The 106438-nt window shown below is 37.8% G+C and overlaps 1 protein-coding gene across 3 annotated transcripts; it reads left to right on the forward strand.

The window, feature by feature from the left end:
• Positions 1–7247: 7247 nt before the first annotated feature.
• Positions 7248–102596, forward strand: CDK17 (cyclin dependent kinase 17). Of its 3 annotated transcripts, none has more exons than XM_082059161.1 (18): positions 7248–7699; positions 45767–45915; positions 50491–50529; positions 60597–60761; positions 67075–67208; positions 85225–85350; positions 89363–89419; positions 91039–91153; positions 91643–91737; positions 92938–93000; positions 96141–96264; positions 97252–97372; positions 97903–98000; positions 98298–98403; positions 99215–99257; positions 100461–100551; positions 100784–100861; positions 101274–102596. In XM_082059161.1, the coding sequence occupies exons 2-18, from the start codon at positions 45798–45800 to the stop codon at positions 101309–101311; spliced, it is 1611 nt and encodes a 536-aa protein (XP_081915287.1). In that variant the 5' UTR covers positions 7248–7699; positions 45767–45797; the 3' UTR covers positions 101312–102596. The 3 variants fall into 3 exon arrangements, with proteins under 3 accessions (XP_081915287.1, XP_081915289.1, XP_081915288.1); XM_082059162.1 differs by lacking the exon at positions 7248–7699 and adding an exon at positions 13403–13541; XM_082059163.1 differs by lacking the exon at positions 50491–50529.
• Positions 102597–106438: the final 3842 nt, after the last annotated feature.

Here is a 106438-nt window from a genome sequence, read left to right on the forward strand (position 1 = left end):
TGTTTCTATGGAGAGCTTGTTGGTGGGCAAAATAAACTGTTTTGATGAATTATAAAAAAGGTAAATTAATTTTTAAAACAAAACATTGCAGGAGTGCTAATTGTATGAAATAATGCTAATATAGAATTTCAAGTACATATTTCCCTCCTCTTTATTATTTTTCTTTTTAATTTCTAGTGGACATTTATCCTACATGCCATATGGTCTACAAACTGATATAACTGAATATCAGTCCTGCAAAATACTTAACTAACTGTAACAACCACCTATGTAGTGGCTACAAAAGCTCCAACTGAAAATTTGTTTGCTTTTAAAAGCTAAGTATAATAGTACAGCAATTTATTGTGGATTATAAGTATCCACATGACCATGAATATGCCATGTTGTGAACTGAACAAAAGATCTTTGAAATAAGAATGGTAAAGGCAAAGAAGGAGAGAACAAATAAGTACATTAAATAAAGCTCAGCATTTAATTTTAACATTCTTCTGTGGTAACAGCTAGACTCTACAGATGACAAGTAATAGATATGTGGGGGTTTGTGGTATTCCTGCTTCTTTCTTGTTTATAGCTCTAATTATCTTATACAGTGCTGAAACAGACCTTGAAAAACACTGTGCTTGACTTAGAGAACAGTTTAGTTGATCAGTCAATGATTTGGCAAAATAAATAACAAGAAACTACACAAAGAATAAATCAGTGAGGAATTCCACAATTAAACCAACTGGAATTTATGAGTGACCTTTTTTATCTTTACAACTGTGGAAATTATTCAACTCATTTGAAGATGCACTTTGATCTTTTCAGTGTCAGAAATATTCCATATATTACACATTAATTCCATCAATTGTATTTTTTTTCTTTTTTTTTTAGGTTCTTCATAATAAAGCCAGCCCAGGATTATAATTGAACCTTAAATGCACATGCAGAAATGTAAGGTTTCTCACTGGAACCTAAAAGGAAGCTGTTCTTTCCATGATCTGCCATTTGTACCCTTCTGGTTTTATTTTTTTCTCTCACACTTGGTTGCAGTCCTCCAAATCTAGCACCAACATATGAATATACACATGGCTGTCTAAAGCAGGAGGACTGATCTGGCTGTGCTGATTAAAAAAAAAAATTACAGACCACACCTCTTTGTCCCTCCCATCTGCCAGAGGGTATTGTCCTTGCTGGAGGTGTGGTAGAAGGAACTATAGGCATCTGAGTCACCTGTCTTGATGTTCTCACTAGTGGTTAAAACTAATTGCCACACTACACAGGGAAACAGGCACAGTTCCCGTCTTCTCTCCCTCCGGCTGTAACAACTTTCAGCGGAAGGGTAGGGCAACTAGCTGGGGCAGTACAGCATTAAAAAGTAACCTCTTAATTCTACCTATCTACCCTGCATGGTTAGTGTTTCTAAGATTATAAGACAGTAAAAGCCTTTGGCCTAGATTGCCAGGTAAAGCCCTTACATCTGCTTACCTCCTAATTCCCTGAATTCTTTTTGCATGTCTTCTCTCTTGCATTCTCTTTCATCTATCCCAGCTTGTCTCTGTCCCCCTTCTCTTACCTTAGTGCTTGCTTTGCATAGAGTCACACTCTCCCAGCGACATCTCAAAAGCCGCCATTCTAACTTTGAAAGCAGTCCTGACAGCCAGCTGCCAGTGCACACAAAACTCCAAAATGCAGTTGATCTGAGCAGGCACAGGGATCTCTAGAATATATAAGGAATTTTCTGCACATCAACAATACATTGTAAACCCTTGACCTGGGGCACAGAGAATAATGTGGGCAACATGCAGTCCTCCCTACAGTAAGCCATGTTTCCCTCCACCCACTACATTCTGTCCCCAGATTTCCTGTACTTGTTTTATCTTCAACATCCACTACATACACTACTTCCATTTTCATGTGCCCTTTCTCATCGTCTTCATGTTCTCTATGCCAGGTTTTAGCTCTGGTCCCACTTCTTTTATTCCCACGTCTCTCCACACCTTTCTGTCCATCCTTAAAACCATAAATCTGAGAACGATCTGTTTTCAGCTTTGCTGAAACAAACACCATCTTGGGTAGAACAAGCTTCATTTTAATGTAACAGGATTACAGGTAAGTAACCAGCTGTCATGACTGAAAGCAGTTTCACTTAAGTCCTAAAACTCTCTGGAGACAGCAACCATTACAATAAGGAAAAAAATCAGAAGTTGGACACCTTTAATCTTGTAACTGCAGGAGTCCCTGTGTATTTTGTGCTTTATTTTCAAATCCACTAAGTACTTCGAATTGGCAACAGTACAAATGTTCTGAGACTCACTGATGGCATTTCTAATCAATTCAGTGAGTAATGACTGCAAATTTCTATAAAGCGATTTACTTGCAATGAAGAAGAGAAAGAGATACTTGCTATTCTGTCTAAGACACTCAACCTGCATGAAAGAAACAGAGAAGAATAGGAGCCTCTTCCCCTGCCATTTCAGGTTTCTGTTTCATAAAGGGAGATGAATCTCCTTGAAAAGAGATCTGCATACAGAAGTGAACGGCTTTCATTACCTGCACATCTTCATTGTTTCACTCAAATTCTTTTCACTGGTTTTGGTCTCCAACACAAAATGTAAACTATCTATATCTATATCTATATCTATATCTATATCTATATCTATATCTATATCTATATCTATATCTATATCTATATCTATATAAATCATTAGGCTAGACTTTCATAGTGACCTATCTTCTACTGCAGAAACCTCATTTTTAGACAATCTACAGAAAATACTTCACAATTTACTATCTAAGTATGAAAATTGTACAGGGTTGGGGTAGGCCTAATATCTTGGATTTTGAAAAGCAGGATGTCCTGCCTTTCAAAGCAGTAGCAGAGGAATAAAGGAGTGTCTAGCCACTTGTTTGCAAACCAGGGCAGAAGTGTACAGAAAGAGTCTCTCTGCTGTTAACTTCCTTCTAAAAGGATTAACCGGACTCTCGCTGGAGTCAATGGAAATACTTCACTAATATCAGTTGGAGGAATCTCCAGCTAAAGAAAAAAAAGTCAAGAAAAATCAAGCAATGAAACTAGATCTTCCACTAAAACACCACCCATGTCCCAAAAATATGCAGTAGACACTTTCTATGTCTAACTCCCAGAAATGTTGGATATAAATAAAAACATCAGTTCAGACATTCTAAGTATTATCTGCATGAATGATAAATAATGTTATGTGTGAGGAAATGAGAAATAATATTTAAGTAGCAATTTGATAGGATGTTGTGAAGTTACATATGGGGACTGGCAGATTAAGAAACATAAAGGAAAAAGAGAGTGAACAGTGGTATGTGCTATGTATATGTCAATTTATATATAATAAATATCTATATGCTAGAAAATGACAAAATAAAGGGATAAGGGAGAAGCACAGCATGACACAGACCTTCCAGTAATGGTAATTTCTCCAGCAATCGACCAGTCTCCAAACACCAGTATAGCTACACAAATGCAAATCTCAGGTGTAGATAACAACCCCACTATTTGCACTTCAGGAACTCTTTCCTGCTTGTCAAACAAGCAAGGTTTACAAGAACAAATAGTATCTTTCCCTGTTTCTGTCTGAAATATACAGTGCAACTAAGTCAACAACCAGTTATCGGTTACTCAAATCATGGTAGAAATGGCTACAGTTCTTGTTAGCAGAACTAGTATATAGCTTTTTGTTTCTTGCAAGGGTGACCACCTTCTTGTTGCTATTTCCTGCTTCCATTCATCCAAAGAAGAGGTTTGTGATGCTAGAGATTTGTTTTTTCTAGCCTCGAGGCCTGCAAGTATTACTTTGTAGTAAATCCAAGTAACCTGGAAAATACTTTATATGAATACCAGGTTGGTATAAGAAAACAAGAAACTATCTTAATTTGATTACTTTAAATGGATTGGAGCTTTGCGTAGGTGGAAGAGGATCATTACAGAAAGGAGTGCTACACAGACTAATATATACATAGCTCGTGCTGTGAGCAGAACAATAGCTCTAGTTCTTCTCTCAGAGCACAGATACAATTAGTTAGAGGATATTGCATTCTTCAGAAATTTTTGGCATCCAATAGAACAAAACAACCGCATTTCAAAATAAAATATTGTATTTGAAAATCATTTCCCCTTTTAACTACCTGCCAAGACTTTCAGTCTTTCCCCTGCAGAAGAACACATCCCTTGTCAGCTGAACACAATGCTTTCCCACACTGCTGGCTGGTTGTGAGGTTGCTGACTCCTGCTGCTGCGACACAAAATCCTCAACGTAGCTCTTGGCAGGAAAGTAACTGCTTTCCACATACGTAGTGTTGCAAATGCACATGTTTCTGTGAGGTTTCCATCTACCATTATGTGAATTTCAATGATTTAACTCCTATGCTTTTACCATCACAAAATAATTTTTCTGCTCAATAAATGCAGAGGCAAAGCCAGTGTTTTCATATTCAAAGCAGGAAATCTTGGTCCCCTGACAACACTGTAGTCCTACTGCTGGATTTATATTCTAATGGCTGATGGAGATTTCATCGGATTGTCCAGTAGCAATAATTCATTTCATCTAACCTGTGCGTACTCTGTTCTCACTAGCATAGAGAGCAGACCTATGGCACTCAGCAGCCAATCCATCTTAAAACTAGTTTAAAATATTAATAATCATGGTTTGCTAGATGGAAATATGATTGATTGCTACATATTCCACTAAATAATAAAACATATCAATAGCTATAGTTATAAAACCAGACTCATGGGATAAATTAATCAAAATCAGTGCCTACGTTTCAAACTTATGTCTGTCATTCTGTCTTGCTTCTGTACGGTCTTTTGCCCAGATGTGGAAATCTTTATCTGAAGGCACCAGGTAGTGGTAGATACAAAGGCCAAATGGATATCAATCTTTATATCGTTACAGATTCTTCCCCGTTAACAACTCATTATTGTCCCTATTATAAGTGGAAAACCTTAAAACATTTTCACTGCACTGGAATCAGTGTTGACCCCATGTTTCTTGGGTGACTCATCCTAACTGTTCATTTTTTGTTTCTTCTTTTGTTTGTCGTAATTACTTTTCCTGTCATACCAGAAGTATCAATGGCAGACACGAATATGTATAAAGCAAAACAAGCATATTTTGCTGATATTTTTAATACTTGAAAACAAAAACACAGCTTCACAAACTTCCAACCCACTTTCTCCCCATACTTCGTTTATGAAACGTAATTTACTTGGACGTGCTGCAATAAACGCACTCACTGCTGTGCTGTCTCAAGAACTTGTTTTACAAATCATGTATGTAATAACAAACTCACAATCATTTAAAATAGCCTTCAAATTTAATAAGATAAAACAAAACACAGATCATCCTGTTGGCATTCAAAGATCAGGAGAACTGGTAGGTCTAGCAAGAACTGGTAGGTCCTGCGCTTTAAAGCAGATCCATAAGGGTTATCTTTGCATGACTAGGAAGTTCAAAGCTTGAATATCTGCTTTCTCTATGTTATTAAAAATCCCACAAGTTTTGCAAAGGTAAGCTAGCTATCCTATGTCTTGAAAACATTCAAAAAGACCTCAGTAATCATGTTTTGTCTCTATGAACAGCCAAGTTTGTTTCTGAGTCATACTAACTACTTTTTATCCTCAACTGATTTCCCCAAAAGTCAACGTCTGGATGAGCAAAGTGAACTTGTGCGCATGTAAGAAGTGGTTTCATGCTTGCACTCCTTTTTTAGGCAAGAGCAATTGACTTCTGCTTACTGGGAAACATATTCATCTCTGTTCTGGTTTGCTGGTGCTGCTGGAAGGGTGCAACAGAGCTGGAAGCAGGGGAATTTTCAGCTGGCACTGCTCCTGCAAATGCAGCTCCCACTTGGCCCTGATCTGGAGAAGGCCTGGCTGGAATAAGCTGCGCGTGGAGTTACTGAAGCTCAGGAGCTTGCTGCTGCTGCAAACTAAAATACACTCTCCACCTCAACACACCATAGCACATTGTGGTGGTGGTGGTGGTTCAGTCTCCCTCACTGTATGTGGTGAAGCAAAGACTCAAAACACCTGTGAGTTGGTTGCTCTTCGGGCACCCACGATGTGGCCTGGCGCATTCAGTCAGTAACCCCAGTCTGTGTGATGATGGGAGACCCATTTTGAGAAAAAACCCTGTGGTTATGACACTGAACTTCAGCTGACAAAGCTAAGAGAGAGGGAGGAAGCAGGCAGTGAGGCTCAGCAACGGCTAAAACCAAAACAAAACAGCTATTTGCCAAATTCTGCCCTAAGTGTACCTATGACCTGGTACTTCAAACCCATGTTCAAACCCATGTCACTTAAATTACTGAAGAGTTGGCTTCTTTGTTATATATTCTTTGTATGGTGGAAATATGAAAACAAAAGTGTACAGTAACTGGCTCACAAGACTAATTTTTAGCTTTTCGGTCCTGTTCAGCAGCACATGAAGCCTAAGAAATTTAGGGGTGGAAAGGGCTAAGAAATGAGGGAATGTAAACTGCATCGCTTTGAGGGGAACAAGATTCAAAGCGCGGGAAGGAAGCGCTGTTGCCGCTGGCAGAGCCACCGCAAGAAAGACAAGAGGGATGGTACAGGCACTGTGAGTGCAGGAGACAAAGGAAAGAAAATATCACAAGAATAAATACGGATGTTTTCCTAGCGACTGAGCTAGAAATCGATCTAAAGGGCCACATGGCTTCCCTTCAGTTACTGACTTGTTGGCCGGGGAGGAATGGGCTTAGGGGGGCTGGCTGCTACCTCAAAGATGGGCTAAATCATCTCGCAAATCCGAGAGGAAACATCGCCGAAAAAAATAAGCGAGCAAACGCCCCCTCCCACATCGCCCTGCCCGAAACCGCTCGGGGAGACCCCTCGGCCGGCCAGCGCCAGCCAGGGCCTCGGGACGGCCTCCCGGGCCCCGCGAGCCGGTGCCGTGAGATCCGCTTCCTCCCGCGGCAGGCGGCGGCTGCGCAAGGCGGCTGAGGCGGGAGCAGCAGCGCCCCCCGCGGCTCAGCTCGGCCGGGCGCTCCCCCGCGAGTGCGGGGTGCGCAGGGAAGGGCCGCGGCGGGAGCCCCCTCCGCCGCCCGGGGCAATCCCCGCGGCGCGGGCCCCGCGCTCCGCCCTCAGCCCCCTCTCCCCGGGCCGCCCCGCTCCCTGCGCTGCCACCGGCTCGGCGGGCCGCCGCGGCCGCTAGGTGTCGCCGGCGCTCGGGCCTCCCCCGCGCCCCTCCTGCGCCCCGGCTGCCGGCGGGGCTGGCTCAGTGCGAGCCGCCGCGCTGCGAGCGGGCGGAGGCGTCAGCCTGCAGTGGAGACGCACAGCCCGGCTCGGGTCGCCTCTTCTCCGCGCACTCCCGCGGCCCGGCCCGGCTGACGCGAGGCCACCCGCGCCGCTCTCGGCACCGCCGGCCGCCCAGCGGGCGGCTCCTGAGCACGGCCTGCGGCCGCTCTCCGGCGGCGGGGAGTCGCGGCAAGGCGACGGCTGCAGCGGCGGCGGGGGGAGCAGCCATGTTGGAGCGGGGGATAAAGTGACTTTCCTCGGGGAGGGAGCGCGGCCGGCGGCCCGGCGGAGGCGGCGGGTCTCGGGGCAGCGAGGGGAGGGCGGGGGGCTTGCCTCCCGGCGGCCGGATACCGCTCCTGGTCGGAGGAGAAGGGGAAGGAGAAGGGGGAGAGGAACCGCCCCCGGACCCACGGAGCTCGGGCGCTGCTGGTGAGTTGTGGCTGCTCATTGTCTGCCGGCCCCGGGGTGCGGGTCGGGCCCGCGGGGGGCCCCGGGCCTGCGTGTGCGTGGGGCGTCGCGGGGGGGTTGAGGTCAAAACGCGGCTCCGGAGGAAGGTGGTGGGAGATGGGGCGGGGGGTCGCTCCGGCAGAGCGCTCGGGGAGCCCGCGGGGGCCGGCGGGGCCGCTCTGCGCCCCCGGGCTGGGCTGTAGGGGATTTCCGCTGCCCGCTGGCGGCTGGGAGCGGCTCCGCGGCGGCCGGGGGGCAGCTCCGGGGTTCGAGCTCCGTGTGCGGGGCGAGCGGAGGGAAGCCGGGCCTGAGCGGTGAGCCGGGGCTTGCAGCCGGTGGGCACCGCGGGGTTTTTTGGCGATCTGGTGTTGGTAACCGTCCTTTCCCCGCCGCCTCCTCCCCTTCAAACGAGGCTGCTTTCTCCTGACAGCTCTTCTCCTCGCAGCCTCCGCACCTATGACACATTCGCTCCTTATTGCAGGTCTTCCCCCTACACGCACACCCAAAATATGTAGGTTTCTGCGCGTGGCATGCGAGTTTTTGTGCCCTGAGCTTTGAGTTGGTAGATGACAGGATACGTGAACATTTGCTGACCCTGAACTTCTGTGAACTCCTCCCTCCCCTTCCTCTCTCAAATATGTAATGGCTTGAGTCCAGTCAGAGCAAAATGGTTCTTCTCTCTCAAGGACGGGGAAATTAGGTGGCATTAGGTGTGTTTTATATTTCGTGGAAATTTACTACGCCAGCCAGTCCCAATGCCGTGTTCATGGGGTGGATTAGCTGCTGCGGTAGAAGGCTGCTGACCTTGATCCCCTTTGTCTCCTGCAACAATTTCGGGAGCTGGCTGGAGTTGTTTTAAGCTCAGTGCCGTCTTTGGCACTTTGCAAATGGTGTTTAACAGTATTACGGGTGTTGAGAGGGGAACAGGGCTGAGGTATATCATAAGCCAAACTAAATTATTTAAGAAGCATCTGTTTCCCTTTTTTAATTTTGGTAAATAATTTAGACTTTTGTTGTTGTTTTGTTTTTTTTTTTTCCTTTCTGTATTTTAATAGAAAATCAATAGCAACTTTCTTCTAGCTATCATGGCATAGATAGGAGATGAGGAAGCCTGATTTGACATTTTTCCATTGCTTCCCCGCTTATGTTTCCCTTTTAAAATTGTATGAATTGCACTGGAAGCTAGATGACCAAAGGTTAAATACTTGGAAGATGTGGGGCAGAGGAAAAAAAAAATGAAATTAGCCTTAGTACCAAATTCAGGTTTGGTTTTGTACTAGAATTGTATAGAAGTGAAGTAAGTGATCTGGTATTTTATGTGCCTAGGATGTTAAAGAAATTGCCATATTGCTTTGTTGTAGGAATTCTGTATCATATGCAGCTCTTGTTATTTATATCTGCACTTCAATAAAGGATGTGAGAGAGACTTGTTTTGAATAATTAACACAAAAGTAACAGATATGAAAACGTGAAATCATATATTTGAAATGCAGAGTGAAAAATTTCCTTAAAAATTGTTTATACTTGAAAGAACAAACTGAATTTTCTTCTCCAACACAGAAAAACTATTATAATGTTAACTTGGCATTAAAAGGGCCACTTACATCTGAAAGATGAAAGCATCTTTTTTTGATGGCGTTATTTAAATACTGCTTTGGCGATAATGAGTCTGGCATACAAAAATCTGTAGGAAGGATAATGCAATGTTCATACCTTGCATTTGCATAGTGTGCGGTGTAGTCCTGTGTTTACCCACGATGGAGGTCTACGCAAATCAGTAGATGGGATCTGCCTACATCCATACCAAAGACCTTGCAAATTGGAGCCTGTGTCGTCTGAAGCAAATTATAATTTGAAAGCAGCGAGTCGCTTATTGCAAGCTCGGCTAAGGATGCAGTGCATTAATTGATCTTTTAAATATGTAAAATGCCATCGGCGCGTAGTGAAATACTTGATTTATAATTCCGAATATAATTAGATTGAGAACAACTGAAAGCCAGAATTGGGCTGTGTTTTTCCCTTGAATGACTCTGGGTTCAATTTCTGCCCAGCGCTGCGGTGTGAAAATATGATACAGCTTATGACATGGATGTTGAGACATTCTGTATGCCTGTGTTATAGTTACCATGTGGAGCTCTTACAGTAAAACTGGGCAGATTTTTTTGAATGGTTTACTAACATATAACGTCTTGTAATTTCTTAAATGACTATCTGTTGCTAGAAGAAAAAAAAAAAAATAGAATGTTTCACTCTCTTATTAAGTTTTGGTTAAGCACAGTATATTTGAGTAGACCAACCTAAAAAGTGCAATCAGGAAAGGCTTTGTTAGAAACTGATTCAGTGAACAATCTGTGATAAAACCTTTCTGTGAGTTTGCTCTTTACCTTCTTCACACATTTAAAGGAAGCTGTTGGTATTTCATATACTGATCATCTTTTGTTTGTTGGCCAAGAGAGTTAATCAGCTGTTTTTTAAAAATGTATCTATACCAGTTGTATCCTTATTGAATACACAATCTGGTGCGATGTGAGAATTGACAAGATCATGTCTAAAAGCCAAGCTCAATAATAATAAAGCTCTTCTAGTGTAAATTCATTAAATGTTGCCTACAGTTTTTAAGTTAGGACTATCTTAAGTTCTTAGCTGCATCATTTTAATGCTTGCTTTTTTATTTTTACAGCAAGCTCTGAGTATGTATCTACTGAGGCAGCTGGACACCACTGTCATCAGTGGCACTTCTGAATTTGATATGAAACGCTACTCCACAACTTTAGCTTGTTAAAATCCTTTTAAAAGGCCTCATGTTTATGCAGCAGTTATGCTCCTCATCTGAATAACAGACTAAACCAGGGTATTGCTACTGATCATTGCCTTTTTTGCAATACCTGTAATTGTAGCAGTGACTTTTTGCTTCTGAGTGTAAGAACTGGAAAATTTTTTCTGTGCCTGTTCACATGCTGATATGAAGATTATCTTACTTGGATATTAGAGGTAAAAGCATTTTATATTTAAATATTTTGATCACTAGAAAATAGTTTTAATTTATTTATTAAAAATCTTTAAGAAATCTAAGACTAGGGTTTTTTAAAGAACTTTACAAATGTTTTCTATCCTGCTCTGCATACCTTTTTGGGGCCTACTAACTTTTTTCCCCATTAAGCAGGGAAGAACATATACTGTTTCCTTCAGAAACAGTAAATTCCCACAAATGCCCATTAATTATGTGGAATACTTTCTTTTTTCCTGTGTATTTATGAAGAGTTGTGATGTATGTTTGACAACTGTTTCTCTGAAGAGTGAGAGTTGGTGCTTGTTTAGTCAAACAAGTAGTTATAATTCTTTATCCAATACAAATCCATACATGCAAATTTTTAACTAACCTGATGGATTGGCAATTCTTCCAGGGTTGTTGGTTTCCTGGACTCCTTTTAGAGTTCAGTAGAACTGGCTAATTAGAATATCTACAAACAGCGGTTTAAACCTCAAGCATTTAACCACTGATGTTGATAGTCACAAGGGACAGACAAAACTGGAACTTAAGGTAGTTTGCCAGCTTAGAGCACAAGAACATAGAAAAGAATATAGTTATTGAATTTTGTGATCTGGTTATATGGAAAACAATAACCTTAACAGATGCATAGATCAGGTAATACATCAGTCCTCAGGTAATAAGGCTTTTGCCACTTCCGTGTCTGACTATATTATGAAATATCATAGACACACTGATACTGGAAGCAGTAATAACCCTGTGCTTTACTGGCATATTTGGGCTTTTGTGGTCTAGTGCCTATTTTTAAAGGATTAGAAATTTCTTTCATTAGGGTACATGAGGTTACCACAGGGTCCTATGTATAAGCACGAATGTTATAAAGAGGGAAAAAATAAATGTGTGAGCAGCATTGCTAAAAATACAGCAGCAGCAGAAAAAATAACTGTCAAATCACACTTTATGTTTAATCCTGCCCCACATGAAAAAATAATGATTGCAAGAAAAGGGAAAATACTATCTTTATAACATTTAAAAACCCTCAAAGTCTTCTGTGAATTTCAGGATGATTTTCTGCTTGCTTACTTCTGTAATAGCTTGAAAATACAGTCAGCTAAAGAACAGCTTTATCCTAGATTTTGATTATGACCTTTTTTCCTTACTTTTAATCTGCTCTGGAACAACTAGTTGTGCATATATTACGATGAGCAAGGCTGTGTTATTATAGCAGAACAAAGAAATTACATGTCTTTCATGTACACTCTGAGCTACAGTTCTTGCCGGTATGTATTTTAAGTTGGAGTTGCTAGGTATCTTGCACAAGCGAATGTTACTCTGCTCCCTCTAATCGTATTTTATTTAATTGTAATGTATACCTCATAATTGTACTCCTTTCTCTGCCTGCTGCTGTTTTCAAGGCTTGGTAGGGTTGCATGATGGTATCTGATTTTTAACATCCGCACCTTGTCAGCTTCACTAAGGGTACTTGCATGCTTTCAGTTTGTGTTGAAGTTGGCAGGATCATGACTCTCTTCTGTGCTCAGTGGATTAGGGCATTTTGCAGACATGTAGCTGTACTGATATGCTTATATCATGTGAACTGCCATAACCTGCGTAGTCATCTTTCAGAAATGTCTCCAGGTATTTCTGAGTTCGTACTCTTACCTTACTGATATGGAATTATCTTGATTTGTTTGTATTTTGTTCAGGTATGAGCCAGATGTTTTTATACAGCAATCATTAAAGCTTTGGTGTTCACTACAACAGAGATCTTTGGGAAATACGAATTCCTGAGAATTATCAATTAAGACTTCTTATTGGCAAACCTGTTGTCCTGTAATTGAGAGAAAACTTCTTAGATTAAAAAGTTACAGTGGCCTATAGGAGTAAAGAAGACAGTTCACAAAAATGTAAACAAGTTGAATGAAGTGACTATGATTGGTAAGAATTGATGAGGAAAACTCATGCTGTCACAGACTACGACAATAAGGCAGTCTTTTTTGGAGGTAAATGAATTCTAACAAAGCCATTAGCCTGTTAAAAATGCTTAAGAAAATGTTGGCATTTGACGGTCTTCAGAAGAGGGTGATGTTCATTAAATACTGCTATATTCAGAGGTAAAACCAGATGATGGTCGTGTGTGATGGTGTGAAACTCATCCTGAGAGAACCTGAGGGTGTTAAACAGCTGGCACTGAAGTTGCATGGTAAGAATTGTGAATGTTTATAGGGTGCTTTCTGGAGTGTTAATGCGGATCATGTTTTTCAGTATGTCTCAGAACACTGAGAAATTGTGTAATTTTAGCACAACTTCAGGTTTCTTTCAATGATTTTAAAAGTTATTAATATGCATAGTAATGGGTATTGACAGCAGGAGTTTAAGTGAAGGAAATAACTGTTCAGCACATATTTATAGAAGACTGATCTTGTGAAATTAACTTCTGGTTCTCTTGATAGGATTACAAACTGTGTGTGGTTTAACACTGTTGATATTGCAGACAGGCTTCTCTGAAACCTTTTACTTGGCTGTTATGTGACATTTTGATTAAGGAACTAAAATGATAGATCAAGTGTCTACATATTAAATGGGTTACAACCTGGCAGATAATGTGAATCAAGTGGTTAACTATAAATAGTTGCCACGTTGTGTAACTGCGTGTGATGAGGACTCCTCATCCTCCAAGTACGATCACAAAGGAGCTGTGGGAAACCTGCTCAGATCCTGCTGTCGGGCACTGCCACTAATGAAGGGAAAGCCAGTGAAAATTGCTGATTGTTTTTGTAGCTCGCACAAAAATGGGAACACAATAGAGACAGCAGAACGGGTCATTAGCGCACGGTAGGTGCTTGGAAAAATGGCAGTTTCCTGCTTGTTTCCTTGATGTGGCATATTATATCAGACTTTAAAAGATTGAATACAGTATATTAACTTCTGAAATCAATTTTTTTAAGTTAAAACAAATAGAGTATAAGCAGTTGTTAATATCAGCTTTTCGTTTTGAATTTCTTTTGTAAAGCTTTGGAATAGTTTTTAGTGTATAATGCAGAACAGATATAAAGTGTTGATCTGCATTTAGTATGTGGGTTTTAGGGCAAGCTTTTATTTTAAAAACATATTAATAGTACAATTAATTCATTAATAATATACAAGAGGAGGAGAGTCAGTTATGGAATAACAGATGACATTTTATAATATTGCCACCGGTTTTCTGTGTATCTTGAAGCAAAGTTGAATTCCTAAGTGTAGAATTCATAAACATTCTGTGTAGGCCAAAAAAGTTGTGGTCATTTACATATTTAACTGGGGAAATTTAAAAGCCATTTTTTCAGTCTGTCCCTAGTTCATTGCAAGGTTCCTCTGTTCTTTTTCTCTTCATCCAGATCTGGTTGTCATAAACGGCAGTATTTACATGTAGAGGAGGCTTGTTGCTGCCTTAAGTACTATTTGATCTTAAAGCTCTGTCATAAATGTCTTACTAAATTGTTTAAGTGTCTGCTTGTGAAATGTGAAACTGTTCCATAATTCACCTTATTTATGTTTGCTCTGAAAACTAAATATAAAACTTAAGTCTTCCTGTATGACTGTGGGAGACTAAGCTTGGGCTGGTACTGCCTGTGGATAACTTTGTTGCTCCACAAGCAATTTGAACTGGCACAATTTTGGCACTATTAGAGCTGTAGTTGTTTTCCCCTGGGCCGGCTGGTGCCTCCGTACTAGCAGGTGTCTGGTGACCATTGATGACTGTGTCAGGGAACCCATGGAGGTTACAATAGGCCTTCGGCTTCAACTTTACTTTTGTTTTTTAGATGTAAATAATGGTCACTTACTGCGGAATCAATGGAAAAACATCAGTTTGTAATTATTTTTTTTTTAAATATCCTGAGCAGATGGGAGGGGAAACTTCCTGTTGTACAGAGAGGAAAGGAGGTCCTTGACTGCGAAATATGTCAAAGTTTTATATATGCTGTACTAAAGTCTTTTAGAAATTATGTGCAAAACAGCAGGTCAGAAGCTTCTTTTGATACTGAATAGGAAGGGACAGTGGGGAAACAATTACCAATAAATCATATAAAGTATATTCTTAATTTTAAGCATCTGTACATCTTTGGGTGGGAGTTGTGCAAGGAAGTGGGATTTTTGATGTGGGAATTGTTAGTGTTGGAGGAAAGAAATCCAAGAAGCTGAAAGTAATGTTTTTCTATTGAAAATAATATTTTAGAACTGTACTATTACAAGCTGAAATTGAGCTATGGTAGGCATTCAAAAATCTTTGGAATAGGCAACAATTAAAAAAAAAAAGTCGGTTAATAACTATAGTGGTCATATTTTACAGGGGCCCAACAGGGGAGTTGTGCGGGGTCCTTGTTTTTTCTGAAGAAGGGATCACCTCAGGAGAGACATGATGAGAACTTTGGCTTTTTTTAAGCTAGAGTTTGGATGTAAATTACTGAAGTTTATGCTGAGTGTTCTTGAAGATAATGTCGTGTACAACACTGGGATAAAGCGGTTTCAGAAGCAATTCCAAACGTTTAAGATTCTCTACCTTTGTCAATGTGATTCAGTAGGTTATGGCGAAGAAACAAAATATTTTAAAGCTTATGCTATTTACCTTCGGGATTAAACAAGATAAACAGCTTACAGTGTTCCCGTTTGCACAAGTCACAGTATTTTTAAACCTGCTGCTTATAATTCTAGGTTGTTTATCACGGAATGCAGTTAACCTAAATGTTTTATTGTGACTTGTTTTTGATACATCTCAATATAATTCTCAAAACCAAATGTTTGATCCATAAGCAAAAAAAGGCTTTAAAATTTATTTAGGCAGAAGGCCTTTTGTTATTATGCATACCCTTTTTTTTTTTTCTGGACAGCACAGGAGAAACAGCGTAATAGTGTATAGTAATTAGTTTGCTCAGTAGGTATATGCTTTTCTTCTTGAATTATGCATTTTTAGGAGCAATATGAAGTAGATCATGAGTTCTCAAGGTATGGGTTTGATATGCTTTGGTAGTAAGCTTAGTTACTACATTTTAAACTGTGTTTGTTTTAGTTTATGTATAAAATGTAAAGTGTTGAGTGTTAACAAAGTGTTCTGAACCTGCTTCCTTTAAAATGAGCTGCTCTTTTTTTGGTGGCCTTACATAATAGGAGTTTTGGTTTCCTGGTATTTGTGCATATTTCTGGCAGTGGAAGAGGTAGACGTTAGTTAAAGGATTTAAGTCATAAGTTGTTTCTCATTGTTAAAAGTTATTTGCGGGATGAATGGATAGCTGGTGATGATTTGCACCTGTAGATGCATCTTAACAAAACACCTATATTCTTTTTAATCGTCTCTTTCTAGGAGTGGGTAGATAAAAGCTGTTTTGTTTTATTTTGTTTTTTCAGCAAATAGTTTATTCACATCTAAAATACGAACTGCGCCAAATTGCCTGATTTGAGTTTTAACTTTTTTTTTTTTTTTTTTTTTAATGCTCATCTCTCTGATCAGTAGAGAGAAACAGGTTCAGGGGGTAATCAAAAGATCTTAATATAGAGCTGCCTCCCTTTCCACATTTACCTTGGAGGGAGCCCATCACAGTCATTGTTTTTGTATTACAATATTACAGTTTGAGCTGAATTAAGTGCTTGCTTCGGAATAATTGTTGATGCATTAGTAAACTGAATAGGTTTCTACTATCTTCAGAGTACTGGAGGGAGGAGAGAGGGCAGGAATTACAGGGTTCATGGTGAAGAAGGAAGAGGGGGTCTCTGGGGGATGGAACCAAGCATGTTCTTACTGGTGGTGGGAAACTGTTAATTGACCTCAAACTGGTATGAAATTTTCTCTTAAGTGCCTCAGGTGCCTAAAGATGAACAATGTGAGCATCCCTTGCAAATTATGCTAATGAATCTTTAACATGTAAGCAAGAAATTGTGCGGATTTTTCTTTATTGTTCATTTTTGCTTGCAGATGCTCAGCATGAATTAAAATTCTAGTCATGTGAGTAGTAGTGATGGTGTATTTTAATATTGAAATAGGTTGCTGAATGATATGTTTTCACTTTATGTCTCATGGCAGTTTCAGAAACTAGGCTTGCAAGGACAAATAAAATTGATGGTTTTTTTTGTCTTATGAGAACTTGGTTCTTAGAATATATAGGTCCATGATAAAATAAGCCTAGTGAAGATCAGAGCATATACTACACTTGCAGTTGATGTTTATTATTGACTCTTTAACAACATTGCACTGCATTATGTTAGTAGTCAATGTATGTATTTATATGACTGGATTGTCATATCTGCTTTTGGTAACTGAAATTGTATGTTAATTCAGAGAGTTTATTTTTTGGTTTTGCTTGGAAGATAGGATGTGAAATCTCTGTTTTACTTGTATATTGAGAACTGTTTCCTTGGGTAAGTTGACATGATTTACCAAGTTTTATGCTAGTTTAGATAAACTGTTGAACATGTTATTTTAGGATATAACTGCAAGAGGTTTTGTGTAGTGACATTGTCCAGTTTTCATGGAAAGTAGTGCATTGCTAGCTAAAGTATGTAGGGATGGATTATGTCAGTTTTTGATTGCTTAACTTGAGGCCTCTTTAAGATACTGATCTTCAGGGTGCAGGTGCTGAGGAGGTTTTGAAAATCAGCCTTAACAGTGTCGGCTGCAGAGACTTGTTAACAGAAATAATAACCTGACAGTGCCCAAATACCTAATGGTAAACATGTCTAAGAAACAGCTGGAGGAGAAGGGAAGATGGTGTATCTATAAAATATCCTGAAGCCGGCTTTATACTAATACAATAGGGTAGCTTTTCCCTTTTCTATGGCTAGGTGGTATCTTGCTCTCAGTATTTTTATACCAATGTAAATGAATCTTTCCTGGACTATTTAACCAACATTCATGCTTTACATCCCAGTCTAGATAATTGCACTGGTGCCTTTTCCAGTCGTACATCAGACACAGCCAACACATGTAACCTCACTGCTTCTTGGCAGGCCTGGGCCTGAAACACAGACTTGGAAAGCAGTCGTATTGACCCTTTTCTACACAGAATATTCTCTTAACCACATTTGTTGTACAGAGCTTCCAGTGGTAGACTGTTACCAAAAAAAAAAAATCATTGTCACTTAAGGGAGAAGAAAACCTCAACCCTCTGATAAAGCACAGGAAGCAAAATTGTTGACGGAGAAAATTCCTTTTCTGTATAGTCACTTTCATGAGAAGAGCCACACCCCAAAGGTAATACGTTTAGCTTAGTGGATCCTAGTGACATAAGAGATTTTTTTCCCTTGTATTCAGAGACTTAAAGGGGATAAAGAAAATTATGTGATTTAATATTCTTTCAAAATTATTTGTGGTGGTTGCCACATTATTTGTGTTATGTTCTAATGTAAAAATATTTATGATCATAAGAGGCTTCAGAAAAATAACACATTCCTTTTTGTGCAAAAGTGGGAGACATTTATGATGGTCCTTTCATTTTGTTTAACCCCTGACGAAGCTCCTTCCACAGTGTGCACCAGCCTTTTCCTGCTAGGTAGTAATATTATTCCAGTTGCATTGAGTTATCATGGCTCTTTATCATAAAGTCTAGGAAGCTTTTTGATTAAGCAGTCTGAAACACAGGGAAGCTGCACTCTGTTTTCCAGCACAGAAGTGAACTTCTAATAATGTCCCTTTCCCTTCCTTGGATGAGTAGCTCTGCTGTATTTTTGAACTAAACCTTAGGATTAGCAGTGGTTTTGTTGGGGGCAAATTCAGGTAGTGAGGGCAGGAACACCTTGCTAGGACCAAAGCCAAGCTTTGCAGTCAGGGCACGGCATTCCGGCACCCTGCATCCAGAATAGGATATTACTGAAGTGCGTTCTTGTGAAATACTGGGGATCTGGTGGTTTCTTTGTTTGTTTTTAAGCCAGAGGAAGGCCTAAGGGTTTTTTTAGGGCTTTGCTCTCTGTGCTATCGACCGTATTTTGATCTAAAAAGTCAGACATCTGTGTTTATGTAGTGAAACAAGCATATGTAAATCTGCTCTTAGATCTCTGTACTGCAGGTTTTCGTGGAGAGATGCTGCATACAGTATTATTCATGATATGTGCGGATTATGCATTCTAAGCATAGTTAAACGTTTTGAACTTTAGTAGGCCATAGATATGTATTCAGGTATCCAGTTATGAAATCCTGTCATTTCAATAATATAATGTTTTAGAAAAGCTAGAGGTGATTAGTGGATGATGTTGTTCATTGCTCTCAAACCCACAGTCTGCAGCATCAAAAGTTTCATGACAGAGGAGAATGAATTGAAGCTAAGAAGTGTTTCATGTGTCCTAATGTGTTGTCTTGTAGTAATACTGGTTTAAACTTATCCACGGTTCTGACGCAATTTTTCATTGACTAGCCCTTCAGTAGAACACTGTGGCTCTCTACCCATCAATAGGGTGCTGGTCTCCAACTTACGCTATGCAATGCCTTGTGCTACTTCTCTTACCTCTCTCTTTTTAAATTTTTTTTTCTTTTTATTTTTTCTTTTTTTTTTAAAAAAAAACAAAACAAAACAAAACTTCTTAAAGGCAATAAACAGCTTTTCTCCTTAATTTCTGATATAGTTTTGTTGTCTTTTTGTCTGTCAATATTTTGGAAGTACTGTGTTTCCTAAAAAATGACAGTAGGGAATACCAGAAGAGGCATGCTATCTTGTTGTTGTTGGAAATTTTCATATACTTAAATCTTTGCAGCTTATCTGGTTTTTGTCCTTGTCTTTTTTAGTAATTTGGATGCTACTACAAATGATTAATTTTTGAATTTAGATTTTTTTTTAAGTTTAAATTCAGAGATTATTGTTTTTAAGAGCCCTTAAAATAATCTTCATCTGCCTTGCCCATCAGATGGCAAAGCTGATGTTTTTGATGATACTTCAAGCATCCAAGATTACTGAGCAGCAAAGTTAGTAATAGGATCTTATTCTGAGCCCAGGTTTTCTTTGTTCTTTCCTGTCTTTCCTATATATTTGGTGCCGAAGTTTATTTACTCAAATAATTCCATGAGATTAGCTGTGGGAATCTGTATTGGTGTAATAGTGATTGAAACTTGTAGCTTCTGATCTGTAACTTTGCTGGCTTAATTTTTTGTTTGTTTTATTTTAAACGATTCATTTTAAAGGGTTGCTGATGTTTCAGTATGCAATAATACCATATTTAGGCCTATTAATGTTTCTACAGTATGACACAATGTATAATAGGGGCTTCATTTTTTTCATAAATCCTGTTTGGAGCTATACTGCTGTGTATGCTTTTAGTAGGATTGATGAAGGCTGGAGTCTTCATGTGAAAATTATGTATTTTTGACTAAGTTTAAAATTGATAATGTGTAATTCTTCCACCTTGTGTAATTGTCTAGAATGGGGAAGCTATGTTTGAAAACGATAGAGCAGGGATGTCAAACTCATTTTCACCAGGGGCCACATCAGCCTCGCGGTTGCCTTCTAAGGGCTGAATGTAATTTTAGGACAGTCCTAAATAGAAGATTGCCCTGTGTAATGATTTAATTCCATGCCATTTTGAGGCACAACTTAGAGAGAGCCTATCCGTTATATTGAAGGGGTTTTTTAAATGTTGATTTTTGTTTTAAAAGCAGTGTGCAGTCTAAATTTGAACGTATAAAAAGAGAAAACATGATCTATGTAAAATGTTAATTAAATTCATAGAAAATAGAAAGGTAGCTGATGGATAGGAGGACATTATGACCTTGTAGAAAACAGAAGGTATTTAGGATTATAGTAACTATTAGAAGGCTTTCTGAACCATAGGCCTTTGTATATTTTGTTTAAGAGATCTGGAAGTAACTTTAATAAATGTGACCTATTTTTAGAGTTAGTTTGTCTTTTGGATTATAGAATATTCTGCATATGATGTATTTAGAACCATTTTTACTTGAAAGATGCAATGAAAGTTTCAGGTATTTCTTTAGTGAAAGATTTGCATATGTTGAGAGGAAGAGATGAAAATTGCAATTTTATGGGTGGCTGAAATTTGTATATGGCAAATGAGATGTAAAGAAATGCAACCACATTTTCTTCACACATGCAAGAGCATGTTCTGTAAGTGATTTCTGCAGTTACCTTTGTTGCACACTTCATGATTAGTTAATGTACTTTGGGCATATTATAAATGCATGTCTGACATATCAGAATATGATTTAAACTGTGTAAATCATAAATACTTTATTCACTATTTTCACTGCTCATTACACAGAATTGTCTAGCAGCTCTTGAGAGACTAAATGAATTCTCTCAAGACCTAAATGCTGTCATCAGCAATATCTATGTGTTTACATTCTCGACTGCATGGGCAGTACATGGGCCACTTTCTGAAGTAATCCATTGTGTGAATAAAGAATATTAAAGTCTTTCTCGTACTAAAGTAGAAGTTTAGAACAAGCACTGAGTCAATTAAAAATACTGTTCTTTTTGATAGTGAAACTGCCTCAGATTGAGGCATCCTGTCTCAAAACAGCAGTATTCATCACTTAGTAGGGTTAAAAGAGAAAGTTGCTTTTTAACAGCTCTTCATAATTATTTGAAGTTTTTTGTTTATTGTTAAGGGGGAAGTGAACTTTCTTTGTATGAAATGGTGTACAATGCTAAAATTAACCTTATCTGTAGCATGTGATGTACTGTTTATCAAAATGATGCATTGTAATCTAGGATCGTTTAATGAAAATAGCAATAACTTCAAAGTGTTTTTATTTATACAACCAAATCAACATAAATAGTTTGAATTAAAAACAAAGTTTGAGGCTTTTTTATAAAAGATTTTGTCTCTCTAGGGGTGGCATTTCTGTCTCGGGGGGTGTGAGGCTGACAGGGGTCAGGGCACGGTGAGGACCGGGCTCTTTATATCCTGGCTGGGCCAGGGACAGTGATGCGAACACAGTCACCTGGTGGCTCCTGTGGGTGTACTCTTAAATGATAAAACTAGCTTGCAACCTCAAAGCTCAGAAAAACATCTTAAATTGCTGCATTAATCCTCCTCTAAGAGCAATATTTGGTGAATACCTGCATTCCGATTCCTGTCTATATTCTCATTAACATGATGATTGGTTCTTCCTGGTCAGCAGACTTATACTCTATAAAATCTTCATGTTGGTACCAAGATAAAGGTTCTGTCTTTGTGGAAGAGATTGGGTTGAGTATATTATGAGGTACAAGGGAATGAACATTTGTTCGCAAGCCAAATATTTCACCTGTTTGTGGCATATCTGTTTTAAAGGTAAAAAGAATTTACGGTTTAAGAGTAAAAAAGATTTGAAGTTAGTATGTATTTACTGTCACCTCCAAAAGTCATTACTGACTAGATTATATACTAATCTGGATGGGATCCTTTTGTGGTAAAATATTTCCTTAGTTAACTCTACCTGTCCATTTGAAAGCTAGTAAATCTTTGTATTCTTCTGACATGTATTTTTAGTTCATAAAGATGTAATGTGAGACACAAACAAATGCTTTCCTTTGATACTCTAAAAAGGGTTCTTGAACTGAGGATTTGTGCCTGACATTATCCTCTGTTATTCTAGAGATCCAGCAGAAAACCTGATTGTAAGCCAGCTCTGGTGGCACTACTAAATGTCTTTATATATAAAGTCAGGATAGATTTGTGTGTGTTCAGTGCTAAGGTGTTCTGAAGCTGAACCAACTTGCATAAATCCTCTTATTCACCTGTTGCACTGCAGACAAGGTCTAAAATGAAAGTAGACTTTTGAAAAAGTAAACTGGAGATGCCCACACATAACACTAAGCCCGCTTGCTTTAGCCTTGTCCCCACGCTCTTGTTTTCCCTGCAATGTGGTGGTGATGAGGCTGGAGGAGAAGGGTGTCCCTTTCCATCGCCTGGTGCTCCTGGGTAGTTTTCCTGCTCTGCAGACTTTACCAGTGGAGGGTTCCCACAATAGGGCTGCAAACAGGGTGGTAAATAGGTGGTGCTTTTCTCTCTGGGTGGTAGCTGAATTTAATGCCTTTTAGAGGAGTTCATGATTAGTCATCTTGTTCTCTTGCGTCAGTTGTTTGTTGTGAAGCTCTCTGCTGTATATGCTTGTTGACCTAAACATGAACATGTTGAACTGCTGTTCATAGAACACATAAATTTTTGAAAAAATGCACATTTTCAGTTTATCCTCCAAGATGCTCTGCGAAGTACGTGTAGTGTTTACATAAGGAAGGGAGATGTTTAGGTCTTTCAGTTGACATGGTGACTAGACTAGGTAATTGTCACAGAGAATACTTTGACACTGGTCATAAATTAAATAATCACATGAAACCTGCTCATTACAAGCCTAATTAATAAGAAACATTTATTCTACACTTACCCTTCATATCCTCGTGTTTTACTAAATGTCAGGATAATGCATAATTAAAACATTTTGAACAGTTCCTCAAGTATCATAATAAATTGTGAAATGAATGATGTCAGTCCTGTAAGCTGCTTTGAGCTTATTTGGCTGTCTAAAGGAAATACATTCAGTAAGAATTTTTGCTTGTGATTTTTAAAATGTGAACTGCAGCAGAAATGAAGTTCCAGAAGAAGTTTGTTAGGCAGTAAATAGAATAATACTGTTTTGATAGTAGTAGAAAGACTTGAATCCTTACTCTTGCTCTTATTTTTTTGTGAAAACTGGCTGTTTGGGTATGAGGAGTTTAGCATGGTATTTACAATTGGATGCGTTTTTGCTGTTCCTGAGAATAGAAAGTTTACCAAGGCTTCTTGCTAGTATGAAAAGCAGTATCTGTGTTTTCATTCTTTGCCTCCCCAAATACAGTTTGCTCTGTATTGCTGTGAAGGAAATATAATAATGTGTTTTTTAAAGAGATGATAGAAGATGTAGAGTGTATTTCAAGTGTTCAGAAATCATCAGATTTAGCTTAAAAAGCATGCTTGGCCTGTGCTTATGTCAAGTGCATGGGGATTCCACGTGTTATGTATCTTGGTTTAATAGTCTTTAGATTCTGTTTTTTTCTCCCAAAAGCTGTCTTCCTTCCCCAAATAAGAGTTTAGTCTGACCTGCTATATTTTGTGTCACATTTGAATGGTAAGCCAGAGCTAACTGAGCCTGGAAAGAAGCAAGATACCTGATTTATCTAAGCCTATTGTAATAGATTTGTGCAACATGAAGAGACTGTGTGACAAGAATAGACTTAAAAAGTGTTGGTCCCAACCTTTCTTTGCTTTGTAAATGAGATTTGAATGTTCAATGCACAAATTTAATGATAAATATATATTTGAAAAACAATATTAATTTTTTTTGACCCTGTAGATAGAAGATTCTTTAGTGGGATGATAGAGATTCTTATTGTGGAGTGTTGTCAGAGTGATGAAGAGGTGTGGAAGATGGATGTGGGAAAAAGGACAGCTCATATAGGTCAGTCTCATCCTTAGGGCATCCTGGCTCTGTGCGCGAATCTCTGCCATTCAGTATGTGAACTCTGGCTTTTTTTCCTTCTGACATCACTCCGGGACAAGTAGTACATTTCAAGCTAATTTAAAAAATTTTCAAATTCAAGATTGAGAGCTTTTTCTAGCAGGTTGTTGGGTAGTTGTGTATTCAATTACTTCAGCTCAGAAGTTAAATGTGCAAATATGCTAGTTTGTTCCCTGCTGAAGGGAGGTTTTCTTCAGGCATCGCATTATCAGTATAAGTTTATAAGCCTGAGCCCTGTTCTCTACATGAGTCTAAGATCTTGTATGCATGTGGGAATGTAGGCTACATATAGTTACATTTGCATGTTCAGTGTTTATTTGTAAAGTCGTTCAAGCTTATTGCATGCACAGACTGATTCTTGGTGAGGTAGTTGATCTGTACCTACAGAATTTATGTTGCATGTAGGAAGCGTATGATCTTTGTTAAGGGCCTGATTAGAGCTCATGGAAGCATGACATGGGGAATTAGGTGTTGGGAAAAGCGGTATCTCGGTGCTTGGTTTGTTTCAGATTTGCCTTGGTAATGTTTGAATGCCTTTGCTTTTTTTGCTGTCAAAATGTCACTGCTTGGATCTGTCCCAATGTTTTTATTCAAGTGATAGAAAACAGAAGGGAAGGAACTAATTGGTATCAGTCTGGAAATCATGCTCTGAATACATGTACAAGCATTTGTGCTTTCTTATTCAGATTTCCAGCATGTGAGATGTGACGGCAAAAACATCATTCTGGGGATGTAGTTAGAGCTCTGGGGGAGTCCAAAATGTATTTTCATCCTTATTGCTGCTGAAGGAAAGTGGGGAATATTTCTCTCCTTATTCAGATTCTCATAAATTCTTGCTTTATAATGAAGAGCTTGTCTTGCTGGTTCATTAGTAATTGCTACCTCCTACCATCTCTTTTGTCAGCAGGGGGTAGGATTTCCTCCTACACTCAGGCAAAAAAGAGAAAATTAGATAGTGATAGAGGCTAAAATTAAAAGAAATCTGAGAAGACATAGGCCAGGTTAGTCTCTAATTCTGTAAGACGACAATTACTTTAGATTTTCAGTGAAAAAAATCTTTCTTTTCTTGATAGTGGGGGGCAGGCAACACCAGTGTTGCTGGGCAGAGAGTATTTCCACATAGATTGTCTGCCAGTACCTGGGCTGGCTAGCATGTATTGACGTTAGCCATTTGATAAAGGTATTTCTAATCTGAAGGCTATCCACAGTTCAGAAGCAGTTGCACCTGATACCTTGGTTGCCTCGCAGCAAGAGGCCGAGGCATTTCTAAAACTTAGTAAAAATCTAAACTGTGAAAGCTTATAATTCTGTTTGTGGTTCGGCATATTGCAAGGATGGTATGGGTAGCAACACTTCAAACAAAAACGCAAAACATAATGTGGTGGTTTGTGTACCTGTTTCATTGTCTCGGCTTCATGTACACTGCAGTCACAGCAGCTGGCTGTAAAGTAATTGGTTTGCATCCTGCTACTGACAGCAGCAGTTTGTTGGAATTAGTTGCAAAAAATGTTATAAAACTCTATGTGAGGTCTTCCAGTCACCTCCCTCCATGGCTTGAAGTTTTTATTCCCTGCAGGTTAAAAACCTTTCCCTTTTGCTTTTCCATGTTCCATTTAACTTCAGCATTTGGTGACTGGAGTGAATGTTTTTTTCAACAATCTGTTTCTTGGTTTGTGATTGCAAGTGATCAGTGAATGTTTATTTCTCCTTCACTCTGAGAATTTGCTGTGCAGTTTGAAAATGCAATCTAAATACACAGAAAAAAAATAGTCCATGTCGTGCTGAAGGTGTGAGGTGTTTGCTGAGGCTGCGTGAGGCAGGAGTTCGTTTGGAAACCGTGTGTTGTATTGGATTGTAATCACCTGTTGTCATGTTACGAGTTTTCAAAACTAAAGTAAAAGTGTTCTACTGTCAGTACTGAATGATGCAATAACGAAGTGTAATATTCCTTTCCCTCTGCTGTTTTCAGGCTAGTAGGTCTTTTTTTTTATTTCTTGTGGGGGTGGGCAGTTTATAACTTCCTTAAGTGTTCAGAAAAGTGTATGAGCTCAAGTGGTCACAATCTCTGTTTGAATCATCAGTAAGAGTTATGTTATGAAACAGGTTGTGTGGCATTACTGACACTTTAGTCTGCTGAACTAGAAAATTGCTTGCAACTTCTTACCTTTAGACCAAGCCTTCTTTTTTCCCTGCATATGGAAAGTCAAGTAACTGGTTTTCAGGAAGTCAATTTTGCCTTTATTCTTATTTCTTTAATAGCTTTATTATTTTGCCTACTCCCTGGACAACAGGTGTCCACAAGCATTATGACTGTTAGCATTAATTTATTTCCATATTTTCAGTCTAATGACAAGATTGAGAAATAAGTTCATATGGAAAAGATAAATCATACTCACCAAAAATAGAGAGGGAATAAAAAGTTATGCATTTTAAAGTGTAAAGAATGTGAAGTTTATTTGTTTAGATTGAGATGACTCCTAAGATTTTTAAGGTTAAGATGTGACATTAATGTATTAATTCTCCAGTTGATATGATAGATAAGTATTTATTCTTGGGCATCACTACTTGGGGTGAATATTTTGATGGTTGGTAAAGAAATCGATTCAATACTTCAGGTTTGCTGTTGACATGCAAATTACAGAGTTCAGCCAGAAAAGCTAAAGCAAATGTGATCTTTATTTTACAAAGGACTTGACTGTGTGTATCCTTGCTATGATCCCTGTTCATTTCTTCAGCTTTCCTTCACAATAATTTACTTTACCCACGTCTGGGAACTTGAGAAAAGTGATATGATTTCTTACGTATTTCTTACGTATCCTGAAAAGGATAGGATTTCTTACGTAATTCACTCAGCATCTCTCAACATTAAAAATAGATCCGTGAAATGCTTTCAATTTTTTGGCAGTTTCTCATTGTAAACGTGCAATGTTGGATATTTTCATTTCTAATAAAAATTGTAGCCAATGTTTAAACAAACTTTAGCCTAGCTCCAAGTGGAAATTTCCAAAATCAATGCTAGAAGAGGAAAAATTTGATACTAAAAGTATGTCGAGATTTCAGCCTTATAGGAGGTCATTTCTGATGCTTTCACTAGAAGCTTCAGTCACAAATTACTGTTTTGTTGTTTAGATTAGCTTTGCTTATTTGGCTGTGTGTGTGTTTTTTTCTTACATGCAGAAAGGTTACCTTCAGCAGATCAGAACTCATGTCTCACAATCAAGAATAGACTGCGACACACAAGGAAGAGTAAACTAAAGAACAGAAATGCATATTAAAGTACACTTAGATAAGGAGAATATTCTTAAACAATGCTGGTTTAGTGGTGTGGATTTTGTAAAGGCGCTCTTATATGGTCTTGTAAACACATGCAGTTGAAAACAAGGTAATGTTATCTTAAGCATGAGACTTTTGATTCTGTAGAGATCATGGAGGGCTGAGAGACTAAATCCATTGTCAGTGTTCTTTCTTATTTTTGCTTAGAAGGTTTGAGGGCTATTTACTGGGTTTTTTTATCATTTTTCTTCAGAGCCATGCAGTTTGCAAGAGCTTTCACATTTTCTTTTTTTTTCTTCAATGCTTTTATTAAAAAAAAAAAAGCAGAGAGAAAAATAAACACACACACACAAATCCCACTACCTCTAAGGCATAGTCAAGATTCTGAAAGTGCTTTTCTGAGCAGTGTCCATCATAATAGAACCTGGATCAGACCAGAAGCAACTGTAAAATGTATTTACTTCCTTCCATTGTTAGAATAGCAAGATGTGAATTTCTAAATATGGCTTTAATATTCGATTATACTGTTACATAAGATAATAGTAGATTAGATAATGGAGAAGAAGAGGGAAAAATGGAATCTAAAACCATGTTCCTATGTTATGCTTTAATGTCGGGCTTACAGTTGAATCTGTAGTGAGACAAACTGTCCTGAAAATAGTGAGGAAAAATGGATATGTTTCTGTAGTATTGACTTACTGTCCCCTTTCTATTGTTCTTGATTGAATTTGATACTTAACTATTCTGAACGTGTTGCAGGTTTCAAGTCCTTGAAAACTCTTCATCCCAGCATTGAATCCCAGTTTGTCTCCTGCATAACTTAAATGGTCCCTACAGAGAACTGAAGATTGCTACGGACATTTGTCCAGAGCAAATCCTTCTTTGAAGATTAGTATATAAGTATATTGTTTACATTCTTTTATTTCCAGAAGTATTATTTTTTTATTACATACTTGTCAAGAGTAGCCATGCAAATACAATGAAGGAAGTTATTATTGTTAATATTTTTCTTGTTAAATTAATTCATCTGGGGCAAAATGGTGAGACTATACACCTTCAGGGGTAAAACCATCAACTAGCTGGTTAATGTGTCTGTATCACTATATATTTTTTTTTCCATTCCATGAGATATCTATTGTTTAGCCATACCTGTTCTTACATGTAGTCAAATATTGCAAATGTTTTAAATAATTGTACCTTGAGTAACAATACATTTATTCCCAAGCAGTCTTGTTTTGTCTCTTGCTGTGCACTGAAGTTAAAGTAGTTAAAAAAAAAGTTAAGCACTAAGAAAACAGAAAAATCATCAGTGATCACCGTATGGCTTTTAACTGTAGCATGTTGCTTTTCATAGTAAAAAAGAATCTATTTTTTTCCCAATAAATCAGTTCTGTCATTAATATTTAGGCTTAAGGACTGTATTATGGTACAGTTGTTAGTGTCTTTATCTTATTTTAAGGATTAAAAAAATATGTTGCAGTTTAGTAGTTTATTGTATTGAAAATTTTAGGTGTAATTACTTCAAACCCAGATACGAATATGGATTGTGACAACTGCGAATTATGTAAAATATCAAACCTTCCTGTCAAATTGCCTGAGTCACATATTTCTCTCAATTTTTCTTCCTTTCAAAGCTATTTCAAATTTAAGAAACTGCTATGCAGGGTACAAGATAATTAGAAATAATAGCACACTTCAGTGTTTTTACTTGAATAATTTCAGCTGCATGAAATTTAAATTTGCCATCTAGGCCAAGGGGCTGAACACAGATGGCAGAGTAATGGCTGACTGGTGATCTACTTCATAGTTGAAAGGACTAGTCTTAATTTTACAGACAAGGAAATACAGTTTTAAAAACACAGACTAGAACAATTCAAAATTTTTCAAAGCAAGATATGTAAGAGTAGTAGATAACATGATATTAAAACTGAATTACTTTTTAAGTGGTTTGCCTTTGCTTTGAGATATATCTGAGTTAATAAAAATAGTAAAATTTTTTTGCAGCACATGTTGAAAATGTTAGCTAGACCATGTAAGAAGTTTGCGTGCTGCTCTGTTTCTCTCTATGTGTAAGAATTGTCATTTGTTTTTATCCTAGCATCCTCACATATAAATCACGGCATGTGTCTTTTGTGGTTTCCGAAAAGGAAAGAAATTGTTGGTTTACCTGCAGGGGATGAGTCACCATTAATTCTGTTAAAGAGCCATTTTTAATATTGCCGTATTTTTGAATAAAACAGAATTGCTTTTTGGATTTTCATGACTTTTGATAAATCTGTTCTTAGACTTTATTCTTCATTTCATCATGGCCTGACTTCTGGTTTCATCACAATTTTGGTCTTTCCACCTTCTTTGAGGATGGAATAAGAGAGTAGCAAAATAGAGCTTGCATAGTGCATTTGCGTCTCTGAGGAATTAGGCCAATTTATGTGGTATCAGTAGGCATCACTGCCTTGACTGTAACAAATGTTCAAATGATTTTGAGATAGTAACACTACAGTGGCTTAAGGCTTCCTGTGTACAGTAAAGGAAACCAGACATCTTTGGAGCTCTGGAGATCTTATGTCTCGTTGCCCTTTAAAGATGAAAACCTGCCATAGGCACTTAAGGGTTCACTAACTGAATGTGGCAAATCATTAGCATATTTTGTGACAGAGCAAAAGTGATGATAAATCTTCAAATTTTCTTGCATTGTTTTTATAAGAAGACTTCACAACTATGATCTAGCTCAAGCTTTGTCCTTAACTCCTATGTGTCCTTCTTAGGAGTAATTTCTGAAGGAACAACCCCTTGAGACTATACAGTTTATAGATACCTGATGAATTTTGCAAAGTTAAATACAAATTAATAGTCTTGACTGAATTCTTCAATTCTTGCTCCTATGCAAGGTGAAGGTTCAGTTTCAAGACAGTCCCACTTCAGTGGGAAAGTAATTAGGTCAATTATAGATAAAAAATACTAAATCAAGTAATGGTGGAAAAGACTTAAATTTCAAAGTAAGACTATTAACCTTTAATTGGATTTATTGAAAACATTTGTTTCTTTGTGCCTGGAATAAGATTGTCAAGGGGGCTGTAGAGTGTTTTGGTTGCTGTTTAACTCTGGAAAGTTGTCTGTACAGCTGATTTATGTGAGCTCCTGTTCCTCAGATCTCAGCTTCACCTCTAGCAATAGCAGATTCGTTCATTACTCTCACTGTGGGATCGCCTGTCAGTACAAACTTGATCCAGATCAGGCGTAAGCAAATAACAACACTGCTGTTGACTTGATCAGAACATGCAACAATGCTGCTTTTCAGCTTTGTGGTGGCTGTGGCAGGACATCTGATCTCTGTTCAGCATAGGCTTGGAACAGAATTACACTCACAAAGTGTTTGGTACAGATTTGTACAGAGAAGCCACAGAGCCTCATTACATGAATATGTGGGGTCTTGATCGAGTAATTGGGCAGCCTGATACCTGGTTTACTGTCTTGAAATGTCGATAAAGTCTGTGTCATCATTTTCCCTTTTAATTGGTGAGAGAACTTGTTGCATACAGCTTAATCCAGCCCTTTCTCTCTCTTCTTTTCTTATAAGTCTTTGCCTCAATTTCTCCTCCCTCGTCATTTCATGGTTTGCGTCTGTTTGCCGTTCACTGGCCACTGCAGTTCCTTGCTGATGCTTCATTCTCCAGTGGCTCTAGTTGCTTCATCCTGACAACATAAATGAGTCTTTAGCCTTAAAAATTGTTTTGTTGTAACTTTTAAATATTTTGGAGTAACTTCCCTAGCAAGAACAAGCTTGTATGTAATGCTTTTAACATGCTAACAGTCTGCTTTAGTAGTCATTTAAATATTGGTAGGATACTACCAATGAAAATATTTGGTACTTTTTTTTTTCCTAGGGATGCATGGTCATAGAACATGATTTCTCTTCCATAGCTCATATGCTTTAATGTAACTGAAGACTGATAAGCTGAATAGACAGTTGAAGTAGCTTTTATGTAAGTTATAATATGGCCAGCAAAGTACAAGTTTAGCTTGAAACAGTAATCGTCAAAATGAATTTAGGGTTGTGTTTTGATCTTTATAACCTGTGCATTTCTTGAATGTTTACTGGGTTGCTTGCCACCTTCAAAGATTTCTGTATGAGACTTTGATATCAGTTTCTTTTATGTCTGTTTGGTTTCAGTAACAATATACCAAGATAATATTTTTTTTTTCTTGTTAGTTCTCTGAAAGTTGAATTTTTTTTTTTTAGCAACCCCTCTTTAATTTAGCAAATTCAGTTTTGATTCTTGAAAACCACCTTTGCTTTCAGTAGCTTGAGTAGGTTTCATATTTTTTGTGTAAAGTGAAAGTGAGCGTGCTTTTACTGCAGTTTTAGTCAGACAGAAGGCATTTCATGTCTACCACATTTGCTGCCATTGTCAAGTTTCTCCTACAGCTCTTTTCTCAATAAAGTTAATGAATTCAGAAGGGAAATATGTTATCACATAACAATTTGTATATATTTTTTTTTCTTCTTCCTTCATGGTCAATAACTGTTTTGGACCCTGCCTTCCAACAGCACAGTTATCTAAGTTGTGAAGAACCAAAGCTCTCTAGGTTTCTAAAACAATTTTGTAAACATTCATCATTTTTCTATATTATTACATTGTTTCAGATCTGTGGTGGATTCTATTATCTACTTTTAGATTTTCGTAATTCAGTTGATGTCCTGAGCTCTTCATCTGCATTTTGTTGGAGCCGAGCCTCTCCGATATGTATATACTCATGCAGGTGGAACAGTTGTTGGGATAGTCTTAAGAATTAACAGAACTGACCGTAGAAGTATCTTTAATACCTCCTTAGAGCTTTTGAAACTGGTAAGGTGATCTTGAGGAAGTTCCAGGCTAAGGAGTTATTGACTGCAATAGATGAAAGAAGGAAATTGTAAAAAAAAAAAAAAAAACAAAAAAACAAAAAAAACCAAACCAACCAAACAAAAATAAACAAACTAAAAAACCACACACCAGCGGTAGTTCTTTATTATGCAGAAGGCAAGTTTCTGTGTGCTTGACCCGGTCAATGTAAGAGGAGAGTGTCAACCTATGGACCTTGTTTGGCAAGAAATCTTACAGTCTATGGTCACCATAGTATTGTAGTGAAAGAAGAACCTGAACTACTGAATGGCTGAGGCAATGAAGGTCATCTAGAAGGGCTAGGAAATCTTCAGATTATGTCAGAAGTGCTTATTTATATACCATCTCCATGATACCCAAGTAAAAATCCCTTTTAAAGGTGTTCTTATGACATCTGCGTGCCTGGATCAGAGATGAACAGTGGAAGAATGGTGTCATAAGCTTTATCAGCTGTGTGGAACAGAAGATATTCATATTTCAAAAGGCTGTTGGAGCAGTGTGATGGTCCCAGTTGTTTGAAATTACAATAATTAAAAAACCACAAAACAACAAAAAAATACCAACAACCAAACTCCCTCCTGCCCCCCCCCCCCCAAAAAAAAAAAAAAAAGTCCACAAGGTTAATTCAGTCAAGTGATACCTGACTATAGTCAGTCTTCATTTAATAATTTTTAAAGTAACAGGATCTGGAAATAGAACCTCAAATTTGCTCTCAATTTTAGTAAATTTAGTCAAAGGGTGTGGCTTCCTCCAGTGACTCATTCAGATGCAAGAAATGGTAACGCCTACAGGATTTCTGTGGGAGAAGACACCTGTATTACATGTGTCACATTGGGAGGAAAAAGGTGCGAGTTTGTTATGCTCTACAAATATACAACATCCCACTTTAGGTGGGGTATCAACTGGACTGCAATCCAGTTAGTTTATGTGGTTAGTTTATGTGTCCAATTAGTTTATGTGGTTAAAATCATAAATAGCAGAAACGAGAATACTTCTGAACAATTCAGCTGAAAGCAGCATGCACAGTTCAGTACACAGAAATAAATGACTTCTGTTTCCCTGTTGTATGGTTGTTATAACTAGGCCTTCATTAAAACTAGAGTTTCTTTGTTACTAGCGAATTTTGCTTGTTCTTATTGAAGATAAACAAATTATCTAATTGTGTGTTTTGTCTCTATGTAGTAAATAGCCTGTGTAGTAAACAGCAATAGTGAAAGCCCCTGTCATTCTGGTTTAGCATTCAGTTGATGAGAAGTTTCATTCTCAAGTCCTGTTATAAAGGTGTACTAAAACCATAAAGTCCAGGGCGACAAAACATTAAGGTTCACTTCATGACAACAGTCTGCCAGATTTATATTCTGAAGCTTTCCCCAGAATGTAAGAGTGAAATAATCATGTAAGGAGAATCTTAAAGGGGATCTTTTGAAGTTATTTCATTAAAAACAAAACCCAAACTTATTAAAAAGCAAATGTAGTTTGTTTTTCTTACTAAAAACAATTGAACAGCTCACTGTATTTACTTCACAGATTGATGTGGTTACCAGATGTTGTGCCACAATCGCATTCAAGATGCACGAATTAAATTTCAGTATGATAGTACTTGATTATTTTGTGCTTTTACAAATTAATAATAAGGCTTAGATGACTTGTCCTTGTGAAACCATTCTCTTGGGTTCCCTTTTATTAAAGCTAAATACAAAATGCAAAGCTATAGATCTGAATTACAAGTACTATAAGGGAAAAACAGAAGCTTCTTGATCTGTTTAATTTCAGGCTTATGGATCCTACTGATCAAAAGGAAATAAACTGCAGTGGGAGGATTCTTCTGGTTACTCTTTAGCATACTTGGATATGTTGAAAAGTAGCAAATGTGGCTGTAAAAACAGATAGAAGCTTCCCTTAGAATTAAAATAAATTTATTTTAAAGAATATTTTGGTGAAAAGATACTGTTTCCCAAGGCTGCTGAACTGAATAATTCAAGAACAGCTCAAGTACTTGACATGGAAACAGTAGCTAGGTGAAAGAATAGCATATCCTAAAATTTTAAAGAAATAGGCCTTATGTTATATCAATCAAAATGCAGTCTTCTATTCTTTGAGGTGACAGATGGAATCAGTTGGACTTTGTATCTTGGAGCTTGAAAGACAGCATACTAGAGCAGGATTGTCCAAAGAAGGTTCAGAAACAAAGATCCAAATAGCTAGTGAGAAATAAATAAAATTTCCAAATTAATTACTAAGAGAACATCTGTTGCCCTTAAACTTTGCATACTAATTTTGAATTTTAATTCTGCTTTAACCTGAATTTTCTAATATGTTTATATTCATCACAGCACATAGATTCCAGAAATAAAAAAAAACATTATGTGAACCAAGTTACTGAAAGAATGTAATGGGAGAGGGAGGAAAGAATTAGAGGAGCTTGGACAGTGCTTTCACTCTAGGGGAGCAGGGGCACCAAATGTCCTTGAGCAAATTAGTTCAGCCTGTAACAATAGGACAAGGGGTAATGGTTTTAAACTAAAAGCAGGTAGATTCAGATAAGATATAAGGAATTATTTTTTTTTTACAATGAGGTTGGTGAAACACTGGCACAGGTTGCCCAGAGAGGTGGTAGATGCCCCATCCCTGGAGACATTCCAGGCCAGGCTGGATGGGGCTCTGAGCAACCTGATCTAGTTGAAGATGTCCCTGCTCATTGCATGGGGTTGGACTGGATGAGTTGTGAAGGTCCCTTCCAACCCAAACTATTCTGTGATTCTAACTCCACTAGACTATTTTGAGGGTTGTCTCATCTGATGACATTATAAAACAGTTTTCTGCTCTGGACTTTTACAGCAAATCTGCTTCAGTACTTCTCGAAGTGAAACACTTATTTTCGATAAAGATCTATATCAGGCTGTGATATTAAATGCTGCTGAAGTAAGATTCTTTTTGGAATGCTGAGCCTCTGTAGATGCAGTGATTTCAATTTACCTTTTTATAAAATGTTTTCTGTTTGTGAGACAAATCTTACAGTTTTGCAGCTTTATCCAGGTCACTGACAGCAGTAGCGATATCAGCCTGTGCAACAGGATTAGGATCCAGAATGGGAATTAGTTTGCTGTGGAAGGGATTGGCCCACTGTTAGTCCTTGGCAGGATGAGATTGCATAAGCTTTATGCTCTGACAGCAGATGAATGGTTGTGTTTGTAATTCAGAAGAAATTATTTTGAAGAAAAACATAACATTTCATGTCTTCTGCCAGAAAAACATAAGAGAGCAAGTGGGTCTGCCCAGCACAAATATGTGTTTGGGAACAGTGCTCTATGCGTATTGTGTTATCCTTTCGCTGCTGCTTTGCAGAGGTTTTGTAAAAAAGTATCCAGCTATCCTCACTCTGCCTGTAAGCTGTAGCTTCCAGGATCCTAGAGAAATTCTGCTTTGCTGTGTGTGTGTGTGTGTCTGTTTTTGTTGATGGTATCAGTGTTTCTTGCCTGGTATTAATCACAGTTATTTTACCTTTTTAAATTCTATTAAAAAAAAAGATCTGGACACTATTTGTCCTTCAGGTTTTGTTCACTAATTGTTTATGTCTGGTTTAATGTTACTGACTGACATTAATAGCTGTTACTTTCCCGGGTTTCCTGTATACTGATTTTGTCATTTACTTGCGGGTACAGCTTTTTCCACTTTTACTGGTTGCCATTTGTCTCCTCTTCACTGAGTCTAGCTGACATCTTGTCACTGTCTCAGTTCTGTGTAACCCTTTTTGTTGTTGTCATTCCTTAATCTTTCACTACTTGTTTCAGGTAGAGAACAGGTAATACTAAGAGAAGGTAATGTAAAGTTTGAGTAGTCTTTTGATGTGTTGGGCTGTTTGCTGAATCTGGGAGGGGAGTGGCCTCTTGAACTGCTTAACTGGAGTGTAATGTATTTGTAATTTACTTGTTCTGCTTAGTTTCGGAATTGGGTAACCCTTGCCTGGGCAGTCTCAGTTACCTGGATGAAAAGCAGTATGTAAAATTGTGTATAAAAGACACACAGGGAATAATTATCTTCACAGGCAAAGAAAAGGAACATCCAGTGATACAGAAAGATCTTCAGTCTCCAAATATCTTAGTCTTCATGTAGGGTTCTTGGTTTTGTGCCAACAGTGACAGTTGTGAGAGCCTGATGCATGGGAGTTGCCTTATTTTGTATGTTTAAATGAAGAAGTACCTTTTCCCCCCCGCCCCCCTACTCCTTGAAAGTACCCTGAAATATATTTCCTGTGAGGCTTGGTAGGACAACTTAATTTGGGAGTGGGATGTTGCTGCGGGAGAAGTACAGAGACAGAAAAAGCAGAATCTGCATGTGGTTTTTGCGCAGTGGGAATTGTAATGGCCTGAATTTATTTATTGCAGAGGATGAAGGCACTTGTGCTGAATGCTTTTACTTAATTTCATATCCATTTGTTCTTTTCCCACGTCATCTTTCCTTAACAGCATTTGCTGTTGTCCTTTATTTTGCTCACAGATGGCATTTGTTTCAGATCTCAGTGTTTGTTTAGCTAGGCTCAGTAAGCTTAAGGCAAAATTCAGCCGTTTTTCAGGCTACTTTTCTGGTACACAACATTTGTATTGCACTGTTCCCAGTGAGGACAGTCTTACCTTGAGTTCGATGTGCACTAGTGATCAGTGTTCTGCTTCCACGGCGGTATTAAATTGGCTTAAGCAGCCTCATGCTTTCTTCTCTGCCTTGTAGGGCATATTGCCACCACCTTTTTGTTGCCAACATAAGTATTTGCAAAGCTGCTTGGCAAACATATGTCAAACCTCTTCTTTCTTTCCCAGGTTGTCAACTAGATAATAATTTGCATTAGGAATACTGTCTTTCTTATGTGTTTAGTATCCTAGGCAATGGATGCTGAAATGATCCATGTGTGCATATCCAGTTGACCATTAAATGGCAGCATGAGCACTTCAGACAGATGTAGCAACATTTGTCTGAATGTTGTAACAGAACAAATTGGTCTCATGCTGGGATATCTTGACTGCTACGTAAAAATTAATACAGCAGAAAAAATTGTAATTGACTTATTGTTTAGAGATTTTCTGTTAGTGAGGGATCTCTGAAGTTGTACCAATTACAGGATTGGAGAAGGGAAGACAGTAATTTGTGAGGTTTTAAAAAATACTGAATTGGAGCATTTTATAAGTTCAGGTAAAAGACATTTATTAATTCAAACAAATTTTTGAACCAAAGATGGTTCATTGCAAAAATAAGTTTATTTACTGCTCCTTCAGAATTATCTTTAAAATACCTCAGTTGAGATATTACACATACTCAGTCTGATTACAAGAAGCTTGTTTAGGCTGTTGTTTCTGTCAGTAATTATTTTCTTAGTGGTAGCCAAGGTATTTCATCTCTCTGTTATTTCAGAAATAATAATTGCACCACAGCTTATTATTGTCAGAAATCTCTAGAAAAATACAGAATACAGAAGAGACTGATAAATCTTATGTGTTAGAATATGTCTCCAAAGAGTCTGTTTTATAATTTTTTAATGGCTTGGTCTGTGTCTCAGTGCATTCTGTGCATCAGATCTTAAATGTGGCCTGTTATTCATAGGAAAAATATACATGTATGTTGTCAGTACTGTAGAACATCACCATGCTGTTTATAGCATCTCTTATTAGCTAAATGAAAATTCTTCCTGTGTTGCTATATTGTACTTTCTTCCAAAAACACCAACAAAACAAAGCTGTTGATTATCGTTTGTTTCCATGTGCATAGGAGTGTAAGAGAAAAGTATCCAAAGCTGTTTTAAACCATTCCTGGCTGTTTGATATTACTCATATGCACAGACATGTATGCATACAATAATTTGGAAGGATTTGGTTTTACTTTTCCCTTGTAGGTTTTAATGCAAGGCCTTTCTGGGTTGTTTGGTGGGTTTTGTTTTGGTTTCATTTTGTTGGTTGGTTGGTTGTTTTTTGTGTCTGTGTGTGGTTGGTTGGGGTTTTTTTATATTAACGCTATATAGAACATGTATAGAGGTTCAACAAATAATAAACCCAAACCCCAGACATTTGGAGGAAAAAATGTAAGTTATAAATTTACAGAGATTGTACAAATTAACCATAGAAAATGAATTATTTATGATAGTCAATTTTGTTTGCAGTTTTAATAATTACAAAGCTTTTTTTTTTTTTTTTCTCTGGGATGAGCTCTGTTATAGCAATCACTTAGTGGTTAATTTCCAGGCAGGCCACGATAAGGTTTCTTAAACAGCTTCCCCAGTGTAATTAATTTCTGGTTTAAGAGAAGAAGGCCAAACCCCTTTTTATTTTGCTTATCCAAATCAGGAGTGTCTTTAGTTTTTATCTTGGTTTATATCTCCATGATGTATTTGTTGTGTCTCTTGGTGTTTGATTCAAGAATATAGAAATAAATTGAATGCTTTTCATTGCCTTAGGTCTTGGTTGTAAATAGAACTTTTTTGTGAGCACAACAAGAACCAAATGTTGAAGACTCTGGGTGTGGAAGTTCAGATGGTTACAGGACCAGGTGAAGCTGGGCTGAGAATTACTGGAGGTTGGGAGAAGGTTCTTCAGTATGAGATTCTTTGATTTGATGCCTGAATTGTGGCAGGAAAAAAAGAAAAAAGCAAGCCTCTAGTTTTTGAATGTCCATGCCTTTTAGTGACAAAATTGCTCAGGCTCTCAATAAATTGGAGATGCTTTTCAGTCTTAGAACTAACATTGTCTTCTTGAGCTTAAAAGAGGCTTTCCTCTCAGTTTTCTTCCAAAGACTGGCTCCTTTGCAAGACAGAGGAAGATGGTCTCAGAAGTGATGACTGCAACAGTCTAAATCTGTCCCTCAAATAATCTCAGTATTAGGGAGTAGCAAGCTTTGTGTGCACAACTTTTTTTTTTTTTTTCCCCTGAAAGTTGTATTAAGGCTTTATTCTTTTTAATCAAAACTAGTGAAATTACAGACATTGCTTTTTGATTTCCAGTGCTCATTACATCTTTTGAGATGGCAAGTCCCGTGGCTCATTGGTAATATATGTGCTACATTCATGTAACCCTCTGGTTTTTGCCTTCCCCTTCAAGAGAAAAAAGACTTGTAGTTTATGGGTCTGACAGCAAATGCAAGAAGCTTTGCCTGTCAGCTCATTCACTTTGTTGGCATAAATGTCAGCCAATTTAACCAGACATACTATGTTTTTTCACTTGGCTCCTGAGAGAACAGAACTTTTGATAATTAACGTGGAGCTATTAGTCAGCTTAATGTATCTAATCTAGGGAGGTCTTTAAAATAGAATGTCTCTCTTGATTTTGCTATTTGTTATTGCTTGTATCTATATGGGGGAGAATAAATGAGTACATTTTAAAGAATGTAAACTTGCTATGATTACCTAAGTAAAATTTTTTGAGTCCAAGAGAAAGAAGTATAGGATATGAAAAAAAGGCTGCAAGATTTGGCCCTTTTTGGCAGATTTGGTGGTTTTGTTACTTTTAAATTGTGTGCCAGTTAGTGTAGTTAAATATGCCTGTAGTCATGATCAATATATTTTTTTGAAGATACAGAAAAGTATTCACAATCTAAATTAAATTAGGACAAGCTCATTTTCATATATTGGCTCTATTTGCAGAGGTTCTTCCAGTTGATGATCTAGATCAGGAGCTAAGTATAGATGCTCTTATTCAGTTTAGGAGGAGCCTTTTGGCCTACATTAACTAGGAAGACTAGCCTCAGATAAGAAGTTAACCTTTGTGAATACTTCTCTACTGCCAGTTTTCAGTAATTGTTTGACTGTGATTCTATAAATATGTAAAAAGGGGCTTTACCTCAAAAGTTTAATTCCGTATTGAGTATTGTTTTATTCATAAGGAAATGGCTGTGAGAGTCCTTTTACCCCTTTTTCACTGGGAGGTCAAACTGGGCTGTGAGATTGACTTCATAATTATTTTTCTTTCATCAGTAACAAAGTCCTTGTTTGTACAACGTCACTTATATCTGTGCAGTGTCAGTTCTTTCACCTAATGCAGTATAAAATGTATTAACTTTTAAAGTACTTCTGTTCCTGACAAGAGAGCCTAGTTAGCTGGAGTGAGGTTGCTTTTGAAGACCAAGTGTAGAGAAATGCAGTAAAAATTTTTTCACCAATGTGAACAAATGTGAATTGAAACAAATACAAAGAACAGAAGCAATGAGTAAGATGCCATATTTATAATCCATTCTTTTACAATAGAATTGTGATTGTAAGGAGGTGCATCTGTATTAGATGGGAATTTTATGAGCATAAACTGGTGGTTTATGATCTTATATAAATTATCCATCTATTTCTCACTAGTGCGATTAATAGTTTGAAATTGATGTCTGAAATGCTTATGTGATCAGTAGATTTTCTTTTTTTAATTGTGGTAGACTGAGGACATTTTAATAAATGCAAACCCTATGGAAAGCTGCTTTTCTTTTTAGGTTAAGGGGACAATATGCTTGACAGGTGTTTCCTGTTTCTCTTTTTAATTAATATTGTTTGCAGTACTCAAGTTTTTCAGACCTTTCTTTCTGACACAAGCTTGGATTATCACCTTCAGAAATACTTATTCTTAAGTTAGATGCATCTAAAATTATTAATGCAGCCAAACAAATGATTCATAGTTTATTACATGCTTGCCAATATTTAACAGACCTGTAACTGATGTAATTAAAATGCTAGTGGAAGGTTAAATGATTATCTGTTCAGATTTGAATGGTACAGTGAATGACACCGTGGATTTTGAGAATCATTAACAATTATAATTGTGAGAAACATATGAGAGAAAATGTCATTCTTCTTGTTTCTAGTTGTGTGGACTGTTTTCATTCGTCTGTTCATAATACCTTACTTGATTTTCCATCTTAGATCCTAAAAAAAAGTAAGTCTCTTAACAGAATCTTCAGATCTCTTAAAACCTGTGCCACAGTATACCTTCTTGCAATTTTTTTTAAGCATCTTTACAGTTTTGCGCACTACCGTATAAGTGTACCCGTGACATTATAGTGATTTTACAAAATCATACTGAGCGTCCCATGTGGACGTTTGTATCTCCTCCTGTCTGATCCAAAGCTTATTGAAGTTGAAGGCGAGATTCCCACTGACTTCAGGGGGCTTTGAATCAGCAAAATTTTAGTGAGCTTATGGTGTTTGTGACCTTCCAGCAATGAACTGGCTAAAATTTAAGCTATTAAATAACCTCATTGCTTTTGAAATTTTTAGCTGAATTTGTTTGAACTTACAAGGATTGAGCACACAGCATATATTAATTGTGTATAAAGCTCTTACTTTTTTCATTTTCAAGGTACCAAGGCTCTGGGAGCTTGAAGGAGGTGTGGGGCTTTTTGAGAATTCTGGCTATTGGCATTATAAGGCCTCTGATTTTTGCTGAATAGTTGAGTGCAGAATCTAGTTCAGTTATTACTTTACAATCAAAATGCTTTAATGTCTGTCTGCTATGTAGCCAGGGTGGACATTTGTGTCTGCTAAATGAGAAGTGCTCTACTACACGTGTTGTGTGAAGGATTGGTCCGATAGAAAGAAAGGAAGCCAGAACCCACTTGTTTAATCTGGTCTTACCTGGATGATTTTAAAAGTGTAGAGTTTGTTTTCAGAACTGTATTACAGAGATTGCTTTAAAATGGCATCAGGAGCACAGCGGAAGTTTCAGACTATTGGAGCAAACTGAGTTAATGACAATGAGTGTTGGAAAATACTTCTTCTGCAGGTTTTAAGGAAAAGAATGTGTGCAGAAGGTAAATTTTAGCATAATGTTCAAGAATTAACTTGTGTTACTTTTAAAGACAAAAATACCAGCTTCCCAGGGTTAGCCTTGAAATTGTAAGAAGCAACAGTTCCTCTACCACATTGTTGCTTCCTTCATTCATATCAGTATAAGGATTGAACACGTTTGTCTCTGCCAGCTTTTCTGGGTTGTATCAGACAGTATTGTATCAGATTGCTTGTCCTCATTCTGTCTGCAGAAGACTAGAATTTGCATTAGTTGCATTCAAGTGTACGCGTCTATCTGCCGTGACATCTACAATATTTGATTTTGGTATGACTTATTCAGCACAGATAAATTAACAGAATAGAATAGTCAAGCCCTGGGCTCTGTTCTGGAGCTAAAAAATAAAAATAACAGTGAGTATTCTTCTCACAATTGGTAAGGACTGGGGAGAACGTCAGGAGTCCTACTGCATCTGATCATAGCCACTAGATGTATATTGCTAGTCAAGTAACTCGATTTTCAATTTGAATTAGATTTGCCATTAAATCGAGAAAACAAGTATGTGTCTGTGGAATTGGTGAAAACTAATACCAGTCAATTTCCCTTTACTGTTGTTAAACTGAATTAAAATTTACTTTTCTGTTAAATTTGTTACTTTTAGAGAACCAACAATAGCTTTGAACTGTATAGATTATAGAATCATAGGATCATAAATGGTTTGGGTTGGAAGAGACCACCTCTCAAGCCTGTCAGGGTCCATCTGGATGGCATCCCTTCCCTCCAGCGTGTCAGCCACACCAGACAGCTTAGTGTCATCAACAAACTTGTCAAGGGTGCACTTAGTCCTTCTGTCCATGTCACCGACAAAGATGTTGAACAGCACTAGTCCCCATACTGACCCCTGAGGAATGCCCCTTGTCACTTGGACATCGAGCCATTGAGTGCGACTATCCAGCCAGCTCTTTATCCACTGAGTGATCCATCTGTCAAATCTGTGTCTCTCCAGTTCAGAGACAAGGATGTTGTGTGGGACAGTGCCAAATGCTTTGCACGAGTCTAGGCAGATAACATCAGTTGCTCTTTCCTTATCCACTAATGCTGTAAGCCTGTCATAGAAAGCCACCAAATTTGTCAGGTAGATCATATTTGCAAACTCTGTTTGCTGAGGTCTTGTCTCAAACTATCAAGATTTAGCAGTAAAGAAGTCAAGGTTAGAGGATGTTCCAAGTGCTAGATACTGGTCTCCTCCTCCTTCTTTGTGGTGGGTTTTGTTTTTGTCATTTTTTTTGTTTGTTTTGTTGTTTTGTGGGGTTTTTTGTGCCTTTTTTTTGGGCTGTTTTTTGTTTGTTTTTTTAAATGTATGCGTATTTTACACATCTGAATTAGTGAGAGTACTGATGCTTTAAGAAAGAAAATTTGGGTTCGTATTGGTAAGCATCTTTTCCTTTAAAAAACGGAATTGTATTTCAATAGAAGGAAGCATTCACTCACGTGGATTCCCACTCCTGATGCCTTTTTACTATTAAATTATTTCAAAATCAAGCCATGAATCCTGTAATTCAGAATCCTAGTAGAAATGGTGCTTCAGCACTCCATGAAACCCTCCTTTAACAGGAGAAATTTTGTAACTATAGTTAATAAAATATATACGTTTATATTAGTTTGAGATTTAGAATATTTCTTGGATTTTATGATCTATGTGTCTGTAATTTATATGTAATATTCTTCAGCAGTAGACCTTCTTTTTGATTAGAAAATTGTGTAGGCTTAAATATTTGCAAGCTCAGAAGCCAGGAACAGCCTGTTCCATACAAAGGCCCCAGTTACTGCCCAAGTGGAAAATTGGAAAGAAATTGTTGTGCTATCAGGTAGCTTCAGGGCATTACATAGCTAAAAATTGCACATACCCTTTTTGAGAGTAATACATGTAGGAAGATGCAGGTTTCAAAGGACACTATAGGAGAATTGAGTAAAACCACGTATAAAGGATGTGTCCTTCCAATTTTTTTTTAAACTAGGTTTTTAAGAGAAACATAGGCCATTGTTTTGGACGAGTTAAAATAAATGCAGAAATACAGCAGTTTCAAGTAAGGTCTTTAAAGCAGGTCCTGAACAGGAAAAGTAAATGTTCCCCTTGGAACATTCTCTGAATGCAGTTTCTTAACAATAAGAATATCCTGCTTTTGAGTGTAAGAGAGCACAATTATTCATACTAAGGTGTGGCTTTATTGCACATACAGCAACGCATTAAAAGGGTGGTTTTGAAACTGCTGGCTTAGCTGTATCTCCAGCAGTTATATTTTTATTTCCTACATATCTGTACCCAGTGCCTGACTACTTCTGCTTATAGTAAACGTGGTTGTCTAAGATGTTACCATGTTTTGTAATCCACCTCTTTCCCCTTGCATGTGGTTGATCTTTGCCAGCAATTTTAATGTTCATCTGAGGCTTTTGGGCTCAAATCCCAAAGGATTATTTTATCAGTCCTTATGTATTACTTACTGTCCTGTGCCATCTAGTCTTGTGATCATTCAGTCTATGTATGTGTTCTCCTACCACCAACAGACGCTCCCAACTTTTTCCAATTTGTTTTCCTTCTGATTATGTAGCATCTAAACAAAGAGTAAGCTGCACACTTGAAATGTGTGTACTGTAAGGGACAATGTCAATATAAAAGTAATCATATTCACAATTTGTTATTAAACGTAGATCTTTAGAGTACCACTTCTTGCATTTGTGTTTGGAGGAGGACATAGAGGAAAATTTGATTTTCTAATTTTGTATGTGAATTTTGCATTTTGGAGTGTGGAGGCTGATAGATGGAGGAAAAAAAATACGTGAGCAGCTCAGACTTGAAAGTATGGTGTGCTTGTGTTTAATGCTGCCTTTGTGACTATCGGAGTCTATGAGCAGATGAACAAGTTACTCTGAAATAACATCCAGGGCAAATTGTCCATATGGAGTAATGAAGGACAAAATTGTGTTTCTCATCATGTATGGGCAAAAATATGGCACACTGCAAAGTTCACTTACCAGCTCAGACTTGTGGCAACATGTTTATCAGCCTGGACCTTTGTTACTATTGCTTGTTGGCTTACTGCTTTCTACGGAGAAAGTACTTCCCAGTTTAGTCTTATTGCCGAATTGGAAAGAAATGTCCATTCTGTCTGTTGTTATCAGGCCCTGGCTATCTATTTCCCGAGGTGGGATTGGGTTTGAGAATTGCTTTTGTGTTTAAAGCATTTAGTTTTGTCCCCTTCCTCCTTTTGTGCAAAGGGCAAAATATAGAGAAGTTCAGTAATTTCTCATCTATAAACAAAGGGGCTGAAAGAGGGAGAAGGTTCCAGCCTCCTCCTCCTTGGTGGGTTTGGTGAAGGAGGCAACAGTGTGGACTCTATAGGTTTTCTGATGGCTGCTTATTATTAGATTGTAACATTAGTGATCAAATCAGCTATTTTTTAAAGAAACAAATATTTTCATTTTCTCTAACAAAGAAAAATTGCAAAAATGTATGGGCACCTACCTCTGAAGACATTCTTCTTCAGGCCAGTAAAGTAATCCTGCTTTAAGGATATTGTTTTAAGGGTAACTTGCACACCGACTAAATTTTCTGTAAGCTTTCTTGTGTTTTTATGGGAGGTAATTTAATTTTGGGTTTGGGTGAACTAATTTTTTCTCACTTTTTGCCCCCCCCCCTTTTTTTTTTCCCCCCAGGCTTCCTTAAGCCAGACTTACCATTGTTAGAATGAAAAAGTTTAAGAGGAGACTTTCCTTAACCTTGCGTGGAAGCCAGACCATTGATGAATCGCTGTCTGAGCTAGCAGAACAAATGACAATTGAAGAAAACAGCAGCAAAGATAACGGTAAGCATATCTTTCACTTTCCAGAAAATGTAAGAATTGTCATGGGCCCCACTCAAGTGAGTGCTTTTGGGGTTTATATCAGTTTTCACAGTTGCATGGATTTCCTCACTAACCTGTTCTTTTGATTTATCTTACATTTGACTACCCTAGTTCTTTTAACAGGTTGATATGTTGTCACGTAGTGGTTTGGTTTGCTTTGATTTTGAACTGTAATACAGCTATTTATCAACAGCTATCTGAATTGATATTTTAATGTGGTGTGCAGCAAGGATCATAGATGCTCTTTAAATAAACAAATCTATTTTATTAATTTAGCAGGTCTCACATCAACTTCATATGGCTTCAAATTAAATTTTTCCCCCAAATGATTATTTGGTAATATAATTGATAGTAATTGCTTAAGTATCATAAATAAAACTGTTTATGTTATTGCTGGGGATGCAGTGCAGTAGTCTGAGAATTCTGTCACCCCTTCATGTCTCTGAATAGTATTTTCTCTTCAGCAATATGAAGGCATCTGGAAACATTCAGGATAACTAACTTGTCTGTGTATTCTTAAATGAGTCTTTGGCTGATCCCATAAATGTACTGGCTGCTATAAAGTTCACATTAATGATGATACTGCTTTTGAATGCAAACTGCAGTAATAATGACTGGAAAAGATTTTATTGCTTCGTTCTGTTTCCTGGGCTGCAGCTTTTAAGTCATATTTCATCTTTTATGCTGATTAGTAGTATTTCTTGCTTTGCTGACATCTAAGATTTTCTCAAGTATCAAGTGATGTGATTTTTTTTTTTCCCACTTCACACCAATAAATGATTCTGAATTTTTCCATTGGAAACTGACAGGGCTGGGAAATTTGAGCAGAAGTAGAGACAAAGGAATTTTCCCTGCAGACTTTTGAAACCTCATCCAAGATCTGTTGCATACCAAGTTTCTGAAAGCTGAATTTACCTTTGGCAAAACAAAGCTATTCATATTTTTCACTTTTACCCTTAATCCCAGGTATATTCATTGCTATATCCTGTCTTCATTGTGGGCCATGCCCAAGAGTTTGGTAAATTATGTTTATTACAATTTTTTATGTGTTGATACAACAGGTCTACTCTGAAATAATAATTTTAGCATTTTTGCACTGATTTCTGTGAAGTACTTTCTGAAACACTGAGTAGTTTTTCCATGTGGCTTCACTTGTATTAGCCCTTTTACTGATGCGTGTTTTGTTCACACCTGTATATACATCTGACAGGTGATTTTTATTATGCAAATGAGTGCTAAGAATATTACTTCCACACTGGGAAATGAGCGTCAAGAGTTGTTACCAGCATCAGTGAATGTAGTGAACTGAGTTGTTGAATGGATTCAGTTGAAAACTGGACCAGGAAGAACAAAAAGATTTTATTTTAAGCTGTATCATGTTCTCGATGCCAGCTCAAGGGACAGGGGATGTAATAACTCATTAACAGAAGCATGAGCTTATGCCATCTTAAGTCGTGTATGAATCTATGTACAGTTTATAATATTTATCTGAGAATTATCTCAAACAGCAATACGTGGATGTCTTCCGAATGCTTATCACTGAACTTTGACAAACGTAACTTCTCAGTAGGTATCTAAAGTTATAAAACACAATTGAAGAAAGAGGTTCTAATTACAAAGTCATTATTTAGCTTTTAGTGCTCCTTTTATTTTGCTTTACACATTAATTCATTGGCCAAAAGAAAGCTTATGTGCTAATATTGTGTGATACAGTACATGCTATGCTTACAGCTGCAGAGTGTTAATACCTTCCTTGAGTATCTTTGTATACACTGAAGTGTTGTTGATCCTCTTGAAAGAGGAAGAATAGTAAATATAAACTGTGCTGTTGCTACTTGTAACCTTGAACTCATAATTTTATGTAATTCTAAGTTTTACTGACATTTGCTTCCTTTTTTTTTTATATTTGTGGAATGCAGATACTAGTATCTGTCCTATCTTTGATCTTGCAGAGATGAACAGGATACTACTTCATGGATTGTTGTTTTGCTTTGTTTTTCCTTTCCAACCCTCCTTCTCTCAGAAAGCAGGGTTGGAAAAATGCTTGCTACACCAGCTAGTCCTGCTTTTCTAAAGGCAGTTCTAACTCTCCCACAGATCACGATATTTTGAAGGAGTAGTTTTCAGACAGACTGTAAGAATCAGGGTTTGGGCAACAACAATTGCTGGAAAAAACAGTCAGGAAATGAGTCCTCTCTTTTGGTGAAAGACAAGTTTGGTAGAGAACATAGCCTGGGAAAAAAAAACAACCAGTGCACATTATTAAAAAAATTACATACAGAAGAGTGCTTAAATGAGAAAGGTTTATCTCAGAATCTTATAAAATCAGAGTGCTGAGAAGCCTGTATTAAGTGTAAATACCAGCTCAGACACATCGAGGGGGTTTAGCCTCTTGAAGAATAGTTTATAAAGTGAGAGCTGCATGAAGATCTTGAAAGTGCATCTTTTACTGTGATGGTGCTGATCTCAGAAGGCAGGAGTAACCATCTCCCTAGCTTTGCTTTTAAGAAAAATAAACAGCTCCTTTGCCCTGTGGAACAGAGAAACAAAATGCGCCCAGTTTGCAGGCTTTGGATCTGTTCTTTAAGAAACTCGAAAAGCACAGTCTAGTAAATCAAAGGCAAACCAATATCTTGATCTACAGAGAATCAAAGTCAAGGATACAAACAGTCCTCAGAAAGTGGTTCTTCCTATGTGGTTTATTTTTGACTGTTATTACGTCACGAACTTGAGAAGTTGAAGGGCGTTGCAGCTGTTCTCATGCGGGAAGGCAAGAATAGACCCTGAACACTGAAGACCTTTGCAGCTTTTTTTTTTCCATTGTTGTTGTCCAGTTTTGTTTTGTTTTGTTTTTTTTCTTCCTAGCAAATCACCTGTTTTACATCCTGTCATTCCATTCTGATGGCCATGTCCACTGAAGGATATAATTTTATACAAGCTAGCTTTTTTCTTTCCTGGAAAACAGCTGTATAACTGGACCTTAGAGGCTGTACAGGCTGTATCCATAGAAGACCACATCTGTGCTGACCTGGGATTCATGCTCATCTCTGTCTGGTTTTCACATACATGTCCTGTAAAATCTTGATTATAAAGTTCCAGTTCAGCACTGCAGTTCCAGATGTAGATCATATGCACATAGGATCAAGGACCTTTCCTCAGGGTCACCCTTTTGCACTCACCTGTTTCGTTCAGCCCTCTGGCACACATTTCCTCTCTCAGAACAATTGCCTCTGACTTCAAATAGCTGCTGCTCTGATACAGAGACCCACCTTGTCATGAGCTCCAGCTTTGAGTGGGTTGTTCGAAGATTTGCTTTTAAAGAGCAGTACTCCTAATGCAGAACAAATTGTCCCATTTGCAGTTCACAGACATAAAAATAGATGTGCAACTTTTAATTTCTTCGCAGTGCATTGATACCACTGAATCAGCTTACCTTTTGTGTGCAATGTCATTTCATACACAGCCTCCTTCATTGCGTGATGTCAGTACAATCTCAGTATGCAGCACTCATCCATCAGCAGCAAAATGGGATTAGCAGGGATCAACCCATATTGTTCCATGCAGTACCACAGAGCTATTGCACTGAATGTAGAATATCTAACAGTTTTGCTTTTGGTTTTGTGGATTTTTTTTGGAACACCATCAAATTATTGAGTGATGAGAAACCTATATATAATTAAATGTGCCTTACAAATTATGTTCATCGGAATTGGCTTCTGGGTGAGGAGACATCACAAAATCAGATGCATAAACCATAGAAATAGAGGGACCAGTGAAATGCCTAATATACATCTGAAGCCTTATGAACTGTGGACTGTATGAAGTATACTTTGGGCTATTCTTTTATCTAAGTACAGATGCTTTTCATGGTCTCTGTTTCAGCATATAAAGCCAATTAGTTGGATTTGTTGTTTATTTTTCATTCTGTCTTGATTCAAGCAAACTAACAATGTGCCAGCTTGCTTTTTTAATTCTAGATTCTACCTTACTATATGTATTGAGATTAGTATTAAAAATACTAAATGATAATTTGTAGCAGTTGACAGCTAAATTAGCTTCTGAAATTTTTCCTTGCCAATGACATACTAATGAAATTTGGCTAGAAGCAACATCCAAATCATGCATATTTAAAGCCCAATTAACTGCAAAATTTATGCAAATACTTTAAATACATACGAATGTGCTCTCTAATGAAAGCAAGAAAATGTGACCATATTATCTAATATTATGAAATACATTATCACGAGCTCCAAGCATGCTTTTTAGAATAATTACAAGATATGTTAATAAATACATCCACAGCTCTTGCATTAAGATATAAGTAACTTTGAAAGCTATTTTATATTGCCAGTTTTTATTTTACATGTAGATGTATACACGCATACCTACTAAACTAAAACAAGTCAGTTTCTGATAGAAATGGCTTGATGAATTTCTAGAATAATATTTATCTCCATTTGGTGTGTTTTAGCTCAGTGATGTGATCATCGGATCTGGTTTCACAAACACTTGCATAATTCTTTTGTAATTTTACAGGTGTGAGTAATAATGGAAGAATCAGCTACAGTAAAGTGCGTAAGTGTTTTTTAGGTTTAAGGCTTTTAATGACTAGTTACTACTCTGATAAGAGGCATGAATGTTCATAAGAATTGACACGTTGCAGTACTGTCTCCGAACATCCAAATGTCTTTGTAGTTGTAGTCATTGCAAATCATCTTCAGTACAGCTGAGAAATTCCCATTCCATCTGCTACGTGTGATTCCTTGAGTATGGAAGGAAAACAATGTGTTGCAACATATTTTCAAGATGTTCTTAAATTGAAAATATGAGCGCAGAAATGCTTACTGGTAATAAGTCAATACAATTTCTCTGCTGATACTGGAGGAAAGTATCAGTATAAAAATATCGGGGGTGGGGTGGGAGGAGAAATGCCAAGAAGTGGTAGAGATCATTCGAGAGCTACAGATTCCTGCAAATAACTGGCAGTTGTCACAGCTAAATGCTGAACCTTGTATTGTCCCTTACACCGTGCTGATGCTGTTTTTATTCTGGTCTGTATGTACCCTTCTGTGCTGTGGCATACATCAGTTTTTGTTAGTGCTGTTCAGTATGGTTTCTTCATCCCACATACACTGCACAACATGGTGTTCTTTCTTCCCTTCTGTTTTAATTTGCTTCTTCCCACAAAACCTGGGAGCTCTACTCATGTGGAAGTGCTTACAAAGTCAAATGTGCGTGAAAATTCAGTGCCCGAGAGCTCACTGCAGAGACCTGTAGTTTTGGAGCGGGGAGGTTGACCACTCAGAAGTGTTTTCCTTCACAAGCAGAATGCAGGTTTGGCAGGAGAATTCGGTGATTAGATGCAGAAGTAGACTCTAAATACACCAAATATCTGCTAGCGTAGGCTTACTGATGAATATGGAGAGATTTGTTCTCAAGTGGCATTCAGATGGACTTGTTAAGTACAGAAAAGTAAAACAGACAAAACTAGCCAACAGGCTTATTTCTGAAAATGGGGCAAAAAGAAGCCAGGTCCTCTGCTGTTCATTTGGTTGGCAGTGTGGCCTCATGGATGTTTGTCCTGGGAGCGACAGGGTAGCTGTGTGTGGGCAGGCAAGGACGGAGGCCAGGGATACTTGTATCTTGGCTACAGTGATGACTCACATTGATTTAAATTGTACCTGAAACAGTGTTCTGAAGAATTTGGTGTAGTGCAATGCCTTCTGGAATTATGCTTTTTAAAAAGTAGATTAGTAACTGGTGATGTGTCACGCATAGAAGATAGGAGGTACAGGACTACCAAGCTTATGTTCCAGTACACGTTCTGATGACCCAGAGGTACTGTCTTGAGAATTACCTTTTAAATCGCATGAAATATATAAATCTCAAGGGCAGATTTTCGACTTTAAATATGTCTCATTTGATTGTGATCTTGGTACCTAGGCTGAAGAAAAAAACTTAGTGTGTGTGAAGTCAACTTTGAAAGGCTTTTTGTAGTGTCTTTTAGATGTCTTGATCTCATCTTTTGCCTTGTGTATTATCTCTTGTTTCTGTAGTTTAAACAGGCTCCTTGGAAGAATGTGTGTCCTTCTTGTCCCAAATTAAAAGTTTGCAGGGCATTTCAGTGCCATTTTAGTCATTGAGGTACTTCATTTCTGGGAAAAACTCGAAGGCTGTCAGCACGTTTCTTCATGCTCTGCACATGACTGGTGTACCCACATGTGTTTATTTTGAACGATGGGAGGAATCATTTGAGGTTCTCCTAAATATTGTAATAGTCATTAATGTGAAGGTTTCATCTTATTACTTAATGAATAAAAACAATTTTAAGTAGTTTTGCGTGATTGCTCTATTTTTAGAGTGACTTAACGTTTTATTGAATATCGCATAATGGAGTCCATCAAAACAACCCCATAAAATAATGTATGAATATATAAATATATAAATATACAGTATTTTATGCAGTACTCCTCCTGTGGCTCCCTGAGAATGCAAACGTATGGCTGCTTCAGGTTATTTAAATATTTCTTTTGTGGGAGCCATCAACTGCACTCAACTGATTTTACTGAGTGGATCTGACAGCCTTAGAGCAGTGTAATTAGATATCATACAGTGCAGCATACCAGCTCCGATGTCAGAAATTCACCTGGTTACATTCTAGAATTTCTGAAGAAATAAAGGGCTCTTGACAACACCTTTTTCGGGAAAGCAGTTTGTTCGAAATATATTTTGTATTGCAAGTCCAAAAAAAACCACCAAACAATCTCTATTGCCAGTAGACACGTAAAAATTGAGTAATCATTAATAGAGCATACACTCAGATTAGTTAAATGAATGTGTAGTAGATGATGCCAAAACATGATTAAGCTCTATGATAGCAGCATTTGAGACAGTCGATATGAATAATATTAAAAGGTTATCATGATGGATTGCAGGCTTTGTGAATGCAGGGCTGTTTAGAGAAGGAATATTTGGTACACCTATGTAGAGTTTATACACTTCCGCAATCTCTATCAAAACAGAAAAGAAAAATAAAAACAACCAACCCTGGAAGTTTTGTAGAACAAGGGTGAGGCCAAGGTGACTGGAGAAGAAACTGTGTGAAGTCCTGTCCCGTAAAAATCAGTAGCTGATTCTCAGGGCATTTAGTGAGATTTTGTTGTTGTTGAGCCAATCCAAAGTCAAGCTGCAGCTAAAAGTGCCAAGTGAGGTTCTGTCTCCACCCTTGTGCCAGCTCCCGCGCTCTGCGTGCCCCATGATGATCTGGTTGAAAAACCGAAATCAAAATTACACTTATTTCTTGCGGGGGGAGGACCTCGAGCCACCTTTCTGCTAGCAGCAGTGAATTGTGGCAGGCTTGCTGTTGCACTATAATTCCTCCTTGCTTAGAATATAGAGCATGCCTGGGTTCAGTTCCCATTATATACCTAAATCAGAGGTCATAAATGCTACATCTCTGATATCTGTCTTTGATTAGAAAAAAACTACTCCTGTCTACTTAATTTGTATGAAATTAAAACGTAGATTTCTGTATTTGTATGGTTTTCGTGTCCAGAATGGGTCGTGGTTACTGAATAATAATTTTTCTTCCAGACTTCTTCAGCTCTGTCAGAGATTTGATTTAAGGGAAAATGTCACCATGTATGACAGGTGATTGTGATTCTTTATTAAAGCTAGCTGAAGCAAACATCATTCCAAAATTTAGGCAGTGAAATCTGAAAGCCAGCTTGGTCTTTTAATCACGTAATAGAGGTACTCATGAGACATAAAAAAAAAGAAGAGATAGTTGAGTATGTGGCATTAGTTATGCAGAAAGTGTGTTTTACAATGCATTTGTATTCCTAATGAAAACACTTTCTTTCTTTAATCCAGCGGCTGACTGACATGTGACAGTATGTCAGTTGCTGAGGCCTTGTGTAGAAATGCCAGGAAATTCTGCAGCCTGTCTGGAACTCAAATTAAGTAAATCCAGCCCAGGAAAGAAATTGGTAGTGTTGGCTCTTTGTTCAGATAGATGGTCAAGGAAAAGAAACATTGGCGATTTATTGAAAAATTGCTTAACTTGGGAGTAATTTCAGGTCAGGGTTTGTGGTTAGTTTAAATTGCAGCTAAACGAAAAAGAGGAGACATCTTTATAACCTCATGAAATAGTTGGTTTTGACTAATTCCTCATACAAGCTTCTTGGTTATATACACTATTGTTCTACTCTATCCTGGCAGTTCTTATAATTATGAAATTAAAAATTCAGTGCCACTTAAGCATAAATTTCTGTCACTTCACTACTTAAAGATTTCAGCAGCTCATTTGAATTATTTTTCTGTTCTTGTCTGTTTGTTAGCATTGGTGTTGGCATTATTTCAAACTTAGCAAAGCAGTGGTACCTTACTGGGTACTGTATTTTCTTAAAATTTATCTGTGTATTCTAAAACAGATCGGCAACCTGGTCTGGAAACTCTTACAATATTAGAAAGCCAGGCTAGTTATATTTTAAAGAGTATTTTCTCTCAGTGGTACTGTTGTAGTTACTTCGTGTTATGCCAATAATAACGGAAGTTTGAATGGTAGAATGCAAAAAATACAAGAAAATGATCCAAGTGAAATAAAGCAGCAGCTCAGCATTTGCTGAACTTGAAAATCAAGTAATACAACAGTGCAGTCACCATGCATTGGCCAATTGTAAACCTTGCTGAAGGTGCACATTTGGCAAGATAACATGGATGCGGCATTTAAGAAAAAGTGTGTGTGTGTGTATGTATATATGTATGTATGTATATATATATATATATATATGTGAACTTTTAAAAAAGGGACACGTATTTCAAGAAGGGTTCAGGGGCATTGAAAAGAAAACTGTGTTCATCCTCTATGCCAGTATAATATTTCTAAATATTCTCAGAATGTTTCTGTTAACCTTTTTCACATTCGAAGACTCATTTTGCAAGATAGCTTGGTAGCTTTCATGAGAAATTTAAGAAATGAGCTGACATTGCTTGAAAGATGAGTGAAAGAAGTGTTTTGTAACCAAAATAATATAGCAGCAACTGACCAAACTCAGTCAAAAAAGAGCCACTAAGAAGTCTTGCTTTCAGCTCACTTTTTGTATTTACAAGTTTTATCAGTTTGGAATTTCAGATTATAGAGTGCAATGAGGAAAGAGAGCTGGAGATGAATAGTTAATAAGGCCCTTGCTGGAGTGGTTGTGCCAGCGTGAGCCAACACAAGCAAACTGCCCAGGTGCTGCAGAAGCCTCGAGCCATAAGGGTGGCTAGAGTTCTGCCTGGATGTTTTCCTGTCCCCAGTATTGGCATTTGAGGGCAAGTCTAAGATTAGAGCCCAGAATATAACATCATTTCCCCACAGTACTGCACTGGTTTCTAGTTCAGAGACTCCCTGAACTAGGCAGGTCTCTGTGCAGTCAGTAACCCTGAGCAGATTTGTCAGTCTCCCCTTGAGTCTTGTAAACCTCTGATGGTTGTAATGTGATAAGGAGTTTCCGCAGATGCGCGGTGTGAAGAACCACTTAACGGCACCGTCTGCAACCTGCCAGGGCTGGCTGCTTCAGAGACCCTCATGCTGGAGGAGCTGGTGGATGCAGCTGATTCCTGGGTGCCCTCTGCAGCCGTCCTACAAGTCTGTGGGTTGTATCACACCTTCTGCAGTTTTAATCTGAGAGAAGAAGACCAGGACTGTGCATGATGGTATATCAGTACACTTGCATAGTGGCGTTTCTGCTCTCTTTAATTTCCATTGTTCATTTTGGCTGCGGCTGAATATTAAGCCAATAGCTCCATGAAAATACCTACTGTGCTGCTGGACAGACCTCCATCGTGTCAGCCAAGCCTTTGGGTGGTTACTGAGTTATATTTACCAAGTGCAGTGACACCACATAAGGAATGTTAGTGAGTTTTATACAGGGAAACATTTTTTTAAAGACAAACCAAACCTATAATCACAGAGCTAAAATTCTAAGGAGCAGTTTATAAATGTACGTAGTAAAGGCATTTAACTTTTACAGTTTTGACTCATCTTAGTTAAGGCGAGGCAGTTGCACTAAATTCACGCCTCAAAAACTGCAGCATTACCCTTTAAATGTAGTGATTCAGCATCTTAGTAATCCTGCAAAAAAATTGAATTCTTTATGTGAATGAAATGAAATTGTAATTTTGGAAAAAGTACTTAAGAATCTTTGGACAGAGAAAGTTAAATACTCTTTTCAAAAGCACTTTATTTAAATCTCGTATTTCATAAATGCACAAAAATAAAGATGCAATGTCTTATAAATTCATTTCCAGCAAGAGTTTTTGATCGTTTTCAATATTTGCTCCAGTTCTTAGCTGTCATTGTCACATTTGCAAGGAGACAGCACACAATGCAGAATCATGTGAACGTTTATTTAAAAGTTTCTTGCATACACAATGCAAACTTACCTGTATATACAAAAATACTTTTCCACACTGTAAGTCTGTAAGTTATACAGTCATAAAAAGAATAACACTATATGATCCTTTTCCTAACTTAAAGTGTACTACGATTTTTAAAAATACTTGTAATTGAGTGTTACTACTGCTTCTCTTAATCACAAGTATAGTAGTAATCTGAGAGTTTTTGTAACCTTCATTTCATTGTCTGTCTGTAGTTATGCCTGTCCTACTACATGACCTAAATTATTGTTGCTAAATTTTATAATGGCCTCCATAATTTAGAACAGTGCTTACGACAGTGCAGGAAGGTGGTAGTTACCTATGATGGTGAAAGTTATTTCTGTATAATTGGATCTTATTATATTAACCATTTGTGTTTAATTTCTATATACATTTTATGTTTGCTTAATAGTTTTATCTATGTTTATAATTGAGATGAACTTTCTGTGTTAAGATACTTTAGAAATTTTGTTTTAAACTATAAAATATGTGCAAATCTATCAGTGCCATGAGGAAAACAAGTTTTTTAAATAATAATCTCTCTTCTTCACACTCTCATGTTAGTAATGAACATAAACCTCAGTCTCTAATTAGTCATTCAGTGTATCATAAACTCTGGCCTTTTTTACATGCTACAGAGTTCATGGAAGTAGATTAATTTTAGCATGTGTAGCCAAAAGCCATAACATACAAGGGAAATAAGCAACTCTGTGAATGCAGCTGTACTCCTCATGTGTGCACACACTCGAGTGTTAATGATACTGGAGTCCTCAGTGGCTGGGAACGTATAGAGGTGTGTATGGGGGCAAATGTACAGAGGACAGCAGAGGCGAATGTGCTGTCCCGCTTGCAGGCCGAGCTTTGCGCCCAGCCAAGCCGCCTTGCCCCTTCCTTCTGCTGCCTTTGTTTCTCCAGCCCCTGTTGAGATGTATCCCAGCGTCCTCAGTTGCTCATTAGGATGAGAAAAGTAGTACTTACTTTGATGTAGAATTTGCATTTTTGTGTGTGAGAAAGTCATCTTGCCATGGGAGATACATTTTTCAGTTACCAAGCATCAGTCTGTCTCAGCACCTTGCTCAAGATTTAAGTTACTCTCCCAAGCATAAAGCTGTTGACCATAGTGACAGAGCTAAAAAATATTTGAGAGATTTTTTTTTTAAGTGGTAAAAAAATATTTGCTTTTTTTTTTTTCTTTTTTTTTTTTTAGGAGTACATTTCCACACTAAAAATATTCCAAGAACTTTCTTCTTACATTTCTTATTGGGGCTTTAAAAAAGATAATAATAAAATAATATAAAAAAACAACGGAGGGACTTTTTCTTTGCTTGGTGTAGCAGGGCCTGGTCAAAGGCAGGAGAGTTTTGTTTCCGAGATTTTCCTAGACAAAATATCTCTTGAGCTTTCTCTCTTATTTTCCTTAAAAATTAGTTTAGAAACAATTAAAATGAAGTAGAATTGCATGCTTGGTATACATTATTTTTTGCCTAAATAGTAATAAAGATGAAGTAGTAATTGCAAAATTACTCAAACTAGCATCTAAAGCCCGTCAAGCATGATGGTTACAACCAGTGATGTCTCTCTCAACAGAACAAACTCATCAGGTATTTGGATTTTCAGAGTTACCATTCATTTGACACTATGTATAAACACAGCGTGAGGTCCTTAGTCTAGGAGCTAGATCAAATTAAAACTAAAGATTAGTAAGAAAGTTAGAAAGCAAGTTTTAACATATAAAAAAATCAAAGCAGTAGTTGTGCTGTATGTGAACTGATATGTGTTTTCTGTTATGTGGAAGTAGTGATAGATACTGTTAAAAAACTCAGGAGGAAGGAATTACTGCCTGCTGCCCCAGGGTAAATCTACTGTTGAAGGCACAGAACAAGGAAGCTGATACCACTCTGAACTTGAAAGGGTTGATGCACTGTATTAGGCACAGAAATAAGGATTTGGGACAGATGCACAGAATTTTGAAGGTGAAGACACTGATCATACTTGATGAACCAATACATGGATCTATGGTGTATTTTTCCTCATAGTCACACATTTTGAAGCTGTGTTTATAAAGGACATTAATGGGAAGATGCAGGCAGGATTGCAGCTGTGCTGATGTGTCCTTTCACATTCTGTTGTCTCCCTGAAGCATTTTTATGGCTTTTCATTTTCCCGCAGCAGCTGAATTAAAGTGATTTTTTTTTTGTTTTAATATAATAATTTGTGTTCTTGCATAATTGTTTTTAAAGTCACTGGCCTGTTCTTGGGTAGTTCTGTCTGTGTACTTCTGTCTCTAGTAATATTTCCAAAAGATTTTTGTTCATGTGGGAAGGGAGGGAGATTCCCTTCAGGATCTTGTTTTGTTTGGGTTATTAGGTATTCCTTGCTGTTATTTTCCATAAAATAAGTTCATCTAGTGATATTATTCTTCTTATTTTGGAAGGGAAAACAAGATTTTGGGGTCCCTGAATGTGAGAATATAAGTTGGGGTGATGAAATAGCATCCCGGTCTGTTCCCTGTCCCAGTGGGTGCGAGTGGGGCTCTGAGCAGCCATGAATGGCTCCAGAAACGCCTCAGGAGCTGCCACTCCATCAGCAGCACTCATGCTGCAGTTGCCGGGTATGCGGCTGCTGCCTTTTCTGTCTTCCAAATAATACCAAACAACACGTGTCTGTAAGAGTAATGAGAGTCACATGATGGAAAAATAAAATTACTTGAACCTAAAGTGTGAAGTGGGCACATCACAGAATCACAGAATGTCAGGGATTCCTGGAGCAGGAACACCTAGATGAGGTTACACAGGAAGGTGTCCAGGCGGGTTTTGAATGTCTTCAGAGAAGGAGACTCCACAAGCCCCCTGAGCAGCCTGTTCCAGTGCTCTGGCACCCCCACTGAGTAGAAGTTTCTTCTCACATTTAAGTGGAACCTCCTGTTTATCAGTTTGTACCCATTACCCCTTGTCTTACCATTGGTTGTCACCAAGAAAAGCCTGGCTCCATCCTTGTGACACTCACCCTTTATATATTTGTAAACATTAATGAGGTCACCCCTCAGTCTCCTCTTCTCCAAGCTAAAGAGCCCCAGCTCCCTCAGCCTTTCCTCATAAGGGAGATGCTCCGCTCCCTTAATCATCAATAATAATCAATCACATGTCTGGTCTTTTACCTCGTATGGAGACATTGCTTATATGTAGCTGCCAGGTGACTCTCACCTCTGGGTATGCTTTGGATTGTGACAGTATATCTTCTTTGATTTCTTGTACGGTTGACTTCATCAGTGGCCCTGGTAAGTCCAGTTTTGTGACAAGCAATGCAGGCTGGCTTTTGTTCTCCTCCTTGTTGGGATAAAAAAGCCTCTGTACGTTCTGAGTTAGACTGCATCCATTGCCACAGCCATCCTTGAGTGCCAGCCCATGTGTGCAGAGTCAGGATGCTGAGAGAACACGAATGCTTAATTTCTATGCTCATTTGTAGGTCAGATTTTAACATTTCTTATGTTTCATCTTTTTTTGGAAATCATTTGTCAATAATAGTAAGTAAAAAAATTACAGTCCTGATTTTAAGTCTAAGTGCTGTTTAAGACACAGTCCAGTAGAAAGCCAGAGTAACTCACCGAATACTTAATTATTATGATATCCTTTAAGTTAATAACCTTAATCATGGCAGGGCAGCTCTGGTGAGTATAGACAGGTACGTTTCCTTCTGAAGACTTCCAGTAGTAAGGCCTTGCTACTAGTGATCCTCAAGAACTTTGAGAGGGAGAATGTTTCCAAAGGCTTGTGGTTGAATTTGCTCATTGTGTGAGCTGATCTAACATCTGGTCTGTTTAAATTATAGTAAAGATGAAATATTGTGCAGTAAGACAAATCATTAATTCAGAAGATAAAGAGTTGATAATAAAATACACGTTCTGGTTTTATTCACATTTTTAAACTGTGTATTCAGGTCATTTACTGATCCAGCAGCAGAGTGACAGAATGTAATAAAATGAGATTTGGGTAATATTTAATGCCATGTTTTGGTTAATTGGTTAATAGAGAAATAGCAGTAGTATTATGGTTTACTGTTAGTATGAAAGAGAATCTTACGAGAGTGGTGATTTCCTATCTAGTAACTGTTTTTTTTCTTTTTCTTTTTTTTTTTTTTTTTTTTTTTCCTTTTCTTTTGGCATGTTCCTGACCATCCTGCTTGCTTGTGGGAATGAATATGTTGATCCTTGTGAATTGTAGAGCCCATTGTGAAGAATGGCAGGCCTCCAACGTCTCACAGCATGCACTCATTTCTCCACCAGTACACAGGATCTTTCAAGAAGCCCCCGTTACGGAGACCACATAGCGTCATAGGGGGCAGCCTCGGCTCTTTCATGGCAATGCCCAGAAATGGGAGCAGATTAGGTAATTTACTACGTTGTTTGTTTAAGTTCATTTTTTCTTTGAAGAATAATGTCTGTATTGATTTTTAGCAAGAGATACAGTTATCGTAATGCTTTAATAAATCTCTGGGAATGTAACAGACTGTTTCTAGGGTGGTTAGAGAAACTTGTTTTTAGGGTACTGAATGTCTCCTAAGATTTTCAGGAAGAAAGCAAATACAAGACCAGAGAGAAGTCTTCTATGAATGTTTTTCAGTTGCAAAGTTACAAAATTTTAAAATATTATTTCTTAATATTTTGCAAGAAACCTATGTGTCCATCTCAGTTAAATATTGGTGAGAACTGCAATAAGTTGCATATGATCAAAATAGAGGATCATCATCCTCTATGTGGCATTTGAAAAGAACTGGCCTATTAATTAGACTTTTCATTATTATAAGAAAAAAATTACTTTTTCAGTGGTAAATTAAGGCCACTCAACTATAATTTCAACTATAATTATCTTTTTTGTTGTGATCTCAATCTATATTTATGGATCTGTGAGGCAAATAAATTACAGGTTTTTTTTCTTCTCCTTCAAGTAATTTGTCATGTTGCTGCCTCCAGTCACCATTTTACCCTGCTTTTATGTTATTTTAAACTATGCTTAGTTAATTGATACTAGAAAATGAGAGCAACTCACAGTTTAATTAGAATTTTACGATTTTTTCAATCTTCTGCCCTTATTAGGGAGGGTGTGATAAACTGATCTCCTTCAAGATTAAGTTACGAATCTTCAAGATGGCAGTCAAACCATTTAAATCCTCCTCTGCTGTACTATCGCTAACCATGTTCAAAACCTTGCCTTTTTACTGTTTGTGCCACCATTCAAAAGGAAAGAAGAATTCTGTCATCTTCAATGGCAGCAGTTGTTATCACAGAAGAAAACAGGTTTTGGTGTCAACAGTTTGACTAGAATATCAATTCCTGATTTCAACTCAAGTCCTATACAGTTTAATTTTCTTTTTTTTTTTTTTTCTCTTTTTTTTTTTTTTTCTTGCCTAACCAATAAAAAAAAAGTTGTGTGCTTAAAGAAATCTCTGGTTAGGAATATTTAGTGTTTTATGAATTATTTGTCAAATCATATGTATATAAACTATGTATAGGAACACCAGTGATTTATACTTCTGTGCTTTTTTTCATGTGTATTGCCTTTAAAAACAAAATTTTTAAATGTAAATTTACCAATAACTTATTCCCCTTCAAAATTTCTCTATGAAATTCAAATCAGCGTTGCAAAAGGAAAATAATAAACAGTGTTTGGTTTCTTTTAATGATTTTTCCAGTTTTCTCAAAGCTTTATTTTTAACATGAAAAAAATACTGATATATAAATTTTGCAGAAGAATGCCATTAGTTTTATTTTTCTCAGGTGATCAAGTTTTGTAGGTGATGAAGTGTTCAAACAGCACTCAAAATTTTGAAATGTTATTCGGTAGGAAGTGTTATAATAACTACTAGTAGCTACAGATTCCTGTAAAATTTGTAGTTTCATTGAAGTAGTATGGAATAGTGGACCAGGTATATGTTAAGCTCATTTTTGAAAATTTAAGCTGCTTGTACATGTTATTTAGTGGTAGGTAACACAAGAATGTACAAGTATAATTACTAATGTTCTTTCTGCTCCTTCTCCACATCTTTCCTCCATATGAGAATGGTTATTACTCAGCAGGATGCTGAGGTTTTGTCCGTTGGGATAATGACATCAGAAATGAAACAGTCAAATATTCTACACTACATTAGATTATTTTCTTTGCTTTCTTCATTTGTCCTCTTTCCACTTTTTTCTCTATTCCAGTGATGGGAAAATGCTATCAGAGAAATGAGATATCACAAAATGATGCAGTTAAAGGTTGGTTGTTTGGTTAAAAAACAGATTAAAATGAGACCTGCCACAGGTGCATCTTCATGCTGCTTGCTTCTGAATGAGACTATCGATACAAAAATTGGTTGAGAAGCCCAGGATTGATTTGGAGTTTTGTTTGTTTTGTGAGCACTGAACATGGGTTCCTGCTGTTGTGGTAACATGTAAAATCTGCAAATACTTTTTAAAGTATTTCTACTTGGAAACATCTCTGTTAGCTTTAGGTTTTGTAAAAAGTTTTGTGAAGACCAGAATTCTGAATGGATCTTTACAAATTGTGCATTTGTTTAAAATTTTGTAGTCCTTTTTAATTTAGAATTTGGTTGTTGTAATGATTTTAAGTGACATAGGTGACTCTCAGGCCCAATTTCGAATCGGCCATGCCGCTGAGGCAACTGAAGGTTTGGCTGAGGTTTTTTTAGCTCACGTATATCTATACAGCCTCTATATATCTATACAGTCTTGCACCTCCAGAAGCTACTGCAGCCCGTGATGGAGCCAGAGCTAATAAACCCTTTTTGGACCTGACCTGGCTGAATGCAAAGCCAACTTAGTTGTCCTTGTAGTATTTATATTACTGGGAGTGCTGGAGAGGCACTTGGCATGTGCAAAGCCAACTGAAGCCAACCCTCCCGGTGAACCTGAGTTTCCCCTGCTTTTCCTAGTGGTGTTGATATAGTTATGGAGAGGCTTTGTTTCTTTGTCGTAAATATTTGAATTGAAAGGAATTATTTTTCCATACAGCCTTCATAGATCACTAGTGTTAATGGCAAAGGCAATTTCTCACTATTGCCTTCCTCGATTTGAATTGTTATTAATGAAACTAATTGTAAAATTTAGCCACTTGATAGAACAGTGCACCTTGGAAAGAATCCAGTCTGCAAGTCACGTGGTCATTTTTGTAATCATTTGAAATAATACGGAAAGATCCTGCAGGCTGACTCACTGCTGACTAATTAGTGGATATTATTTTAGCTCACTTGGAGGAGTTCTAATTTGCTGCACTGTAGGTTCCCTGTATTAATCTCTTGTGTGGTGCATTCCCCATAGCTGACATGAGAAGAAGGTTTTCTTTTAAATGTTCTTCCGTTGTTTTCTTGTTATATTGTAGTCATCTGCAACTTTTCATTATGTGGCCATACTGAATAGTTAATTAGATATGTAGAGTACATTAACATAAACGTGTGTAAGAGAGTGGCCTGGGTATTCAGTGTAATCAATTCAATAAATTATTGAACCATTAAAACCTCTGAAGACCATGCAAGCTGGCTTTGGTGCAGGTGAACTTGCCAATAGGAAAGCTTAGTGAAATTAAGGGAGTATTTGCATGATTTTCATCATTGCTTAATGAAATATTATCTTCGTGCACCTGTGTAAAATGATTAAAATTACTAGGTTAATGCCTTATTCCTGGGTTTATGCTATTAAAATAATTAACATAAGGCTCTACTAATGCCTTTTTAATTGAATAAAAGGACACATTTATATTAGATGATAACACGGTTAAGACCTTTTTTAAAAGTATCCCTATTTAGAATATAATTAAAACACTGCAAACCTTTCTAGATAGAAGCAGGTGGGTATTTAGCCCATCAGAAATTCAGGCATGTGCTTAATGATAGATTATTATTTTTTTTTGGATGATACAGACGGTATGCTGCTTAAAATCTTTTGGTAATGGGTGTATATAGCTTATACAGACTTAACAGAATTAGTTAGATCACAGCAGTATTCGTAATAGACTGACCGTCATCTTATTGAAGTCTGAAATACCACATCTTTAGACTTGGGTGGTGCTCATTGTATTCTCATTGTCATTGAGTGTCTTCTTATTCCTGGTTTACAAAGAGCAGAATCCCCTTGCAGCTATATTATCTGCCCCAAATGTATGGGTTTGTGTGACTAGTTCTTGAAAGATGCATTAGTTGTGTATGATTGCATAGGCCATCTTTTTAGTAGAATTATCTTTGTCAACTAGGATGCTCTTTGTAGTTCTGAGTGTTACATTTCAGAGTGTCAGTTTTTTACGGTCATTTCATGATGTGTGTGATTTTGTGAACTGAACATTGCATATCTTAAGATACAGAATATGACAGTATTAATCACATGATTACTTTAATAAGTGTCAGTCTTTTTAAAAAATAAATTATGTAATTGCCCCATGGCTTAGAAGACAATACTTCTTTAATTTCATCAGCCTTATTTTGTGAGGTTGATCAGATGACTGTCTCGTGTAGCTTCTCTAAAGAAAATAGACTTTGAGGCTCAATCAGTGGGCTTGTACTAACACGAGGATAAATAGATTGGGGAACAATTGTCAGTAGCTGTTAAACTTAATTTTACAAACAGAATCTTGAGAGCTGTAATTGCTAAAATGAATTATATGACCTCTCAAAAAAGTGTTTTAAAAGAGAATCTTTAATAAAAAACTGATATAGTGAATGTACCAGATACATCAATGCTGCCGTAACAGCTTTGCTGCAAATACTGTTTTCAATAATGCCTTTATGTTACTGAAAACAATTTCCTTCAGTTTGTTAGATATTTTTAAAAAGACAGGTACCAAGTCATTCGAGAGAATAAGAGAGATTTCGTAGAGACTGGGCAAAAAGGAATCACATTTTGTCTGCTTAGCTGAAGGTTAAGGCTGATCTTTAGAGACCACTTGCTAAGAATCTTTTCCTCTGCTTCAAGCTACCATGCTGTTAGAAGCACTGATGAATATTTACCTTGTTTGAAACCAGAATTTTTGTTTCTTATCAAGCAAGGAGTGCAGCTTTTCTTTCTTTTTTCCTCATTCAGTCCAAATCTGAGTATGACTTGCAGGAAAAATTCTGGTGGAATGTGGATTTTTAATCAAGATCAAATTTAGATCCACATTGCTGCTTGAAAATACTCTTTGTGCATGGGATGCATGCTTATTTTATGTGTTTAATTACAGTACTTTGAGTTAAAATACGTGCTGCCAGTACCTTGTGAGTTAAGCTTTTTATATCCATTCTGTTTTCTGTAAAAGGAAATTCTTTGTACTGAGGAAGGATTTGATCCTTTGAAGTGTACGTGATTCTGTGTGAGCCAAACTGGATGGACATTTTAGAAGATTTGTTCATACCCAAACACTGGTGTACAGTTTTGCTGGTTTTTTTTTCTTAGAAAATTCAGCTTTCTTCCTTGATGATAGTGATAAAACTTGAACATTCTCTTTTTTTTTTTTTTTTTAAATTTGTGCTGTGCAAATGCTAAATATTTTCAGTTCTGTTGGTGTTTTCAGTTCTGTGAGTTTTGCTAAAATTAGTGATTTCTTAGGGGTAGAGTTTTGAGACTTTTAGTTGTTCGTCAGGTTCTGTTCTATCGTGTAAGAGGTCATGCTTAATACCAAGGATCAGGACAGGGCAGGGAAACTGGTGTCTTTTGAAACACCTCCTTTATATTTGTAGGTATATAATCTCTACAGTAATTTGGAGTTTAAATATTTCAGAGGTGATGGTGAAGCATTACTCACAATGAATTGCCTGTATGACCCGTTTCCCATTGTGTGTCCTTTTGCAAGTTGTTTGACTCTTTGTGCTATTATTGACACCACCTTGATGTTCGTTCATTATGGTGTCTTCCAAAGTCTGGAAGATCTTGGGGTGCTTAAAAGTAACATGTATGTATATACATAATATACGGAAGTGCTTTTGTGTGGAGGAATCTACCAGATTGTGTTAGAAGTACCAATTTCAGTTGACATGAAGAGCCTGCAACACCATATATAACAACTCAGGCAGTTTGTTACCTCAATTCCTCCATAAGGTCACAGATTTCACTTAATTGCTCCTAAATACCAGGTCCGATGCTGAATCCGCTTGCATGTTGTAGGCCTGCGTTTAGATGGTCAGAATACGTCCCCTTCCTCCACACGTGCACACCAGTGGTTTTTATAACTGAAGTTTCCATAGTTGATATTTCTGAAAATAATGCCTATACCTCTCAGGTTTTTTTAAGTTTCCCCGAGATATGTCTAGGTTGCTAACATCAGGTACTCTGATTTGAAAATGCTAATGTTTTATATCCAAGAGCAGCTAAAAGAGAAGAGGTATTGAGGGAGTCCAGGAATTGAAGCCATGAGGGGAAGGTGGCTTATGGGAATTAAAATTCGGTTTGGACTGTCTGTCTTTTGTTTTGGGAAACTGAGTTCTGCTGTAAAGCACAAAAAGAAAAATAATGATAAAGTTTGTGTAGAAGTCCGATAAAGTAATCCTGTTCATTGTGTGATTCCTGAGCCATAAAAGGTGTATGAAGACTATGCAAAGTACATCATGACCGTGATGAGTCTTTCCCTGCCATAAAACCCAGTCCACAGTAATGATACGGTTGTTTTCCATCTGTACAAGAGAGATGTTTTGTGGAATACTGGTTAACTGTTCTCAATGCTTTGGATTATTTTTAAGATATTGTTCATGAAAATCTGAAAATGGGGTCAGATGGTGAAAGTGACCAAGCTTCTGGAACGTCATCTGATGAAGTTCAGTCTCCCACTGGTGTTTGTCTCAGAAACCGGATACACAGGCGAATCTCAATGGAGGTAATTTGCTTTTCATATAAGGATCATTTAAATTGACCAGAGACTTGAGGGTTGCTTTAATTGTTCATTTTAACTGCTTGTCCTCTCAATTAACTGTAACTACTCTGACATATATTCCATGCAGGGAGCATCATTTTAATATTAACTTAATTTGTCTCCATTTGTCACACAGAAATCAGATTATTATGTTGCATAGTTTATGAGTGGTTAATTTTGAAAATCTAAATATATGTTGAAATTTGGTTTCTTGGGAAGAATTTAAGTGTAGCATCTGAATTTCTTTTCGGCGCATTCTGTGTAATTCACTGAGTATATTGAAGAAGATAGACTTTTTAGTCATTTTTCACTGAAGACTGTTTTCTAATCTTTGTAAAACTAATGCTGCAGCAGCAATGGTCCTGAATGCTTCAGCCTTTCCCTCTCTTCCTGTTTTTTAATGAACGGAACTTTACAGGATGGTAAACAAAAGGAGGAAAAGTACCTTACGAATAACTGTGCACATAATTTCCTTTATTTATGAGTCTCATTATGAATACTAGCCACCCTTGTGCTTGCTTTGTTGTCATTTCCCTTGGTGAAGAAAAACAGAACATTTCCCTGTTTCTTGAGTGTACAAAAGTTACAGTTAGAATGCCTTTGTTACAGAAGCACGGAACATTTTGTAGTACACATACCGATACGCGCAGTTTGTATGATTTTTACATCTTCATTCAATGCCTGTTATCAAATACAGGATTGGGGAAGCAGATCTGGATAAATTAGAGTAGGGTGTATGTGCCAAAAATTTTTTATTTGTGAGGCGTTCCGTTATGCTTGGAATTCCAAGACTCCAAGCATGTAATGCTGATACGGTTCCAAGAACTTGTGAATTAGATGTATTAATGATTTATGTTGCTTCTTGTGCCTGGGAGGTTTTGTTCCCAAATTCCTAAATTTGTGTGTTAATCTCAGGTTTGTTATAAAGACTGTTAAACCATTTACTTGGGAGAACTAAGGTGGGTCTGTTGATTTATTGCAGGATGCTTAAATTAAGGAAAAAAAAAAAAAAGTATCTGAAAACCGGCATGTCAGAATGTATGCTGGAAAAACTGAAAATCAAGGAAATTATTTAAAAGGATTATTTACTTTTTGCTCATTGTTTGTTTCCCCCACATTTTGAAATGTACATTTAGAACAGGAAAGAAAGAAATCAGTGATATATAGTGAAATTAACAAACTGAAATGGAAATGTGTCAAGTCTTTCAGAGGCAGCTCAGAACCATTAAAAAAATCTCTTTTAGATTAGGATTTAAGAAACTCTAAAGGAAATTCCAAAAGAACTCAGGAATAGTCACTGAAGTTCAGGCAATTTCTGTGCATTTTTTCAGAAGGTGTCAAATCAAAACATCTTTTCATTGGCCTCTTTAGTTGTGAAACAATTCTAATATGACTATTTAAGAGGCTTTGGGAAGCTTTTGTTTAAGTTTTGTTTAACCATTGCTAATTTTGACATTTTTCTCCAAATTCTGAATGCTTGTTTCTGCGAGTTGAAATTAACATTATTTCTTCATTGACTGGCTCAGTCAATGAGAGCAATAATTTCTTGGCAGCTATTCATGTATATTCTGTGAGAATTCTAATGTTTTACCTAAATAGCTTCAGTGTTCATAGGATGACTTCTCCAGTAAGGTTTCAAGCTAATGTCTACGAACACTCTCACTTCTGAATTTCAAGAATGCTGTAATTGAGAGATATTTCTGTTTGGCTTATGTTTACTTCTTGGAAGTACTTTAGTAGGCGGGATTTTTACCTGTTTGTGCATTCCAGAGGAAAAAAAATAGCTATAACAATCTTGGTAGCTTTGGTTAAAATACCTCTCTAATCATAATCTTTTCAGTCGACTTTCTTATTTCCTAAGTGGAAAGGCCTTAAGTGATTACATTGTCTGCCTGTCTTTTCCTCCCCCTATTTTTCCCATGAGTCATTTTCTGTCAGTTTTGACAGATGGATAGAAATCTCAGATGCTAATTTTCTATTAATTTCTGTGAAAAAAAAGCTCTGCATCATGAGAGATTGCTAATGCATCCACTGCCGGGAAAGACACAGTCTTTATTAAACGCCACAGTATCGACATCTGAGTTGAGTCTCAAGACGTGCACCCACGGAAAACATGCATACTTACATACATACATACGTACATACTAAAATCCAGATTTCACTGGTTTTGCTGTTCATGGAGTGGTATCACTTACTTCTGTGGCCTTTGAGGGAACCAAAAAAAGGTTTCCTCTTGTATGAAATCTTACCTACATGCCTTGGGTGACTTCTGCCATGGAGTTGGCTGGTTCAGGAGTAGTAATTTGATAATTAAAAAATAAATAAATAAATAAACAAACAGTCTTTCTTGTCAAGTAAGTTTCTGTTATTTCAGTTTTAATTTGCTGGTTTGTGGGGATCTGTCGTCTCTAGACATCATTGCGTAGCCTGAGGCCGTATTCCATTTATAGTCATTTAAGGTGAGTTATAGCTGTATATGTACAGGTCGGAGTGAATTAGTGTGTGTGTGATAGTAGGTTTTTGCTGTAGTTTGCTGAAGTCAGTAGCCACACTTGAAATCCATTGTAGAATCTATTTGATAACTAGACAAAGCTGAATAAACCCAATAAAGCAATATTCCTCGTTCCTCCACATTAAGATGAGTGTGCCTGTCACACTGTGAGTACATGCTTTTTTGTATTTAGTTTGGCCAGTGTTCACTGTATTTGTAATATTTTTGTACATAATTTCTCGTTTGTTTTTCTGTGCTGAATTGACAGAAGTCTGGGTTTGTTTTCAAGGTAACTAATCAGGTAAAGCAGAAACCTTGGAACCGTTCTTTTAACCTCTAATAACTTTGAATATATAGCCAACTTTTTCATGCTCAGCTTGAACTTCCTCTAGAATTCTGAAAATTAGCAGCCCATTAAAAAACAAAATCCTTGCTAAAAACATGCATTATTTATTCAAAATGCCAATTACCGATACTGAATATTTGTATTCCTGGGATGTTACGTACCTTAGAATATATATTTTGATTCTTAGTGTCCATTCCCACTGCAGTGAATCATAAAATAAAGCTGCTTTTTCTGTAATCATTAAATAATTCAGAGCTACAAATAAAATTGTAACGTATGGAAGACCAGACATATTCTCTTGTCCAGAGTATATGAAAGATTTTGTTGGGAAAGAAAACTCAATGTTTCTAAAATTTTCATGTAGAGATATCATAGAAGATAGAGAAGTGCAAAATAGACAATGGAGACGGAGCTGAAAAATGTGTTTGTTGTAGCAGAATCTCCATACCAATAGAAAGTGGAAATTTCATAACCTTAAGTTGATCTGGTTTAGATAGGAAATCATCATACTGCAGTGTAACCTAAATATGAAGCATTTTAGATATTCCTGCTCCACAGTGAAAAATTTGCTGGGCTGAAACTTCCCATCCACAGTAGCAGCTATGGAGATACCGACTTTCAATCTGTCATCTCCCCCCAGATGACATAGAATTTAGGCCAGCGTGACTGTTACAGACAGGGAGATGATAACACATATGCTTCTGAATTCGACAACACTGCAGTTGTGGGACTAGATATTTTTTTTGAAATGATTGTTCATTGTTTTTGTGTGCTTAGAAAACAAAGAGAAAATACCAGAATCTCATTGTGTTGCCTAGATAAAGTTTATTTTGCCTGTAATCCACAGGCTACAAATGGTCCAGAAAGCAGTTGCCCTTTTTTTTTTTTCTCCTTCCTTCCCCTCATTCAGGAACCATGCTGATGTGCGAACATCCATTGTGTGAGGAATTTGGCTTCCAACAGCTGTTAGGTTTTAATTAAAATGTCTACTAATCTCATGCTAATATTAATGATTACTTAGTAAATCAGTAAAACTGTTTATCAAAACAGATGTATGGAATCTTTTTTTTCCAGTGCCAGAAGCAGTAGAGCCTAAGAATGAATACATCTGTGTCAGTATTTTAAGTGCAGGTGCTTCATCATGTAATGAGAAACAGTTCTCCAGATCATGGAGTTATACCTTAAAGCATTTTCACTTTGATTTGCTGGAAAAGACGACATGGGCAGGAATACATATATATAAATTCATGTTTCAAGCCATAAGTGTTCACTGGAGGCCTTGTGCCCATGTACTGGATAGCAAATGCTTCATTAAGAACTGTGGTGGATATAAAATAGGGAGATAGTGTCTGTGCAAATTGAAACATCTGTTTCCCTTTCCCAGAAGTCCAAGGTCTGTAAGCTGTCTTTCCATGTGAACTGGCGGAGGGCCATAACCCGCTGTTCACCAGCCTGTTTCCCAGATATTTTATCCTGAGAAACAGTTCTTATCCGTCTGACTGTCACATTAGTGACAGGAGCGTGTTCCAGATCAGGCTGCTCCTGCCACACTGCTGTAGGGTGTAATTCTCCCCTGAGAGGATTAGCTGCGGGGTGAGTGCTTTTAGTTGAACAGAGAGAAATTACGTAGGCTATGAAGTGATCTGCTAGTCGTGTGTGAGTTGTACAGGTCACCCTCCGAAACAAAGAACATAGATAAGAAAGAAGTATTTGGTGAGCTCCACCTTTACCAGGGGTGTGACTGCTTTGGGGGTCTTGACACAGCCTGAGTAGTTCAGGCTTCTTTTGTTTCCAGGGAAAGCCCAACAAAATTAATTGATGTTTTCAACTGATGTAGTGCTAAGACTTTCTGTCTGTAGGCTTCAAATTAGAATGTGGTTCCTAGATCCTCATTCACATGTGCAAATAGGGCACTCTTGGCTCCAGTAAACTGTTCCCATTCGTGACCAGCAGACTGGATGGCAGTACTGACCCAGGCTTTCAGCAAGAGGCAGTACAGTATATTCTCCTGTGGTTAATTCTGGAGGTAGGAAGCATTGTATCAAGAACAGCCTGAACTTTCAGACCTATGTCTCTTGCCGCTCAAGCGGTTCCCTTGGATCCCCAGCAGGCCTTACCACACAGAGCATTCTCTGAGTAGAAGTTCTGCCTTCCCCCTTCCTTCTGTGCTTGGCAACCGTCTTTTTACTTACTGGATGTTGTCTGATTTCCTTCTTTGCATCTCCCGAGAATGCATAGCTTTTCTGATTCTCTCTTCTTTGAATCTGAGCCTGTGGTCACCTACCAGAAGATTTCAGTACCAGATAGAAAAAAAAATGAGGCCGAATACCATCAAGGATATTTGATTTTCAGGGATTGCTGTATTGTCTCCCTTCAGTCACGGTCAGCAGCTGTCTCAACCTTTTGCAGGGTTACGCTAGAAAATATGCAGTTATTTTTGTAGAGTTCTGCTTTCAAGTTTACATGAAGCTTGATGTTTTTGAAATCCCTCTTCTAGAAACACAGGTGCATGTTCTAAATTGCTAGTATGGTTTTGTCAAAACTGATGGACCTGCTTTTGATGTATTCAATTAGCAGACTTTCATTTCTTCTACAGAAGAAAACTGGCACTGCACAAGAAAAATAATTTCAGCCTGGATAACAGACAGATTTCTTAAGCCTGCCTTTTACTAGATTTTCTAGGGGTAATGTTATCAGCAATTTGTTTTGGTTTGTTTTTTTTCTCTTCTGTTAGCAACCTTTGTAATGCAGATGCTAAAGTTCTTGTATTGCACTTGCAAATGCTACTTCTCTTAGAGAAGCTACCACACCAGGCAGTACCCTTTCTGTAAGGATGGAAGATCTGCTTTTTTGCTTTTGCTTCTTCATAACTTGGTTTTTCCTTTTAAGTTTCGTTTAAGAGTAGTCTGCTATCGCTTTGGATGTGTTCAGCCATCTACAAAACGCATCTCTAGTAATCACTGGAACGCAGAAGATGGGAAGTTAGTACTTGGATGCGGTTTCTTACACTGCACTCCAGCCTCATCGTCCTGTCCAGGAAGGTCAGATTTTCAGTATCCATATTCAAGAGGCTGGTTTATTTTGAATTAGCCAGTTTCTTCGTGGGACTTTCTCTTTGGTACTTGCAGCTTTGTGTTGATGTGAATGTTTCAAGTTAGTGATTAACATTACAGAGAGCTGGTTTAAGGGTCCAGGCTTGCATTTGTGCAGTGATAGGTTCTGTTTTGTTTCTCGTGGTGTTTTTTCCAGTTCCCTTTCTCTCCACCTCATTCTTCTTGTAAGCTATCTTTTTCTTTTGGGCAATTTCTCCTAGTACTCCTCTAGAGAAGCTGATGAAAACATAGAGAGATCTATGTTTAAAAATCAGGAAGGAGCAGCAAATAAGGCAGAGGTTGCTTAATTAGCATCTCTTACTGCCCAGCACCTACCACTGAGTCAGACAGCCATCAGACCTTGGATTTCAGCTGGGTTTATCTTAAGAGGCTGATGCCGTAGAATGGGATCTTGTTAGGTGATAATTTAGCCAGGCAAACAAAATCAGGCATGATCTTTTTATGGTTATTATTATTTTTCTTATTTTTCCTTATACTAAGTTCACTTCCTTACAGGTTCTCTGAGAATGCAATAAAATAATAACAAAGCAACACCCAAGAAGAATTTTGAAGTATTTCTGACATAATTTGTCACAATTTTTTGTGTGTGTTTATACCCTTGATGAAAAGAAAGTAATGTCTCAGATTTGAGTTTCATTTCCCCTTTCTCAGATTTTTGAAGAATGGTTTTATGTGTCACATCTATTTGTTTAGTTTTAGTTTGGTTTCATTGGTTGTGAATAGGAACTTCTGGAATGCAGTTTCTGAATCCTGTATTTGTGCTGAACAGTTTCAGCCTTTCACCTTAAAGCTGCTGGGAGATAGGAATTAAATAAAAGAACTGTCGGGGGTGGGAGTGGGAGAAGAAGGAAAGAGCAGTTTTTATTCAGCTAGTCAGTAGTCTGAACACCATACCTATGAAATTAAAATTCTTATTAAAAGTATTTTGAGGAAATTATTCATATTTTTGACTGCTTATATGAAAAAGTCCTTTCTATTCAACTGTAATACTAATTTTGTGGGTGCAAAAATACTCATTTTTACAGATATTCCTGAAAAGAGATGAGGTTTCTTATCGTAAGTTTTTTGTTGTGCCAGAGTAAATGGAAGCAAAGCTATCTGCTTGCACTTCTGGTTTCTGTGCTTTTTAAAAAATACATTTTTATTTGAATGGCCATAGCTACTGCAAATATTGGCGATAGCTTTCTTGAACTCCTGGCAGTAAAGTCCTTGCTTTGTTGATTAATACTGGTAGATAAGCTGGGAAAATGTGACTCCTAGTCCACGCATGGAGATTAAACCTTAGGATTCTTAGTAATATCAATATGTCATTGATTACACTTGTCTCCGTGTCTTCTCCTAGTATCTCAACGTTAAATCTGACAAACTGTGCAAAGGTGCAGAGAACATGCAATAGCTGTTGTCATTGGTATTTCTCCAGGGTCTGAAATAGCCTGTGGACTCAATCTCTTGATAAAATCCCTGAAGATACTTTGTGTGCTTGATTTGATTAGCATATTGGAAAAAAACCCTTTATTTAATCAATTAATGAATTCCATATTTGGGGTCATTTCTGTCTCAAATACAAGCCACCTGATTCAGTGCTCAAAATCGATACTTTCTTTAATTGTGTTGCATTTCGGTAGACTGGCTGAAAACCAGCATGGATTTGTGGAGTGAGAGGTAGCAGTAGATGAGTCTTCAGATTGTATTTTCACTATTACTTCTAACAGAAGAAAGAGTTCTTTGATGACTCTTTCCTCAAATTTAACAGAATAATAATAAATTCATTGGATTTAATGTTTTCAGTAGAATGATAATAATAATAACAACATTCAAGTGTAAAGGAAAAATGTGGTAGTCAGGTGTAAACCATTCTGCAGAAGGCAGAAAAAAATGCATGTTCTGCATCACAGCTGATCAGGCGAGTGGGGGAATGGTGTGGTGGGTTTATATACCCAATAGAAAAACTGGTATAGGTAAATCATACCAGCTGTTAAAATAGTGGTTTTGGTTGCAGTAATAGGGCCTTATTTATAAAGATGTTAAAATAGCATGCTGCAAGGATGCTATAGGTTTCTTTTGATGGATGTGTATGCTGGTGTTTTGCTTCAAGACCTTGGAGGTCTGCAGGGCTGTAACAACAAAATTCTCTATAAATATATTTGCTGATTTAGGGTGGTTATTTTTTTTTTCTGTTTGCTTTTGCCTCTGGCAGTCTTGCTGTATGTCATAATTCTGTAGAGGATCCAGTTGGCTTCAACTGTGCTGTCATTTGACAAAAATGCACTGAAATTTAGTAAGGCAACCTTCAGAAAAAAACTCCACATGGTATTTGATACTAAAATGGTACAGTAAATACACACATATAAGGTTGTATATTAGAATGCTTACATTCTCATTGGCATAAGCAAATGTTTTCAATTTGTTTCTGTATTTTGAAGTAGCACATAATACACATTTATATTTAAAATACACAAGGAAAGAATACTATTAAAAGTTGATTTTTTTTTTAATAGTAAGCATGTTGTGAAGTTGAACTGTGTTGCATAGAGGGTTATATGATGTAGCATTTTAGATCTCTTAAAGCATTCTCTAGTGAACAAAACCACTATGACTTATTAGTGAACAGCTTGTGGTCGCAGCTGACATGTCTCGCTGGTATTTGCTAAAGCTGGTGAGAAGACTAATTCAGACCGAAGCTTGCACAAGAGAGCAAAGCATTTCCATTTGATCTATAGTGGGTTGTTTGGGCTGTCAGACTGATGGCTGTAGACTCAGAAGAACAGTTCTTTGTGAGGCTGTAACAAAATTTTATTGATGGAATTTAACAATATTTACTCTTAAAAGATAAAATTTCAGGGAGAGGTGGAAAGCTTGTTGTCTTCTGCCATGTAGTAAGTACGTACCTTAAGTAATGGTTGGTCTGGAAATGTGACCTGTCAGTCAACTGCACAACCAAAGCAGTAAGGATTGCTATATAAAGATGCATCTTGGCAGTATAGTCTGTGTCATCCACTGACTACCTGCTCCTGACAGAGCCGACTTCCTTCACCTCTCCTAAACTTGCATCAACAGATAAATTATTCACTTTGTTTTGAAGGAATAGTTGATAGCTTTCTACCAGTTGACCTTCTTACCCCACACTGCTGTGTCATGAGCTGAGATGTTCTCCTCCAAGAAGTGATGGGAACATCTGGCCGCAGGCAACAAAATACTGGGTTTGGAGGTAGTCGGCTGTTAGATTAGCTAAATGAAACATTCCAGGAATAGTCAACTGAGGCTGAGGCTTTCATGGTCTTTCTGGTGAGTCACTTGGTACTACAGGATTGCCTTTTCTTGTGCCTCCTGCTTCACTGCAGGAGCTCGAACCTTTCTTCTCTTGCTGCAGTTGTGAGTGGAGCGACAGCCTCAAACAGCCCAGCAGTTAAAAGATCAATGGCATGTGTAGCCCAGTAGATTTGGGAAGTATTTATTAGTGCTACTCCAGCGAGAAAGAAACAGCCTGCAAGTTGGCACATTCATTAAAGGATAAAAATAGAAATAGTCTGAAGTTTTTCTGCTTTTTGTAGCATAATAAGGATTGGACTCAGGAACACCTCAACAAATCCTTCCGTAGGGCAATTTTCAGTTTGTTTATTTTTATATTTTTGATGATTGTTGTATTGGTTTGTGCAAAATATTAGTGTTTATTATCTAAATGTGCTATATAATCAAAGACATAATGACTTTAGTCATCAGAAGACAGACTAAGAAGTGTGACTAGCTCAAATGGCTTCTTTTTTAGAGCTTTGTTAACATTCTACATCCTGAGTTAGAATCATCTTTATTTTACTTCAGTGAAATTTACTGAAGTCTGTGGAATCTACTCCAGGTGAACCTGCTTTAGCAGGTGGGTTGGACTGGATGATCCCCAGAGGTCCCTTCCAACGCCAGCCATTCTGTAATTCATTCTGTGATTGTATCTACTGTGTCTTGGCAAAAAAAATAAATCATGAGTTAAAGAAAAACAGAAGTTGATTTTAATATTTGATTTGAAGTGTGAAGAGTTAAGAGTGTTGCTTTCACAAATAAGGGTAGGTTCATTCTGTGAGAAAATGTACTTTTTTGAAAGGGCTTACGTGAAAATTGATCTGTTGACCAGGAACGAAATTTTCTGAAAAGTGTCGCACTGCGGCACTAAAGAATATCATATGGGCCAAGACAAGCAATTAGAAAGAGGAATTAGCTTGTAAACTTGTGTAATGGAGAATAGGAAATCAGAAAAAGTGTAGTTAGCAAAGGAATAGAGATGTTTGAAAGTCAGATGTGAAAAACAGATTGTGGTAACAAAATTACAGTGTTAAACTCTTGTGAATTAATTACTGTGTGTGACAAGTCAAGAAGCTAATATTTGCAACAGTATTTTAGGCCATACAAAATGGGACCAGAAGTGAAGAAATAAAAAATGTGGTTATTTTGTTTTTTTTTTTTACTTCCAAGTATGTGTGGAAAACATGAGATGTTTTGGGGGGGGTTATTTTGGTATTTGTTGGGGGGGGGGGGAGGGGGGGTTGTGTTTTGTTTTGTTTTTAAGGCATGTTTGTTTACTTATAACATTAATTAAACTTGGCTCAGATGACCTGCAGGTTTTAAGTTGAAACACCTGCCTCCTTTTCTTGTGCCCAAGCATTAAGTAGTCAGTGGTAGACAGAACATACACATCAAGTTACAGCAGCACAGTTGGATGAACACCAGGCGAAAGAAAAGGCACAACAAAGTGTAGCTCTTGTCAGAGCATTTGCTGTAGCCAGCATTAGGAACAGATAGTAAAGATAAGCAGGAGTTGGGTAGTGTATCTCCACAGGAAACAAAGTGATATTAGTGTCACAAGTGCTTACATGTTTATCTGCCATTAAGCAGAGTAGGACAAATGTGATTCTTATTTCAGGCATATTATAAAAATAGTATGCATTTCTTAGCCAGTAATAAAGCAAGACTGAGAATAAGCATTGCACATGAAGATAGAAAATGTGGTTTTAAGATGTAGGGGAGGGGGGAAATGCCATGAGCATTCTAGCTACCAAAGCGAAGCAACTGGTGCCTGAATATGTTCTTCAGAATATGTTCTGGAACTGGATCAAAACCGAGCTCATTAAGCAACATATAGTTAAATGCAGGCATTTGAACATTTAGCAGTATGGTGTTTACTGAATACTGGTATTTCCTTGCAATTTGACCCTAAAGATAGGCATAAAAGAACCAAACTAGAAAATGTTATGCTTTTTCATAAATCACACCTCATTTGGAAAAATAAATTGAAAATTACATCAAGAAAATACTATCATTTTAATTTTCTAAAAGCTAGTTTATTCTACCTGCAGCACTTTGTTGTCCCTGGAAGCTCAAGTTTTGCATTCCAGTGAACCTCTGCTTGTTGGAGTTACAAAGGAATGCAACCAAATTCCCTGTGCATAGTTGAAGGTCTGTGTACACCACTCACACACCTGTTATGTTTAAAAAAGGATACAGAAGATAACATAGGGAGTTGCTCTACTTTACTGACTTTAAAAAATGAAAGAAAAATTTTAAATATTCATAGAGGGATGCAAAATTAAATAGTGTTAAAAATGGACATTTAACCTTATAGTGTTGACAAGCTTGAAATCTTAAATATCAGAACTTAAAGGGCATAGGGAAAATAACCAATCCTGCCATTAATTTTACATCTTGCCTTATTACTTCTTTCAAAAGCATTGTAGCAGGATCTTGGTAACAGCCTACAGTTTTTAACAGCCAGCTAATAATTTCCATTATAAAAGGTTTCTTGGTTTTAGTCATATGCCTTACTTTAAGGTTGTTTTTAGTTTTCTTTTTTTCTGAGAAATACTAGCATGTCATTAGATTCAGTTGGTCATTTAAATTAGTGTGGATAAAGTCCTGTGTCCCAAAAGTGTCTTTTTTGTTGTTTCATGGAATTCCACAGAGGTTTAGGAGAATTAGAAATTGTGAAAAATCCCTGTTCCCTACTTGGCACTCCAGCCTGGCATCATGCCAAAGCCACGAGCAAGCCGTGGGCTTCAGGAGTGCAGGTTTTGCTACACTGGAGCAGCAATATTGAGGTTGCAGTGGGGTGGCTGCCCCAGCAGCTTGAGGGAGCAGAGATGGTGACTGTGTCCAACATGCAACTCCAGGCTCCACACGCCAAGGCCAGGGCTTGACCAGAGCCTCCACTCCATGAAGGCTTCTCAGCACCAGCGGGGAGATGGGTTATGTCCCCCAGACTTGACAGCTGACCTGAACTGGCCCATATACCAGTACAGGTTAGGGGTTAACCTGCTAGAAAGCCACATTGCAGAGAGGGACCCGGGAGTCCTGGTAGACAACAGGTTGACCATGAGCCAGCAATGTGTCCTTGTGGCCAGGGTGGCCAGTGGTATCCTGGGATGCATTAGAAAGAGTGTGACCAGCAGGTCCCCCTCTGCTCTGCCCTGGAGAGGCCACATCTGGAGAGCTGTGTCCAGTTCTGGGCTCACCAGTGTAAGAAGGACAAGGAATTACTGGAAGGAGTCCAGCAGCCAGCTACGAAGATGATGAGGGGTCTGGAGCACCTTTCTTATGAGGAGAGACTGAGAGAGCTGGGTCTGTTCAGCCTGGAGAAGGCTGAGAGGGGATCTTATTGATGTTTATAAACATCTCAAGGGTGGGTGTCAAGAGGACGGGACCAGACTCATTTTAGTGATGCCCAGTGATAGAATGAGGGGCAATGGGCACAGATAGAAACATAGGAGGTTCCATCTGAATACGAGGAGAAACTTATTTACTTGGAGGGTGCCAGAGCACTGGAACAGGCTGCCCAGAGAGGCTGTGGAGTCTTCTTCTCTGGAGACATTCAAAACCTGCCTGGACACATTCCTGTGTGATCTGCTCCAGGTGAACCTGCTTTAGCAGATGATCTCCAGAGGTCCCTTCCAACCCTCTTCATTCTGTGAAAAAGCTGTTCTGTGCCACCTGACATGGAGCTTGACAATAAAAGCTGGGGGGAAGGAGGAGAAGCTGGGGACATTTGTGTCTGTGGTGTTTATTCTCCTGTCCCAGGCCAAAGCCAGGTGTGCTGGGGTCCAGTGTTCCGGGACACAGCTGGACACCTGCCTGCCGGCGGGACGCACTGAGTCAGTTCCTTTTCCGCTTCAGCACACGGCCTTTGCTCTCCCTGTGAAACTGTCATTACGTCCAACCACAAGTCTCCTCGCAGTCCTTCCATCTTCTCTGCGTCCCATGGGCTCAGCTGTTCGCCCCGCGGGGTCAGCCCGCAGCGGGGACAGGTCCCAGGCTGCCCTCAGCTGAACAGGCTCCCCCAGCATCAGCGGACAGCCCGGCCTGAACACTGAAGGCTCAAAATTGTTCGGTGTGTGGTAGGGTTCTTGTTTTCCTTTTTAGCATAATCCCATTTAAATTAACTGGCTTTTTCAGCTGTGTCAGACTGTTGTAATTTTAGTTTTTGGTTTTTCTATTCAGCCTGTAGGAAACATCGTGCTTATTTCTCTCGTGCGCATCTGATGAATTGCCTTTCGTGTTGCCGTATAGCATTTAATTATGGTTGCTTTCTTTTCCCAAGAAGTGGTTGGCTCAATTATGGCAAAAACTGGGAGAAATAAAGGTGGTAGAGGCAAACAAAACAATAATTTCTGTCTTTCAGGTATCTGTGGTCTAAATGATTTTCTTTAATTTTCCCTATTTTAGGCAGTTAGGTAAAGGATAATTATAATACAAAGAAGAGTTTTTATATGTGACTTTATATATGTAACTTTATATGTAATCTTTCAAATATTGATGTCATAAAAGGCTGGTAGGTAACAATTTTAATATATGGCTTTAAAAAAGAAGCCTTGACTTGGCTGATATTTCAACAGAACCAAGTATACGTGAGTGTATTGCAAGCAGGGAAGTAGTGTAGATCATCAAGAGGAAGAATCTATAAGGTACGTGCTGCAGTTTCCATGAAATCATTATGTTTTCCTCTTAGAAAATAAACTTTCTTCAGCTCTGAGAAGTTAAGGAGAATGGATAGTGTTTTGATTTTATTTACATGACAAAAATTGAGGCTTTCAGCACTAAATACACATTTTTGAGGGGGGCGGGGGGGGGGGAAGAGTGTTCACTGTCATATATTGTCCATTATATTACACACGTAAGTAATTACATTAAAAACAGATACAACAATCCTGAAAAAAATTCTCCCTTCTTTTCCCCTCAGGTTGTGTTGTGTGTTGTTTTCTTTTAAGGACAGACAGTAGGGGTGAGGCAGGGGAACAGTTGTTGCACATTTAAGTAGACTATTGTTTGTAGGGTTTTTCCCCAAGCTGGAATAGATTTTGGCCTTTGTGTCAGGAAGTACTTATGTTAAGACAGTATCTGTATTATGCACTGTAGAGCACTGTGTTAGCACCAGATACTAAGTTTACAGCTTAAGCTTGGTTTAAAACTGAGGATGTCACATGGGTCGCTGAAGTAAGTCATGGGGGGGTTGCAATTGCCTGTTGCAAAAGTGGCATCGGCAGAGCTTTTGGGAATGAAGGAAAGGGAATTCTGTAATAGAATTACAACCTGCTCCCATTATAATATTTTCTGGTACCTAAAGTATTGTTATCTCCAGTTTTTATGGTAGCAGGACTCCAAAATAATGAATCCTTGGCATCCATAAAGCATCTTAAACATGTTTTGCTTCCCTTTCTCTCCATTTGAAAAGGTACATTGTTATTGATGGCAGGCACTGTGCACAGTTAATCGCATAGTTTTCAAATTGCCATCGCAGCTTCAAGGCTGCGTTTTCTTCCTTCCTCCTCCATACCCACCAACTCTCTGTGCTTGGAAATGCTGTGTCGAGGCTGTGGAGATGGGTGGGAGGCACCGCTTTGGCTGCCCCAAGGATGAGCGCTGTGGGAGGAGAGCACAGAGAGATGGAGGGCTCTGGAGTACAGTCCACTTGGTGTTTCATGAGGCCTTCGGGTTGCGGTCCGTGGTTTCAGTATCCCTATAAACACACTGTTAAGATACTTGTTGTCAAACAAGCACTATGGGTCGGTAAGAGGAGAGCACTTACATCAGGTTTCTGTGCCATAGATAATAGATAGGAACAGGATAAAGCTATTTTGCCACAGGGTATATGGGATAATGATGATATCTACTATGTTCGGGAAGTTATCTTGAAAAGAGCTTAATGCTCTTTTTTTTCTGCTGTCTTGGAATTTGTCAAATTTCTGCTTTATGTTCTTAAGCAGTGAGAGAAAGAAAGTCAGGATATTGCCCCACTGTTGATCTGGGATTACAATGGGAAGGTGGAGCAGAGACCGATGCTAGTCCTCTTCTTGCCATCCCTGTCTTGTTCCAACAATTCCATGGTTTCCTGATGCAGTGAGGTGGCAAAGCTGCTTTCTTTAAGGCAATGTGGAGATCTTTCTTTTGTGCTATAGGTTTCATGGGCTATCTGAGTTTTCTGAAGAATGAAATAAATTATAGGCTGAAATTATTTATAATAATCTGAAGCTCTCTTCAGTAGGGGAGAGGCATTTCTCTTTTCAAAAAGAGAGGACTCTAACTTCACTAAATTTGAGTTGTCTGTGACAAAAATGGCATTAGCAGAGCCTATCATAAAGAAGGAAAATGCTTTAGCGGAAAATACTGCTTTACTGAAGGGGTTACTGCAGGCTGGTGTTATAATTAATTAGTTCCTCCACTCTCCTGAAAACCACACAGACAGTTTAAAATTGCCAATATTTTGAAAAATTTGAAATACCAACATTGAAAATTAGTGAAGAAATTGGAGGCTGCCAAAACTAAGGAATCCTTTTGTTTTCTTTTAATTGAACTTCAAATGCTGGCCAAAGCTGCCATTTTGTGAACAGTACTTCTTTTGTTTAAAGGCAATTTTAAATTTCTGTACAAAAATAAGAAATACAGACACTGATTTTTCCAGCTATGCAAAGAAGCTGATGTTGGGCAGCAAAGTAGAAGCTGGCAGACTTTGTGCTCCATACCTAAGGAGGGAGGTGTGAGGAGCATAGGGAAAACAGGAGGGTCGGCTGCCAGAAGTTGAAGCTTTGTCATCATCTCTCCAAATATTTCTGACCGTATCTGGTGAATACCATATGTAGGTCAGTCATTTGGGGGATATACATTAGCACTTCGGTTTTACCTGAAATTGAATTAATTGCCAGATTACATTACAGAATCACAAAATGGTTGGGGTTGGAAGGGACCTCTGGAGATCATCTAGTCCAACCCACCTGCCATAGCAGGTTTACCCAGAGCAGATCGCACAGGAATATGCCCAGGTGGGTTTTGAATGTCTTCAGAGGAGACTCCACAACCCCCCTGGGCAGCCTGTTCCAGTGCTCTGGCATCCTCAAAATAGAGAAGTTTCTCCTCATGTTTAGATGGAACCTCCTATGCTTCAGTTGGTGCCCAAAATTTTTCATTTGTTTAATATATATTGTAAACTGATATTTTTTGCTCAGCTCCAGGTACATGCAGGGATCATTCATGTACATGGTTCACATACGTTACCAACACTGAAAGCTTAGTGAGGTCTCCACCAAGATGTCAAGTCCTGGAAAGTCTGATGATCCGGTTCTTTGGCAGCCTTAAGCCAATTTAGCTGCTGGCTTCCCGGGCTTGCCCTGCTGCCTCTCCTGCCCTGTGTTCAGGCTGTGAGCTTGTCTGACCTGACACTGAACCTGTTTGGAGCACAAAGCTGGCAGGAAGCTCTTCCCTTCGCATGAGATGGTTTCTCCATGATTTAGCATGCTGAAGTAGTTCAAAGCTGCTGCAAAGATACAAGTAGAAGCACATGCCCAAGCCTGAGGGGAACCGAACGGGGGAGGTAGCTGTTGGTATTTAGCTTAGCTCAGGATGCCCAAAATTCAAAGCTGGAGGTGGCATGTAAGATGGAATATGGTTACCTGAAGGAGAGGTTACTGCCCTCAGGTCAGGATTGATGAAATCTGAGGTCCACCATCAGAAATCTGGAGTTTTCCTGCTTCTTCTGGAGAGAAGTGTGAAAACAGTGGTGGTTTCAGAGATGTCCTCTTAACTTTAGGGCAGAATCTGTGGGCATGGATTGTATGGTTTGATGTTGAATGTGATTTTCAGTATCTGGATAAACTGCCTTTACTGAAAAACAGTTCCTGATCTTCTGGAAATTACTTCCCATTTTTTGTGAGTCTGGATATGTTTCCTCTTGCATCTCTGGGGGGGTGACAAGCCGCTTTAAGAGAATATTTGCTATTTCATTTTCTGGCACATTTGAGATTAAAACCAAACTAAAAAAATACACGAGGATGTGCAGCCGTGAAAAAAAAAATATTTTCTTTGTTTTTATTGAAAGGTGAAGAAATTTTATTTCCCTCTTGTCTTAGAAATTATACCTGTTGTTATAAAAACTTACTGGTGAAAAACAGAATCTGATGTAGGAAAAACTTTATATCCATAGTGGCAGTTTGATTTTCATGTGCTAAAGAGCTTGAAATAGAAAAACATGTTAACGTTTGTAGTAGTTTGGCTCAATAATGAAGTGATTCTGTTCTGTAGGACTGGAAAAATGGAAGTTGAAGCAATCATAACTTTTAGTAGTTAGAGAAAGGGAGAGTGATATATTTTGAATTGTGGATATCTCTTGTTATACTAATTTAATTATTATATGGAAAAAAATTATTAAACCAGGCTCTGAATTTTTAGTTTCTGGTATTCCAGAGATGTATGAATATTTAAGTACACTCAGTAAATTTATCCACAGGGTAGTTAATTACATTTTAATATTTCATTCTTCTTGTTAAAGTAGTGAGTTTGTAAATCACTGAATTTTTGAACCTGTTATCTAAGCAATTTGAAGTCTTATAAGAAGAGAATATTTTTAAACACAACTTCAGTGAAATTACTTATTTTTCATTCATGTACATATTTCCATTTTAAATAGCAACACTGTAACAACAGTAACACTACAGGTGTTAAAAAATGTTTCAGAAAATACTGAATTGTCCCTGACCCTTCTATTTTTAACACTGTTTACTGCAGGATTTGAACAAGCGCTTGTCCCTGCCTGCTGACATCAGGATACCTGATGGTTACCTTGAAAAGCTGCAGATTAACAGCCCGCCATTCGATCAGCCCATGAGTCGACGTTCTCGCAGAGCATCCCTAGTAAGTCTGATATTGCATCTGCCTTGCTAAACCAGCCTCTCGGGACTTGCTAAACCAGCCTCTCGGGACTTCAGGTCTCATTTAGTGCAGATGTCTCTATACCATAGGTACGATTCTACTTCAGTAGCACCTTGGCTATTATGTCCTGAACTTCTGTCAAAGTCCACTGAAGAATTTCACCCTTTCTTTAATTTCTCTTCTGGAAACTTGGCCTTGTTGTTGCTCAGGGAAGGTCTTGGCCTGTTGAAATCAGTGGCTAAACTCATCTCCCAAAGTGGATGCTTAAATCCTTTTGCTTTTTAGAGCAGGGATGATCTGTTTGAGCAAGTAGGCCATGTCGTCTTAGGTCAAGGTTGGGGCTCTCACGTGGTAGAGTAGGAAGGCCCTAAAGCAGCATAGTATGACGGCAGGTCCTCCTCACTCTTCTGTTTCTATTTGATAACAAATTTGCTTTCTCAAGATTGCTGTTGAGAGGATAGGGAGGTTTGGGTGTGTTGAGGTTTTTTTTCTGTTTGGGTATTTTGTTTTGGTTTTGTTTGGGCTTTTATTTTGGGTGTTGGTTGTTGTTGGTTTGGGTTTTGTTTAGATATATTACTTATTTTGTTTAGATTTATTAATTTTTAGGATATTGGCTTATTTTTTTAAATAAGTCTTTCCTTAGAGATGGCAGAAGTGTGCCTACACTGTAATTAGAGTGTGAATGCTTGAAATCCTGGACACATATAAAATATGCACATCCCTCAAATAGTGCAAAAAAATTGTCTTATTTTTACAAGAATCTTTACCTTTCAATCATAATTTGATCTATCTGATTTCTCAGTGTTAATCAAGATCTTAAAGAATTGCTAAACCATTACTGGCTTCCTGAGGAAATTCATTGGCAAGAAATTATTTTCAGAGAAAAACGAGATATGTTTGTGAAATCCACATTATTCTTTATCTCCTTGATTTAATGGTTTATTTGCTGAAAAATAAATACGAAAGTACATGTAGTGAATTGCTTTTATTAACTGCAAAATACCTTTATTCTTTCTGAATTAATAATGTCTGTAGCAAAGCAGTGTTTGAGTTTTATCATGTATTTTTCCCCTGAAAAAAGGCAATTTAGTGTGCTAGACTAAAGCTCTCATCTGCATGTCGTTTTTTACAAGAAAAATATTAAAAGAAGAAAAGATTGGATCAAAGCAGTGGAAGTAATAATAATGTAACAAGCTTAAATATTTGTGCCAGAATTTTGTAGCTCATTAACCCCTTAGTTACTGATGTAGCATTGAACTGAGGAATAGACTTCCCGAAACCTTTTCCTTTCAGATGCTGGTGAAGTACCTTTTCAATAGAACATGTTCAGGATCGGAATATAGAATTTGGGGGGCTGGAGAGATTTTTCCTGTATCTCTAAATCCATTTGTTCATGCAATAGTGAGCCCTGAGAGAAGCAGCAGTTCTTGCCTCTTTACTGTCTAGAGGACAAACAGAAAAACAGTGCCCTCTAATGAATATGGTGGGTGTGTGGAATCACCTTCCTGTTACAAGCTTGTTTTGGTTTTTTTTGCCTTGTAAAAACATTGTCAGGGCTTAAAAGTCCAAAATGAAACCTGCCAGCAGTGCTGGGGTATGCAGGCATCCATTTATTGCGTTGTCCTTTCATGATTTCAAACTAACCTTTAAAAAAAAGAAATTCAAGGATTCATTGTTCTGAGATTGTTGTTGAAAGCTTGCTAGCAGACTTCTAATTACAATATATGAATACCGTGCTCTGCTTCAAAGGCATCTCTCTTTTCAAGGCTTAGTAGGAATCAAAGGAAGAAAGCTATAAAAAGTATCAAGTGAGGACTTGTTATACTTTAGGTCTGGTGTATTTCTTTGAAATACAACCAAAAAAATTAGCTTTTATGGTAATTTTGTTTTGTGTAAACATGTACATTCATGCGCAGTAGCACAGATGTAACTTTTATGCACCAGCCATTTAAAGTAAGAGACCATAAATACGATGCATCATTGTTTCTCTGTAAGTCAAGATAGATGTGAATTGCAGAAAAAAAGAGTTCAGAAATTATTTTGAGGAAAAAAGGAAATTTATATTACTTTGAGGAATGTAAAAATCAGTTTTTCTACTGAGTGATAGGCAATCAAATTGTGATTAAAAAACTAAACACATTGAAAGGCAGGTCTTGAAGAATATCTGGCCTCTGTTTGTGGGAAATATTGTATGATTTTATTGTCTGAAGAAGATTTAAAGTTTGTTAGTCTTGATGAACAACATTTAAGTTACTCAGAAATCAGACTTTTAAGTTGTATTCCAGACTGTCTGGCAATAGCAAGGCCAAGGGCTATGAGTTCTCCTTTAGTTTCTCCTGTAAACTAAGCAGCCTATTTTTCTAATACTGTCTAATACTCACCTCAAGATACGTTTGTTTAAGTAGGTCAAAATGCACTTTGGAAACATAATATTTATTTTACTAACATTGTACCTATATCAGTGGTATGTTTAAAATCTGACTGGAGTTATAAGGCTTGTCAGATAATCTTGTATTTACTTGTATTTTGGGATAAACAGCTTGGCTTCAACAAGCTGTTAAATGTACTTGATGATAAGGTATCCTTATACAGTTTTAAAAATTTCAATTCTAACACTAATAAAGCAGAATTACTCTTCATACTGCATTAACCTGATTATGTGCCCATTTTTTCTCTTAGATATGTCAAATATTTTTACAGACAAGATCTTACAATCACTTCAGATGTATTTTCATGCATGTGTTCTGAAAATAAAGTATCAATCCAAATTTTCTTGGTATACCTTCATATTATATTGTTGCCAAATCTTAATACAGTCAGCAGTATTTGTTACACTGTGTTAACCATGAAATAATACACAGCTTTAATATCCATTGGATTTTAGGAGCAAATCAACATCTTCAGACTTGTGGATGTAAGTGCTGAAACCAATCTGGGGTGAAAGTGTCATTCCTTAGAAAGAAATAGCAAGTGGACAGTTATGTTGGGAAGTGGAAGGAGAAGGTGATGCTAGGGAGAAAACCTGCCTTTTTGTCTTAGTGCATGTTCAGTTGTCAGTAAATCAAAACCTCATGAAGGCTATGGATTTTTAGTTTTGATAGAGTACAGGCTATAATGCACTTTTTAAGTTGATTTAAAAATGGACATGTTTTACGTGTCTGCTTTCAGCATTCTTTACACTGTAAGAACAATATAAAGCTTTGGTGTAATTGAAAGTGGTCTTACATGAAAGTAACTGTAAGAGATAACCGTATCCAATATGAGAGTAGCAATGGATTTGAACGTGAAAAGAATAATGACCTTATAGTCTTCAGAAAAAAGGCATACTATAGGCAGGCAAACCCTCCTGGCTTGCATTGCAAAGCTGAGTTGGGGACAAAAAAAGGTGAGTAGATCCAAATTAAATACACGAAGACTTAAAGTTGTAAGCCATGAAATGTAAATTGTTGAGACAAAGCTGAAGGTTATGGGAAAATGTTTGGGGATTTTACTGGCAAAGTTTTAGACAAAAAGGCATTGAGAGGTCAGAATGGCAGAGGAAAACTGGAACTGAGTTCAAACGTGTTAGATATATATTGGTAGAGAGCAAATAAGTAATCAAAGCTACTGTGAAAGAAGCAGCAGCATATGGTTATGCTACGGAAGAGAAAGGATGGAATAGTTTGAGATTACTTCTGTGCTTTAGACGATAACAACTTCATTAGTAGTGATCAGATCAGAAGAGTGGAGAAGAGTTAAGCGGGAGGTAAAGTGGGGTGTCGGTCTGAGTGTCCCTCAGTACATAGACTGCCCAAAAGGCTGAGCATTAGGCTTGGATGCTGGGATGCATTTGTATCACAGTATGCTAAATTGTTTTTAAAGCAGCACAATTGTGTGGTGTTTAGGCAAGTACTATCAGGTATTTTTTGGAAAAAAAGTTTAGCTTGCTGATTAAATGATATATAAATAAAGTGCTCAGTTTCTGTGACTGATTTTGCATTTCTTTTCACTGCAGTCAGAAATTGGATTTGGAAAAATGGAAACTTATATCAAGTTAGAAAAGCTTGGAGAGGTATGTATGGCTTTCTTTTGAAATGATTACTGCTTTGATGACAATTGTGTGAAGTTTTACATACGTGTTAACTGAAAATCTCCATATCCCTCAAAAGACCCGTTGAATTTATTTTTTCAGTAAGCCAAATGTATTCAACATGTGTAACAGTGTCACAACCATACAAATATTCTATGCATATACTATGAGAAAAAAAAAAAAAGGGCAGCAAAACCATCACTGAGCTGGGGAAGAGCAAGACTCCATTAGCAAATGAGCTGTGACCTTCTTACACAGGCTGGATTTGTATGCAGATAAACATAATTATTCTGTTGATAATAAAACTAGTTAAGTCTGGTGCCCTCCTGCCATGGGTTGGGTGTTGCAGAGCACTCCTGGTGGACAAGAAGTCAGCGTTTGCAGGGACCACATAGGAGTCATGCATGTTTTCATAGAGAAACCTTCATGCCTGAGCTGGGCAGCCAGCCAGGGCTGCTAAGGGAAAGATGTAATGCTAAGCTTGCTTTTATTTCTGGGAGGGCAGCAATACAGCTTTCTACCTTCACCCAGCCTCTGACTTCCAGAGAAATGGTAGAATTCAGGAGGGGCCATGTATCAGCCCTGTCTAGTTTGATTGAGGTTTGCCAATGGGATAAAAAATGGACAAGGAGCACCAGAATGGAGCACACCGAGTACTGCAGAAGTCGGCAGGGCTGTTCAGCATCTCTGCTGTCAGTATTGCAGCTAGTCCTCCGTTTGCAACCTTTTCATTTCTAAAGGCATTTATTGTTTTATTTTGCCTCTAGTACTTGTTAGGTGAGTCACTAGACATGACATAACATTGCGTATCTTTGGAGGAATGTTAATCTAGTAGCTATCAGGTCGTAGTTGCAGGTATACATTATCTCACTTGCTTACAAAGTGCAGCGTAAGGCACCAGGCATGTACTGTGACCTAGGGCAGCTTCTGGAACTTTGTTGCTTCTTCTCTGCATTTGCTGGGATTAGTTGTACCTACTTTGCTGTTTTGTCAGAATTTCTTGTCCTTATGTAACATGCCTTGAGAGTTTTGAATCTCTTCTTGTCTAAGAAAAAAAAAAATATACAAGCTTCATAATATTCACTGTTCATTATGTCAACCAAAACAAAACTTTGACAACTACCCTCCCCAATAAAGAATTATCATATAAAATATGCAGCAAAGACAAGAATCTATCAAAAGGAGTTACATGTTTTCATAAAAGTAATGCAAGAGTATGTCTGCAGCCTTCAGAAACATAACTGCAGTGTAGAGGTACCTGAGCTTTAATCAAGTAGACACTTTCAAGGGGGTAAATGATCCCAGCAGTGAACTTGGTGAACTTAATGTCAACTGATCTGACTTCTTTGGTAGCTGTGTGGTGTACAGCGTTCCATGTCATTTTCAGAGTTGTTAAGCATACGCATCCCTTGGGTCTTCTGTGTTCAGACAATATATTTCTGTAGCTTTACATTTATCAAAAGAAGACAGCGTAAAAACTATTCATACACAAAATGAAACCTATTAGAACCTCGGGCAGAAGTTTATATTTTCTTTTTTGACTGATTTTTCAATGAAGGAACATCATCTAAGAGTTTCCTTCTCTTTTTTTCATTTTGTAGGGTACTTACGCAACGGTTTATAAGGGGAGAAGTAAATTGACAGAGAACCTGGTAGCCCTGAAAGAAATCCGCCTGGAACACGAAGAGGGAGCACCATGCACAGCCATAAGAGAAGGTGATAACTTTTGTTTTAATCCTTTAGAATTTCAGATACTTCTGGATTTCTTTTTGACCAAAGTACTGTTGGTACTTGGAAATACATAGGCTACATGGGATGTTAATTAAACTGGCATTAGTTTTGGTGAGGAAAATTTTAGTCTAGGCATACTTATTTACTGTATGAGGGTGGTTTTGTTTTCAAATGCAGCATTGTAAATGTGTGATTTTATACTGAATTAGACTATTATTAGTGAGTAACTTTCAGGGATTCAGAATACATCTTGCCAAATGATGACCACTGCCTGAAATGTGTAATTTAGGAAATATTTACAGTTTATTACTCAAATGTCTGTTTGGAGGTTCTTACTAACTTTATCTATATGTTCTTAAAAATAGCTTTTTTAATTTAAGAGAAATAGTTGATATGTGTGAACTTGCTAGAAATGCATTTATGGCTCAGGTGTTTTACATTCATTTATTTTTTACTTACAATTATCTTTTGCAGTGTCATTATTAAAGGATCTGAAGCATGCAAATATTGTTACGTTACATGATATTGTGCACACAGACAAGTCTTTGACTCTTGTTTTTGAATATCTGGTAAGCGCTTAAACAATTAGCGAGCTTTACATTTGATTTATTGTTCCAAAGTAACATAGACATAACAAAATTCTATACTGTTTTTAGAAGTACTGGGAGTTCTATAGTTTTCTCCTGCATCTAGAATCATTCAGGTGAAAATGAGAAAAGTGTATTCAGTTCTTCTTAAATTGCTGTAAATTACTGTATACTTTTCTGATCATTTCAGAGTTTCATTAATATCAGTTAGCGGTGATCTACCTGAGCAGACTGTCCATTTGCAGTAGAATCATTACCTGTGAAAAAGGATAATCACACTATTACTCAAACGAAGGAAGAAAGTATACTTCTAAGTAAACACATATTCAAACTTTTTGTAACAATCTTCTCAAGCAATTGTCCGCAATTACATCTCTTACTTGCTTACCTCTTGCATTGTAGAATTTTCAGTTTCTCACTGAAGCTTTGCCTAATGATCATTTTGTATAATATGCTGGAATATATAAGCATGATAAGAGGGATGAAGAAAAACTCTTCACAGAATGACAGAATGGTTGGGATTGGAAGGGACCTCTGGAGATCATTTAGTCCAACCCACCTGCTAAAGCAGGTTCACCTGGAGCAGATCACACAGGAATGTGTCCAGGCAGGTTTTGAATGTCTCCAGAGAAGGAGACTTCATAACCTCTCTGGGCAGCCTGTTCCAGAGTTCCATCACCCTCAAAGTGAAGAAGTTTCTGTTCATGTTAGATGGAACCTCCTGTGTTTCAGTCTGTGCCCATTGCCCCTCATCCTATTGTTGAGCACCACTGAAAGGAGTCTGGTCCCATCCTCTTGACACCCACCCTTGAGATGTTTATAAGCATTGATAAGATCCCCTCTCAGCCTTCTCCAGGCTGAAGAGACCCAGCTCCAATGTATTTTTTACTTCCAATATAATTGGAGAATATAACAATTTCATAAAATACTGTGACACACACAAGATGGAGGAGAAGGTGATAAATAATATTGCCTGAGATGATGCAGCTTCCTGGAAAATATGGGCATTTATATCTTCTGGAAAGCCATTTTTCTTCATGTTGAGGTTTTTGAGTTTCTTAACATTGAACGTATTTTGCAGAAAACTCAATTTTCTGATCAATTAATTCAGTTCTAACAAACAACATTCACATAATTTATTGTCCACGATTTTACTGAACAATGATGGTGGTGTTTTGACAGGACAAGGATCTGAAGCAGTACATGGATGACTGTGGTAACATCATGAGCATGCACAATGTAAAGGTGAGTGGGTTTTTTTAGTGACAGCGACTGTCTTCCAGCTTTCTCTGTTCTAAGAATTTCAGAGAACTTAATAATCAGGAGGTATATGGTTTAGGGCTTAAAAATAATAAATAAATAAAATGAAAAAACGTAACTTCCTTTTTGACCTTTAGGGCTGGTTTAAGTGCATTTGACATCAGATGGAGTCTTTCCTTTTGGTTTTGATGGCTTTGGAGTGTTCAAAGCACTGAAAAGAGGAGATTATATAACTGTATATGTTTTTCATTCTCTTTGAAGCTATATATTTAAGATTTTAAAATTCAAAAAAAATAATACATTCATAAGTCTTTTTACCTCCTCTTGTCCTTTCATGATTAAGTCTATAGTTTGGCATATCCTCAAATTAAATCTAGTTATGAACACTAAGGACAATGTAGCCTCAATCATGAATGTGGGTTTGGATGCCACTGCCTATGACACAAGTAAGAAATTAAAAATAATGTGTTTAAGAATGAGTGATGTTCATCTTTCCATTAGTAATAAAATGGAAATTATTTTGTTTACGGTTTAAGTGTCTGTTCCTTTTACCTATGGCTGTGGCCAGATCGGGTGACTCAGTTTCCAGTCTGTCCCGCTGAAACTAACTCAGGTTCAGCTGTTACCTCCCTCATAACAAGCAGCTTTTGATTTGGAAAACTGGAATAACTCTTTCTATTCTTTAATAATTAATGGCTTTATAAACAAGATTCAAAAAAGAGGATAATATTATCTTGAAATGAGTGAAGTTGTTGAGGAGGTTGGGTTACCAGTATCATCCTGCTGTGTGGCAGCCTGTGCTGGACTGTACCTTCAGACCTCTTATTAAGCCATATATAATTCATATAAGGGATGTTATCGGTATGGCAAGTGTGTTTTAGAAACTCTTCCATGCTTCCTAAAAAAACTTACCTTCAAGCTGTGATCCTGAAGAACAAAACCATGAGCATGCGAGCATGGTAGGAAAATTACTTTTACTCTTGTACAGTAGCACACGGCACAAATGTGGTTGACAACACAACGTACTAAATACTGTGAAGTGATGGGCCTTCCTGTGCATTACAGTGGAGTTTTTATCCTTGTTTTTGGCTTAGTTGCATGTTGAGAAATCTGTTCTTAGTTGAATTGCATATGGGATTCAGTCTAGATACTGGTTTCTGTTTGGTTGGCTTTTTTGTTCTGTTGTCACGTTACAGTAAGTATCTCTAGGGACAGACATCTGCCCTTACCCAGCTCTGTTGCTTCCTTTGAGATTCTGCAAAGGGAAATTCTTTAATTTGTATCTACTTCAGAGAGACAACAAAAAACGTAATTATGCTTGTGTTTTCAGTTAACTACAAGTTAATGAGTAGTGTTTTAAGCTTTTAAAAAACAATAAAGAAAAGCTGTGAGTGGGACGCTGACTCCTGCAATACATGCAGTTAGAGAACACACCAAATCTTCCTGTGGTAATCCGAGCTGAGCAGGGGAGCTGTTTTTCCTTGTTTGCTTGTGGTTGAAGCTGTGCCCCAAGAGCAGATTTATACGGTCAGTACCTTTGGCACTGGGAGCAGCTGCTGGACTGTGGTAGCTGTAGGTGCTTTCCTTCCAATAACTGTGGGGGCTTGGGGCATTATTAACATTTGAGAGACCTTGTCATCACTCCCTTCACATTCCTCAGCTAATTTTATTTTTTTGAGTTTTAACAAAATGAAGTCGTATAATATAAAGATGTGTGTGATCTCTGTAGGTGTTACTGCCTCAAACAAATTTTTGAGCTAATACATGTCGTCTTGTGCATTTCCAAGAGGATCCATGCCAGCTGTGGTGAAGATCCACATTTTCTGTAGAATAATCTGCTTTGCCTTCTTGACTAATCCTTGCGGTCCCAGTGCGCGCTAGAGCTGGCTATTGATTTCCACAGCTGTCCTGTTAATATCACTTGGCACTGACTACCCCTGCAGTAGTGTGGACATGAATAGATGGAACAAAACTTGTTGCTCCTCATACTGCTCGTCAAAAAGGCAAAGAAAGAAAAAAATTGATTCCCAAATTCTTTTTTTCTTAGAAGAGATTTATCCTGCTTAAGCAGACTGAGGACAGGTGGATGTAAACTACACCTGCTGTGTTATTTGCCCAGTTTAGGAAAAAGAATTTGGTGGCATCACCTAGTACAAAAATAAACTGATGTGTTAAAAAATGGTTATATAAAAACATTCTAGTGTTTCTCCTCAAAAGTCCTGTTACTACATGCTGGATTTGTCACATTGATAAACACCTGTATTTTTTCATTGTACATTTGATCATCTCTACTGGAAGAGGACTGTTGTGTGGTAAATGCTAGCAGTGGTTACACAGAAGCCCAATGGTGAAGATCAGACCCTTTATATTATATGTACAGAAACTGCAAAATACTAGTTCTTAATGCAGTGATATAGAAAAGTGGCTTGGCTGCCCTCTGCCAAACCTTTCTCATCCCTTTCTGTTTCTGTCTCTATATACGTGCAGCATTAATATGCATGACTGCAGTGGGTTGCTTGGTGTGTTGTTCCAAAGGACTAAAATAAACCTGCGTGTGTCAAGGTGAGGGGATGAATATAAATGCCAGAGGCAGCCAGGCTGTTTTAATAATCCTCATTCCCCCATTTCTCCATGTTTCATGAGCTTGTGAATCCAAGTGTATTTTTGCAATAGCAAACCAAAATAATATTTACATAATTTAGCACAATTGGACAGAAAGGATACTGAGCTGCATTTTCAGAATGGATTCTGTGGCAGAAGGGAACTTGAGTATTGTCAGAAACCATTACCTTTAAAGATATTCCTGTGGAAGAAGAGCATTGGTAAATGCTTAAAAATAAACAGCCCTGTGGTTCTCTTCAGTTAAGCCAGAACAAATTGCTCTTAAAATCTTTGTTGTGAATATCGCGTTAAAGCAATGCATTAGCATAAAGGCATTTTAAATCTGTAAACAATGATGAAGATATTCAGTATGTGTTCATAAGGATAAGTAACTTTTTTGAGAAGTATTTTCATTCTGCTTATAATAGAGAGTTAACTCTACAGTGCCCAAATGGGCTGTTTTAGTCGTGTAATCTGTAGATTAACATTTTTAGTCTAATTTATATAAATGTTTTCTTTTGTAGCTATTTTTATACCAGATTCTTCGTGGTTTGGCATACTGTCATAGGAGAAAGGTATTACATCGAGATCTGAAGCCACAAAATCTACTAATTAATGAGAAAGGAGAACTGAAGCTTGCTGACTTTGGTATGGCCTGAAATTATTCTTTAACAAATATTTTATTCACTCAGGAGAAGAGGCATCTTTCCTTATATAGGAGAGATGAGAACATGGGGTCTGTAGTGAATTTGTGCATTCTCAGATGGAAAATGAAAGTCAGCCTTTTACAGGATATTAGTGTTAGGTGTATGGGTGATACTGTCACTTGAGTTGTGGTTTGAAAGTAGTTCTGCAGCTTCCTTTGAAATTGGCACTTAGTCAGATCCCTGAGGTGGAGCTCGAGTTGCTTTTTCTAACTCTCCACAGTCACTCCAAAGCAGAGTAACCACGGTGGGAGACAGAACAGGTCCATGTGCTAAAGTGTCGGGTGTTACTCTGTCACTGACACACCAAGTTCCTTTGGGATTTCCAATGAAATGGGGCATTCACAGTTTCTTCTTATCTTCGATGTTTGGAAAGTCCTTTGAAAGTTGTGCTACTGCTGGTTTTTCCCCTTGTGGGTGAAGGAAAGTTGCTTACAAGGTTGCATCTAACCTAACAGACCTAAATTGTATTGAAGATATTTCCGACAAACTGACAACGTTAGGGTGGAAAACCCCTGCTGATCCAACACTGATTTGGTCTCTTTCCACTATTTCGTTATCCATTTGTTGCCTTCTGCCGGTTGCAACGTAATTCTCAAATGGAAAGAGCGCGGAAGGGTTTTCACAGACGGAGGTGTCACGTTGACCTAATGCATTGTTGTTTTAATGAAATTTGTAGGATTACTCCAGGTTTTGATCTGTTTACCTTTCTGTGCTTAACAATGCCGATCATGAGATTGCTGTAAGTACTAAGAGGCAAATCACAAGTTGTAGAAATGTATTTATTACAGCTTTTAAATGAGCATCATTGGGAAGGTGTTTAGCAAGTCTAGCAAGGTTGATTTAGCTCTTAAAAATTCTTTGTCTTTTCCATGCAAAAAAACCCCATTTCAGCAAGCTGCACATGACTCTTTATTTCTCCTTTATCAAGGATTGGCTAGAGCAAAGTCTGTTCCTACAAAGACCTACTCCAATGAAGTTGTCACGTTATGGTACAGACCACCTGATGTTCTCCTCGGATCTTCAGAGTATTCAACTCAAATTGACATGTGGTTTGTATAGCTTTGTCTAAATTAAATCTTTGTTCTCAGTCAAGTTTTAAAAAATGTCAACTCTTCCTTATTATGTAGTTGCATTCAAATACTAATCCTTTTAATTTTTGAAGGAGTTAGATTTTTAGAGAAAGGATTGGCAGACAGGGAAGATGCTATTATTTCTCTCTGAAAATGCAGAGTATCTTTTTGTTGCTTGGAGTAAGCAGGCATTAGGCCCACAGCATTAGGGGAAAAAAACCAGACCTTCTCTTAATGACATGATAATGTGCTGGTTTGCAATGAATTTCAATACAGTTGACATCTGAAGGAAGAGGATATAATATAGATAGGACATAGATTTTGTTTAGTCTTTGTCTAGTCTAGTTGCTGCTACACATCATCCGAAACAATATTTTTAATAGCAGCATGTGGCTAACAACTAATGTAATAATTTGTCTTAATTGAAAGGAAATCACAAAAGTCTTTAAGAGCTGAAGGCTTAAATTGTTTATTGCTTCTGATTTATCTTTTTCTTTGTTTTTGTAAAGGGGTGTTGGATGCATATTTTTTGAAATGGCATCAGGAAGGCCTCTTTTTCCTGGTTCGACTGTTGAGGATGAACTGCACTTAATTTTCAGACTTCTGGGTAAGCAGATACTTTTAGCAGTGATGTTAATGCTGTACATTTGTTGTTCTAAACACTTTTTCCACAAGAACTGTAGATCTTTAAACAATGATATTTTATATTGCATTGTAATTAAGGTAGATGAGTGTACACTTGATCAAAAATGAGCTGAGTGCACAGCTGAGTTTGTACAATGTACAGTCATTGACTGATTTTTTTTTCCTTTCCTGTTTAAATTACAGGATTAAATGCTTATTTATGACAAAGTTAATTCTTTACATTTTTTTAAGTTGGATTTGTTGCTTTTTCTAAACGCAGGAACCCCATGTCAAGAAACATGGCCAGGAATTTCTTCCAGTGATGAATTTAGAAACTACAACTTTCCTAAGTACAAACCACAGCCCCTCATCAACCATGCACCAAGGTACTTTGTGTTTTATTAATAGGAAATATGCATCCTTGTGGCTTTGGATATTTGTAAACGTGAGCATGTTTCCCATCACACTCTGCTACTGAGTGCTGGAAAACTGCATGTTGGTTTTGTTATTGTGGGCAGATCCCAGTGCAAAGCATAATCCTGGTACTACGTGATTACTTTGTCTAATATCATTCAAGGTACCACAACTCCTTAATGGCCTGTAGAACTATAAACTCCCATCAACAATGTCTGCGAAGTAGGAGTATTCACACAGCACTTCCTAAATAACCCAAATTCTTTTCTGTTATGTAATAGGCCTATTGTTAAAATGGCAAAGTTTCTTCAGGCGGTCTCTTGAAATCATTCTGAAACTGAATTTGAAGGGTCTGCACAATTATTATAAATAAACTACCACACAGACTAACACATTTTTTTCCTTGACTCTCAAGAAAAAGAGTTCGCAGTGTCCTTCTATTAAATGAATAATGTGGGGCTTTAAAAAAAAAAAAGCTTTTTTGCTAAAATAAATTATCTGGTCAACCCAGGAAATCTTATCCAGGTCAACCTGGTAAATCACAATCCAAAGCTCAGTATTTATCTGTCCACAGTGTTTTTCAAATAATCTTGTTCGGAGATATTGGTACTAGTATGTACATGTATTAACATGCAGAAAACTTGTTTTGGGTGGAAGCATTTCCATGTTTAAATTGAATTTTCAGGTTTGATATCATTTAATAAAGTCAGTTCCTTTGCAGTTTTGCTTTTGTAAATATAGTTCGGTAACTGTTTTAATTTTTAAAAATATCTTTATTTTTAGGCTAGACACGGAAGGAATTGAATTGATAGCGAAGTTCCTTCAAGTAAGATGTGTTTCGTGGCTTTACTTTATAAAAGTGCAAGTTTAGAGTTTTAATATATTATTCACAAATATGTTAGATGCTATAGTATCTGTTAGATGTATCTCAGAGTGGAATATGCAGCCGAGTCTGTAGAGGATGACAGATACGGGAAGAATTACAGTTTGGGGAAGCTTATGTACTGTAAGAAACTAAAACCTGATGTTTATACTTTTTATTTTTGCCAGAAGTTATTTCTTCTCTCACTGCTTTTTCTAGAAATAGAATTGATGCTGTGTTAGCATTTCCCTGAAAAAACTAAATCTCTTTCGAAATATGGTATTAAAACAGAACTTTTAAATACAAATACAAATTTCCGTAACGGTGAACTTAGCTTACTACCGGAGAAGCAGTTACTAAGGTGTGATATTACTCTTTGATCCTGCAAACTGTATTCAAAAGGTGAAGTAGTACGTGGGTTTAATCTTTTGATCTGTATTAAAAATGAGACTGAAGCAAGAGGAGGGGGAAAGCAGGATGGAGGCCAACTCTTGAGTTTTTGGGTATCTGCAGTGTAACTTCACTGTGTTAAAAATTCTTAGTACACAAGGCAGAGGGCAGTTACTCTGCTTTGCAGCCTGTGATTTAAATTCTACATCAAGTCTTCATCTATTTATGCATTGTGTCAGAACAGTATTTGCAGTCCTTGTTTGCACTTTGTTCTTACTTGTACACAGCTTTTTAAATGTCTGCATCTTTGGCCAAGTGTGCACACATGCCAAGCAGAAGATATTGGAGCACAGATCGAAGACCATGTTGTCTAAAGTTCCATATTATGCAAAATGCTGCAGCATAGTCCATCAAATTAGAAAACTCATGTAATAGCATTTCATTGCAATTTAATATTAGAATATGATGCAGACAGAAGTCTGTCATCTAATCATTGTTACATCTGTCAGTAAAGATCAAGTATATTTTTGACTTGCATCCATTTACAGCAGTTATTTTGGCTATTTTAGCAAACTTGTTATATGTTGATAATACTGATTTAGGTAACATACGTTAGATTTTCATGTGTGAACTAAAAATAATGAAAACAAATTTATCCTTGTGAGTTGGTGGGAAATATTGAGCAAGTAGAATTCTTTTCTTCCCTTTGATGAAATCACTTGATACAAAGAGTTTTTTAATGAAAACCAACACAATTGTATCCTTTTATGTTAATAGTATGAATCGAAGAAGAGAATTTCAGCAGAAGAGGCCATGAAACATGCATACTTCAGAAGTCTTGGAACAAGAATACACACTTTGCCTGAAAGTAAGAGGAGTAGTAAAGTAGCAGAGTATTGTTAAGATAGTAGATTAAAACTGAGTACCTCGCTTAAGGAAAAACTCTCAAGTCTGCTCTCTTAAAGAAGTCTGGTATATATTGACTTAAGTATTTGGGACTGGGAAACATTTTTTTATCTAAACTATATAATTAAGAATAACTTTGTTCAATAAAGCATCATTATGTTTGGATCTGAATTAATTTCTTTGTTACATTCCAGGTGTTTCAATATTCAGTCTAAAAGAGATTCAGCTGCAAAAAGACCCTGGCTTTCGAAATTCCACTTACCCAGAGACAGGTACAGAAAGCTCAATATTTTCTCATATCTGCAAATGGAGTGCAGTTCAGAACTGAAAAATCCTTTGTTAAATTGGTCTGTGTGAATGTACTCAAATTATCAAGAATGATTTGCTCAGATTTCTGTAGAGACATATAAGTTAAATGCACAGAAGGAGGTGAGTTTATTAGGGATGGGCAGAAGGACTTAATATGAGACCGCCTTGGAGTTTCCAGCCATCACTGTGTGGGCGTTGAATAGTGGCAAAGTACAAAAAAATGCAGTAAGCGCAGCTAAAAGAAAGATGCCGATCTCGGTTTAAGCACAAATAAAGGATATTCTTTCGAAGCGGGAAGACAGCAGATGTAGATAATAGCTGAACACTGTGGTGCGAATGCTTTGGTTTCTCACGGCGGTCCGTGTTGTGTTGCAGGACACGGGAAGAACAGGAGGCAGAGCATGCTTTTCTGAAGGGACGTGCAGGGACGAGCCCGAGCCTATCCTGTCGACAAGGACTGGGATCTGAAGGCAGTGCTTCTCTGTTGGTGGACTTGGAATCGCAGTTTGTCTACACTGTCCTCTTCACAGTGGGGTCTTTTTATTTCCAACCTGCAGATTATGTTTTTATATTTGTTGTCACAGTGTGACAATTTTTTGTACAGTTGGTTTTAAGGTCTCCTCTGCCACTAGAGCCAGTAGGTTACAGCTGTTGATGTAACTGTAGCTGCAATTTTTGTGCAGGACTGAGAAACACAGTGCATTATTTATTGCGGAATCATTGCTGCTAAATAACTACTGTCTGTATAGTTAACACAACAGTTCCATGCCTGAAGAAGTTGCAATGGCTTTATAATATGTGAATGCATCTGTTTCTCTTCATAAAATGTTCTACTGCTGCGGGGTTTTTTTGTATTTCTTAAACTGCAGTGTTTCCTGGAATGTAAGCAGAGCTTTGCTTGGCTATAGGTGAACCATCTTTAATGCTCTAAGTTCATGGCACTTAATTCCTTATTTAACATTGGAAGTATGTGTTGAAATAGTTGAGAAATTATAATGCATCTTTATGTTTTGAAAAGCACATGGTGTGAAAGTTGATTCAAACAAGTGAACAGTAGCTATTATTTGCTCTTAGATCCTACGGTAGTTATTGATAAATTTGAGCATGGAGACTGGACAACAACATTTTCTCAGGCTTCCTCCAGCATAAGATATTTGCACATTGTTGTGCACATGGGGCCTGCAGAAGCGATGACTTTTTTTACCTTGTTTTTAACTTAGAAATACAAACAGTAAAAAGATGATTCATAGACATTGGACCCTGGCTTACTTTTGAAATGTAGAATTTCATTACAGAGGAACAGGACAACAAATTACGAGAACATGGGAATAATGTCACACTTTTCCCACCTTGTTGCTCTCCCATTTGCGCATTATTCACTTGAAATCAACTGGAAAGACGCAAGTTTGTACTTGATAAGAACTCACTATGCTACAGAGCTTTTACTATGGGAACTTAGAGAGTTTTTCAGCTCATAGATGTTATCTGTTTACCAGAGATAGTAAACATGTTACTACTATGCTTATGCATCTCAGTGAGTATCATAAGTACACCCTTGGTGATGGTTACAGTATTTTTAAGCATTTGTGTTCACCTTTATGAACCTATTTGTTTAGTGCATCTTAAAGAGACTGTAAATCTTTATTGGTATATTTTGAAATGGTCATGTAAATCTTTGGCTGGTATATCATGAAAATAGTCATAGGTAACTTAATTTTTCCTGACATTCACTGTAAAACATTCAGGGGTCCTACCATTTCTGTTCAGGAAATCTTGTAGTTTATTGTTATTTAACAGTATTAAGTGAATTTTTGTATATTTCATTTTAACTTTATTTGTGAATAGTGATTGTGGCATGTTTGGGGGTGTTTTATTAATATTTCATTGATGCTGGTAAATTTGAATTGGGATTTTTTTTTTTTTAATTTTCTGGAAGAGAGAAATTCATGTGTAATGGTGACTATTGGACCACTACTGCTTTTCAGCATTTGTAAACCGGTTTTACGTTGAATCTTGTAGACCTAACAAACTGCTGTTATTTCTAACTGACCGACCTGTATTAATATTGTACTTTTGAAAGTATAAATATTATGTGGAATTCTTTGGTTTTGTTTTGAAATTTATAATAACAAAGGCCCTGTGTTGTTAAAAATACAGACTGAGTGAACTTAACGCGGTTCTTGGGGCGTTGTTGGAAACGTGTAGCTAGATCTGTGTGTTGTGGGAGTCGTCGGTTTGGGCTTTGGCCGCTGGTTAATTCGTGCAGCGCAGGAGCAGTGGCAGCAAAACGCAACGTGACTCATCCGCGATCGAGGCCGTTCGGGATCTTACCGTAAACCTGGTCCACAGTCTAATAATTGGCAAGTCCTGCCTGTCACAGGGTATCAGAAGCCTTGCCGAGGTCTAGGGGTGCGATACGTGGCTCAGGGACGCGCGTGGGTCTCCCACGCGGGAGTGTCGTGTGCGCGTCAGAGGCAGATTTGGCACTGATGAAAAACCTTTGTCCTGAAATAGTTGTTATATATATTTTTGTATAGTTGCTATGGATCTGATCTAGATTTTATACCGATTAACTTTGTAGGAAAACGTTGTAGACGTGGTGGTGGTGAAGGAAGAAGTATCGGAAAAACATCTTTTCTTTTTATGAGAGTAGTGAAGATATAGAGTAAATGTTCACTGTGGATAGATGTGGGATTTCGCGTTTCTAGAACAGTTAGTGTTTTATAGGTCATAAAAGAACAAGTAAAATGTGACGCTAACGAGTAAAGGACTTAAAGGTTTAACTGGTAAAATCAAGTGCGTTAACAAATTTAGAAAGGGGTCAGCTGCAGCTAACAAAAGGAGGTTTCAGTTTTAAGTAGGAATTCAGCCGTTTTGTTACAGATGAAAAGATCTTCCATAAAATTAAAGCACTCTGTTTATAAAGAGATTTCTCTAAGGACCTGCAAGTGAATCGGTTTGCTTCATCAGAAGGTAGCTTTAAAGAATGGATTTCTTAAGAAACTTGGCATCTATCGTCAAGCCGGTTTCTGGGGTTTTTTTTAATTGTAATTGGAATTCCTGCGTCAGCAGAGACGGTTCTGTGGCAGCTGCCTGTTTGGGGCAGCAGTCAGTGAGTCTGAAGTCACTGGGCATTTCTCTGACGTCCTTTTCTCGCAGTCCAGCGTGCTGCCTCCTCTCTGACAGCCACAGCCACCGAGGACTTGGTTTCACCGTCGGGAGTGTCGAAGACCTCAACCGTGACAAAACCCAAGCAGATTAGTCGCTAAAAATGGACGGCTTTCAAGCTTTGGTGTGACAACCTTTGCTTGAAGGTGAGTTGGTCAGTTCACGAGAAGTGGCCCGCGAGTTGTTGCTGATGCTGAAATGACTTTGAGGAGATCCCTGGTGTATCCCAGCTCCCGTAGGAACGCCAAGGTGTGCGTGTAGGTGCGTGTGGGAATCCGGTGGGCTTGGAGACAGGGAGGAGGAGGCAGGTGGTGACAAGGTTGCAGGTGAAGGCTGAAGGGGAGAGAGGGCGGGTGGAAAAGGGGAATGGACAGGACAGGACAAGGTGGAGATGGAAGGGGCAAACCAGCTGCTCAGCAACGCTCTAGTGGAACGTGCATCTCAACACAGCTGTGTTATTGTTGTGCTGCTTTACCACAGCATTAAGTAGCCAGAGTGTATCCCTGAACTGGGCAATAAAGGTTGAAATAAACAATTATTAAAGAACCTGCATACTTTGTTTTTGCAAATCATTTGAAAAGCTGCAAGGTAGCGTTCTTTGGGCTGCTTGCTTGTTGTTTGCACAGGAATTTTTCTGTGTAATAAAGGTGCATTGTTTCTGTGTTGCAATGTTAAGATGGAATTAAGGTTAAGAATGCATTCAGTTATTGAGGACAAAATATATGAAAAGTATGTTGTAAATATCCCCAAGCTAAGTATTATAAACCCAGGAAATACCCAGAATTAAGGTCAGACTTGAAAGAAATCCAAACAAATTCAGGTATGGAAATGCACAGCTATAGCACATAGTGACGCTGAAGAAAAATTAGACCTTACCGTGTCTGTGACAACATGTGGTCACAGACATGATCATTTTGTCTGGTCACTAATGGGCAGAGTTGAAATAATTCATGCATCTTGTTAGCACATTTCAATACCTTTTTTCCCCATGGTACAGTGCAACATTTCTATGAAATTTCTTAAATTTGGGGAGGAACTTGAATGCTTACTTTTCTCCATTTCAGAGGCTGGGCTGCTGAGATTTAATGCTACTCTTTGGCCTGTAGGTGGGTCAGCAACATTCGTGTTTCTCACCAACATCCATGTCGGACCGATGTAAGAGACTAACAAGATAACAAGTATCTATTACAAAACATAAAGGAAGCACCATACAAGTGTTTAGCTCGTTGGTACATTGTAAAGTATGCTCTGGCTGTACAGGTAGGATGATTCTGAAAAAGCCAAGCTTTGTAATTCATACCATCCAGCCCTTTGGTCTGTGGAGTTTACTTGCAGAGAAATCACACTCTTGTGGTAGGCCCCAGTGGAAATTCATGTTGTCAGAACTGGGATTAGAGTTCAGCTATTCTAGATTGTTTTATTTCTCTTCTGTGTGTGATTTTCACTGGGCTGTACTGTAAAGATTGTCAGTGGAAAAACATGCACTTTACAATGTTCCATTATGTTCACATTTTCTAAAATCCCTTAACTCATATAAGTTCTGTGATTTCTGAGCCAGCTCAAACTGTGAGTGTACACATAGGCACATACTTGCTGTTGTAAATGACTGCTTAACTTCTTGTCCTGGCTGCATCCTCCAGAATCACTTAAGCAGCAGGCCTGCCCGAGCAGATTGCTTTTGCGGTCCTCCTAATGAAATATGAGTCTTGCTTAGCTCAGATGCAAACGTGGAAACACGTTTTTCCCCCGAGAGCTCTGAAGTTCCTTCATTTGCTGCAGTGGGATCTTCCGGCTGATGGAAATGGCATTAACTGTGGATTGCAAACCGGGGAGAAGGCTCTTCCCTGTCCCCGCTCCAACACGCGCTTGCAGAGCTTCTCCTGTGTCGGCGCTGCCTGCTCCTCTTTCACACCCTCAGCTTGTTTTTCCAAAGACTCCTTTTTCCCTCTTCCATGTCCTTTTACTTAATTTGTGGGAGGAGGCGGCTGCCCTGGAGCAGTGTTAGGAATAATTAAGGTTACATTTATCCATTCACACTTCCTGCAGAGCAAACGCGAATCTTTGAAGACAAAAAACACCCTGTCCTGAAGTCCTCTCCTCTAAGATGCTTTTCTACAAATATCTCTCCCAAAGCAGGTCGTGATGTCCAGAGTCCATGCCTAAGGTCCCTTCTCCTTTTTTTTATTTAAATAAATTTACACTTCTCCTCACTAATGCTGTCAGCCTCTTTGCCCTCAAGAAATAGGTTTGTCTTCCATCTGTGTAGGCCAAGCGCTCACATGTTACTTGGTAAGAGCAGTTACAGTTTGGGGCTAAAAGGGATTTCCAAAGTTGTAGTTTTCTGAAAATTTTGTGGAGGTGTTTGCAAATCT

Source organism: Streptopelia decaocto (assembly GCF_964273445.1).
Source record: "Streptopelia decaocto genome assembly, chromosome: 1".
NCBI lineage: Eukaryota > Metazoa > Chordata > Aves > Columbiformes > Columbidae > Streptopelia > Streptopelia decaocto.

What these genes read in the sequence shown, in the direction of transcription:
- CDK17 (XM_082059161.1), top strand. Translation starts at nt 45,798, where the DNA reads ATGAAAAAGTTTAAGAGGAGACTTTCCTTAACCTTGCGTGGAAGCCAG. An exon ending in AATCAGCTACAGTAAAGTGC is followed by an intron (nt 50,530 to 60,596) that starts GTAAGTGTTTTT and finishes TGTGAATTGTAG; the next exon opens with AGCCCATTGTGAAGAATGGC. An exon ending in ACTGAAGCTTGCTGACTTTG is followed by an intron (nt 96,265 to 97,251) that starts GTATGGCCTGAA and finishes TCCTTTATCAAG; the next exon opens with GATTGGCTAGAGCAAAGTCT.